Below are 144,179 nucleotides of genomic sequence, written 5' to 3'. Positions count from 1 at the left end.
TAGATACACATATTGTCTACGTATACTGTGAATATCATCTCATTCGCTTCATCAATAAGATAGTTACATACGTTTTAGTATTATCCAATCAAAATGAAGCGCACGTGCATGCGCGTGCAAATTGGTAATTTTGACCAAGCAAATCCGTTAAGGGTCTCAATATCTACCTATGATATGAATATCAAGCCATTTCAATAAACAACAAAAAAGTTAGACTGATTCCAAAGTTAGTGTACAAATTTTGTAATGCATGTGCACCCGCATGCGTGCGCGTGCAGACAAAATAACAATTATTTTTCATATCTACAAATGATATACTACCATCCTATTTAGGCTTCATATCGATCCCTTTAATATTCTGATTTTCCATTTTTTGTACTAAAATTGCAGTGCACGTGCCTGCGCATGCATGCACGTCCAGACAAAATGACTATACTATGCACATCTTCAAACGCTATACTATCACCCTGGAAAGTTTCATATCGATCCCTTTTGTAGTTTCTGAGAACACTACCGGACAAAAAAGTACCGGAGAAAAAGAATAATAACGAGCTATAACTGTGTTGGGATGCCAACACAAATGTCTCCGAACACCTCCCCATGTCAGAAATGCTTTTTGATGCCAGATATGCACTCAGGATCCTCAAAAAACCCTAGAAACTAAATTTGGTTGAAATCCGATGGACTTGTTTGTTGTGTTTTGAAACATTTGAAAATAGATTGGAAGGGAATACTGATGCTAGAAATGAACTGTGGACCCTCCATTTACCCCAGAACCCAAATGTTGTAGATATTTTAACACTTTGAAATATTTTGGCATATGGCGGCCATTTTGAAAATGGCGGCTCAAAAAAAATTTGATGGTGGAAATGGACTGGCTCCAAAAAAAAATTGATGGTGGAAATGGACTTGGGGTCACTAAATTACCCTTGAAATAGAATTTGGTTGAAATCCGACAACATTGAGTTTTTGACGTTTTTTGGCCGCCATCTTGAAACCGCGGCCATTTTAAAAATTTGAAAAGTTGATTGCACCCCTCCTAGTGACCCCCTATCAGCTCACAAAGTTTGAAGTGGATCTGTCTAAGCACTTTCACAAAATCGCGCGGACAAATTTCTCACTAAAGAAGAGGAATAATAAGAAAAAGAAGAAGAAAATAATAATAAGAAGAAGAAGAATAAGTAACGGAACAAAAACAATATGTCTCCGACACTTTGTGTTCGGAGACATAATAATAAGAAGAAGAAGAAGAAGAAACAGAGTAAAAACAATATGTTCCCAAACGTTGTTTGGGGAACATAATTACCTGTAATGGTAGATAGTAATCCCGAAGATAGCAATACCGGTAAATCGTCTGACCTAACTCGCTAACATTAGAACAGGGTGTGCATCATATATGATGATTTTTTTAGCCATTCTACTCCAAAAATGGCTTTTAAATAACCGTTTCCGTATATTCATCATTTTGTTCTCGTCTCTCTTTCATATTTGCCAATTTATGCATACTGGGGAGTAAATAATGAAAAATTTCTCTTTATACAGCAAATAGCAACCCTCTGTTCACATACCTATCGAATAGGAGTACAGCATCCGATTTTCTGCTTTCCAGTCGGAGAAAACCCCAATTACGTAAGTAATGTGACATGTAGTCATTACATACAATACGAGGATCAATAAAATTGTGATTTCTAGTATTTTTCATGCGCGATGCAAATGACGTCAAAATAGCACATCGTTCCCCGTCTACGTCCCTTGCAGAATTTTGTTTCAAATCTTTCTATCCACATGTATTGTTGTAAATATGTAAATATAAGCTCATGTTTGATGAGCTTTCCCTAAGAAATCTACTTATTGTTTCTTCCGTAGGCTTTCTCCCACTACTTTTGATTTTTGATCTAAGGAATACTTAAGCAAAATACAAATAAATTAACCGGGTGATCGTTTATTTCAATCACACATACAAATATACATGCGTCTGCAGAACTGTGGCTCTCTGGGAAAGATTGGAATAAACCACAGATCTGTAGATATATCCATTTTAAAAACACAACTTTTTTCTCCGCACGATTTGAGTCTTTTATCGCTGCCTCAAACTTTTCATTTCAAAGATCCCTAAAATACATTCCCATTTCGCAAGATATGCCGTCGAGCATTCATTGAAGCCTGAGGCGAACCGAAGACTCACAAATTCAATAGATTTCGCTTATCTGTTGATAGGTTGTCCACTGTTTGTAAATTAAAAACAAAACAAATTGAATATATATATCTATATATGTGTGTATATATATATAAATAGGGGTAACTGGTCAAATACGAAAGAGATATGAATGTACAATGACTCATTCTGTCATTCATGTACAGAAAATATGTAAATTTGGGTGTTTAGTATACCAAACTTGCGGACCAAAAAGCTTTAACTAAGTAATTGCTACATCTAACTTTGTGAGAGATAGCCGTCCTTACAACTTTGATGAGAATATAATATGATGTAACATATACGATCGTTATTTATCATCACTATGCTATTTTCTCGTCACTTGAAATTATATATGTTCCATTTTACTAGTGTTATCTAAACAGAGTAACTTGACAGGGAAGAGTTCAGTGACCTTGATCTTTGCGAGTTTCAAATACATTTACTAGGTGTTGTAATCAAGGATAAGGAAAGATGCAATCACCAGTTAAATTCACATTTTGTCTTCAATACACAATGCTGTCTGACGTGTTTCATACCCTTTGTTATACCGTTCTTGAAACTGATTTTGAATACGGAGACCTCCGTTTACCTGATCGTGATATAGGACTCACGATGGGTGTGACCGGTCGACAGGGGATGTTTACTCCTCCTACGCACCTGATCCTACCTCTGGTATGTCCAGGGGTCCGTGTTTGTCCAACTATCTAATTTGTACTGCTTATAGGAGTTATGAAATTGATCACTGTTCGTTATATTCACCTTTCACACTGTACACCTAGTGGTGTAGTGTCAAGGTGAATTATTTGCATACACACTAATTGGATTCGAAACCTCTAAGGGAGACTACAACGCGATCAAAATTGAAACAGTAAATGAAATTCATTGCTATGAAACTATTGATGATTTTTTTTATGCGTTTGTCCGATTTGTGTACATTAATGAAATAGATGTTTGAGATACATGTTATTTTTCTTGTGACGCCCATTTATATTGCAGGATTTATTGCACACAATATCGTCGCTGTCTAATGGAGGAAAGGTTTTGGAGATTAGTAAAGCAAAGTGTTTTGGACGTTACATTATCCATCATGTAACTTTCTATTTCATTCCTATGTCAATATGTTATTACATTGTTATCCAGTCTTTACGTGTTTCTGAACTTTAGTATTAGCGATCAAAAGTTAAAACTTAAACATATTATTACAGGTAGCAGCGGATTGTATTTCAAAGGCAGGAAATGAGAAAATGATTGAAAGACAAAACTTGAGATTTGTCGTTGAGCTCGTAATTCCTACTGAGACATATGATGAGGACGATTTGGTATTCCATTTTTATACCATTTTCATGCCATCGTTATATCACTTAGCATTGCATTTTAATATCACTTAGTATTTCATTTTTATGCCCTTTTAGTATTATTTTTTTTCTTTTTTACCCTTGTAGTATTTCTTTTATATACACTTGCAGTATTTCTTTTATATACACTTGTAGTATTTCTTTTATATACACTTGTAGTATTTCTTTTATATACACTTGTAGTATTTCTTTTATATACACTTGTAGTATTTCTTTTATATACCCGTGTTGTGTTTCTTTTTTATGCCCTTTTAGTATGTTATTTTTAGACCCCTTTATCAATTCTGTTTTCGTAACCTTTCAGCAGTTTTTAAAACCCTTTTAGTATTTCTTCTCAATACCCATTTAGCATTCCATTTTAGTATTTCTTTTTCATATTCTTTTAGTGTTACTTTATTTTATTTTAGTACTCTACATATGTGTATTTGTTTTAGCCTTTTAGTTTTTCTTTAATAAAATACCTTTCAGTATTCTATTTCGTTTTGTATAGAGTTTTTTTGGTATTTCTTTTATTCATACCCTTATAGTATTCTATTTTTATTACCCCCCCCCCCCCCCAGCCCAATGAAAGAAGTGGGGCATATTGATTTGCACCTGTCAGTCGGTATGTCAGTCGGTCGGTCGGTAGACCACATGTTTTCCGCATAATATCTTGAGAACCATTCACTTGATCGTAATGATATTTCCTATGTGCGTTGGTTATGATTAGAAGAGGACCCCTATTGTTTTTCAGGTCAAAAGGTGGTCAAATGTCAAGGGTCAATCTACTCTGAACATAAAAAGACACTGTCCGCTCAATATCTTGAGAACACTTTGCTTCACAGACATGAAACTTGGTACACTCAACAAGTAGGTGATCCCTATTTTGATGTCATATGGTCAAAGATCAAGGGTCAAACTGGACATAGGAATATACTGACCCTCAATGTTTAGAGAACCCTTTGTTTGACAGATATCAATCTTGATACACTGGTACATTTTCAGGAGAACATAACTCCATATTGATTTTGAGGTCACGTGGTCAAGGGTCCAAGAGTTAAACTAGACATAGGAAGATACTGACCACAACTTGTTTCTCAGTAGGCTGTCTCGATCTAAAAGCTGAGCATACGCAGAACAAGTTCTTAATTGTGTATCGAATCAGTTTAGAAACATAAACACCATATGCAAGTGATAACGGAATATTGCTACATAAATACGGGAAACCGAAGGCAACCCGCTTTTCACATAGCACAACCGCTAGTTTGCAGTGAGCATCCATGAGCAACAAAATCTTCAAGCTTCAGACAGACGAAAATATGAATGAAAATAATTATTCTTATAGATAGAACTTGGGCAATATATCTAAATACTGAGTTGGAGGCCACTGCAAGAGATTTTCTCTTTTTATGTAAAGCTCTCGAATATGGTCTACTTCGTGAAAATAAAAAAAACAAGTCAACTAATAAAGGAGCACAATACGAGCCCAAGGGAATTCCAACAAACTGAGCATCAAAGACTACGAAGATATATTGTATACTAGTATCATTTAAGGTTGCAATTTCTCAAAGGTCGCATTATCTTATTAGATCAAAATCCAACAGAATTCCATTATTTCATTCATACTGTGTGAAATTCCTGTACTTTAATTCTTTATACAGTCACATTTACACTTCTTTGATGATATATAGATATGCACTAGATTGATGATAAATACTGCGATTGTCAAATTACATTTAACATTTTTGTACATTTACGTTCAACATTTTTAAATTTACATTAAATGAATGCTACATTGCATAATTACAAATAAAGTTACAGGGATAGGATTTTAACCCGGTTAGCATTCCATAGTTTTCAGTCAATATTGAGAATACTGATTAGGAACACTTTCTACGGTTTGCGTTTGCCTGACCAATGATTAAACTATATAGAGCTTGCTGTAATCAGGATCGATATTGCTTGATGAAATGTATAATTTTCAGGATATCATATACGAGTTGATACAAAATAGAGAAAGAATTCTCATAACTCAAAATAAAATGGATGAAGACGCAGATGAGTTCGTTTTTAAAGAAAAATATTCTACTGTTCCCAGTCTTGGTACAAGAGTTTGCCGTGGTCCTCACTGGAGATTTCAGAACCAGGACAACAGGGGAAATGGAACTATAGTTGGACACGGGGATACAGGTAATTCAACAGTACACATGGAATAAGTGAAAGACGTGCAGTACAAGGCAAGTAAAAGTGCATCGTAAGCCAAAGTCACACAGTACAAGGTATACAAAGACACATTGTACATCAAGTCATATGCAAACAATGCAAGGGGTGTCAAAGACACATAACTAAAGGTAGGTCAAAACGTTGACATTCTTAGTGCGATATCGATGTACCTTTAGAATGCTTTGTAATTAAAAATATGAACTTTTGTTATTTGCTTAAATTGTGTCCATCTTAGATGATAATACAGAAATGTGCAGAACCAAAATTGTTCTGTTTTTGTTGACAGCTGGTGTTGTTCTTGTGGAATGGGATACTGGGGAGCGGTTTGTCTACAACTACGGAATAAACGAAGTATATGATATTGTGGTTTGTGAGGAACCAAGAACTTCTATTGATGGTTTTGTTGCTGTTGGGTGTTTTGTAAAGAGGGGCAAGTATTTTATTAGAAAAACGAAGTGGCTAGTAGATCATATTCACGACAACTGGCGTCATTCAAGAGAAATAACATCGTAATACTCGATGATTTCACAACACAAAGGAAAAATAAATATCAGCAATAATTTTCTTGTCTTTTCAAATCTAATTGCTGATTTGTAGATCGTGATTCAAGTAGGACAGATCTTTTTTAAAACGTTTTAGGCTACTTTAGACTAAAACTTCATTTATTAAATAACTGAGGCAAATTTGGAAATTTTCACTATCTAAATTATATTGTGTATATCCTCTACTTTTCATCTGTAAGTACTTTGTTTTGTGTGTTATTTCTCTTTGAATTAATTCATTTGCAATCTATAAAGTCTTGTTAAACAAAATGTTAACTTTTCTTATTTCTACAAGGCCCTGACTGGAAATGGGAAGAACAGGATGGCGGGAAGGGTTCTGTAGGAACAGCTTACCGAGTGATGGATAACGACAGCGTTTACGTTAGTTTTCTATGCTTTGTCTATGTTAGCTCATTGATAACGCCAGCGTTTACGTTAGTTTTCTATGCTTTGTCTATGTTAGTTCATTGATAACGCCAGGCGTTTACGTTAGTTTTCTATGCTTTGTCTATGTTAGCTCATTGATAACGCCAGCGTTTACGTTAGTTTTCTAGGCTAAGGGCAACATGTACATGTTTTGTCTATAATATATATCCCAACGATCAAGAACCCTGACTTTTGGATAATCATTCGGATGTGCATTTTGAATTGTTGGTGGGAGATGTACAAGTAATCACTGAAGCCGTAAGCGTCATGCTTAAGTCAAAGTTTGTGGTACTTCATCTGATGACGTCTCTACTCAGTGAAACATTCTCCAAGGAGACGTACGACAAATAAATCAAACAGTTTGCCAATGTTTACATTAATTATTAAAGTTGTCATATATTACATATTCCAACACACGCTATCTATAATGATGTCTATGGTTTGTAACTTGTTAGAAGTTATAAATGTATGTAAATTACAAAAAAAAAGTACCAATATGTAGAGAAAAAGTTTGATGTTTTAAATAACATTGTTGTTTGCCTGACTTCAGGTTCGATGGCCCTGTGGACGAATGGGTAACTACAGATTCGGATACGACGGAAAATACGACATTGAAGTTTGGTACATGTATATCAAGTTATCGCTTGTATATTTATTTCTATCGCGTTTAAAATGTTGAATAGCTAACCTTCGAGTGAGTTACAGCACATTTACTATTGACATACTCTTACCTGTAAATTGACTTGCATCACATTTATAACTTGAAATAGCTTTACATGTAAATCGACTGGCATCATTCTTATAAGTTGAAATAGGCTGACCTGTAGATTGATTTGTATTACATTTAAAGTAAGTTAAAATACATTAAGTTAGAAAACAATACCTGTTACATGTAATTGCGTCCCGTGAGGATCCGAGTGAAAAGGTCCTTAATGTACCCCATGCTTGTTGTAAGAGACAACTAAATGGGGCGGTACTACGGATGAGACTGTAAAAACCGAGGTCCCGTGCCACAGCAGTTGAGACACGTTAAAGATACTTCTCTGCTCAAAGCCATGAGCGCCGAGCATAGGCTTAAATTTTGCAGCCCTTCACCCGCAATGGTGACGTCTCAATGAGCGAAAAATTCTCGAGCGAAACGTTAAACAATATATTACCAACTTGTTTGATTTGCATCACGTTTACGATTCAAAATATATTACCTGTAGATTGATTTGTAGTACGACCTTTATAAGTCAAAATAAGTTACATGTTGATCATTTGCATCACGATTTCAAATCCCCTTTATAAGTATAAAAAAAATAATCAGTTGCTTGATTTACTTCATCTTTATAAGTCGAAATAACCTGTAGATTGATTTCTAGTACCACATACTTGTTAGATAAATTACCTGTTGATCGATTGCATCACCATTTCAAATTGAATTATCCTTATTCGTTGCAGCGACCCGTTTTCCCCGGACGTGAAGAAAGCTGTAACAGAACAACGGCGTACATCAGGCATGTCTGATTCACTCCATGGCCTTCCTTCAACTGATTTAAAGGGTTAGTGATCTGAAATGTACCTTCAATGATTACCACAATAAAACACACACAAAAAAACCAGCGCCTTCTTTTGGACAAATATCTACTTCCCTACAAATATGTATGGATATCTGACAATTTGCAGGTGATTGTGCTGCGAAAGGATCACACTACAATAAACCCAATGAAAGACATGAAAATAAAGATGATACGGAAACTTCAGCATGTATTACTGAAAAATCAGACCTTTGTTCAAACGATGTCATGTTACATAATGAAGCTAGAGTTGATTCAACTGAAACCAAAAATTTCTACAGATCTAAATTAAACATACGAACGGGCCAAGCAGCGAGTACTGTTAGGACAAATGCGATTGACTCTAGTTCGGAACCCCGTTTTCCTATGGAAGTTGATGACTTACAAACTGATTATATACGCAATCTTAGTCCAAACAATGCTTTACAGACTGGAGAAGTGGAGCGTTCTGTGGATATTACAAAACCCGTTAGTCCAAATGAATTTCAAAACACATTGCATGTTATACAAAACAATGCCACTGGAGGTAAGCAAGCAACAGTCTATAATTATGAAAATGAAATTCAGAAAAACGAATTAATACCTAGCAAAGAAATAGATGTAGGTTCAAGTATTCCGCTGCTATTGCAAAACATCAGTAATAAAAAAAAAATTCCACAGATTCTAGTCGGTGCTGGCAATGGAAGGACTCCCTAGGCCTCTGGGTAGACTATCCTGATCATGTGAATGATTTGATCAACCACAGGCTTCAACAGCGTCCTCAGGCCACGGTTGTCATTAATTTTAACGATCAAAGGTGAGAGTACCGTTAAAATGTAGAAAAGTGTTAAAGTTAGTGCACGAGAAACATTGTATATTAAAGAGACGTTAGATATTTGTTTTATATGCTGTATAATACCTGCACTGTTTCATCTTAATTCTAGCATTTCAAACTTTAGTTTCAGACTTGTAGCATCCAGAATGATTCAGATCAACACCGCCACAAAGGAGATACACCGAGTTAGATGGAAGAATATGTAGAAGCTGTTTGGTTCTGTGAAGGATCAACACCAGTAGAGGAACAAAGAGTGTTATTAAACATATTGTAGAATTATCACTTTAGGGGTGTCAGCGAGTCCAGTCACTCTTCATATCATAACATATGCCAGAATTAGTGTAAATTAAATATGGACTCTGAAAACTTCTAAAGAACTAAGAAATTTGAAATTACAAAACTTTTCTCAAATCAACAACATCAAAATGTACGACTTTTCAACACTTTATACGACCATTGCCCACGATAATTTAGAGACTGGAACTTTTGAAATCAAAGAAAGTTGCTTCTTCAGCAAAACGGAAAAAGGAAATATTCATATCTAGTGATCAACTATGCACAAATTTGTTTTGTGAAACACAACTATTTTACGCACTAATACTCTGAAGTTCATATCAAAAAGATGCTGGAGTTCCCCAATAACAATATTTTCGTAGTATTTGGTGATCTGGTCTTCCAACAGTCTGTTTGAATTCCCATGGCCACGATTCGTGCTACTTTATTAGATGACCTGTTTGGGTTGTTTTTTATTTTATTCAAAAGCTTCTACATGAGTAAAAAAAACTTCTGGCTGTGGCCTTCAGTTTGACATTTAAATATATAGACGACGTTTCATCTATTAACAATAATCATTTCAATCCAATTGACGATTCTATATACTCCAGTGATCTCGAAATAAAAGACACCATAGAGTCTCCCACATCTGTTTCCTACTTAGATATTTTATTGAAATTAGATATTAATGACAAACTAACAACTCAACTTTATGACAAAGGGGGTGATTTCAGCTTCTCCATTGTCAACTTCCCATATTCATGTAGCAATATACCATTATCACCTGCATATGGTGTTTATATCTATCAACTGATTCGATATGCAAAAGGTTGTTCTGCAAATGAACAGTTTATAAATCGAGGCAGGCTACTTACAAACAAGATGAATTTACAGGGGTTTCAACAGTCTCTTTTAAAGTCAGCATTGTAAAATTTTATGGTCATTGTAATTACCTAATTTGCCAATAAACATCGCTCATTAGGTCAAATGCTGTCTGGTGTGTTTCATATCAATTATTAGGCCGTTCATGTCACACTGATTTTAACTTAGGATTACCCCGTTTATCTGATCAAAATTTAGGGCTCACGGCGGGTGTGACCGCTCGACAGAGGATCCTTACTCCTCCTAGGCACCTGATCTCAGCTTTGGTATATCCAGGGATCCGTTTTGTCCAACTCTTAGTCTGCATTCCTTTTGGGAGTTAAGAGATTGGTCACTGTTCGTTAATTTTACTATAAAACCAGACTACTGGAAGAAAGTCTCACTGTATAGCCAGTTTCCTTCCTTTATAGTGAGAAGTACATTCTTACTAGTCTTTTTCGCTATGATTTACTTGTGTTGATTAAGATACAAGCACGGTTTCATTTATGCACTGTTTGAATTCAGTTTACCTTAACATGACTTTCCAAAATTGGGTACCTTTAAAAAGACCGATTTTGTTTCGGTCGATATGGCTTCTTGGCCAGCGCATGAGGTTGTGTCAACAATGACTATTTTCATGTTTTTTTATATCCGAAGGACAACTTCAATTTGAAGTGTCACAATATATCCAATCTATATAATTATAATTAACTAAAGGACTCTGATGTTTTATCATTGCGCACAATCAGGAGTGGATGTAAAGAAGCGGCTTAAGAGGGACGGGAGGGGGCGTGGACAACTCCTCAGAGGCAATGGGTCTGAAGAGTCCGCCATTAAGTTTCCTGTGTGTCCATGGCAAAGCCCTGGTTGGGCATAAGATGAAGGCCCTGGTTTTATAGGGTAGACCCCCTCCCCAGTAGGTTCCCCCTCCGGAAAATCTACTTTATGCCTGGCCATTTCGTATTACATTAGGAGAATGTAGGATTGCTGAAGATCCAGAGTGATGTTTACGACCTACCTATATGTTAAAATTTCACAAGTCATTATCTATTCACTATGTTAGTAATGGTCTATCACCTCATAAAAGTCGCATTGAATAGATAAAACTAGTAGTCTAGGTGTTTAATGTAAAACAAAAAACGGACTCCTCCTATTTTTTCTCAGGGTGTTCGATTGCACTATATATTTACAAGTATATACTCAAAAGTAAGATATATAACCAAACACTCTCACTTGTAATTCATTTATGAAAAAAAAAATTATTAGTTGAAAGTACTCAATTTATCATATAGATATTTCGAATTCAATTATACCACGCATTAATTCAATTATTCATTAAGTATTTTTAAATATTGATTGAGATTAAGTAGGACTGATAATTGTGTTTTGTAAGCCTGTTATAAGGATAGAATTTCACGACATGATAGCTGGATTTTGAACATTAAGGAAGAGTTGTCAAAGTTAGGATTGTATTGCATATGGGATAACATCGATCAAAGTAATCTTAATTCTGTATACAGTATTACACAGCAAAAGATATTGGATATAAATATTTAACGAAAAAACACAATTTTTTCAACAGTATCACGTTCTTTTAAACTGCAGGATTTTTATTTCAGTATATTGTTGATGAATTTGTTTTGCAATCTTTTCGGCAAAAACAATTGATTTGAAATATAAATAACCAAGTTTAGAATTTCTATGCATAGGTTAATTATGTAACCTGGAGTAAATTTTAGCTAAAGTCTCTTTCTTGCGGAATAGTGCTACAAATTGTTAAATTGTTTGAATATAACTCTTTTAACTTGTATTATTTGCAAAATTTACAAATGTCTATGTTGGACAAATGTACACGCATGCCATCAATCTGATGAACCTATTGGTTTGAAGAATAAAGTGATCGAGTTACGTTAATTGAGGAGTACTCAATATATAGTATTTTCACTACATTTAATTATATCATTAATCCTCCCAATCGTGCAATGATCTATTAATTGTAATGACATCAATATTTCAAATAAAGATACCATCAAGTTATCAAATGGAGTTATCAATGATTGTTGTAACGGATATAAGACAAAATTTGTCTATTCTGTGAAAGAAACAACCACTCGAGGCCCGTAGGGCCGAGATTAGTTCTTTCTCTCACAGAATAGACAGTTTGAGGCGTATACCCTTTAAAACATTACATCTTTTGTTCTAAGAATGGACAGACTCAGGTAAAAACATTGTCACTGATAATTATGAATAAAGCTATTTTTGATTGATTGATTGATGTTTTCCGCCACACTAAACAAATTTTTCAGTTATATAGTGGCGCCCAGTTTTTATTGGTGGAAGAGAGAACCCAGATACATATCTAGGAAGAGACCACCGACCTTCCGAAAGGAAACTGGGAAACTTTCTTACCGGCGCGAGCGGGATTCGAACCCCTGCCGACCAGAGGTAGAGGTCGTGTGATTTTGAGCGCGATGCTCTAACCACTCGGTCACGGGGGTTTGAATAGTACGACAATGTTCTAAGAATGGACAGTCTCAGGTAAACCCATTGACAATGATATTTATGAATAAAGCTATTTTTTAATAGTCTGACAATATAACCAGTCTTGTGTAGAAGTATGTTTATTTTGTTCACTTATTGGGCAGTGTCAGGTAAGTAGTCTTGTACTGCAGTTTTATGTTCACTCATACTATAATACTGAGCCATATCAACATGTCTTCCTCTGCTGGGGAGAACATTTTCACCGCACAATCAATATTCAAGGATTTTAATGAACGTTCTGTGAATATTATCTTAATAAGTGTTATATTCTGGATATGTAAGGTGAAAAAGTTATGGAGCCAAATTCTGATCTGAAAAACATTGTGTTTTCGAATGTTTGGATGAGGAAATAATTAACACCAGCCAAAAGAACCCAATACGCCCATCTCGTAAAATGAAATTATTCATGTAAGCTAAGATAATTTAGAATTAGGACACACTAATAAAGAAAACATGAAAAAGCGTTGTGAAGCAGTTTCGGAATGTGTCTCTGGATCCAGCGAAATTCAAATACAGCATGGAAATATGTCTTTCAAATCTAAGTTTTGATGCGATATGATAATGTCCAACGGAAATAAAAGAATTGTGAATCTTTAAGTTGAAGCAGAGAATTCTACTAACGGGAAATATAGTTTTAAGTGTTTCAGTGATTTTTCCGAAATATGTGTTGATTCCCACGTGTAGGGATTTGAAAATTAAATTTGTATGTCTTTGACAAATGTATTGTCTTTCTCTTATTTTCAAACTATCTAATAATAAGTTATTGGGTTAACCTGGCACTGTGCAATAAGTTGACAATTACTGTCCATTATTTTTAAGATCGAACAGTATCTGTTGGTTCTTAAAAATAATGGACAGCAATTGTCAACTTATTGGACACCTACAGGTAACCTTTTCACTACAAGTGGACTTTCTTCTATATGAAAGCCTAAATAGACAAAGGATTGCATAACAAAAATGTTTTAATTACTGTTAACCTTAATGGAACCTTAACTACGCCCATCAGTTACATGTAAATTGTTGATATCATCTTGTCCATTAGGGTAAGGATTTTAGAAAAAAATTACCATCAGACACACAATCAAACATTAAGCACCCCTTTTCGTAGACAACGAAAAGATCACTGGATCAGGACCCTAGACACTGCATTTCCATATGGATGCAATGATAATGTATATGATGTGGGAAAGTTGACTGGTGCACAAGGAAATAACATGAATGTGGTGGGACTCTTTCCCACTACCCAAAGACGGAAACGCAGTCATGGACATCGTTCATATAAAAGACCAAATATAAATGATGTCACGTTTGATTCCCTTTTGTCTTACGTCAACAGATAACTAGGTCCACATCACATTCGTACAAAACTTTGCTCTGTTCCATTGAGAGTTTTACACACGTTATTTGAAGAAGCTATGGCTAGTCTATGATTGGGTTTTTCATCACCTGAATATAGACTGAAATCTATTATTATGGATTTTGCCTACCACAGGCTCCTTAAACCAGTACGGGTCATGGATTATATTCCTTCCAAATCATGCCGCTAATTCCTTAAATTCAAATTTACAATCAAAGGAATAGAAACCGTCAACATAAGCAACATTCTTCGTCATAAAAGGGTTCAGTCGTGTATTCCAACTTATTTCAAGTTCAAGTCTACACCCTGCATTTCCTATAGGTATACTTCTACTATTGCATCAAACTTTTTAATTATAAAAAAAAACAACTTTGTAGTGTCTAGATATAGATCATCTTATACGTGATCCACCAACGAGTTCTTGTTCTTCATCTTCTTTCAACTATAGTCCAGATTGACATGTCGTTACTGGTGATGTTGATATAGTTGAAAATGAGGACCTCAAATCACTTATTCTGAAAGGTCCTAAATACAGAGAACCTCGGTCTTTTAATTGACGACAGAACGCCATCTCTATTATGAATTCTCTGTCGAAGATTAAGCCAGACGATGGGCTAAATATGAAAAAAGAAGAACTTGATACATTGTCAGAATGGGTTAAAAGCATAAGAGGGATATTAAAATCCCGCATTAGACATATGAAAACAAAAGTACGCACCATCTATCCCTCTGTGTTTAGTAAAACAGAAGTGATAAAAGAATTAGATAGGTTACATGAGGAATATGTTTTGGTTCCAGCTGACAAAGCTAGTAACAACATTGTGTTTGTTTGTAAGGCTCATTATTACAACTGTATTTTAAACGAATTTGGCATTAATTCCACTTTTGGTAATCATAATTATACTCCAACTGCCCTTTCAAAGCATGAAATTCTTCAAAACCATGCTTCAGGTTTAGACACATTTAATATCCCAGTCAATGGGTCTAACGAATATGATTTACCATACCTATACTAGATTCCTTAAGTACATAAAAACCCTTACAAACAAAAATACATTGCTGGATCTATTAAGTGATCTTCCAAGCCCCTATCTTTGCTTCTCACGAAAATATTAACACTTGTGAAGGAGAAACTTCAAACTTACTGTGCGACTACATATGCCATAAGTGGTGTTAATCAAATGTGGATTCTAAAATATTCTTAAAAACTTTTAGTAAACTTGAAATCGCAGAATTTTCCCCAAATTCATAACATCACTTTGCATTAAAACCTATGACTTTTCAACACTATACACGACCATTCCTCACGATAAATTAAAGACTAGACTCTTTGCCATCATAGACAGTTGCTTCTTCAACAAAAACGGAAAACGGAAATATTCATATCTAGTGATCAGTCATTCAAAAATTTACTTTGTTAAACACCACTCTGATTCCACGCACAAGTACTCTGAAGTTTAAACAAAAAATATGCTAAAGTTCCTCATTGACAATATCTTCGTGATCTTTGGTGATTAGGTCTTCCAACCGTCTGTTGGAATTCCCAAGGGCATGAATTCTGCTCCTTTGTTAACTGACCTGTTTCTATATTCATATGAAGCATAATTTATTAAGAAACTTCTACGCGAGAAGAAAAAATATCTCACTGAGGCCTTCAATTCGACATTTAGATATATCGATGACGCTTTGTCTATTAACAATAATAACTTTCATTCATATGTCGATTTGATATAACCCTGTGAGCTCGAAATAAAGGACACCACAGTGTCGTCCATTTCTGTTTCATACTCAGATATTTTATTGAAAGTAGACATTGACGGCAAACTGACAACTCAACTGTATGACAAACGGGATGATTTCAGCTTCTCCATCGTCAACTTCCCATATTTATGTAGCAATATTCCATTATCACCTGCATATGGTGTTTATATATCTCAACTGATTCGATATGCAAGAGCTTGTTCTGCGAATAGTCAGTTTTTAAATCGAGGTAAGCTACTGACAAACAAGTTGATGGTACAGGGGTTTCAACAGTCTCGATTGAAGTCAGCATTTCGAAAATTCCATAGTCTTTATAACGATCTAGTTCGTCAATACAACCTATCATTGGATCAAATGCTGTCTGACGTGTTTCATACCGATTGTTAATTCGTTCTTGGCACACTGATTTTGACTGCGGATAACTCCGTTTACCTGATCAGGATATGGGGATCACGGTGGGTGTGGCCGGTCGACAGGGGATAATTACTCCTCCTAGGCACCTGATCCCACCTCTAGTGTGTCCATTGGTACGTGTTTGCCCAACTATCCATTTGTATTGCTTATAGGAGTTATGAGATTGATCACTGTTCGTTATATATACCTTGCATCATTAAGTGAACTGCCGAGAGCAAAAATGAATTGTTGAACAATATTTGTATCAAATCAATGATACCATGAATTATGTTGAAGGGATCAATCATTAATTGAATTATTGCGCTGAATAACCAGCGATTGAATTAAAAAATTGTATGCAATGCGCCTTAATTCAGAATAACTAATATCATTAATTAATTAAGTATCCCTTCAATTGAATCAATGTGAACAATAATTGGTTGGTTTTTTTTTAAATATACCTTCAGAAATTTGATATTTTCTAATTTTTCAGCTTTCATAACTAGGTGGGTTTTTTTCAGCTGTTATTGGATAAAATCGTGGAAGATTAATAACATTTCAAAATGATTGAAATATTATTTGAGTGAGAGATCAGAAGAAAATAAATCGATGCAATCCTAAAAAATTACTAAATACCATACCCGGTCTTCCGGCGTAAACCAGACCAAGCACATCAGGGTGAAGCCTCACACTCACGATGGAGTTTCGGAGAAGTCTCACTATATAGTCAGTCTTCCGGGTGGGGGTCACTATATAGCCAGTCTTCCGGTGGGGGAGTTTCACTATATAGCCAGTCTTCCGGTGGGGGAGTCTCACTATATAGCCAGTCTTCGGAATGGGGGGGGGTCTCACTATATAGTCAGTCTTGTGGGGGGATAGTCTCACTATATAACCAGTCTTTCGGGGGGTCACACTATATAGCCAGTCTTCCGGGGGAGTCTCACTATATAGCCAGTTTTCCGGGAAGGGGATCTCACTATATAGCTTCAAATATTCCGCCGCTGGTAAAAAAAAAATGCTTCTAAAAACATTTTCACAAGTTCTAGTCGGTGCTGGCAGTGGAGAGACTCCCATGGCCTCTGGGTAGACTAGCATGGTCATGTGAATGATTTTATCAACCACAGGCTTCAACAGCGTCCATAGGCCACGGTTCGGTTTAGATATTAGGATCAAAGGTGAGAGTACCGTTAAAATGTAGAAAAATTGATAGAGTTAGTGCATGGGAAATATTCTATGAAAATCGCTTTATGTGAAAGAGACATGGAATATTTATTTTGGATGTTGTCTAATTCCTGCACAGGTTTTCTAAATTTTAGCATTTGTAATTTTGTTTCAGACTTGTAGCATCCAGAATGATTCAGATCAATACAGACACAAAGAAGACACACCAAGTTAGATGGAAGAATATGTAGAAGCTGTTTGGTACTGTAAAGGATCAACATCAGTAGAGGAACAAAGAGTGTCATTAAACATATTGTAGAATTATCACTTTAGGGGTGTCAGCGAGTCCAGGTTACTTGTTATATCACTTGATTATAGAATACCAAAGTTTATACTCGACAGACCGGAAAAATAAATTTGTTTTTGCTAAAACTCAACCCACCCCCCCTCCCATGGAATTGTTAGCATTTATTTATTCATTACGGGCTGTTGTTATGAACTTTTTTTCAAAAATAAAAACGAAATTTCTTTTGAATAGTTTAAAATCTAGGATGTGATTAATTCTTATGATTTCTCAAAGTCCAAAACAGCGAGGAAAATTATATAAAGTTACCGGTATATAAGGAGGGGTAATATATTTTAATTTTTGAACGTTATAGAAAATTTAAAACATGTTTATTAATTTTTCCCTATATTTACTTTCTACAACCAAAGGTATATCAACTCATCCATCTATGTTTACGTTTGTATCAAGTGTCCTTAAGGACATAGGATTCCCACGAACAAATTTGTAATAGAAATTTGTAAAGATATTTGTAAATGTTTTAATATTGTAAAAAAAAAAACCACCAATATTTACCATAAAATTATCCTATGAAACCACCTTTTCTCGCTCTTTCCAAATCTTTGTTTGAAAATTCAATGGAAAAACGTCTTTGTATGGGTGCATTTTTGAATTTTAATAGAAAATGCCATGTAAACACAACAAACTCCTATTCTACTTCCTCTGATGCGTCCGAATTCTTAAGCATCATATCACCTTAAAAAAAACTTTTTAAAATACTATATTTACGTGGAATGTTGTATTATTTGATCAAACAACAATGTAAATCAGTCATTTTAAATACATAAAATGAACCAACAAAGAGATTTTTTAAGAATTTCAATTTTCAGGTAATGGTTTTTTTTTTTTTTTTTTTTTTTTTTTTTTTTTGGTTTGGGGGGGGGTTGCTTAATTTTCAAGTAAAGATTTGTGAATAATTAGAAAATAATTCTACAATAAGTGTTGTGGGGTATCCTATGTCCTTGAATTGAAACACTTCACTTGAAGAGTTAATGCGAGAGTTGGGATTTCATTTTTCCGTATGTCTAGCTCTTATAAATAGTTTTCAAAATGCTAGTTTCTATGGGTTTCGTTTGCTTTGAAGTGACACACAATATCTCCTGATATTCATCCTGCAGTATTTGTCCGATTTCAATGAGACTTGGACCAAATGAAGATGTCCTATCCTTTATAGGAGTCTTGTTTTCTTTCCATGAGCAGTATTGTAGCTAAGTTAAGGATACCTACCAGATGTACATACTCATTTATCAGGGTCGGGACTCTGAATTTCGAACCCTTTACAATAAGTAGTTCCAGGACATCATCTGCAACTATCTTTACATTACCAATAACGACAGATCCAGCTGAAATAGAGTTGGGAAAAAATAACAAGAATCTGTATATGAATTGTGTATAAGACTGTTCATATCTAGGTACTGTGAAGTTCGGGTGTGATTAAACAGTTTGGATGCAATACATTTGTAGGACATACAGCGTCTAAACTTTATATTAGAATATGATGGAATATACCAATGGGTTTTTTTATGACAAAGAACGTTAATTATACAGAAGACATTTATTACTCTCGGAATGGAATCCTACTCTTTAAATCGATTTGACAACTGACCGTACTCAGCCGAAGCTGTTGCGTATCGATTCAGTTGAGAGATATACTACTCAAAATTTGATAAGGATCACTAGGTTATATCTGTGTAATTTACCACTAACATAACAAAAGTCATAAATTTGACTCAGAAACGTGTTTACTCAGGTTATGAATGAAAATTCATGAACGGCATGAACTTTTATCAATACGGAATGCTTGAAATCTGATAACAACACCAAAAGGCATTTCATTACAAAAAGTGAACATCACACCAGAGAAAGAATTACACAGTTTTTGGAGATAGTCCATCATTACACTTAGTTGATGAAGTGTCAATACCGGGTATGGCCTCCCCTTGCATCAAGTACGGCTTGACAACGTCGAGCCATGCTGTCAATAAGCACCCGGATGTTTCCAATGGGAAGGTTTTTCCACTGTTCCACGAGGGCGTTTCCGAACTCTGCCAAAGTCGTGGGTTGTGCTCTACGGCGTGAAAGGGCAACCTGTAGCATGTTCCATACATGCTCAATCGGGTTCAAGTTCGGCGAGCGCGCTGGCCAGTCCATACGGACATTGTCTCCTGCTGAAAGTACTACTCCAACACCCTGGCGCGATGAGGACGGGCGTTATCATCCATCAGGATGAACTCAGGGCCAACAGTGCCAGCGTAGGGTCTGACGTAAACATCGAGGATCTCATCCCGGTACCGCACCCCCGTCATTGTTCCTCTCTCCAGGACATCAAGATCTGTTTTTCCATCCCTGCTGATTCCACCCCAGACCATGATGGAACCACCACCATAACGGTCATGTTCACTGATGTTGGCATCATGGAAACGTTCACGTTGTCGTCGCCACACTCGGTGTCTCCTATCTGTAAAGTCCAAACAATACCAGGACTCATAGGTGAACAGACCTTGAACCCAATCGTTCTGTGTCCAAGTGACATGATCTTCAGCCCAGTCCAATCGCTCCCGCCGGTGTCGAACAGTCAGAGGGACTCGAACACATGCCCTTCTCGAGTTGAGACCTGCATTGTGAAGTCGATTCCGTATCGTCTGAGTGGACACATTCACCCCCGAGGTGTTCAGGAGGTCGTTACGTAGGCTGGTTGCTCTCCAGAAGGGATGGCGTCTTGCCTGAAGAGCCACAAAATGGTCTTGGCGTTGGGTTGTCGACCTCTGACGACCACCTCCATGTCGGTGTGTTGCTGTACCAAAAGTTTGCTGTCGGTTCCAGGCCCTGTTTACAACGCTCTGGCTGACGTTTAGTGCATTTGCAACGTCACGTTGTGAATAGCCAGCGTCAAGCATTCCAATACATCTGTCCAGTTGTTCTGTCGTCAGGCGACGCCTTACACGTTGAGGGGGCATTGTGTTGATAAACGTAGTGTAAACACTCAAGTGAGTTTGAAATTTTAGAAAGAATCAGACACCGATGCCCGAGTGAAAATCGTGCAGCGGTAGCAAAAGCATAAACTTGGATGAGAAACGCGTTTCCCATGGCATGGAATGCACGTGCAAATTTGTTGAAGACGTTTTTGATTTCACTTGGACACAATATTGCCAGTTATGCAGTTATTAATTTTTTAAACATAAAAATATCTATGATCCTTATCAAATTTTGAGTAGTATATTAGTTTGCCGTTACATCTATATACAATAATATATCGAAGTATGAAGATGTAAAAGACTCTGTGTTGTCTTTTATTTCGAGTTCATTCACATTAATCGAACTGACACTACAATTTACTCCATTTATCTGATTAAGATATCGGCCTCACGGCGAGTATGACTGCTCGACAGAAAACTCTTAGAAACCTGATCCCATCTGCAGAATATCTTCCCATCTCTGAATTTTGCATTCCTGATAGGAGTTATGAAATTGAGCACTGTTTGTTATCTTCATTTTTTTCGTTAAAAAAAATTAGGCAGGTTATTGACAAAGAAGTTAATGTTACGGGGATTTCAACATTCTCATTTAAAGACAGAATTCGCACATTTTATAGTCGTCACGATCTTATTTACCAATACAACTCGTCATACGGTAAATTGTTGTCTGGTTTGTTTCATACCAATTGTTATGCTGCTCTTTACAAACTCATTTAGACTATGCATTACTCCATTTACTTCATCAAGATATACAGTGTTCAAGGTTGGTGTGGTCGATTGACAGGGGGTGCTTAGGTCTGCTAACTCAGATATGGATTCTTCTTTGTTCTACTTTTAGATTTCTATTCTTTATAGAAGTATAAGATTAATCACAGCTCGCTATGTTAACCTTTTATAAACGTTATTAAATGATACGTCTTTGATATATGGAAATGTCGAATGGAAAGCCACCGCAATAATTTTTTTTTCTTATGTAGAAGCTTATAAATCAATTTACCTCGTAAGAATATAAAAACAGGTCAGCTAATCAAGGAGCACCATTCGACCCCATGGGGATTCCAACAGAGTATTGAAAGAGCTGATCACCTAACACTAAGAAGATATTCTCAATGAGGAATTCCAGAATCTTTTTAATATTAATTTCAAAATACGTGTACGTAAAACCAGAGTGATATTTAACGAAGAAATGTTTGACATATCACAATATATGAACATTTCCTTTTTCCATATTTTTTGAAGAAGCAACATTCTTTGTTGTGAAAAGGTTTAGACTTTAATGAAAGGCAAAGATAACAAACAGTGATCAATCTCATAACTTCTACAAGCAATACAAATAGAGTTGGGCAAACACGGACCCCTGGATATACTAGAGGTGGGATCAGATGCCTAGGATGAGCAAGCATCCCCTGTCGACCGATCAAACCTGCAGTGAGTCCTATATCTTGATCAGGTAAACGGAGTTATCCGTAGTCACAATCAGTGTGCCAAGAACGGCTTAACAATCGGCAAGAAACAGGTCAGACGGTATTTGACCCAGTGATAAGTTGTATTGGCAAACTAGATCGTTATAATGATCATAGAATTTACAAAATGCTGATTTTGAACGAGACTGTTGGAACCCCTGCACCATCAACTTGTTTGTCAGTAGCCTGTTTCGATTTAGAAACTGGCCATACGCAGAACAAGCTTTTGCATATCGAATCAGTTGAGAGATGTAAACACCATTTAGTATATCGTGAGGAATGGCAGTGTAAAGTGTTGATTTGAAAACACTTTTGTAATTTCAAATTTACTATAAGTTCTTTAAAACTTTTTAGAATCCACATTTGATTTGTGGGTAAACCTTTCAGTACTTCATGAAGAATTTGGATTAAAGGTCTTAATGCGGATACTGTATTCTAACTATTGGACCATTAATCATCCTGGTTGTAGTATCCCACAGGTACGTTAAGACAGGTTATGACCATCTTTATTGGGATAAAATCCGCGAAACAATTTGACGTCGTAATGGAAATAAGTACACATGTATATATATTTAAGTCCAATTTTATATTCATGTGTAAGTTTTATTTATGCATGAAATAAAAATATAGGTAATAAGATCCAAAGAAATACGAAATGTTATACTGCTGTCGTGTAATTTGTATCTGATCAATATGAAACTAAACTGATGAGGTCATAACTATATATCGAGCGAAACCACCGCGGTAGTCTAAATTGATTGATTGAATATAGTTTTACGTCCCTCTCAAAAATATTTCACTCACAAGGAGACGTCACCACTGCCTGAGAAGGGCTGCAAAATTTAGGTCTATGCTAAGAAGACCTCCATAGCCGAGTGGTTAGAGCATCGCGCTCAAAATCACACGGCCCCTCACCTCTGCCGGCGCGGGCTCGAATCCCGCTCGCACCGGTAAGACAATTTCCCAGTTTACTTTCGGAAGGTCGGTGGTCTCTTCCCAGGTACATTGTATCGGTTCTGTCTTCCACCAATAAAAACTGGGCCCCACCATATAACTGAAAAATTGTTGAGTATGGCCGAAAACATCAGTCAATCAATTAATCAATCAATCGGTGCTTATGGCCATTGATCAGGGAGGGGTCGTTATCGTGCCACACCTGCTGTGACAATGGACCTCGGTTTTTGCGGTCTCATCACAAGGATCGCCCCATTTAGTCGCTTCTTACGACAAGCAAGGGATACGGAGAACCTATTTTAACCCGCATCCTCACGGCGGTGGTCTAGGGACAGAGTGTTCGCCCTGCATGCGGAAGGTCGGGGTTCGAATCCCGGCCGCGACAAACCTAAGTCGTTAAAATAGGTAGTGACAGTTCCATCTTCAAAAGGTCGGCATCAGGTTTGAATGTCAAGGATCCTCAGTGATTACCTTAGAAACGGATGTCCCTTGTCACAGTAGGTGTGGTACACTAAAGAACCCTCAATGCTCAATGGCCGTAAGTACCGAGCATAGGTCTAAATATGTAGCCCTTTATCTCCATATGAGTGAAATATTCTCGAGAGGGACGTTAAGCAAGATATAATCAATCAATCATATATCGAGCGACACATGTAAAGAATTTGTTAGCTGCGTCATATATCTACGAAATGTAAAATATGTTAAATGTGTGGAATGTATGTGTGAATTGAAAATTTATTGATATTATGAAGGTATGTTGATTTCATTCATTGACAATTTTGTTTAACGGGAAAAACTCTATTCCATTTAGCATGTCGATCCGATTTTCCTCTGACGCACTAAAATAAAACTACAAAAGTAACACAATACACCTCATACTTTTAGAGCATTTTTATACACTGTGTGAAACGTCATAACCTAACGTACACGGCAATTACTGCTAAAATTGTTTGCATTGAAACCTTTCAAAGAAAACTATAGAACATTAGTGTAAAGTGTGAAACATTGATGGCTTCGTGTTTAGATGTTTCAAAATCATTTCTTACTGAAAGCGGTAGGATTTTAGTAGAACCTTTGATAAGCTACGGATATTTTACATGATCACCAGTTAGAGTATTGTTAAATCCTGGAATACTGTATTACTTTGGCATTTTCTTTTAAGGTACATTCGTGACAGTCATGTAATAGCCTAATAGGGAAGGGCATACTGTCATGGTGTTATGAAACGAACCGTTTTCATCTAGATACCCAAAGTAGTTTTTGAAAGTAGGTAGCTCCCTCCCACTGTGTATGACATATTTTAAAGATTGTGCAATTTATCTGCATAAATGGAGTATGGCATGGCTTATCACAACCACGCAATCACACGTTTCCACCGTGCATATTATGGTATGATGAATTCGGTTGGCAAACGTTACGAAACATTGAGATTTTATATTTGGTCCACTTCAATGTTTTTATGAAACAAACCCCCTTTTGAGGCCTAAACAACATATGAATGAAAGTTGAAGATAACGAACAGTGATCAATCTCATAACTTGATAAACGTCTGGTGTTTAATCACCATTATTGCCAGTTAGAGCGATGTTTAAATCCTGGGGTAGTGTATTACTTTTTCACCATCTATTAAAATACATTCGTGATCTATTTATACCAGTTATATAATGACGTCATATGGAAGTGCATATTTGGCATGATTTTATGATGAAAAATGTTATATGAAACAAAACCACTTTAGATGCCTAAACAACATATAAACCAGCAAGTTGTATTCTATTTTTCATAATGAATATAGTGACTTAAGACGTAGTCATATTGGTACCTAAAGCAGTACCACTAAATTAAAGACATTGTACGCCATTAAACTAAAGTCATTAGATTAATACATGTGTTGGTGGAACTAAAATGGGAATTATATGGAAGGATTTTCTCCAAGAATCTTTGAAAAATATCTTTATAACATTGACAATTGACAATGATCGATACTTGAGACCACGTATTTCATGCTCAATAACTTATCTTGTTGTAAATGTTATTTTATGATAGCTGTTAAATGTCTCCATACTATTATTTCGCGAATAAGACTTAAAAACATGTGGAAAAAAGAGAGGCATTATGGAAATTTAAGAAAATGTGTGAAAATATCTACAAGTTTCAGGTTTGTTTTCCTAAATTAAACTGGTCAGCATGTTGATTATCGTTTTTAAACATGTGAAAAGCGACACTCCCCGAGTTTATTGAGTACAACTCACTTCGAAGAGGAAGTCATTATAGCACATGTTTTCAACTGAATTGTCGTAAAAAATAAGTCTAAGCAATTTTATCTACATACAGTATCTTTTTGCATTGTTCATTTCCTTCCTGATTATCAATTTCTGTACAAATGCTATTATTATTCGGTGTAGTTTCTTCCTTGTTATCCATATTGTCGAGATTATTGAAATTATTAAGAATATGATGCAGGTTTGTGATTCTTTCTAATAGTAACGGTGAACATTTCTGTGAATCAATTTATATTTGTGTGTTAATAGCTTTTTTCTCTTCTTTCAGCAATTCATGGATACTTCTATAGAAGGATACAGAACTATTTGGCTCTCCCAGGCCCAGTTCGAAGCAACGAAACGTAGGTTTTATTTTAAGATATTGAAGAAAGTCACTCATTAAGGGAATAGTAAACGTTGACGATGAATAATCAATACTTTTGATCTGATATGAATATTACCCTTATTATAGATATCCCCTAAAAAAAACGAACAATATCAGCAATAGACAATTATACAAGCCATTGTGGAATAATTTAAATTCGTGGGTGCCAATTTTGTGGATAGTGGAAATTTCATTGTTTCGTTGGGATGATTTCGTGGATATGGTTTCTGTAATTAGATAATTGTACGTTTCGTTTTGGTTTGAAATTTATGGAATACGCTTATCCACGAAATCCACGAACATTGATTCCCAATGAGATCTAATGAATCCACTGTATGCTACAAAGAAACAAATCAAAATAACTGTCTTTATTACCGAAGCATATTTAAAAAAAAATTACCAATACCGTAGACTACGAAGAATGTGCTATAATTGATGAACAACATCGTCAGCGTGAAACCAGGAAGTGCTTTATTAATGATCAACGAATGACTTGCTTATGTAATATGGAAACACTACTTTAGATTTATTTCAGCTTTTAATAGCAAAGTGCAGCATTATATATCTATATTCATTTTACACATTAAAAAATGGTACAGTTTGTTATGATTTGAAAATTCATGGGATAGGGTTTCGCACGAAATCCGCAAAAATTGAGTCCCCTCAAAATCTAATGCATCAAAGGCGACGATAATGAACAGTGATATATCCCATACCTCCTATAAGCAATACAAAATATATAGTTGGGCAAACATGGACCTCTGGATATATCAGAGGTGGGATCAGGTGCCCAGGAGCAAGCATCCCCCGTCGACTGGTCACACCCGCCATGAGCCCAATATGTTCATCGGGCAAACGGAGCCATTCGCAGCCAAAACAAGTGCGCCATGAACGGCCTAACAACCGTCACGAAACATGTCAGACATAATGTGATCCAATGGTAGGTTCTATTGACAAACTAGATCTTTATAACGACCATAGAATTTGCGAAATCCTGATTTTAAGCCAGACTGTTGGAACCCCTGCACCATCAACTTGTTTGTCGGTAGCCTGCGTCGATTTAGAAAGCTCTTGAGTATCTAATCAGTTGAGAGATTAAACACCACATGCAGATGAAAATGGAATATTGCTACATAAATAGGGGAAGTTGACGATGGAGAAGATGAAATCATCCCGTTTGTCACAATGCTAAGTTGTTAGTTTGCCGTTAATATCTATTTTCAATAAAATATCTAAGTATGAACCAGAAGTGGACGACTCTGTGCTGTCTTTTATTTCGAGTTCACTGTGATATATGGAATCGACATATGAATGAAAATTATTACTGTTGATAGATAATACATCGGCGATATATCTAAATGTCAAATTGAAGGTCACAGCAAGGAATCCACTGTGTGGTACAAAGAAACGATTAGAAGAATTTCTAAAGTTTTTTTTAAGTGATGATAACGAATAGTGATCAATCTCTGAATATCTGAAGATATTAAAAATATGTGAGCAATACCGTATACTACGTAGAACGTGTTTATATTTGATTAACAGTATCATCTATTTGTAGTAGGGGAAATCTATTATAAATGATAAAGGAAAGGCTTATTTATGCAATGTGGAAGCACTTCACATGTAACATAAAACCTGTGGTGAATTTGTTGATTAATTTTAGAGAGATCTCGTCGACACCAGAGAGGAAGAGGTTCCTGCGTCCTATTCATACTCGACGTGTCTGAGAGTATGAGAGGAAGAGCTTTCAGGGAAATGAAGACAGCGGTTATGGACATTCTGGATGGTTTGTCAAGTGATATTCGAAGAAATTGTTCTCGTTTAACTATCATGTTATCACATATTTCATTTAATTTTTGTAGAATTTACACAGCATAGACCACGCCTTGATGAAAATGTTTCTGTAATAGTCTTTGGACAGGAAACTAAATTCCTTCACTACTACTCAAACCAATATGCTGCAATAAAACAGAGCATAGGTAATACTCAGATAAAGGATTAACGTAAATCTTTATTTTGATTAATTTCACCGGGCATTGTTGTCTATATATTTCTTATCTTGAGTTGACTGGGCTATATCGAATTGACAGAATGATTATTGGACTTTTGCGAGAACGACTGACATTCACAGTCAACGGCTGACTTGGAGATTTAAACCTACGTATTGTATGTAAGCACAAAATCGTTAAATATATGCAATATCGATTTGTTGAACAGAATATAGGGAACTTCTGCCTCGCTCTTGGGCTAGCTTTATAGTGATTTTTCTTGATCACGCAAATTAAGTAAAGACGAGCTGCACGTTACAAAATGGTGACAGTGTAGTGACTCTGGTGTTTGACTGTCCAGAGGCTTGCTTCAAGTAGAATATGTTTGGAGCTCTAGGACTGTGTCCATGTTTGCATGTTGTTTCGTCCTGGGCCGACGGCGGTTGTTGTCGTGAACGACAGATGCGTTTGCTAAAGAGGTGCCAAAAATCATAGAAGACCCATGCCAAGCTTCGGGACGAAGCCTCCCTGGGCGGGGGATGTGTAGCAGTCAGTGTGTAGGGATTTTATACGGCCTCGCTAGTGAAGTAGCTTTTCTAGTGATATGGTAGAGTCTCTCTCTAAGCAACAACGAGCGTGTTCAGATCGCTGCACATTACAATATAATTACGGCAGGCCTGTTACGTTTCAAACCACTTGAACTTCTTTCATTTATCTGACAATTATCAAAACATATTTCACATAAGGCTATTGATTCATTTCATTTTTGCATGCATACTTGGGTGTAAAATTTTAACTCGCACAGATACCTTGATTCATTGTTAAAACTTTACAAGAAGCCATTTCATCATGATAAATCGAATGTAAGATTATCATGCAAGAGTTTTGCGTTTTACTTTATCATGAAAATATATGACGTTTTTATACAACTTTATTCAAACAAACGCACACAAGTACAACACAGAACAGGATAAACGTACCTACAATTCGGAATTTTTATCTAAACAATATTTTATTCACTAATACGTGAATGGAATTGGGCAGCAGGTATAGCTTATTTCAGCACTCTCCCTAATTCGGAATTACATGTGCATCTGCACTAATACAGATCTATAGCTCTCTCAGAAAATATTTGGATATACCAGAGAGGTACAAATCCACCCATTATAGAAACCTTCGATTTATTCTTGCATCATAATATCAAAACATTCCTAACATATTTTCCCAGTACACCGTATTTCTGTCCAAACATTTATTAAAGCCGCATGAGAACCGAAAACGCAGCTATGTTAAGGCTTCCAGGAGTTTGAAATGTGTTCAAAACATACATTGGATTGCGAGGTCGGTTTTTGGTTTTCACTTGTAATTCATATACTTAAGTACAGACAATTTATATAGAAGATTCTCTCGGCTATATACATGTATTAGCATATATGTTATGATATCACATGACTTCGTTGATCACGTGACGGTCAATTATAATTGTTTGAAGTGTTTCACATAAATCGCTTCAGCACAGCTAATTTAACAATTATTTTAACCTTTTTGTTTGATAAATGAACTCACCGTATCCTTGTGTACTCGAAATGTGCTTGGGAAAAATGGTAGTATTACTTGCGTACAAAATACACGTATTTCATTAAGAGTTCAACTTACCGACACACTTACCTACACATTTGAGGGTAATCTGTATTCAAACAAAGCCATCACACATTTTCCCAAGCAAGATTCGGATAGAGAACAAACTCCTCTTACGATTTCCGTAAAAGATCTCAAATGAATACTCATAAATTGCCTGCGCTAGACTCTTTTATAAACACATCATAAATTCTACCTCTTACCATTGGTATAAAACAGAGTACATTTCAAAAGTATATTTTTCGAAAGCAGTTTAAACACGCTGAAGTTTAATCAAGGGTAATGAAACAAACTATTTTAAAATATTCGGACATATAAGATATTAAAATACAATTCAGACACGTGAATTTTGCAATAGCGTTCTGACATTTTATAGGCAGTTTGAAATAAGGTCTAAAGTTTTTGACACTCTCCCCGTCATAACAGCTCAAGTTTGCAGTGACTTGACGTCATTTTCCATTATGACGTCATATATTGGTAGTTCGGAGAAGTAAAAGCATACAGTGCACTGTGATATTCTATAAGGGAATCCTTAACCTACCCGCGAACTCGTATCTTCAATTGATTTAATTTGAAGAGATTGCCATGTTAGATAGCAGTCAATTCGAACCCCGTTGATTTTTATATCTATTCATTCTATCCAATATGAAGTATGTAAATATTGAAAGAAGTCCTTGTACGTTATGAAAGCCATACATCTGGTCCCCTTTCTCCAATTAATATTTTCAATACTGACATATAAAAACAGAACTTGGTGGGGATGGAACTGGAATTGTTTCATCTAAAATATTTTTAGCAAGAGGCGCACGGCATAGCATTGAAGAAGATATATGCTATTTTTAAATGGTTTATACATACACACTAAATACTAGTACCTACTTTGGCCCCGTCCTGGTGTCAGAACGTCTACCCTGGATATCATGAAAATTACAATTTCGGTAGAGGCCTTCCAGCTCTACATGACCAGCTCTTCTTACAGATGTAAGGAAGATTTTTAACATTGGTCAAATTTTACTCCATCCTTAAATCCCCGGAGGTGCAGAAGTCCTGAACTTTATACTTTATACCCCCTTGTTTCAAAGATGCTTCATACCAGATTTGAAAAAATAAAATAAATGGCATTTACAGTATCAGGAAGAAGTTAAGAATGGTCAAGTGTTCACGCACGTCGCACAACAATGGATGCTGACCAATTGCATTAGGTCAGGTGACCAGAATATTTATGGGGATATTAGGTCACATAGACTGTTCGAATTCTGTTTTAGAAAGTGTAAGAGTATGGAAATGAACCGGAACAACTATATAATGTTTGGAACACTTGATCATTTCTGTACATTGCATCAGTTCAACACTTATTCATCTATACAGATATGTCACGAAAAGGTTTCCGTATAGTATGCTCGTGTCAAAGTCAGCCGTTGACTGTAAAAGTCAGTCCATCTCGCAAAAATCCACTATTAACAGATAAGACTACGAAGATGGTGTCAATTAGGAAATCCAGCATCTTTTTAATATTAACTTCAGAATACTTGTGCGTAGAATCGGAGTGGTGTTTAATAAAATAATTATTTGAATAATAGATCACTAGATATGAATGTTTACTTTTTCCCTTTTTTGTTAAAGAAACAAGTGTCTGTGATGTCAAAAACTCTCGTCTTTCATTTGTCACGAGGAATGAACGTGTAAAGTGTTGAAAATTTGTACGTTTTTTATGTCGTGGATTTGGGATATTTAATTTACTAAAAGTTCTTGTGGAGTTTTTAGAACCCACATTTGATTTACACCACTTCTAGGATATGTTGCGGCACAATACGTTTGATGTTTCTCCTTCATGACTGTTAGTAATTTCGTGAATTGCAAAGATAGGGGCTTGGTAGAACGTTACTGGATCCCACATATGCATCCTTGTTTGTAAGAGGTTTTGTAAAGTTTAGAAATTCAGTATTGGTACGATTAATAATATTTATTTATCCAATTGACTGGAATATTAAATGTGTTTACAAAGGAAGCATGATTGTGAAGAATTTCATCTTTTGAAAGGGCAGTTGGAGTATAAGTACGATTACCAAATGTGGAATTGATGCCAAATTCGTTTAAAATTCATTTGTTATTATGAGTCTTACAAGCAAAGACAATGCTATTACAGGCTTTGTCAACTGGAACCAAATATATTCCTCATGTAAGCTATAAAATTCTTCAATAAATTCTGGTTTACTAAACACACAGGAATAAACTTTGACCGAAGTCATAAAAGAGATAAAGTTCTGTCGCCAATTAAAAGATCGAGGTTCTTTGAATTTAGGACTTTTCAAAATCCTTACTTTTCGACTATATCAACATAACCAGTAATGCCATTTGTAACTGGACTATAGTTCAAAGAATACGAAGAATAAGAACTCATAGATTATGTATAAGATGGTATACATCTAGGCACTGTTAAATTTGTTTGTAATTAAATATAGTTTTGATGCAATGGTGAAGTTAAAGTACATTTGTGTAGGCATGAAATATGCTGAAATACAAATTTTTATGACAAAGAATGCTGCGTATGTTGACAAAATCTATCCCTTTGTTAGTAAATTTCAGTTTAAGGAACTGGCGGAATTTCATCCATAACACAGAGTGGTTTAGATAGTCTGTGAATTTCCGTAAATAAAATGCAAAAATAGATTTCCTATCTATTAGTATCAAACTTTTTTACATTTGTATTGTTAAAAACATTTTCATCTATTTATTTGATGTTATCTCAGATGAATACGCCCTATTGTTATTGATTTGTATTACGTATGTTCTGTTGAAATCAACAGATAACTCAAGTTTACGTGAATGAATCTTAAGTAAATCTTCAATGCCAAAACGGCAAGCTTAAAACATTGTAATTCATTAAGAAGCACTATGATCCCAGTTTTTCTTATTAGATTGTTCAATGCAGAATTCATAAATATACATGTACTTCCCAAGAAATTCCAAATACTACAAAACTCACGTGCACACTTCTTTAAATAAAACGTGTTTTACTACATTTATCATACAAATATAATGTTCATTACATCACATGGGGATGCTTACTCCTCCTAGGCACCTGATCCCACCTCTGGTGTGTCCAGGGGTCCGTGTTTGCCCAACTATCTATTTTGTATTGCTTGTAGGAGTTATGAGATTGATCACTGTTCGTTATCTTCACCTTGCATGAAAGGTGAAGATAACAAACAGTGATCAATCTCATAACTCCTATAAGCAATACAAAATAGATAGTTGAGCAGACACACAAGAGTTGGAATCGGGTACCTATGAGGAGTAAGTATCCCCTGTCGACCGGTCAAAACCGCCGTGAGCCCTATATCCTGACCAGGTAAACGGAGTTATCCGTAGTCAAAATCAGTGTGCTAAGAACGGCCAAACAATAGGTATGAGACATGTCAGAGAGCATTTGACCCATTGAAAGGTTGTATTGACGAACTAGATCGTTATAACGACCATAGAATTTGCGAAATGCTGTCTTCAATCGAGACTGTTGAAACCCCTGTACCATCAACTTCTTTGTCGGTAGCTTGCCTCGATTTAAAAACTGACTATACGCAGAACAAGCCCTTGCATATCGAATGAGTTGAGAGTTGAGAGATATAGACACCATATGCAGGTGATAATGGAATATGCTACATAAATATGGGAAGTTGACGATGGAGAAGCTGAAATCATCCCGTTTGTCATAAAGTTGAGTTGTCAGTTTGCCGTCAATGTCTACTTTCAATAAAATATTTTAAGTATGAAGCAAAAGTTGACGACTCGGTGGTGTCTTTTATTTCAATATCACAGGGATATATAGAATCGAGAGATGAATTAAAGTTATCATTGTTAATAGACAAACCGTCGTCGATATATCTAAATGTCGAATTGAAGGCCACAGGAAGATATGTTTCTTCTCACGTATAAGATTTTAAATAAATTCTGCTTCACATGAATATAGAAACAGGTCAGCTAACAAAGGAACACAATTCGTCCCTATGGGAATTCCAACAGACTGTTGGAAGACCTGATCACCAAAGACTACGAAGATATTGTCAATGAGAAACTCTACCATATTTTTTTAATTTCAACTTCAGAGTACTTGTGCATGGAATAAGAGTGTTTTTAGCAAAGTAAGTTTTTGGATGACTGTTCACTAAATGTGAATATTTCCTTTTTCCATTTTTGTTGAATTAGCAACTGTCTATGATGTGAAAAAGTCTACCTTTTAATTTATCGTGAGGAATGGTCGTGTATAGTGTTGAAAAGTCAAAGGTTTTGGTGTTATTGATTTGAGAAAAGTTTTGCGATTTCAAGTTTACTAAAAGTACTTTAGAATTGTTTAGAATCCACATTTGATTAACACCACTTCTGGCATTTGTAGTTGTACAGTAAGTTTGAAGTTTCTCCTTCACAGCTGTTAATATTTTCGTGAGGAACAACGACAGGGGCTTGGTAGATCACTTACTGGATCCAGCAATGTATCTTTGTTTGTAAGGGTTTTTATGTTTTAGGAATCCAGTATAGGTACGGTAATTCATATTCATTCGACCCATTGACTGGGATATTAAATGTGTCTAAAACTGAAGCATTGTTTTGAAGAAATTCCTGTTTTGAAAAGGCAGTTGGAATATAAGTACGATTACCAAAAATAAAATTAATGCCAAGTTCGTTTAAAATACAGTCGTAATAATGAGCCTTACAAACAAAGACAATGTTGTTACTACCTTTGTCAGCTGGAACCAAAACATATTCCTTATGTAACCTATCTAATTTTTTTTTATCTCTTCTGGTTTAATAAACAGAAGGATAGGTGGTACGTACTTTTGTTTTCATATATCTAACGCGGGATTCTAATATTCCTCTTATGCTTTCAACCCATTCTGACAATGTATAAAGTTTTTCTTTTTCATAATTAGCTCATCGTCTTGCATTATCTTCGACAGAATTCATAATAGAGATGAAGTTCTGTCGCCAATTAAAAGACCGAGGTTCTCTGTATTTAGGACCTTTTAGAATAAGTGATTTGAGGTCCTCATTTTCAACTATATCAACATCACCAGAAATGACATATACAGCTGGACTATAGTTGAAAGAAGACTATAGTAACAAGAATACGTTGGTGGAGTACGTATACTCCTTTCTTAATGAGATGCTCATAAATATGCATACCGCATCGAAAACGAGGCTACCGTCGGTTTCGACGCACAACAAACATGTCGGATTTAGCGGAATGTACGAAGTCGGTTGGTTGCTCAACGCGAGATCTCAGTATTGTCCCCCTCATTACCTTCGGTTTTGTTGAAGAAACAATAAAAACTTTAAACAAGAGTGAAGGATGCAAAGAAGTTTCCAAGGGATACAAATATTTCAGCGAGAAATACATCTCGGATATCAGAGGTAGGTCAAATCGTCTATTAGCTGATCAGTTTGACAGATACTATCAACTGATCGATCTTGAATCGTTTTGTGGCTGTAACTTACACCATATCAGCATGTAACAAAGATGTCTACTGAAGAGATGATCTTACATAATAATTAGTTATATGAATTAAATACGATGATTGTTGGTATAACTGATCGATCGTATACATGTCCAAGTACCCCCCCCCCCCTCCCTCAGAAAAAAAAGTTTTAGGCCTATAGCATCCCAGCCTGCTGAAAAACCATATATTTTTGTTGAATGATAAATAATCTAGTAGTTTCAATGAGTTAATTTATGACAAACTAGCATCATTTTATCAATTTATAGCCCCTGCATATATATATCATATGATTTATTTATTCCAAATTGGGGCCCTCCTGGGCATACATCACTATTATTAATACATATATATTCTCAATAAGATATGTTTAAATCATAATGCATTTGACAGATTTCAGTATGTAATGTTTATGAGAAGAAAAAAAAAGTGCATTGTAATTTAGTATTATGAGCTACAAACAATGTTCATAACATGAGACATTTTGAACATGGTATTGATACTTAACGTATTACATGCAATTAACTTGTGCCGTAAAGTTTCAACTTTGCATTTGATGTGTGATTTCACCGCAACACCTACAGATAACATTATATTGAAATCACATGAAGAAACTACAAACAGTGCATATGTGCAAACATGGTTTCTCATGGTTCATACATAATACACTGTATTACTAGTAGTATGTGCTTAGACAATGTAAACCACATGAGACATTACATCATACATGTAACCATAACATGCATATATCATGGTATACATATGTATATTGTATCATGTAGTTATAATGTTCAATTGTTAAAATTGTATACTATAGATAAGCTGTTTCGAATACTTAGGGTACAAGACTAGTCGACATGACACATGCAGGCACTGTCCCTTGGTACCCCCTGTGTTCAGAACAACAACTCCCCATATATCATCCTTCTTATACAGTGCATTTTCAATAAGTATTGTTACATTGTATGAGCCAACTCTAGACCAATGTCAATATAGAAATTCTTAACATGTGTATTTAAGGTATACATGTGTATCATTATCATGTAGTCATAATGTAATTGTTAAATATAGTATATGTGTTATATATATATATATATATATATATATATATATATATATATACACTTGTAATAAAATTTTAATCAAACATTTCTTATTGTAGTGTATAAATTGGATGATGGCTGTGTTGTTAAAGCTAGATCCTACCGATCACAGAAGAAAAATGAGTCTCCACACACAATTGAGGTAATATTCAATTTGATTGTTTATGATGTTTTATCAGTCATATGTATCATAATGATTAATTATTCTATTTACATTTTTGAGATACCATCTAATATGTACTACTTAACCTGTAAGTTATAGTCACAAATACCAGTATACAAAAATTATTGGTTAAAGCATATGCTTCCTTAGAACTCGGGTTTCCCCTCTGAAATTTGGGATTGAGTCCAACTTGATAGGGTGGTCACTCACCCATACATGCATGTGGGGGGTTCCTCCCTCCAGATGAACCCATTCATATCAACATATGTACCAATGTATTGATCACTGCATTGAAGTTGTATAATTCATTTTTAGCTCACCTGAGCTGAAAGCTTAAATGAGCTTTTCTGATTGTCCGTTGTCTGTCGTCTGTCTGTAAATTTTTCATACTAACGACTGCTTCTCCAGAACCAATGGGCCAATTTCAACCAAACTTGAAACAAATCATCATTGGGTGAAGGAGATTCCAGTTTGTTCAAATGAAAGGCCATGCCCCCTTCAAAGGGGAGATAATCACAAAAATGCAAAACTAGGGTAAGGTCTTCTCAAGAACCACTGAGCCAGAATAAAGCAGAAATTTACATGAAAGCTTCCTGACATAGTGGAAATTCAAATTTGTTAAAATCATGACCCCTGGGGGTAGGGTGGGGTCACAATTGGGGATCAAATTTTTTCCTGTTGGGATATTGGGAAAATCTTTAAAAGTCTTCTTCTCAAGAACCACTGGGCCAGAAAAGTTAACATTTACATAAAAGCTTCCTGACATAGTGTAGATTCAAGTTTGTTAACATACGGCACCCAGAGTTAGGGTGGGGGCACAATAGGGAAACAAAGATTTACATACAAATTTATAGGGAAAATCTTTAAATATGGGCCAAGGTGAGCAATGTGGCCCATGGACCACTTGTTGTTAAACACTGTACAATAAATGAATTGACTATTAAATTATTACCTAAATCCAACTATACTTGTTTTAAAATATTTAAATTTACATTAATTTACTTAATGTTTTTAAATTTGTCTTTACAGATACATCTAAAATCAGGACCAATATTTGAGAGAGATGACAGCAGTTGCTCCTGTCCAATTGGAACCTCTGGTGCATGTGGTCACATTACAGGTCTTTTGTATACTCTTGCTCATATGAAAACAACTGGAATGCTGGTTATTCCAACAGATGTAGCAAAAACCTCACTTCCACAAACATGGCATGTACCAAGAGGGGAAAAGGTAGCAGGGAGCTCCATTGACAACGTTCGAGTGTTAGGTTTTGATATGAGGAACCCATATGTGCCACCTAGAGGAATTCGAACAACATTATACAACCCTATTGAAAATGTGTCCGAACTACCTTTACAGGAATTGTGTGATAACCTTGAAGAAGTTGACGACACCTGTATGCTTTTGAGCGTGGTAAATTTAGAACGTCAGGAGAAAGTTGTAGACACGAAGTTTGGCAAATTCCCCAAGGGGAGTCCACTTGCAGTGCAGCAAAAAATGAACAGTAATTTAATTCTGAATATATTGGATGCTGATGACTTTCCTAAATTACCATCTCAAAATGTGATGATTAACAATATATCTACTGTGTTATCTGAAACAAAACACTTGAAAACTGACTCATTAAGTGTCACTACTGATGAGGCTTCAGAGATAGAATCTCTGACTCAGTTACAGTCCCAGGATCCCAAATGGCACAGGATTAGGCTTGATAGGATAACGGCATCTATTGCTGGTTCCATTGTCAAAAGGAGAAAAGGTAATTATGTGAAAAATGTATCGGCTTGATACATGTAATGAACATTACTACATTTCAAATAAGATTCTGCATTTTTAATTTGATATGTACACTTAAAATACAACATGTTTAATTCAACGAAATAGACAAGATCATGAATTATTATTCTAGAGAACAATTGTATATATAGTACAATGTAAAGTTCAATTTTTCTTGTATGTCTTAAATTTGTAGCCCTCAGTGGTGCCTTAGCTTAGCTTGTTTAGTTAATTGACCAATAGCTACAAATTAAAGACATTGAACAACTTCTTTTCAAAAACAAATTTTCAAACAATGCTGTTTTTGGTATAGACTATGACCCCTTGGTGGAGCGACTAAGGACTTCCAGATCTGTGGTGACAGCCAATATGAGACATGGGATAGCATGTGAGCCTACAGCAGCTGAAGCATTTGTAGCAGTAAGAACTCTTACAATATATGTTTTCATGTATTTGATAATAAATGCAGGCACAAATATTTGTTAGAATAACTAGTCCACTTATTATATGTCCATTTGTAAATACCTTAGGCATTTAACCCAAAGAAAACTAATGCATAGGTCTATACATGTATATCAATTTGATAAATACATAAATTATAAATAAATACACAAAATTTACAAGATCTTTTGAATATAAATAATATTGTCATAATTTGAGGTCTTTGGATATGTGTTTTGAATAAAGCACCAATGTATTGATGAAAGATTTCATGTAAAAAAAATCATGCAAATAAATAAAACATATATAAGAGTCAGCAATATTTTAAAACTATGTTCTACTACTTTCTGTATTTTCAGAGGATGAATGACAATGTCAACATTTATCCCTGTGGAATATGTGTCAGTCCATGGTCACCTTGGTTGGCAGCAAGCCCAGACAGAAAGATGTATTGCCCTTCCCTTACTCCATGTTATGGTTTACTGGAAATCAAGTGTCCTGTCAACCCCCTATCACAATGTGTTTACCTCAACAAGGATGAAAATGGGTTTAAACTGAAGAGGACACATAACTATTTTCATCAGATTATGATGCAGCTTGCGGTAACAGGACTAGAGTGGTGTTACTTGTTTGTTTGGACTTCAGATGAATCTCATCTTGAGCTTATAACATTTGACTCAAGTAGATGGCAAGAATTGAAAGACAAGCTTGATATGTTTTATTTTGACCATTACTTGAAAGGCTGATCAATATTTGATATAGATCATTTTCATTTGAAGGAATGTTTTCATTACTTAAAGTAGCATTTTCTATATCTATTCAAGATTTGCTAATTATTTCCATTCAGTTTCAACATGTTTATGCCAAAGTAACCAGGTCAACGGTCATGTTATTAAATGCAAAGTCTTGCCATAAGAAATCTATATACAAAATATGAAAGCATGCCTTAAATAATTCAGGAGATATTTTCTTAAAAGAAGATCAATCTTCAAGGTCATGAGGTCAGAAACTTTGGTACCAAATCAAATTTTCTCACATATGAAGACTGAGAGCTTTATCACTTACCATTTAAAATTATGTGCCAGGTTAATTTTTTGGATAGACAGGACAAATTTAATATTCCTCCAACATTAGTTGCAAGGGGGAGGGGGGGCTTAAAAACTTTCCTAATGAAAGTTACTTCTAAATATGGTTGTGTAATTAACTAGAGTTATTGTTATTAATTATAAAACAACCAACACACAGGTAATATGTGTCGTGAATTACATGTCATGAAATTTATAGATCTTGTAATATGTTACTTTAATTTCTGGTACAATTCTGATACAATTTTTATATTCTGATAATTGTATATATTTATCTCATTTTCCTGATTGATTTCATCTTCAATTTACTTCCATTCCTTGACAAGAGGACCCTTGAATAAAATTAGCATGTTTGCCACTGTCCATAATTGATTTATTGTTCCTACCATACTTAAGGGAATGACACCATCAAAAAGGTGGTACTCCTTGACTCTGCGGATATGCCTCTCAATATGTATCCTTAGTTTTGCTATCACCTGGGTTTGCTCCACTTCTTGCCTTGAAAATTGACCTTGACTTTGGAGGAATGGGGGCGTGTTAACTGAAATACCTGTCCCCTCTAATACCTTGTTCAGAACAAATCCTTTGTCTGCCATTATTGAATCACCCCTATCCAGGAGATCAATCAGGACAGAAAGCTTGGTAATTTCTACATCTGACATATTTCCTGTGTACAAACTTGATACAAAGGTCAGAGCTCCATGTGGAGCAATCCCAACAAGTCCTTTCCATGTGTGAGAGCTTTTGTATGACGAATAACACTTGGAACTGAGAACAAGAGATGAAGGTCTCTCTGTCTTTAACTCTGTACAATCAATGATTACCCGTGTAGAGGGATACATACTTTTGAATTGGTTAGGCATGTTCTCATTTATTTGCTCTCTACTTGGCCAGATATCTATGCTACCAAGAGCAAAGTATAAAAGATTTGCCCATGTAATAATTTTCCTACTTACAGTAGACAAATGACATTTAAATCTTACAGCCAAATCCTGCTCCATAAGACCACATTTTAAACGGCATAAAAACATGAACAATTCGTCAATGAGCAACATGTTCCTCGGATTGCCCACCAGTACGTGCTGGTTGATTCTGTCAGAAGATCTGTAATAATAACTGGTCATTCTATTAGCACCAGGTTTGATAAATTCATAAAAAGTTGTAAACATGACCATGGATGCAAAACCTGTATAAAATGAAATTAATGCATTGTCATTTGAAAATCTTTGAATGCCAAATCTTTCTATCTCAAGTCGTTGCTGTAATTTTTGAATTTCCCCTTCCTTCTTCTTCAGCATATCCTCTAACTCATTCACCCTATTTGTCTCAGGCTGCACTTCTTCATACATACTGCTGCAATATATAATTCACATCCATACTGTATAAATAATTGGAAAGTTAGTCAAACAATTTCATAGCCAGTTACAGACTGATCACCCCCCCCCCCCCGCCCTATATTTTATAAAGGATCTCTGTTGTGTCAGTAATAAGTATTTGTGTACTTCGATGTATTCATTTATTTATATATTACAAAATTATGCATATCGCTGATGAATGTGAAATTTATAGGAGGACGCTCTATACCTTTTCGAAGTTGGTAGATATTTTAAATTACATGCATATTAAATCATTACATAAGAATATCATTTTCTCAAAATTAACATGGTGGTGTAAAGAACAGCATTCATACTATGAATTAAGAGAAGAAGAAATATACATAAGCACAGGTGATTTTCAAAGTTATATAGAGCATGTTACTTTAACAAAGTGCAAAACATACAGTATTTTTTATTATTATAGACCATCATTTAATATAGTGAAAATATTTCAATACAATTTCTAAGTCTGAATGAATAATACAAAATTTCATACCTCACAAAGATCTTGATGATCCAGCATCCTACTGTCCAGCAGCAGTTGATCTTGTTGTGAGTTGAATTATTCAAAATAGTTTAACACAATTGCAAACCAGCATGAATAAAACTAGTTTGACAATTGATTAATCATTCTGAGAATAATTCATGAACAATAAGTAAAACCAATTTCACATTGAAAGTCCCAATGACATGCAGCAGCACTGAAGAAACTTAAATCATACTTATTGCTAAATTATATTTGCCTTGATTCTCCTAGTATTTTCAACTGTTTATAGAAATAGTAATTCGAAGGTAGAAAAAGAAACATTGCTTCGATTATTACATGTGCTTCTTGTAAAATTAGTCTGACCTTCTGTTAAATAAAATGACACACACATAGACCTATATAATGTTATGGATATAACCTGATTCATTCTGATTGACTATCACATAAATTATAGAGATTTTTAAAATGCCATTACCTCTCCACATTCAAATTTAAATTTTCATTTGAGACCGGGTTGTTGTTATTCTCATCAGTGTCAAATCTAGGCATTTTCTCTGGAACAGGATGCTTAAAAATTTCCCGTCGCGCAGCTTTTTCGTCAGATTTCCAGTTGAATATGGAAGGAACACTTTCTTTCTTGAGTGTCTTCCTTACTGGGGTCCATTTGAAGTCGTCCCTCTTAAAATGACGTGAGCAAACAACTGTTTGATCACAGATCTGTTAGAAAGATTATAACCCGTTAAGACTTGTTTGAAGTCATTTCATTAAACACACACTGACGTACACACGTGCAAGGACCAACCTATTTCGAGGCCTACTTAATTCTATGATATAAGGGGGTCATCTCTCCGTATTATTTGGAACAAAGTTACATAAACATACTCTGAATAATGGACCAGGATCCCTCCGAATAGCATGTATCCAAGCCTTGCGAAGCTCCAATCTTTGTGGGATTTGATGAAAAGAGAGCTCTGGGTTGCGGCGTCCATTTCCATTACAGTTCGGCACGCAACAATGCCTGTCGTTCTTGCCTCCGTCTAAGGTCGACGCCATACTTGTTTATACTTGGATACGACGGTAGCCTCGTTTTCGATTTAGAAGCGCGGTTTATGAATATTCTGCGAAAAGGGAGTATAAGATGGTATATATCTAGGCACTGCAAAGTTAGCTTATGATTAAAAAGTTTTGATGCAAAAGTAGAAGTACAGTTGTAGGAAATACAGGGTATAGACGTGAATTTGATATAAGTTGGAATACACGACTGACCCTTTTATGACGAAAAATGTTGCTTATGTTGACGGCATCTTTTCCTTTCTTTTGTAAATTTGAGCTTAAGGAACTGGCGGCATGATATTGAAGGAATATCGTCCATGACCCGTGCTGGTTTAAAGAGCCTGTGATAGGCAACATGCATAATCATGGAGTTCAGTCTATATTCAGGTGTTGAAAAATCCAAATATAAACTAGCTGTAGCTTCTTCAAATAACATGTGTAAAACTCTCAATGGAACAGAGTAGAGTTTTGTACGAATATGATGTGGACCTAATTGTCTATTGACGTAAGGCAAAAGTGAATCAAGCATGACATCATTTATACTTGGTCTTTTATATGAACGATGTCCATGACTGCGTTTCCGTCTTTGGGTATTGGGAAAGAGTCTCATCACATTCACGTTATTTCCTTGTTGACTAATCAAATTTCCCACATCATATACATTATAATTGCATCCATATGGAAATGCAGTGCAAATCACATTTATTTTGGTGGGTTTTTTTCTTGTTTATCATTCTGGTTTCTGATTTCTGTAGAGGAACTGGAATGTTCCGGTCCATCTCCCCTGACTGCCGCCTTCATGTTGGCTCTTGGTGGATTATTCAATGGAGCAGGTATTTTCTCAATTCAGCCTGATGGAAGTATGTTGGGCAGGAATTGTGCTTCCTTTTAGTTGTTTTATGAGGCGGAGTTTATTAATTTGAATACCTGGAATACATTTTGCCTGATACAAATTCAAAAACGGGTCAGTTAATGATGGAAAACAATTTCTGCCCATGTGTATTCCGACAAACTGTTGGAAGGCTTGATCACAACAAGACTAAGTAAATATTGTCAATCAGAATGTCCTGCATCATTTTGAGATCAACTTCATAGTTTTTGTGCGTAGAATCGAAGTGGTGTTTAAATCATTTTTGGATGACTGAGCACAAGATGTGATAAATAATTCCAAGTTCCATTTTTATTGATGAAACTTATGTATTTGAGGTCAATAGCCTGTTCTTTAATTTGTCCCGAGAAATAGTCGTATAAAGTATTGAAAAGTCGTATAATTTGACGATGTTGCTTCGTCGAAGATTTTTTATTTCAAATTTATTAAGCGTTCTTTGGAATTTTTGAAATCCACATTTGATTTACATCACTTTTTGTATATGTTATGGACCAATACGTTTAAAATTTTCCTTTACAGCAATTAATATTTTCGTCATATACTGGGTCCAGTATTGTATCCTTGTTTGTAAGGCTTTCTATGGTGTTTTGCAATCCAACATCAGCACGGTAATTCATATTTATTCGTTCCATTGACTGCGATATCAAATGCAATTAAAACAGAAACACGAGTTTGAAGAATTTTGTCTAGTTTCATTACCAAAGGTGGAATTAAAGCCCATCCGCGTATAATAAGACTAATAATTAGCCTTACAAAGACACGTTACAAGCGTTGTCAACTGGAACCAACATATATTCCTCATGCAATCGTCTTTCATCCCATCAGGTCTACTAAACACAAAAGAATATTTGTTTTACCGTGTCTATTGCGAGATTCTGATATTCCTCTTACGAAAGGTGAAGATAACGAACAGTAATCAATCTCATAACTCCTATAAGCAATAGAAAATAGATAGTTGGCAAAGACGGACCCCTGGACACACCAGGGGTGGGACCAGGTACCTATGAGGAGTAAGCATCCCCTGTCAACCGGTCACACCCACCGTGAGCCCTATATCCTGATCAGGTAAACGGTGATCAGTCAAAATCAGTGTGCCAGAAACGGCCTATCAATCAGTATGAAACACATCAGACAGCATTTGACCCAATGAAAGGTTCACGAACTAGATCGTTTTAATGACCATATAATTTGCGAAATGCCGACAGCAATCGACAATGTTGAAACCCTTGTACCATCAACTTGTTTGTCAGTAACTTGCCTCAATTTAGAAACTGACCAGAACAAGCTCTTGCGTATCGAATCAGTTGAGATTACTTATGTTCGCAGCATCTATCAAAAATCCAACTATTGACTAGTTTTGGCTTCTTGAAATAACGTATTAAAAACTTTTCCATGACACTGAGAAAAATTTTCTGTAAATATGATGTAGACACAATTGTCTGTTGATGTAAACGGGAATCAAATAAGACATCCTGTATCTTTGGTCGTTAGTAAGAACGATGTCCATGACAAAAATAAATCATTGAAACTGGTAGATACAGAAACATACCCGCACATCTTAGAATATGTCCATATTGTAATTCTGGTGCTGTGGATGATGAAATGAATTTTCTATTATGTTGTGAAAAGTTTTAAATTTGAAAGATTAGAAAAGTTAAAAGTAATGAGTGAAGAATGCTCTGATTTCATTTGTTTACTAAATTTTTGACACATTTAATCGTTTAAGGAATGATGACTAATAATAAAGGAAGAATTCTAATGTGTATTTCTTAATACATATTATTCATTATACTCCTGAAGATCTTCTCGACTATACTCAATCAACCTTGTGATATTTTCATATTACGACTACTACTTGCGTAGATTCTTCTATACTTATTTCTGGGTTATGCATATAATATTCGATAATTCCTAAGGCCGTCCCGCTCCTTCATCAGGAAAAACAAAAAATGTTTTACTTATATTTGAGCATCACTGAATAGACATTATTTGTCGAAATGCGCATCTGGTGCATCAAAATTGGTACCGTATAAGTTTTACATTATGACCCCTGGGTCGAGGCCTCTGCTGGTGGACTGTTAGTCCCCGAGGGTCTCTACAGCCCAGTAGCTAAGTACTTCGTTACTAGCTTGAAATTACGGATGTATATTTAATTGCTGTTATAAAATTTAGAAATTCATTTCAAAATTAAGGATTATCTCCCTCATGCATAGCTCTTATCCTTGGACAAATTTGGCTCCACTTTGTTGGCACGCTGGTTTTGGCTATATTTAGCTCTAAAACTTCATAATTATTTCGGATTTCAAACATTTCGGTTGAGCATCACTGAAGAGACATTATTTGTCGAAATGCACATCTGGTGCATCAAAATTGGTACCGTATAAGTTTTACATACATAGAACGGAAGTGCCTACTGAACACGAACCCCTAGACTCACCAGGGGTTGGATCAGGCGCCTAGGAGGAGTGACTATCCCCTATCGACCGGTAACACCCGCCGTGAGCCCGATAAGATAAGTCCTACGTTGAAGTACATTTACCACTAAATCAGGTTTTAATGAATCACTGTTTAGGCATACAAAAATCCGGAACAATACAATGATGTGATTTGAATACTGAAGGGCGGGACGAAGTTAGAAGAGTTGTAGTTGAATTCCTGTTTTTAAAAGACAGAAATACGTGCAAAATTCAATATTGGTACGATTTAGAAACACAGGGTTCAAGACTGAAACGAAGTAAATTGAGTTACACGTTGAAACACTATTTTCGAAGACAAAATTACGTGAAAGAATTTGGAACTATACAATAATGGTACAACCGTACAACTTTAAAAAAAAAACTAAGGCCGAAACGAAAGAAGATAAGTTGTACGTTCGATTATCTTGTATTGTTCATTAAATAAATTCGATTAAGGCGAGTCAACCAAAAATACGAGTCAAAGGACAAAGACACCTGCACAAAAAGATGGCATATAACTGAAGTGTAAGCGGGGTGGCTAGTAGAGACAAACTCGGAAATAAACAGGAGAATTGTTATAGATAAAGTAATTTATGTTTTAGTTGATGAAAAGGTAAAGGTAACGAAAAGTCATCAATCTTATAACTCCCACGCTGCAGAGTTCAAAATCTGGTTTACATTAGTGAAATAAATAAACGGATTAGAATTACAAATATTGTATTAGAATGATTTTATTCTGATAAGGTTAACAGAATTTCTATATTCATCAGCGCAATTATTTCCGAATAAGGTGGTCAATTTTAAACTGCATCAAGCGTGACGCGAATCTTAAGGTTACAGAGCCGTGTGCAGTTACTTGTTGCAATGGCTTCGCCAATGAAAATTTTATTTTCAGCGATACTATTCCAATCAGTTTACTTAATTGTTACTTGTTGACGTTGAAACTTTTGGTACCCATGGTCATACATTTTCTTTAGACTTCATACAATACTACTGTACAACTTAAAATTATACCACACCTCAAATTCGAGGTCTTAAGGTTGACATGGCAATAGGTCGACAAGTTTGAAACTGTGGTTTTTGTGCTATTTTATATTAACCTAAAACACACTAATTGTACACATTTTCTTATTTCACAGATGATAAATACATACCAGAAGAAATATAAGTGAATGAAGATGTTGTCATAGCAACAATTTATAGGAAAATCGAAACATTTGAAATAAGTTGACCAATTAATTCCCATTTCATTGAACAGTTAGTAGAAAAATATCGTGAAATTTTTTAGTCACAGCTGTGACGTAATATTTACAGCCCACACCAGATTCATTGGAGACTTACTTTTGCATCCCCGGGTAGTCGTTATCACTTTAATCACAGCTGTAACATACTATTTACAGCGCACTCCGTACAAGTTGGAGACTTTCAATTGCATCCCCGAGTAGTCGTTTTCACTGACGGTAAACCAACGGACTTCAGGAACTTAAATACCAGTGATATTGAGACGGATCAAACACCTGATACTCGTGTAATTATCCTTCACCAAAATTGCAAACATTTCCTCTCTCATGAAAGGTGAAGATAACGAACAGTGATCAATCTTATAACTCCTATAAGGAATACAAAATTAAGAGCTGGGCAAATACGGACCCCTGGATATATTAGAGGCTGGGTCATGTACCTAGAAGGAGTAAGCATTTCCTGTTGACCGGTCACACCTGCCGTTGAGCCCTATATCTTGATCAGGTAAACGGAGTAATTCGTAGTCAACGTTAGTGTGTCATGAATGGCCTAACAATGGGTATGGAACACGCCAGACAGGATTTGACCCAATGATAGGTTGTATTGGCAAACTAGATTGGTATATAACGACTATAGAATTTGCGAAATGCTTACTTTAAACGAGACCGTTTAAACCCATGTAACATCAACTTGTTATATCTACTTGAGCTATTTTGTGCTATTTTGTGCTAAATAGCTCATGGAAGTTAATGAAGATATACCAATGAGATGTAAATAATGAAGTATTTTCTTTATACAGTTAATGGCAATCCTATGTTCACATACCTCTCAAATAGGAGAAAATCATCCGATTTTCTGTTTTCCAGTTGGAGAAAATCCTAATTACGTAAGTAATGTGACATTACACACAATATGAAGATCGATGAAATTTAGATTTTTATCGGATACTAGTATTTTGCAGGCAGAATACAAGTGCATGACATCACTATAGACACGTTTTGCCCGCACATGTATGGCTACGTCCCTTGCATAATTTGTTTCAAATTTCTTTATTCACATATATTGATGTAAATATAAACATAGGTTTGCGCAGTTTACCCTTGAAAATTGGTTATTACAGTATTTATTCTACCGTAGGTTTTCTTCCACTACGTCGTATTTTTATCATAGGACTATTGAAGCGAAATACAAATAAGAATTGACCCCGTCATCGTGTATTTCCATCACACATACAAATATAGCTGCACCTGCAAAACTGTGGCTCTCTGGGAAATATTGGGATAAACCACAGATCTGTAGATCCATCCCTTTAAAAAACATTCGATTAACAGCAAAACTTTTTCTGCGCATGTCTGGAATCTTATATCGCTGTATGTTTGTCGCTGCTAAACTAAATTTTTATCAAAATTTTGCCAAGATATATATTAAATTTTATTAAACTCTTGCCAAGACATATATTGATTTTTACTAAACTAGTGCTCCCTCAACATATTGCCCTCCGTATAATGCCATCCCCGCTTATTGCCTGAAAATCCTAAAGATCAGATTTCCCTCCGTTTTAAAACCTCCGTTATAATGTCCACCTCACATAGTGCCATATGCCATTGATTTCCACAAACAAAAGGTCAAATTTTATAGGGTTTAACATCAATAATAATGCCAATTACCTAACACCCATCAATAACCACACCTGTACTTTGAAAGTAGAGCAGTGAAGTGTGACAGACTACACACACACACACACACATATATATATATATATATATATATATATATATATATATATATATACAATGACTCATTATATCATTTATATCCAGAAAATATATAGATCTAGGGTTTCCATTGCGTAAAATTTGCGGAGTGTTTGAGAGATAACCGTCACAGTGTACACCTAGTGATGTATTGTCAAGGTGTCGCTAATTGGATTCGAAATCTCTAAGAGAGACTACAACGCGATCAAAATCGAAACAGTTGATAAGATCCTTTGCAATAAAATGGCAATGATTTTCTATGCATTTGCTTGACATGTGCACATTGATGAAATAGATGTTTGAGATACATGTTATTTTTCTTGTGACGCCCATTTATATTGCAGGCTTTATTGCAGACAATATCGTCGCTGTCTAATGGAGGAAAAGTTTTAGAGACTCGTAAAGCAAAGTGTTTTGGACGTTACGTCATGCATCATGTAACTTAATATTTTATGAATATGTCAATTATTACATTATATAATCAGTCTTTGGTTGTTTCTGGAATTTGAGATTAGGGGTCGAACGTTAATCCTACTTATATTTTCATAGGTAGCAGCGGGTCGTATTTCCAAGGCAACAAATGAGAAAATAATAGAAAGAGAAAACTTGAGATTTGTCGCTGATTTGCTCATCCCTGATGAGACATATGATGAGGACGATTTGGTATTCCATTTCTATCCATCACTCAGTATTTTATTTTGATACCACTCAGTAGTCCATTGTATATTACTGGGTATTCCATTTTATGCCACTTAAAATATCATTTTTATATTATTTTTATATCGCTGACGCGTTTTCAAGCGGGCCCTTATTTTAATTTTTCCTTATTTTTGTCAGAGACCCTTATTTTCCAAAATCCTAATAAATCCCTTATATCTTTATGAAAATCCTAATTTTACAATTTTTCCAAAATTGTCCGTCGTCCAGCGTTGTATGTTAACTATTGAACATTTTTAACTTCTTGATAACTACCATTCCATTTTTTTTTTTCAAATTTGGTATTAAGCATCAAAGGGGCAAGGGGGCATAAATTGTCAATTTCAGGACTTCTGGGGTTATATGGGCGGGACAAAAACTCCCAAACATTGACCATTTTTTAAATATCTTCTCCACAAGGGCACATGCGCAAGAAAAACTAAATGCATAGTGATATACAGCAACTTTAATACTATTGATACAAAATTGAAACTAAATGGATATTTAGAAAAAGTTGAGGATTACAAACAGTGATCAATCTCATAACTCTTATAAGCAATACAAAATAGATAGTTGGGCAAACACGGACCCCTGGAGTAGGAAGTCCTTTACCAAAATTATAAGTTCCATGATCCTAGGGGGTAAGGGTTTGGATTCAGGGTGGAGTCAAAGTTATTATAGTGATTTATGATTTGAAGGACTTCTTTAAGTTTGCTGGTACAGTATAAAAACTAAATGCATATTTTGGTGGGAAAATAATTGATAAGGATTTACCCCAAAAAGTAATTTTTGCAACTTCAGGGTTTTGACTATAAGATGGGTCCAAATTTGTCAAATTGTTTAATATTAATACATGTATTATATTATGTAAACCTTTCATCAGTATATGCACTTTCGAGGACATTGAAGTTTTTAGCTCACTTGAGCTGAAAGCTCAAATCAGCTTTTCTGATCCCCTGTTGTCCGTCGTCTGTTTGTCCGTATGTCTGTCTGTCCGTCTGTAAACTTTTTACATTTTCGACTTCTTCTCCGGAACCACCGAGCCAATTTTAACCAAACTTGGCAAAAACATTCTTGGGTAAGTGGTTTTTAGGTTTCTTCAAATGAAGGGCCATACCCCCTTCAAGGGGGGGATAAGCATAAAAAAGCAAAAATAGGATGGGTCATTTAAAAATGTTCTTCTCAAGAACCACTAGGCTAGCAGAGCTGAATTTTACATGAAAGCTTCCTAACATACTACAGATTCAAGTTTGTTAAAACCACGACTCCCGGGGGTATCTTGGGACCACAATAAGGTATCAAAATTTTATATGCGAGTATATAGGTAAAATCTTTGGAAATCTTCTCAAGAACCACAGCGCATATTAAAGTTTGTTAAAGTCATTGCTTCCGGGGTTAGGATTGGGCCACAATAGGGGATTAAAGTTTTGCATATAAATATCCTAGGAAAATCAAAAAAATCTTCCTCTGAAGAACCATTAGGCCAAAGAAGTTTACATTTACGTGAAAGTTTTCTGACATAGTATATATTCAAGTTTGTTAAAATCATGGCCCTGGGAGTCCCGTGGGCCTCTTGTTTGTATTGATTAAGAAGTTTTACCCCTTATTTTTGTCTGAAAATAGTAAAATATCTTAGAAATAGCCTTCATTTCTGAAGAATTTTGCCCAAAAGGCCCTTATTTTTCACAAAAATCTCTTGAAAGCTTGCACTTAGTATTTCATTTCTATAACACTTAGTACATGTATTTCATCTTTGTATCACTTAGTATTCCATTTTTATAACACTTAGTATTTCATTTTTATTCCACTTAGTATTTCACTTTTATATAATTTAGTATTTCCGTTTTATACCATTTAGTATTCATTTTTTTTATACCAATTAGTATTCAATTTTTGTACAACTTAGTATTTCATTTTTATACCACTTAGCATTCCATTTTTACTCCTACTAAGTATTCCATTTTCATATCACTTATTATTTCATTTTTATTCCAATTAGTATTCCGTGTTCAATGCACTTAAATTTTGATTTTTATATGACATAGTATTTCATTTCTATATCAATTAGTATTCCATTTTCATAACACTTAGTATTTTTATATAACTTAGTATTGCATTTTCATTTCACGCAATATCTAAATTTTTGTACCACACAGTATTCTACAATTAGACCACTTAGCATTCCCTTTAATGCTTGTCGGGTGTTAAATTTGCCTTTTGCCACAGAATCTGTCGCATTTTTTATACTTGAAAACATTTTATATATATATAAAACATTGCGTTGTTACCAATATACAGTTACAGGGATAGAATTTTGACCAATCGGCATTCCCGAATTTTCAAAATACTGAGTAGGGGCACTCTGCGGTTTGATTTTGCCTGAACACTGATTAAACTATGAAATGCTTGTTTTCATCAGGATAAATATTGCTTGATGAAATGTGTCATTTTCAGGATATTATATACGAGTTGATACATAATAGGGAGAGGATTCTCGAAACCCAAAATAGAATGGATGAGGACTCGGATGACCTCAATTACAAAGAAAAATATTCCACGGTCCCCTGTCTCGGTACAAGAGTTTGCCGCGGCCCCCACTGGAAATCTCAGAACCAGGACAGCGAGGGCAATGGGACTATAGTTGGACACGGAGATAAAGGTAACTCAACGGTACACAGTACAAAGTAAGTCAAAGGATCGTGTACAAGGTAATGCAACGGAAATACAAACAGTGCAATGTATATCAAATGTATATAGTACAAAGGAAATCTAAATAATATAGTAAAAGATAAGTCAAACGTATATAGTAATAGTTAAGTCAAAAGGATATAGTAATAGATAAGTTAAAAGCATTTAGTAATAGATAAGGCAAAAGCAAGAGTAATGAATAAGGCAAAGGCAATAGTAAATAGAAGGCCAAAGTCACATAGTGCAAGGTGAATCAAAGATACAAAAACACATTGTACATCAAGTTATATGTATACGATACAATATAAGTCATGTGTACATAGTACAGGATAAGTCATGTGCACATAACGCAAGGTAAGTCATAAGTACACAGATAAAGGTGAGTCATGACAACACAGATAAAGGTAAGTCATGCGTACACAATACAATATAAGTCATGTATACACAGATAACGGTGAGTCATGTGTACACATATAAAGGTAAGTCATGTGTACACAGATAAAGGTAAGTCATGTGTACACAGATAAAGGTAAGTCATGTGTACACAGATAAAGATAAGTCATGTGTACACAATACAATGTAAGTCATGTGTACATAATGCAATATAAGTCATGTGTACACAATACTATATATGTCATGTGTACACAGTACAATATAAGTCATGTGTACACAGTACAATATAAGTCATGTGTACACAGTACAAGGTAAGCTATGTGTATAAATTATAAGATAAGTTAAAGACAAACAGCGCCAATCAGAGAAGCTTAATAACATTACGTGTGTGGTATAAGCGCCATTCTAATAATGAAACCGGAAAGCGAACACAAAACACTATGAGACAGAGACATAGACCGACGGAACACTAAGTTCTGGAGTAAGCAATGTCTGGAGCTACTCATTTCCTTTTTTTCTTTCATTGAAACCAAAATAAAGCACCTTCACTGGATAGATTGCCCTCAGGTGTCAGGGATTATTCTGCCCTTTACAACAACAAACAATAACATCACAAAAATCAATAAGCAAATAATCAACTAGATTAAGAACATGCAAGGTTAAACAGACACTATCCTAGGGTAGACTGTCCTCAAGTGTCAGGAGAATTATTCTGCCCCAATAATGACCAAATTAAGCTACCTATCTAAGATGCAAGACAAAAACATGTCAATACATCAGCTAGTCACTGAATTTCCGGGGAAGGTTGCTACGTTGAGTTGATCTCCTAAGAAGTTCGCTGTTCACTATAGGTACATTCGATCTGGGCGATGGAACTGAAATACCATCATCTTAAACTGGTGGTGCATATATAGGAATGTTATGAATTACTTGTGGTTCTGGGTCCAGGGCAGAAATGTCTGGTGGGAGATTTGAGGGAATATCAGATATGACTCCAGGGATTTGGGGTAATTTTTGTGGATGAGAGGCAACATCTATCTGGTTACTGTCATCCTCTTCATCTGTATGAGACTCAGCATTTGAATTAATAACCACTGGATATTCTCTTGTTACCTTGTAACAATCCATACACTTTACCCAATAGGAATTTTGTCTCAACTGCGACCCAGCAAACTTACGAACATTACACCAACGGAAAGATATGCTTACTATTAGATACCTATCACGACTCTTAGATTTGTTAAGGCCCAACCGAAGGTAAACAATGTCACCAATATGCAAAGCGGAAGCTAGAGGTGTTTTGCCGGAGGGACTATTTCCTCTCTCACTATGTGGATAGTTTTCCTGCCGAAGTTTGCTCGCTGCCGTCAATAGGGAACTGATGGTTGGAGAATTGGTCTCTTTGTGTCCACATTTCATGGGATGATAAGTCTCGCTTCCTAATACGTGTGTTGAGGCGAGCTGTAATGAGTGACAAGGACAACGGTGTGATGGTTGAGTTTGAAAGGTTTGAGAGCAGTATTTCATCCTTTAATTCTTGTATTACTCTTTTCGCCTCATATGTTTGCTTACAGTCTTAGGGTGATTGAGTTCAATATAATTACAATGCCGATTGAAGAGGTGGTCAATCACAAGAGCCTTAAATCCAGCTGCAGAATGGGTTCTGATAACTGCATATGGGCCATCAAAGGGATGGACCACAGCTAGGAGTAATAAAATTGCATCTCTTAAATCTTGATGGCGTTCACTTTCTAACAGTTTCGTGTAGGTACAGTCCCGACATGGTGTGAATGGTAAATTCCTATTTAGAACAAACAAGCCATCTGTTGCTAAAGCACATGCATTGAGGTACCTTTTGACATCTCTAATATTTGTAAGTTTTTTGAAGGGGTTTGTTCCTTGATGCAGGTGTGCAATCGTACGACGTATATTTCAGTTTGAATGGACAACCATGCCCATCGGCTTGTAAAGGACAGTTTCATCCTGCCGTTGGAAACATATTGGGGTGTCACGTGACACACAACTGAGTCCTCTTGGAGATGTATTAAGATGCATATTTGACAGGATGGATTGTCGCACTCATGGGAATTACGACTTGAAAGTCAGATGGTAGGATGGTTTGACCAGACACGTGTCTAATGGACATCTGGAAGCGACTTGCTGTTGCTAAGAAGGTGGATACACTTAGGCTTGCTGAGAATTCGCTTCTGCATAGTTTTTCATATGCATGGACGCAGGTTTGCTGTCTCCGAGGATGCAAGCTAGAAGTCGGAATTGAATGATAAACGGGCTGTAATGCTTGATATCTGCAGCGATCGAAAGGGCTTCGACCTCACATGGTAACCATTGACGTTGATTGGGTCTGCGTTTTGAACTGAAGAAACTGGCTAAAAGGAGACTTCCGTTCCTCTCTACATATAAAATAGGTCCTAGACCCAATTTTCTCAAAGGACCATAGCTAGTGATCCACAACTGGTCACTCGGTATAAGTAAAGTAATTGCCTTGTGCGTAGATAAAGCTTCTTGAGCCCTTGCGAATGTTGAATGAAGGTCTTCAGTCCAAACAATGAGGTCCTTGGAGTCACCCCAGCAATGGTGTCTTCGAGCTCTGACAAGAAGTCAGACGTGTCTTTGATCACCCTTGATAAGGCTTGATCTTAATGCAGTCACAGTTTGGGAGTTGACAGCTAGACAATGTTATCTAGTGAGGAGTAGTCTGAATTGTCCCAAGTTGCCAAAGCCAACCTAGAATTGTTGCTTGTTTTGGAGCAACGATAGTCTTTGAAGGCGAAAGGTTGTGGTTAGACTTTTGTAGAGCATCAAGACTTCTTTCCCAGTAATTGAGTAGTTCTTCTGGACTATGGCTACTACAGTATTATTCATCTGTGATCTTCACAACTATCCCTTCTTGTACTAAATGGTCTAAAACACGGCACGTAAGCTCCTCTAATGCCGTCTCAAAGCCGGGTATACCCATGACACTTCTGACATAAACTCGTAGCCCCGGAATGGAGTTGACACGTCGCAGTATTTCAGAGATCCGCTAGACAATGGTATTTGATGAAAGGATTTGGTAAGATCGGAGATCACTATGTATTCCCAATGTGCAATTTGTCTGAGAGTAGAGTCAACATTGGGCATTAGTGAGGAATGGGGTTTGCTAAAAAGACCTACGTCAGCAAATGCGGTAACAAGCATGCACCCTCGGTTAGGTTTCTTAACAAGGAAAGATGGGTGACGTAGTCGCTGTTACGCCTATCTCTTCCAGTCGTGCGAATACTACAATACTTCCTAATTCATCAAACGTCTCTTGAAGAGTGACGAGTTGGTCTTTAGAATACTGTGGATCTATGCCTTTTCTTTGAGGAGGTTGTACGGAGCCCCTATTCACTCTAACTTCAAGTGGGCCAACAGCACCAGAGAGTTCTTTCTGCTTCTGTACTAGTTGGTCGGTCAGGAACAAATGTTGAGCGTATTTTACAAAAATGTTCATTACGTCTCAGCACACGAGAAGCTGAAGTGAGATTAGGAATGCCGGAGACACTTGAAAGTAAGCATGGTTCTGGTCATGAGGCTGATCGTTCTGTGACTATATGAAGTTCCACAGAGAAAGTATTATCGGACAACTCCATATCGGTTGGCAAGTCAATTTCTACACAGTCACATGACCACAACGTTGTGGGTTCACTTGGGGCACTCACAATGTGGGCTTTGCGAATTGTGTGTGAATTGCTTTGGTGAGGAGATGATCCGTATGTATATGCAAGGTGATGATAACGAACAGTGATCAATCTCATAACTCCTATAAGCAATACAAAATAGATAGTTGGGCAAACACGGACACCTGAACACACCAGAGGTGGGATCAGGTGGCTAGGAGGAGTAAGCATCCCCTGTATGTAAAATTATTGTCTAAAATGACTTCACGACGAGCCGGGCGGATAGATACGTCATTTTTTCTTCCATAAACGGGATGCCCGCTAGAATTTCAGTATCAAGATTCTCAACCACAAGGCCTTAGAAAAACAAATTGTGGCCTTCTCGAGTAAAGGTGAGTCTGGTTTTTCCAATTACAGTCAGGGGTGATAAGCCATCAGCTTGATGAGAAGACTGTGAACGACCAGAAATTTCAGCACCCAGCCTAGTAATGGTAGAGGCTCTGATCATATTACCGGTGGTGCCACTGTCCATGGAAGCTGTCAAGATACGGCGACTGTCTGACCTGAATACGTTTGGACGTTACAGACGGTACGTGCTCCTCAAGTTCGATAGTTAGTACAACCATCATCATCATAGATCTATTATATGGAACGGGCCTTCGCCAAGAACTACTTATCTTGTAAAGGTAAAAAGGTATATTTACTGAGAAAGTGACGGTCCGGACGCCCGGCTGTTTTACAAAGAGGACAGGACTTCGGTGATGAGCGGTAAGTAGGAGGATGTATCTTTGGTCGTGGTATTTTACTCACAGGTTTTCTCATTGCCTTAGCATCCTCAGCTGTCCTGAGCTCTTCTAGAAGGGATTCAAGTGCCTGAGAGATCTAAAGTTTAATGGAGGCTAATGTCCTTGCACGCAAGTCAGTTCCGTACCTCTGCTTGACGAGTTGAGGCAATTCGGGGTGTATGAGACGAAGCCACGTCAAAACAAGAAAGTTCTCGAGTGATGGGGACAGTTTTTCATCGTCGTCTGGTACTTGTCTATGGTGTGTTATTCCCGTATCTTTGCGCAGTAGATCATCCTCAACAACATCAGTCAGACGTTGGAATAGATCCTCCGGACGCTCACTTGGATCGATACGAATAAAGTAAAAAAATAAATAAAGTGGGCTTCTGTGCTCTGAAATCCATAGTGAAGTCTGAAAGTCTGCCATAATGTGATCTATCTAAGTTGAATTCTTTACAATCGTATACCTCGAAATAATTGGGCAATAATTAGTAATTTAACCCAACATTAGTTCAAGCATGTTAACTTTCTGTCCACAAGAGAGGGGCTGGCCTCTGGTACAGTCTCGTCATTGTCGGCGAAATCTCGAATGACGTGGCTTTGCTTTCCTTTTCCCACCATCCTCATGATATTAAGAAAAGGGCAAAATTCTTGTCCAGTGAAAGTGAATAGATTAAGTTCTGTCTCCAGTTTTCGAATGTGTTCAGTTTCAATTTTCGCCAGGTACCATTGTTTGGGGGCGCGGGGAATACTCGACATCGTTGTACCATATACGTCATAATAACCGTACACACTACTTATAATCACACGCGTCCACAGTAAAACTTAATTACGGTGTGAAAAAGTACCTACTGATGTTGCCGTGTGTTGTATCACGCTGTCACCACGCCACTCTGAGAAGGATAATCACAACATGTGTGGTATCAGCATTTGCGCCACTTTAATAATGAAACCGGAAGCCGAACACAAAACAATAAGAGACAGAGTCATAAACCAACGGAACACTACGTTCCGGAGTAAGCAATGTCTGGTGCAGAGCAAGTGTTGATATTTCAGTGCGACATTGATGTACCTTTAGTATTGTTTGTGATTTAAATCTTTACTATTTTAGTTTATTGTAGAAACCGTCTTCACCATAGATAACAATGCAAATAATGTGCATAAACAAAATTGTTTTCTGGCAGCTGGCTTCGTGCGAGTGGAATGGGATAATGGGAATCGGTCTGTTTACAACTACGGAATAAATGATGTATATGATATTGTGATTTGTGACGAACCAAGAATTCCTATTGATGGATTTGTTGCTGTTGGATGTTATGTAAAGAGAGGCAAGTATTTTATCGGATATATCCAGTGGTGTGTAATCCATATCCATAACAACCCGTATCATTGAAAAGAAATAACACATCCTCATAATGGACAACACAAAGTAAAAATAAATATCAACGATAATTTGCTTGTCTTTTCAAATCTAATTGTCCTGCCTTATACTTCAGAGGGTTTGCTTGCCGAACTTCCGATTTGTAGATCGTGACTTCGAGTATAGGAAGTTTTTAAAGAATATGTTTAGGTTACTTTAAAATAAAACTGCATTTATTCACCAAATGATGAAAACTATGAAGTTTTCAATTTCAAAATTGTATTGTACATATTCTACGCTTTACATCTGTACATATTTGCTTTCGTGTTTTATTCCTCTTTGAATTAATTAGTTTCCTATTTATGAAAGCATTATACATTTGCCTTGTCTACACAAAATGTTAACTTTTTTTTTTATTTCTACAAGGCCCTGACTGGAAATGGGAAGAACAGGACGGCGGGAAGGGTTCTATAGGAACAACTTACCGAGTGATGGATAACGCCAGCGTTTACGTTAGTTTTATATGCTTTCTATGCTTTTCTATGTTTTGTCTCTGTTAGCTCATTGATAACGCCAGCGTTTACATAATTTGTCTTTTAAATGATCAGGAATTTGCATGTCCTCTGATTGGTCTGAATGACTTCACCTCAGTATTAACTATGGACGGTGTCCCTCTTGAACAACCATATATTTGCTGATATTATATCAATCAATCAAATTGCTCACTTCAAAGCATATATTTTTAAATCATATTCAATGCCATTAAAAACGTCCCCATATGAGTAAAAAAATCTCGAGAGGGACGTTAAACAATATTTAATCAATCAATCAATGCCATTAAAGTCTTTACCAAATATTACCTCTTAGTAAAGAATATTGCATTTTAAAAAAATAATTGAGAATACAATTTATTGATCTTACAGTTTCTAGATTTTGACTGTTGAAATGTTGTTATAATATGATATAATACACATGTTTTTCTTTAGTTGTTGTTGAAGGAATAAAAAATATGGTGAACACTGTTATAAAATTCCCTAACATTTGATAGAGCTTCTACTGAATCGGTCTATTCGTGAAAAACTAATCCCTGACCAGATTCGTATTGTCATCAGTAAACCTCACCCAAAGTCAATAATTGTGTAGTGTTAACCTGGTCAACCAGTATCTGACCAGATCCGAGTTGTTACAATAGATATCATCCTAAGTCAATACTTGTGTAATGTTAACCTATTGATGACGCCAATGCTGACGTTATCTATTTATTTTAACCCATACATAATGGTAATGTTTACGTCAGTTCTAAATATCATTCCATCAAAAAGTTTTCTGTTTATCTTCATTTGTAATGTTAATCCACTCATATAAGTACTGTAAAACGTCAGCTATATGACCACATAGTCCTTCACATCTGCTTCGTACTTAGATATCTTATTGAAAATAGACACTAACAGCAAAGTAACAACTCTACTTTATCATAAACGGGATGATTTCAGCTTCAACGTCAACTTCCCTTATTTATGTAGTAATATTCCAAAATCACACGCAGAGCGTTCGCTCCGCATGTGGAAGGTCGGGGTTCTAATCTCGGCCGCGACAGACCCAAGTCATTAAAATTGGTGATGACAGCTTCATCGCCAAACGCTCGGCATGTCCAGTGTCACAGCAGGTGTGACACGCTAAATAACCCTCACTGCTCAATGACAGTAAGCGCCGAACATAGACCTAAATTTGAAGCCCTTCACCGGTCTTGGTGACGTCTCCATATGAATGAAAAATTCTTGAGAGGGACGTTAAACAATATACAATCAATCAATCTCAAGTGATTCGATTCTGAAAAGCTTGTTCAGCGTATGATCAGTTTTTCTATCGAGACAGGTTATTGAAGAACAAGTTGATGTTGCAGGGGTTTCAATAGTCTCCTTTAATGTCAGCATTTTGCAAATTCTATGGTGTATCTAGTGATTTAGTTTGCCAATACAACCTATCTTTGGTTTAAATGTTGTCTGATGTGTTTCATATCGATTGTTTAACCGTTCTTGGCACACTGATTGTGACTACGGATTACTCCGTTTACCTGATCAAAATATAGGGCTCATGGCGGGTGTGATCGGTCGACAGGAGATGCTTACTTCTCATAGGCACATGGTCACATATCTGGTATACCCAGGGGTTCATGTTTGCCTAACTCTATATTTTGCTTTCCCAAAAGGAGTTTTGTGATTAATCGCTGTTCGTTATCTTCACCTCTCTGATAGCGCATGTATATAATGCTATGTTTACGTGATTAAAGAAATGAAACTTAAAGCTGACATGAATTAATAAATATAGTATAATTCTATATGTCCGCCATATTTCTTTGCTAATCCGCCATATTAGTTGGATATTCTATTGTTATATGTATCAGGGTTCGCATGGTATATAAGGGGACGAGTTTTGCTACGCTTCACTTCACATCAGTGTCTTCCATTTACCTGTGCGGGTAGCTTCGACAGGTAACACGTACATCTCCGATACTAATTTATAGGACATCAAGAAGAAAGGAAATCACGTTTTGAAACACCATGCAGTGCTCAAAATTACAATAAACGTATCGTACAGTAGTAAATCATTCTAAAAGCTTTGGATAAATAAATATAGAATGCCTTTTCTTTACGTGAATGTGCGTACATTTGCAATAAATATGTCAAAACTATACAAAAACGCGGAGAAATATTTCATCTATTATCTAGATCTATTGATGAAATGGAATAAGCAAAGGGTATAAAATCTATACCATTCACACTTACTTCAAGCAAAATGCAAATACATAAATGCTACTGTACGTATAAAGAAGACATGGTCAAGTACGCTCGTCATGAAAAAGCATCGAATGCGGATGACTATTTACCTAGGTCTACTCGTAATATCTGTAAAGGACCGAGGATGTACGTGTACACCTGTCGAAAATACTCAAAGTAGTAGTAAAACTCCCTTTATTAGCATAATCCATGAAACAAAATAATACACTCCATTTGTATTCCAACACTAAATAACATTGTCCATTGTACAGACTGCGACACACTTAGCCCGTGCCGAGCAGCTATCTTCAATCAGGGGAAGTATCAGAGTAGAATATTTACCCTATATTGTGCATGAATCCTTATACTGTATGATTTATACTTGTCAGAGTATTGCAGATTTATAAATCAGGATATCATTTAGGTACATAAATTGTTTGTGCATAGATAATTTGCATATACAACACTGCATGAGTGTATGGAGAGAGAGAGATAGAGAGAGAGGGGAGTTCAAACGATGATCGTGTAATAATCGCGCTCTTATTAAGACAAATAATATCGTTAATTCAATATAAGAGAACAGTAACTCAATATTGCTCTCATTAATTGATAATACAGATTTATTTGATTCATTTAAAGCACGCGATAATTAAAAATTAAACATATCTTTAAATAATGTTATTTTCAATAACTTCATTTTATGCTAATTCGGCGCTCAATAGATCTTATATATCTATGCCATTTTGCTTTATTACATTCTGCGTTGAACTCGACGCAAATTGTAGTAATGCAAAATGGAATAATTGAGAGTTTATCATATGCGTATTTATCAAGCACATAGGATTTTTTTTTATTTAAACATATTTTATTGAGAAACTCAACAGGATTGGGCAACAGGCATAGCCTATGTAGGCCCTCTCCCAAATACAAAGGTCAAGTACAAAGTACTTAGAATCAAGGGGAGGGGACAAAAGTGTCTGTCTCCCACCTTTGATAACAATATCCATTTTTTTAAAAAATGTTTTCCGCCACACTCAACAGTTTTTCAGTTATCGGGTGGCACCCAGTTTTTGTTGGTGGAAGAGAGAAACCAGATACAATGTACCTGGGAAGAGACCACCGACCTTCCGAAAGTAAACTGGGAAATTTTCTCACTTACCGGCGCGAGCGGGTTTCGAACCCGCGCCGACAGAAGTGAGAGGCCGTTATTTTGTAATGCAAGTAAAAAATATATTGGGTGACAACCCCACCCCACCCCAAACTTGACCCCAGCTTGAAAGTTCTGATATAATAGTAGAAGACACACACCACCACCAATTAAGAAAATGAAGATATTATGAGGCACTCATAGTAAAGGACTCTAACCACCCCATTCCACCCCACACCATGGAAGAAAATGAAGTGTAGGGGGAAATGATTGAGGCAGTCAAAGTAAAAGACTCTTTTAACTCTTCACCCCCACATTAGGATTTTGAACATCGGATAAAACATCTCGGTTTGTTTGGGTTTTTTGTTTTATTTTATTGCTGTTTTCGTTCATCTGTTTTAATTATTATTTTGAATGGCAAGAAAGTTTGAAGAATCCAATTTTCCATTTTTTTCATCCTGTTGTATCCCCCCCCCCCCCCTGAAAAATGACGATACATGTCTGGTTATTACATGTACATTTTACTTTTCAACACATGCATGCATACTAATTGCACCCTTTACCAAGTTTTCCTTCATTTACACAGTGTAAGGAATGGTAAACCAAAATCACAAAACAAAATGCATAAAGGCCAAGATAGTTTTAAGCGTAGGAACTTCATTCACGAATACATAAATATATGTATTCAGAAAAATCGCATGCATGCATTGCAGGACTACAGCATGTGTGTTTTAACGTTTCTGTAACATGCCATAATGATTATTTGCATTTCCTAGATCTGGCGCAATGGATATATTCTGATAATAGACATACCGCTGTACGTCGAAATTTCATATCCAAATGTATTCGATAAGATGTTAGTATTCATAAATCAGTAAAATTCGTGTTGAGGTTTTATTTGATACGATACAGTGTCAATCTACTGTAATGCATTAGTAGGATATGCAAAAGGTAAGAGTATAAACATTTTCTAGTATCGATATCTATATCATCACGAAAAAACATCATATAATTTGTATCCGGATTCATATGCCGATTTAGATATCAATAAAAACAAAGCTGCATAGTTTGGGGGAGGGGGTTCTAATGAGTCTGATGAAATTAAAAGAAGAAACCCCACATTTGCATTCAAACTAGATGTACTTCAAAATGAATTCATTTCTGCTCTGACTGAAAGCATGGTTCTAAATTCGGGAACGAATCTTGCATACAAATTAATTAATAGGGGAACACATAAATTCGAGCTCCTTTGGAATTTAATAAAATGCAGATATGCACCTTTCTTTCAACACGAATTGATATGTTGTTTCAGGCATGTATACAGGGGGTGGAGTGGGTAGGGGGGAGGGGCTAGTCTGCTCTCCCCACTTTTTTGACAATTTACTTTTTTCCGTTATTCTAACATACAAAGTCAGTATTTTCTACATGCAGTTTAAACTGATATATATATATATATATATATATATATATATATATATATATATATATATATAATTTATTTTTTTTATTTTGTAATGAATTCAATTATAAGCATCAACTCCTGTAAGTTTTTAATATATTGTCAATAACAAATTTTTAAATAGCTGGAATCTGATAATGCTTGTAAGCTTACCATTATATCACTGATCAATTTTCTTTCCTTCTGTGAAATGATATTGTACATCGAAGTAGGATAGTCTCTCTCTCTCTCTCTCTCTCTCTCTCTCTCTCTCTCCTGTTCAATCAATGAATGTGGACATACAGAGACCGTAAATAATTATGTGGTTCCCAAACAAACAATAAAACTATATTTTCGTTTATACATTTCCTTTTATATGTGTCTTTGTGTAATCAACTGTTTATTATGGATTGCAAATGTAATACCCGCATTTTTAAACAGATGTATATTTTCGATCATTATTCCCTTATTTGTATATCCAAATTTGTATATGATCATCGATAAATTTTTAATTGAGCACGCAATATATCCAACCAGATGCTCAGTGTATTTGATTAGATTCCCGATTTCTATAAACTGCAAAATCTCGACAAGACAAGCATTAAATGCAGGAAAAAATTTCGACTCCGACATCTCCCCTGATTGAAGACACCCTATTTGGCACGGGTGAAGTGTGTCGCAGTCTGTATAATGGAATGACAACGTGTTGTAAAGTTCTAACGAGATACAAATGGAGTTTATCATTTTGTTTCGTGGATTTATCAGAATAAAGAGAATCTAATATTTTCGGTAAGTTCACATATCTGATACCTGTTGAATAGACGTCCGTATTTGATACGGTGTTTTTTGTGGCGAATATGCCATGTGCATTACATATTATGCATATGGCATGGACCTGTATTTTGCAAGAATTGATATAAATAATGTATTTTATGCTCTTTGCTTATTCCATTCTATCAGTATGTAATTGGCAAATGATTTCTCCGCATTTATTTCATAAGAAACTGCAAATACTTGCTTGCACTTGCAAGTATGCAAGAAAAGCTTTCTTTGCATTTTTTTCTAAATTATCTAAACTTTTGGAATGTTGCATTGGTATACAATAAATATTTTGTAATTTTGAGCAAATGTGATTTTATTTGTTTCGCATTTCCCTATCTTTACTATCGGAGATGTGCACAGGTCGAGTCCACCTAGAAAAATCACTCAGGTGTGACAATCACATTTGGGGTATATACGGGTAGAGTAAATTAGGGTACCTAAGAGAAATATGGCGGATAAGATGAGAAAGGTGTACGTATTTATTAATTCATGTCAGCTTTAAAATTCTTTATTTGATTCATGTATCAAACGACAAATGGTTCGCCTGACTTCAGGTTCGATGGCCCTGTGGACGGATGGGTAACTACAGATTTGGATACGACGGAAAATACGACATTGAAGTTTGGTAAATATATCTCAAGAATAGACTGATTTGTATTGAATTCGTCTTGCATGTTGATTTATTGGTATCGCGTTTAAACTTTGAAATAGGCTTACTTTCTACTGATTTACATCTTTGCTATTGAAGTATCTTTAACTGTAAATTGATTTGCATGACGTTTAAAAGTTGATTTACTTTTAGCTGTAGATTGTTTGCATCATGTTTATCAATCAAAATAAACTCACTTGTAAATTGAATCCTGTTTATAATTAGAATAAAATTCATGTATATAAATTAGAATAAATTCACCTGTAGATTGCATCATGTTTATAATTAGAATAAATTCACCTGTAGATTGTATCATGTTTATAATTAGAACAAACTCATCTGTAGATTTTATAATGTTTACAAATTAAAATAACCTCACCTGTAGATTGCATCATGTTTATGATTAGAATAAACGCACCTTTAAATTGTTTGTATCATGTTTATAAATTAATATAAACTCACCTGCAGATTGTGTCATGTTTATGAATGAAAATAAAGTCACCTGTAAATTGCATCACGTTTTAAAGTCAAATAAAGTCACTTGTAGATTGTTTGCATCATGTTTATCAATCAAAATAAACTCACTTGTAAATTGAATCCTGTTTATAATTAGAATAAAATTCATGTATATAAATTAGAATAAACTCACCTGTAGATTGTAACATGTTTATAAATTAAAATAAAATCACCTGTAGATTGCATCATGTTTATAAATTAAAATAAACTCACCTGTAGATTGCATCATGTTTATAATTAGAATAAATTCACCTGTAGATTGTATCATGTTTATAATTAGAACAAACTCATCTGTAGATTTTATTATGTTTACAAATTAAAATAACCTCACCTGTAGATTGCATCATGTTTATGATTAGAATAAACGCACCTTTAAATTGTTTGTATCATGTTTATAAATTAATATAAACTCAACTGCAGATTGTGTCATGTTTATGAATGAAAATAAAGTCACCTGTAGATTGCATCACGTTTTAAAGTCAAATAAAGTCACTTGTAGATTTTTTATATCATGTTTATAAATTAAAATAAACTCACTTGTAAATTGCATCGTGTTTATAAATTAATATAAACTCTCCTCTAGAATCATTTGTATTACATTTATATCAAGTTACAGTAAATTTCTTGGTGATGGATTTGCATCACGTTTATTAGTTTAAAATAATAATCCGTTAATTGATTTACTTCATATTCATAAGTCGAAATAACCTGTAGACTGATTTGCAGTACCACATACATAAGTTAGATAAATTACCTGTTGATCGATTGCATCACGATTTCAAATTGAATTATCCCTTTTCGTTGCAGCGATCCGTTTTCCCCGGACGTGAAGAAAGCTGTAACAGAACAATGGCGTACATCACAAATATCTGCTTCACTCCACAGCCTTCCTTCAACAGATTTTAAGGGTTAGTGATCTGAAATGTACCTTATATGGTTTCCACAATAAAACACCATTTAAAACAGCGCCTTCATTTTGCACAAATATCCACTTCATTTCAATTTGATAATCAAACATAAGTATGGATAGACTGACAATTTACAGGTGATTTTGCTGCGAAGGGATCACACTACAATAGACCAAATGAGAGCCATCAAAATAAAGAACATAAGGGACCTTCAGCTTGGATGAATGAAAAATCAGATCTTTGTTCAAATGATGTCATGTTACGTAATGAAACTAGTGTTGATTCCACTGAAACTAAACATTTCTACAGATCTGAATCAAACATACGAGCGGGACAAACATTGAGTACTGATAGAACAAATATGACCGACTCAAGTTCGGAACTTCAATCTCCTATGGGAGTCGATGACTTACAAACTGATTTTGTAAGCAATTTCAGTCCCAAAAATGATTTACAGACTCGAGAAGTAGGGCATTCTGATACTAGAAGGCCCGTTAGTCCAAATGATTTTCAAAATACATTGTATGCCATACAAAACAGTTCTCCTGGTGATAAGCAAGCATCAGTATCTGACGTCACTATGACAGCAAACCAAAGAAAAAAATCAATGACAAACAAAGAAATGGGTTCAAATATTCCGCCGCTACTAAAAAATGTTATCGGTTCTAAAAACATTTCCACAAATTCTAGTCGGTGTTGGCAGTGGAGAGACTCCAATGGTCACTGGGTAGACTATCCTGATCATGTGAATGATTTCATCAACCACAGGCTTCAACAGCGTCCTCAGTCTACGGTTGTCATTAATTATAACGCTCAAAGGTAAAAGTGTCGTAAATGTAGAAAATGGCCTACAGTTAGTGAATGAGAAATTTTCTTTGACAAACACTGTACATTAAAGAGACGTTAGATATTTATTTTATATGTTGTATAATACCTGCACGGTTCCGTCTTAACTCTAGCATTTGTAACTTTAGTTTCAGACTCGTAGCATCCAGAATGATTCAGATCAACACAGACACAAAGGAGACACACCGAGTTAGATGGAAGAATATGTAGAAGCTGGTTGGTGTTATAAAGGATCAACACCAGTAGAGGAACAAAGAGTGTCATTAAACATATTGTAGAATCATCCCTTTAGGAGTATCAACGAGTCCAGTTTACTAGTTATGTACTTTGATTCTATGGTACCAAAATATTTCTTTTTGCTAAAAGAAAACCCCATGGAATTGTTAGTATTGAATACGGGAAAATAAATGGCGGTGGTAATTTTCGCTATATTTGCGGTCTAGACAAATCCGTGAATGTAAGAAACCGTGATTATTTTTATTATTCTTTAATACACAATGTGTTTTAAAATGGGAAAGGAGCTTATAGTGATTCAAATCCGCGAATTTATGAACCTGCAAATGTGTCTAAAATGTTATTTTAAAAAAACGCAAAAATTACAACCCGTGAAATTCTTCCCCATTACAGTATTTTATTTATTTTTTAACGGCAATTGTTAGGCTTTTTTTCAGAAATGAAAATTAAAACGAAATTTCTGTTATTATGAATATATTTTATGGCATGGAATGTAATTCATTTTTACAATTTCTCAATAAACAGTGGGATAACTTTGTGTAGAGTTACCGGTATATAGGGAGGGGTAGTATATTTCAACTTTTCAACATCATAGAAAATTTACGACCCGGTTACTTTTTAAAGAAATTGTATAATTTTACTTCTTATGACAAAACTCAGTCACAAAATATATATCAACCCATGTATTTATTTTTACATTTGTATTACGTGTCCTCAAGAACATAGGATACCCAAAAACGAATTTGTAATAAAATTTTGTGAAATTATTGTAAATGTTTTAATTTTGCTTAAAACCTCATATTTATTACAAAAATTGCCTATGAATCCACATTTATTTTTGCGTTTTTCACAAATTTATACTTGAAAAATTCAAAGTCTTTTGATGGTTGCATTTCATGAATTAATGGTCGACTTACATTAAAGTTGACATTAACGGCAAACTGACAACTCAACTGTATGGCAAACAGATTTCAGCTTCTCCATCGTCAACTTCCCATATTTATGTAGCAATATTCCATTATCACCTGCATATGGTGTTTATATATCTCAAATGATTCGATATGCAAGAACTTGTTCTGCGTATAGTCAGTTTTTAAATCGAGGTAAGCTACTGACAAACAAGTTGATGGTACAGGGATTTCAACAGTCTCGATTGAAGTCAGCTTTTCGCAAATTCTATGGTCGTTATAACGATGTAAAACTTATACGGTACCAATTTAGATGCACCAGATGCGCATTTCGACAAATTATGTCTCTTCAGTGATGCTCAACCGAAATGTTGAAATCCGAAATAACAATGACGTTTTAGAGCAAAACAGTGTGCCAAAAAAGTGGAGTCAAATTCGTTCAAGGATAAGAGCTATGCGTGAGGGAGATAATCCTTAATTTTGAAATGAATTTCTAAATGTTATAACAGCAATTAAATATACATCCTTATTTTCAAGCTAGTAACGAAGTACTTAGCTACTGGGCTGTAGAGACCCTTGGGGACTAACAGTTCACCAGCAGAGGCCTCGACCCAGGGGTCATAATGTAAAACTTATACGGTACCAATTTTGATGCACCAGATGCGCATTTCGACAAATTATGTCTCTTCAAACTACTTCGTCAGTACAACCTACCATTGGGTCAAATGCTGTCTGACGTGTTTCATACCGATTGTTAAGCCGTTCTTGGCACACTGATTTTGACTGCGGATAACTCCGTTTACCTGATCAGGATATAGGACTCACGGCGGGTGTGACCGGTCAACAGGGGATGTTTACTCCTCCTAGGCACCTAATCCCACCTCTGGTGTGTCCAGGGGTCCGTGTTTGCCCAACTATCTATTTTGTATTGCTTATAGGAGTTGTGAGATTGATCACTGTTCGTTATCTTCACCTTGCATTGTCATCCTACCTCTGGTATGTCCAGGGGTCCGTATTCCCAACTATTTACTTTGTATTGCTTATGGGATTTATGAGATTGATCACTGTTCTTTATCTTCACCTTTCATTGTTTGATCAAATGATTTTAATAAATCCCAGGTAAACACCCCAAAATCCTACGTCCTTTGATGCATTCAAAATCTTGGATATCATATAACCTTAAAAGAAGGCGGATATGACTGACAAACGGGGGATGCTGACTACTTCTAGGCACCTGGTCTCGCCTCTGGTATGTCCATAAGACCATGTTTTCCCAACTCCTAATTATACAATCCCTATAGGAGTTAAGAGATTGATCACTGTTCGATATCTTCATCGTTTTTTAGAATTAAAGCATAGTACTGACCAATCAGTTGTTTGGTTGATTTTATATTGTTTAATGTCCCTCTCATATGGAGACGTCACCATTGCCTGTGAAGGTTCCACACTTGCTGTGACACGGGATCTCGGTTTTTACGGTCTCATCCGAAGGTCCGCTCAATTTCTTCGCCTCTTACGACAAGCAAGGGGTGCAGAGGATCCATTCTAACCTGGATCCCCATGTGAATTCAAATAAGTTGATGTTACGAATAAGTTGATGTTACAGGGGTTTCAACAGTCTCGTTTAAGGACAATAATTTAGCACATTTTAGGTCCTTGTAACGAAATTACCAATATAACCTGTTATAAGGTAAATTGCTGTCTGGCGTGTTTCATACCAAATGTTAGACTGTTATTTGCACACTCATATTGGTTTCGGATTTCTCCGTTTATATGCTCAAGATGTTGGGTTCACTGCGGATGTGACCGTTCGACAGGACGTGCTTACTCCCTCTAGGTACTTGATCCCACCTCTGGTACGTCGGAAATTTGTGTTTGCCCTACTTTAATATAGTATTCTTCATAGGAGTCATGGGATTAATCACAGCTGGTTATCTTCACCTTTTCATGAGTATAAATGATTATTGTTATTAAACAGTTCGTCGTCAATGTATCTGAATGTCGAATGTAAGGTCACAGCCATGATTTTTTTCCGATGTAGAAGCTTTTAAATAAATCTGCCTCGCAAGAATATAAAACTGGTCAGATAATCAAGGAGTATAATTCGTCCCCATGGGAATCCCAACAGACTGTTGGAAGACCTGATCACCAAAGACTACGAAGATTTGTCAATGAGGAACTCCAGTATATTTTTAATATCAACTTCAGAGTACATGTGCGTACAACCAGATTAGTGTTTAACTAAGAAATATTTGGATGATTGATTACAAGATATAAATATTTCCTTTTTCTATTATTTTGTGGAAGAAGCAACTTTCTTTGATGTCAAAAAGTTTAGTTTTTAATTTATCATGAGGAGTGCTCGTGTAAAGTAATGATTTGAAAAATGATTCATGATTTAATATTTACTTTATTTATTTTTTGTTATTAGAATCCACATTTGATGTGTGGGTAAACATTTCAGTACTTCTTGAAGGTCTGACGTGGAGATTGAATGTTATATATCTTACTATTACACAGACAAATGTGCCTCACGTGAATTTCACGTGAAATTCACATGAATTTCACGTGCAAATTTATGTGAAATTCACGTTAAAAGAGCATCAAATGTGAATTCACACGAAAGAAATTCACGTAAAATTCACATGAATTTCAGGTGAAATTCACGTACAATTCACGTGAATTTCACGTGAAATCTTTAACATGAATTTCACATAAAATTCACGTGAATTGCACATAAACTTTATAACGTTAAATCATACATGGATATTTTGATAGACCGAATCTCGGGTTATGATGAACACAAAAAGGAATACAATTCTGTATTCAATCTGCTGATAATTTAATTGGTTGAATTTGTTTTTACATAGTTGTATTCATTGTCTTTTTTTTTTTCTTTCTTTTAAACTCTGAAAAAGAAATATTTATGTATTAGAAGGACTGTTCAATATATAAAAGGAGTCATCTAAATCTTTATGCACACATACTATGAATGAAATTGCATGTAGACGTAACAGAAACGAAGAAAAAATGTTGCAAAATTATCAATAATTTGTGTTTGAAAGAAACATAACCTTTTATATATTATCATACAGAATAAAATAGAATTATTATATATATACGATGACCATGTGACTAGGTACAGAAGGAAGTCATGTGATATGTTTTCAAATTGTCATGTTCTAGTCCAGAGGCGATTTGAAAATGACTTTGCGTTCCTCATTATCTAGATTAAATCTATATAAATGCATTGTTTAAAATGAAACGATTGACATTGATATTGACAGAATGCCATGTTTCTCTGAAATATTTTTTAATTGCTTCCACATATATTGCATCATATTCAAACATTGATAAAGATATTGTTTGCAAATTCTGAAATCTGTACGTAATATTAAAAATTACCTGAACAATATTATACTTGTTTAATATTCATTATTCAAATGAATTATCATCATCGTTTTTCAAAGTGGGTTGGGTTTACTATTTCATCAGAGCTTTCAAGCTTACATTCTTCTCATTTAAAACTATTGTTAAAGGGGGGAGCAACCAATATATATATATATATATATATATATATATATATATATTATTGACATTACGATATACATAACAAACGAGGACATCGTCCTATTGCACGTACGAGATCGCATTGTTGTTACAGCTAATTATATATGCATGTCAAAGGTCAATCGGGGATATCGGTGTCAACGTAAACAACAAAGGATGCCTGCGTTATTCTTAAAGTCGAACACCGTGGTTATTTTTGATTGACATTTTGTAATTTTGGTATATTATATACATTTTTTGTAATTTTGATATATTATATATATTTTTTTAAACAAAATGGACACTAGCGATCAGAGTTGTAATCTAGATGATTTCTCTCATTGGAAAATAGAGGCGTTGCGTTCATTTCTGAGCAACAGAGGAATGTCGATAACTGGGAACAAACAAGATTTTATAGCTCTCGCTTTTGGCGCAAGTAAACTGCATATGCCAATTTTACCTACAGCTGTAGAAATAGAGAAATCAAAGTTAGATTGATACAATTATTTACTTAGAGTTGGTGATGTTGTATTGCCTGATCCTTTGTTAATTTTTGATAAGTGGGAGGATGAAAAACAAGGAATGTCTCACTGGCCACCAGGTTCTATAACTGATGTAACAACGTTTTTGATGAAATCTGAATGCGAGGATCGGGCTCGTCTGCATTTAAATTAATACAAGATTGGAAAAGCATATGAATATTGTACATCAGAATGGTTAAAAGAAGTTTTTTATCAGTCAATATCTGCTTTATCACCATACTGCTATTTACGTGCAAGCTGTACACCATCACAAAGTTTGAACGCAGAATCTCACAGTGTTTGGGTCTGTTTTGAGAAAGCTACAGGAAATGTTATGAGTGCCTACTGTTCGTGCACGTCTGGGTAAGTGATCATGAGTACATGTGTATAACCATTTATATTGTGTAATCACTAAAATGATTTGACATACATATATGTACAATACCCATCACAAATAAGTATACACATGCGCTTTTTACACATTTTGGAATGCAATATTCAATATGAAAGAGAAAAAAAATTAATTAACTGAATTGACTTTCAATTTATTTCAGTAAAATAACCATTTAAGGGTACAACTTCAATATATGTGAAACAGTAATGGACATGCATTCAATATTTTTGGCTTAGTCTGTAAAATTGTAGTATTGATTTATTTAAAGGTTTTCATGACACTATGATGAAGTACACATGAAATACACAATGATGTATATTAGTAATTAGCTTGAATTGGTTTCAAGATACAAATTTGCTTAATTAAATATCTCTTTTTAGAAAATTCAAAAATTCAGAAAATGAAATATTTTGATAAAAAAGAATAAGGATATTAAAAGTTTAAAGCCTAATGTCATCTATTCACATAATAAGAGTTATGTATTTTGCATAGAAAAATCTGTCTCTGTGATGTAACTCATAGTTTGTATGCACAAGTAACTTATTTTGGTGAGTGTATACTTATTTATGGTGGGCATGCAGTGTATTTATATATTTGGACCCATCTCCAAAATTAAATAAACATTAAACAATACTTACTATGAAAAATATCAACATCATGGTTTAATCTAATAGAGTAAGTGTGTATCAAGCTGATTATATTTAATAGATACTAATAGTTAAGGGACCAGTGATGCATGGTTTATTTACATACATATGCATTATTTTTCAGTCTTGGACAAACTTGCAACCATGTGGCAGTTTACTCTTTCGTGTTGAATCAGCAAACAAATTAGGATTAACATCATGCACCTCTGGCACATATTCATGGCTGAAACCATCTGGAAAAAAAGCTACTACCTGCACAAATCAAAGACATGAATTTTAAGAAATCAAAGCATGGTAAAGCTGGTAGGTTTACTAACACTTTTACATATTCTGTAATTATACAAATAGTGTAATTTAGCAAATACAAATTTTTAAAATAGTATGGTATAATGCCATTATCAAAATTATCTCTCTTTTGAATAAGCTTGCTTACAGAATGTAACATATGCTCTACTATACACTGTAGTTAGCAAATAAAATTGGGGGGGGATGAATAACTGTGTGCATGTATTTTTATTGTTAAATACTTTATTTATAGCGACTAGATCACTTGTTGGAAAGAATAAGGCCAACTACAATGTTATGCCTCAGACATCCAAAGACACTGATGAGGGCATACAGAAGACCCTTTTAACCTCTCTAAGGATGTTCTTCCAAATGCTTGTATATTCAAAGGTACTAGTTTAAATCATTAAATCTAATACAATTATTTTACATTATAAAGTTTATTTTTAATTAATTTTGAAATGGCATTTAAAAATTTTTAACATAGAAAAAAAATGATGATAAAAATAGAAAACAACCAAAAAGTTTCTGTTGAAAATGCTAGTAATGTATGGTAAGGCCTGTATAATCCACTTTCAATTTCTTTTTCAAATGAAAGGAATGCAGATCACAGATGAAGGCCCATCAGAGTTGCATGTACCTATGGATCTGCAAGAAACAGCAGCTGTCATAATGTGCAGTGCTCAGAATTACCACCTTGAAAACATGGTAAAAAAAAACCTCTGTGGATCATGTTACAGACACTGAGGTTCAAGCCATCAACAACCTCACTGTGGGACAATCATCAACAACCTCACTGTGGGACAGTCATCAACAACCTCACTGTGGGACAGTCATCAACAACCTCACTGTGGGACAGTCATCAACAACCTCACTGTGGGACAGTCATCCAACCCTCAGTGGACAGAAATGAGGAAAGGGAGGATAAAAGCTTCAAATTGTTATGCTGTTCACATAAAAGTACCGAGCTACAAGAGAAATTCTGCAAACTGTAACATGCAGTCTTTATTTTCACTCATAATGGGGTATAAAAATGTCAATCCAAATGTCAAGTCTTTAAAGTACGGAAGAGAGATGGAACTCATTGCTAAGGATGAGTTTATGAAAATGTACAGAAAAAATCACAAAAATGTGTCATTTGATGAATGTGGAATATTCTTAGATACATATAATCCTTTTTTAGCTGCTTCCCCTGATTTACTTGTGTCTTCCTCTTGCTGTGAGGAACGTTTGGTGGAATTTAAACGTCCACTTATTTCAAAATGCTTTAAATGTGTTTCTTTCTGCAAATGTAAATTGCCAAATTGCTTACAAAACACTGATTCAGAACCACTTACATTGAAACATGGAGCATATTATGGTCAAATTCAGGGTCAGATTTCATTTACAAAGCGAAAATGGTGTATACTGTACATATATACATGCAATGGACCATGTAAAACTTATACGGTACCCTGAAAATTGTATTTGACAGGAATTTTTTTCCGACATGTTAGTCAGTCTTGATTTTTTTCTATCATTCTTTTGTGTTTTACCTGAGATTCATTCTAGGTCTTTGCAAACTCTCCTGACTCAAGAAAGTTCAAATGTTCAAACAGTAGAGCCAATGGAAATTGACAACTTAAAAGGTGACACATACTTTTGCCCAGAGTGCAAAAGAGTCATTATGAATGAAGTGACTGAACTCAAAGACCGTAACATTTGTTTTGACTTGTGCAAACTGTGGCACCACTTTCATTGTGTTGGTATTACAAATAAAGATGTAAAGTGTTTAACATCCTGGCATTGTAAAAAAAAAATGCATTCAATCTTGTACATGAGCTTACTTAAAACTGAGCTAAATATTCAAGTATTGCAGACTACAATGATAGTTCATGTACTTTGATGTATACAGTTCATTTTTATTATGGACTGTACGTTCCATTCCATTGCATGATCATTGACTTGAATTCAGTAATAATGATAATGATTTATTTGTTTGCAATTTTATTAATTCAATACACTAACAACTCAACTGTATGACAAACGGGATGATTTCAGCTTCTCCATCGTCAACTTCCCACATTTATGTAGCAATCTTCCATTATCACCTGCATATGGTGTTTATATATCTCAACTGATTCGATATGCAAGAGCTTGTTCTGGGTATAGTCAGTTTTTAAATCGAGGTAAGCTACTGACAAACAAGTTGATGGTACAGGGATTTAAACAGTCTCGATTGAAGTCAGCATTTCGCAAATTCTATGGTCGTTATAACGATTTAGTTCGTCAATACAACCTCGCATTGGGTCAAATGTTGTCTGACGTGTTTCATACCGATTGTTAAGCCGTTCTTGGCACACTGATTTTGACTGCGGATAACTCCGTTTACCTGATAAGGATATGGGGCTCACGGTGGGTGTGACCGGTCAACAGGGGATACTTACTCCTCCTAGGCACCTGCTCCCGTCTCTGGTGTGTCCAGGGGTCCGTGTTTGCCCAACTATCTATTTTGTATTGCTTGTAGGAGTTATGAGATTGATCACTGTTCGTTATCTTCACCTTGCACTGTACATCCATTTTTCATTCCTTTAAGTGAAAAAAAAATGCATTTCATTAATGTTTGAAATGTGAGATTTTTAAATAATAGAAACTTCACAACATCGGTAAAGTTGCTGAAAACACATTTTTAAAAAGTCAAAGTGTTTCATTATTCAATATCTGCAAGGAAGCATAATATTATAGTCAAGTACAAAGCACAGAAGAGAAAATAAATTTCTTCAAACAATTCAAATTCATAAGTTACCTCAAGTCAACATGTCAAAAGGGAAATTAAATTTTTCAGTCCCTACACCTAGGATACATGAAGCTACGTGTGATAAATACTTTTATTTTCCTCAATACTTTCGAAGGGGAGGATACATGTTACATATGCCACTAATTATCTTTAAAATGTCATCAAGGTGTTGACACAATGTAAGAGGAATTTAAAATTTCAAAATGCGGAAATATTTTCATTCTCCTAATAGCCTGTTCTACAAAAATCCATCTATTTGCAATTTCTTTGGTTTTCCTGACATCACTAGCAGGCATATGACTTATCCCATGCCTGCCAGGAGGGGTCAACAAGGTGGCATGAAGAAGTGTGAAACTTTGTAATAAGGTACTAAAACCTTTATCTGCCATTATGCAGTCAAATGGCTCTACAAGATCCATAAACCCGAAATGTAAGGTTATATGTTTATCACTGGTCCTGCCACCCCAGCATTCTGATACAAAATTGATCATTCCTGATGGGTTGATGCTGACTAAATATTGTACTGTGTGATGATGTCTGTAATCACTCCAACACTTATTCTGGTTCACTAAATTTTGGGGGGTTTCTATAAATACCTCTGAACAATCAATGATGTGCCTTACCTGAGAGTATTTGCTATTTCTAAATGGGGGCAGGTTCTGTTTTACAATTTCTTTTTTGTGCATTGAACACAAGACATTTTAAGTATCTTTTTAGCAACTTTATCCAAGTTGTGAAAATCATTGACACATAAGAGTTAGATATCTGAAATCTATCAGCTAAATCCTCATCCAAAAGACCAAGTCTGATTTTCATGGATGTGAGGAGCATTTCTTCTTTGGGTTCAATTTCCTACAAGCTCTTGTTTTCTGAAATGTTTTGTAGTTAAGTGTTGTGCAATGATAGGATGGGCCCTTCCAATATCGTACATTTTTTAGAATGGGTTGTATTGCATTGTACACTGCATTAAAAACAGCCTTGGTTGGGATACCTGTGTAGAAATTCACTTTCCTATCACTGCTCAGTAAGCTTAGCATGCTGCTAATTTTGGGTTGATTTTGAATAGAAAGTTTCTTTTTGCAGAAATTTAACTCTGATTTTAGACATTTTATTTGATCTTTTAGTTTTCTAATCTCTCCTTCTTTGTACACACATGTATCGCAATACTCTAAATAATCATGATCAATCAGATGATTTTTAGTGATGTCCACTTCGCTTGTCATATCAGAATCGGAGGGTGCTTCTTTTCTTTTCTTGTGAGGAACTTCTAAAAATCTCTCCTTTGGTGGTTGCGTCCCCATGATAACTTTGTCCACATGCCCCATATGGAGTGTTGGGTATGGATTACCTGGGGTGGATTCACAATCCAAAATATGAGTGGAGCAGATTCTGGAATCATTATTTGGCTTCTAAAGTAATTCTCATCAGTCTGAAATAAGTGGTTGCATTAGGAACTTTAGATCACATAGATGTGTAACGTGTTACTGGGTTCTTTACAAGAGATGGGGTCATATATTTATAATTTTCCTCTTACTCTACTTGAGCTATTGATTTATCATTAAAACAAATTTCTCTATTTCTCTGTCCGAGCATTGATTGGTACCGACTTACTTATCTCGGGTTTCTAATCATACACAGGGGGTAGTTCGCTGGCTGGGCTACTTGCACTGTGTTCCTGAGCCAAGTTCCTATTGCTTAGTGAAAGTACAGGGTGCCTCACCCTTATTCAGGATAATTGCACCCAGTACCCCACTGCAATTCCTTAAGCTCTTTTCACTTATGCTTATTCCTTTTCTCCCTAGCCTATTTCTATTTTTAGCCTACCTATTATTACTCTTTCTTGCTTCTTGAGCTGTTCACATCAGACTGACTGATTTCACGACTGCAGGCTCGTATATACTACTGGACCATGTCTATCCAAAAGGGGCGATCAGGTCCTTGGATTATTCCAAATTATAAATCACTTCTGTGTTTGGAAGACATGGACCTAATACACTATAACAATTAATCATTACACTACCCACGCCTCTGTATACATGCGTCCCGCATGTTTATCAATCTAACAAGACAAACTTTTTTTTTTAATTCAATGATTCAAAATCTGCAGAAAGGAATGCAAATTCTTTTTATTAACATACATACATAAAAATCTTAATTTTCCTTTTTAAATAATCATGTTATGCAATGATCTTGTTTGTGCCTCACACAATTATGAATATCGGGGTTTTTTTCACATGTCCGTGTCTCCTAATCATTCCAAATGTCTTCTTCAAACTTCTCCACACACTCGCCGTCCTTTTGATACTTTCTGATGATTCGCACCGTTTTCTGATGGCTGATCCGTTGTGTCTGAGTGCTTGCATCCAACATAATTACCTGGTGTTTGCAACATGGGCAATGCTGCAAGGATACCTGTTTGTTCTCATCATCGACTACCCGAGGTATCTTCTCGCTTGTGACTGTGTCTGTTGCTTCCACCTCTTCTGCTCTTCGTCTTACTCCGGGTAATGTAGGTGAAGTTTTCTTTCTAATGGTTCTACCAGCTTCCAATTCATTTTCGTAAATGAGATCACCTGGATCATCTTGCCATTCCTTGTCATTTCCTTCATCTACTGAGCAAGTTGTGGCTTCGTCTTGTTCATCTTGAAGTGTTGCTTGTTTACTGTCACATTTAGTTGTCACCTGGTGAATTCTCCTCTGATGTCTTATCAGTAGTGCCTGCCTAGCAAAAGCTTTATCACAATCACTGCACTCAAACTTTCTTCTTTCAATATCGTCAGCAGCACAGGCAAGCAGATGTTCTTGCCATTTTTCACGAGTAGGAAGTCAACACAAGCAAATCGAGCACAGAAATCCCGGTTTCCTAGGGGTTACTTTTGTTAAAGGCATGCTGATTACTATGGCTGATCTGTAAACAGAGAAATAAATGTAAATGGGTTATGAAGTATTTACATTTCTCTTAAACATTATAATCAAACTGATAATCAGAGTGCCATGCTGGTCTTTTTCTTGTTCTGGTACTGTAATACTCAGTTTCTATTTCATTCAGATCTGTGTTACTAAGCAAGTCGACTTCGTCGTCATTTACGACTGTTCTTTCTGTATCATTACAATCATCTGACTCGTTTTGTGGTCTAACTTCATTCTCAGACTCGAATTGTAATTTCTGACAACCATAGGATCTTATGCGGTCTACATGTACCAATGTTATTTTTGGTGCACCCTCTTTCTGAATTTTATAGGTTAGATCTGTGTGTTTTCCTACAATTTTATATGGACTATACCAAAAGCTCATAAGCTTGGGGGATTTACCCATCTTTCTCTGAGGAAAGAATACAAGTACTTGATCCCCAATGTCAAACTGTTTGCGGACCACGTTTTGGTCGTGATATTTCTTCTGCCGTAACATGGACTGAGAAGTATACTGTCGAGTATGTCTATGTGCTGCTTCCAGAACTTCTCTTAACTTCCAAACGTAGTCATGGACATTACACGGTATCATGTCTTTAAGGAGTTCATACATGAGATCCAGTGGGGTGGAAACTTCTCTCCCCGGCATAAGCATATTAGGAATATACCCAGTACTCTCATGTTGTGCGGACCGGTATGCCATTAGAACGTAAGGTAGATGTCGGTCCCAATCATGTTGATGATCCGAAACATAAGCACATAACATGGTAGCTAAGGTTTTATTAAACCTCTCTACCATCCCATCTGATTTGAGATGGAATGCTGTTGTTCTTGTTTTTCGTATACCAAGCAAGTCACAGAGCTCTTGGAATAGTCGGCTTTCGTACTGGCGACCTTAATCACTATGAATTACCTCTGGCACCCCAAACCTGGTTATGAATTCTTCCACTATAATTCTTTCCACTGTTTGTGCTTCAATGTTCTTAAGTGGAAATGTCTCCGTCCATTTCGTAAAATAATCTGATATTACGAGAACGTACTTGTTGCCTTCCTCAGACTCAGGTAGTGGTCCCATTATATATGTTGCTATACATTCCATTGGATTGCCACTTTGGTCCAGTTGCATACAAGATTTGCCTGCCGAACGATTTTTCCTCTTTCTGCATTGTGCGCATCCAATAACATAGCTACGTACATCACTTTGTAATCCTGTCCAGTAAAATTTATCTCTAACTCTTTGTAGAGTTTTGTTTACACCCAAATGACCTGATGTCCTCGAGTCATGACATTCTTTCAAATATCTCTCCTTTCAGACAAGGGAACTATGATTTGGTGGTAAACCATTTTATCACCAATCCATTTCCTGCATAAGAGATCATTTTTAATCTCCAAATGATTCCATTGTGACCAAAGTGATTTGATAACTCTGCTTTCATGCTTGATTTCTGAAAAGTTTGGGCGTTTCTTAGTTTCTACCCAATGCTTTACATTGCACAGCTCCTGGTCATTATCCTGCATGCCCTGTAACACAGTTCCGTTGCCCTCAGATACAGTATTGATCTGACGTATGTAATTTGAACGAGAATCTTTGTTACTGCCATGGTCATTGATCTCTTCCCAGTCTTCAGAGAAACCACATTGATGACAGGGGTGCCTACTTAAGCTATCTACATTGCAGTGTTTGGCACCTGGTCGATGTCTGATTTCAATATCGTAGGTACCAAGAAATTCTATCCACCTTGCTACCTGGCCTTGAGGATCCTTAAAATTTAGAAGCCACCTAAGTGCACTGTGGTCTGTCCTTACAATCACCTTGTGACCATATAGATAATGTCGAAAATGCTCACATCCAAACACTACAGCCAAAAATTCTTTGCGTGTGACACAGTATTTCCTCTCTGATTTTGACAATGTTCTACTGGCATAAGAGATAACTCGTGTCTTTTCGTCAATTTCTTGCGATAAGACAGCACCAAGTCCAAATTGACTGGCATCTGTATCAAGTATAAAGGAATAGCAGAAGTCTGGGTGACATAGTATTGGTGCCGTGGTCAGGTGATTCTTTAACTTCTCGAATGCTTCTTGGCACTCCGTGGTCCATTTAAACTCTCTATTCTTTTCGGTGAGTTTGAACAGAGGTTTCGCAAGAGAGGATAAGCCATAAATGAATCTGCGATAGTAACTACAGAGTCCAACAAATGACCTCACTTCATTTGGATTCAGAGGCGTCGGCCAGTTTGAAATGGCACTGATCTTTTGAGGATCGGTTTGCACTCCTCTTCCTGACACTATGTATCCCAGAAACAAGACTTTCTTTTTAAATAATGAACACTTTTTGGCCTTTAATTTAAGCCCTGCTTTTTCAAGTTTGCTAAATACCTGAGCCAAGTTATTAAGAGTTTCCTCAAAGGTACTGCAAAACACAATGATACCATCGATGTATACGAGACATATACTCTAATTCAACCCTGCCAAGACTGTCTCCATAAGTCTCTCAAATGTTGCAGGACTATTACATAGCCCAAAAGGCATGACCGTAAATTGGTAAAGTCCGTTTCTTGTGGCAAAGGCAGTTTTTGGCTTATCTGACTCTTCCATTTCTACCTGCCAGTAGCCAGAATGCAGATCCAATGTGCAGAACCAAGCTGCTCCTCGTAAGCGATCCAAGGAATCGTCAATTCTTGGTAAAGGATAAGCATCCTTGACTCTTTTGCTATTGAGAGACCTGTAGTCTACACAAAATCTCTTTGTGCCATCCTTCTTTTCAACAAGGACAACCCCAGAAGCCCAAGGACTTGAGGATAGTTCTACTATTCCCTTTTGAATCATGTTGTCAACCTTTTTGTCTATAAATTCAGCTGCATGATGCGGTAGCCTTCGTGGGGGTTGTTTTGTGGGTATATCGTTCTCCGTGTTAATTCTGTGTTTAATGAGAGACGTTTTTCCAAAATCATCCTCTGATTTAGAGAATATATGCTGATACTTCAGGAATATGTTCTTTGTTTTGGCCGCCTCTTCTGCACTCAGATCTCTGATTGTCTCCGCATATAACTCTTTCAAATGAGTAGGTATGGCATTCTCAAAGCTTGCTTCGGCTGATTTTGGGCAGTCAATGACATTCATAACTGCAGATGATTTTCCAACTAATGTATTCCTATACACTCTCTGTGGCTGACCAGATACATTCATTAATCTTAGTGCTACGTCTTCCCTTACATTTATGAGAGTTCTAGCCACTAGGGCTTTTCCCGATTTCTGAAACTTCTCATTAGCTTCCACCACCAATGATCCTGCGATATTTTTATCGGATGGCAGCAGTAAACGACCAGAGCAGATCGTTTCACTCATGGGTGGAATTGTTACCGTCTCCCTCAGACTTATGTTAAAACACCCAAGGTGACCTTGAAGCTGTAGATCGTGCTCAATTCCTCCCACATATAGTTTGTCCAATGACACATCAACGAGACATTTATGGTGTTTAAGAAAATCTAGGCCCAATATTCCCTCAGTACTGATATCGGCAACGACCACGTCATGATTGAATGAGAAGGTATCAAGTGATACTTGGAGCTTACACCTACCCTTTACCTGCAATGGAGCTCCATCTGCTAACACTATTTCTTGTGTAACAGGGGTCAATTCATTCCTTCTTGTGCTTTCAATTTTCTCAAATATCTTATGCGACAAAATTGTCCTAGTGGCCCCTGTGTCAACCAATAAACGACAAGGAACCTGGTTGACAGTGGCCTCAGTGAATAATTCAGATTGAATACCTACTCTAGTTTGAGTGATTGTACCACTTGTAGTCCTGGACCCTTTATCATCTGATCGTGTCTCAGATTGTTCCACTGGTTTACTTGGGACATACTCTCTTTTTCTTGGACTGAATTTCTTTTTGCTGTAACAGTCTACTGCTTTATGTCCCCGCTTTCCACAATTGTGGCATTTAAAAGGGAAAGCATTACCAGAACCCAGCGATGAAGACGTAAATTCATTTACGCTGTGTTGCTTTGTGTTTTCTTTAGACAGAGTCAAATGAGCTATTTCGTCCTCCATAGCCTTTAAAGCAGATTTTAATTCATCACGCAGTTGTTTGATTTCTTGATTGACATGTACATTAGAATCCAAATCTTTAGATTCATTACTGACACTATTAGCTCCTCTGGCAAAACCGATATCCTGCCTTCGTTGTCTTTCTGCCCTACAGAATGCTTCTATTTCGACTGCAAGTCGAATAGCGTCATTCAGAGTCCTGGGTCTGGATTGCTGTATTCTAAGTCTCATGTCAAAGTCGTTGAGTGCGTCCACAAAATGATCTTTTGCAATCATTTCTGTAACCTCCCTAGGTGCTGTCGGGTACGCTAAATGCGCCAATCGCCGAATGCTTTCTCCTAGTTCAGGCAAAGTATCTTTGGGTTTCTGGCGTTTCTCTCTAAGCATAGCTCTGTAGAGCTCAGTCTGATTTGCAGGGGCAAATCTCGCTTCTAAAGCCTCACAAAGGTCCCCATAAACACAGACATCATCCGATTTCATGTTACCTAAAACCGTTTGTGCTTGTCCCCTAAGCGGCGCTGCCAGGTATAGTCCTTTTTGTCTGATACTCCAAGAATTTATCTTGCAACATGCCTCAAAATGTGCCTTATAGTCAATCCATGACCCAGTACCATCAAAAGTAGCAGGCTTCATAACCGTTTTACCTTGAGCATCACCGTCACCACCACTGACGATAGAATCTAACACTGGTCTGTGTGTAATAGGAGGCATGATATCCTTTGACACTTTCCTATCGAGATCATGTGATACTCTGTCTGTCCCTAAAGTATCCCAGCTAATTCTTGGTGTTGACTGCCTGACCCTGTGTTCTTCAGTAGAAACCAAAGGACGTGTAGCTGATGTACATGGGCTAAACAACTTATATTTATTCTTCTCGTCCTGATTGTCCCACTCATCAGGATCATTCAGCAAGTAACCTGGTGTATATTGCTCAGTTTGACCCGCAGACTGCTTTGTACTACGTGTTTCTGTGGCTTTCTTTCCTGTCAATTCCTCTATACTTGTATCACACATCTTTGATTGTATATCAACCCCTGAATCTGGAAAACTAGGTGCCTTGATGAATTGACGCTTTGAACTAAGTCTGTCCAAAGTTTCCTTTAATTTTTGTCGCTTTGCGTCAATGGCACCTAGCTCATCCCATAGATTTGACCCGTGCTCAGTCATTTCAGCAATTCAAATGTATTATAATGAAGAATAACAAAAAACCCACAACACTGCTACTATGAACTAAATTGTATGTATTTTTAAACAGCACTCTGTACACCGAACACCGTATACTGTACCGCGTCCCCTAATTTAACACCCGGTACTTGGTTATGGTGTTAAAACTACGTGTATTACACTTGTGCACTAACAACCCAAATGAAACATATATAACTGAGGTTCAAAGCAAAAATGCAAATTCTAATATATTAATCAAAAATAATCACAAATGTACCCTATCCCACCGCTGCCACCAAAATGTAACGTGTTACTGGGTTCTTTACAAGAGATGGGGTCATATATTTATAATTTTCCTCTACTCTACTTGAGCTATTGATTTATCATTAAAACAAATTTCTCTATTTCTCTGTCCGAGCATTGATTGGTACCGACTTACTTATCTCGGGTTTCTAATCATACACAGAGGGTAGTTCGCTGGCTGGGCTACTTGCACTGTGTTCCTGAGCCAAGTTCCCATTGCTTAGTGAAAGTACAGGGTGCCTCACCCTTATTCAGGATAATTGCACCCAGTACCCCACTGCAATTCCTTAAGCTCTTTTCACTTATGCTTATTCCTTTTCTCCCTAGCCTATTTCTATTTTTAGCCTACCTATTATTACTCTTTCTTGCTTCTTGAGCTGTTCACATCAGACTGACTGATTTCTCGACTGCAGGCTCTTATATACTACTGGACCATGTCTATCCAAAAGGGGCGATCAGGTCCTTGGATTATTCCAAATTATAAATCACTTCTGCGTTTGGAAGACATGGACCCAATACACTATAACAATTAATCATTACAGATGTAATAGGCATTACACTGAACATTTATGATTACAATACTCTATCTCATTTTATCTATGGAGTTCCTGTGTACTTTCACATTCGCTGTCTTGCATACGTCAGACGTGTCAGACGGCTTACTTGAGTGTGATGTCAGTCTTGTAAATATTACCGGAATCTGCCTGTAGTATAAAGCTTTATATATTTTTTAAAAAGTTATCTAAATATACATGAATATTAATGTTGAGGATTATTTATGTTTTTCGCTTTCATCCGAGTGCTAGAAATCTGTGCTTTCCTTTTGATTGATGATCTACAAATTCGGGATGGTGGTATTCACTGATAGAAAATTTTCATTTCTACATGCGTGTATATCAGCAATTTCCAGTAGGTCTAACTTTATGCATCAACACCAGCTTCCAAGGTATCACACCGGTAATTGTTATTGATGTATATAAGGGAGGGGGGTAATTACAATTGAAAATATGAAATGACGTTTCCGGCGCCTCGTCTACCGACAGCGGAAAACAATACCATGGCATTTTTCCCACCTGCGCAATACTACCCTCAAATCACATGTATGTAAACAGCCCAAGTGCACTCCGACAAGTAACCTGTTACCAACATCATAAAGCAACGATATAAAAAATGTATTTCATATTCAGTAGTTTTACAAAACTGACCAAAAACAACAATCTTTAGGAATACATGGTTTTGAATATCTACCAGTTTGAATTTCTAAAGGGTGGGCAAATATTCTTAGCTATTTAATACGTACTTCTCTCACAATTGGAAATTTCAAATGGTCTTATTAGTTTTAATTCATAGTTCTTTCTGATTTTACCGTCAAATAGTAATTTTCCACGTTTAGACAATTTCGTGTTTTTGAAGTTGCATATTTTAACTCTATCAATATAGTGATTCTTCAAGTAGTGAAAATATGCTTTCATTAATATCTATGATGATGGGAGATTCAATTTATTTTTTAATTCGTAAGAGAAAAAATAATGGGAAATGAGGGAAATCAGGTGTGGAAAGTACATGCAATCACACTGCGTACAGAACTACAATGCAAATTAATAATTTCGGAAATAAACGAGGAGGGGGAGGCATGAGCAGGATCTATTTTATTGATCGTTTGCCAACATTTTATAAATGTACTCAACTTAAATTGTTTAATCTCCATATCGTTTTATATTTTACCTTAATTTTATTTTTTTTCCCGCTTGAATGTATTAAGTGTGAATATTTCACTTTAATCGCTTTTCTTGTGAAATTTTTAACATGAATAGCTTTTCACGTGAAATTCACGTGAATCACCGTTCACATTATTTCCTTTCGAAAATCGAAATCACATTAAAATTTTCGCAGGGAACTAATGTGAAAAGTGATATGATGCTTTTCACGTGAAATTCATGTGAAAAATTTAACGTGAATTTCACGAGAATTGCTGTTCACGTGAAATTCATTTGAATATTTTAACGTGAATTTCATGTGCAAAGTGATTCACGTGAAATTCATGTGGATATATTAACCTGAATTTCACGTGAATCACTTTTCACGTGAATTTCACATGAAATTTACGTGAATTTCACGTGAAAGGTTCATGTGAATTTCACGTGAACAGCACGTGAGGCACATTTGCCTGTGTAATCACCATGGTTGTAGTATTGCACGGGTATTTTAAGACAGGTTATGAACAGCTTTACTGGCATAAAACCCGCAAAAACAATTTGACGTCATAATGAAAATAAGTATATTTGTATATCACCAAGTACATATATCTAAATCCAATTATAGTTTCATGTCAGTTTTCTTCATGCATGAAGGTGAAGATAACGAACAGTGGACGAATATCTGGATATACCAGAAGTGGGATCAGGTGCCTATGTTGGTAAACTTTTCCCGGGTATAATAATCCTTCTGTATTAATCAAATTCATCAGAATCTATCTTGATTGGTGTGATTTTGTATTGGCTGGTTATGATAATTATATTTTCCCGCGTTTCGTTAGTAATAGCGGGAAAATGTTGTATTGACGGTACAGTATATTGTACAGGTAGAATGGAATGGTCCATTTTTAGCCAATAGAATGTGAGTTAGAAAAACAGGTTTTCGAGCTGCAATTCAGGTATTCACTTCTAGCCGCCGTTCGTCACGAGATAGACGAAATGGACGCCCAAGGAGTTCAACGACAGATTAACCCCCATCGCATCAGATTCCGACGACGAGAAGAAAATCATCAAAGCGCAGTTTAGGGCTGACAGAAAAGTAAAAGACATAAAAAAGCAACGCAGGGAACTGAAGGAAGCCAAGAGTCCCTACACGAAGCCATTGTTGTCGTCTCGGACAACGCCCAATTTATCTACCTGGAAGCCCGGCCACTGTTATCGATGTAACAAAAGGGGTCATTGGAGAAAGGATTGTACAGAGAAAGTAGATGATAAGATAAGTGTATTTGTTCATCAAGAAAATCATTTGAATACACTCGCAAATAATAGCGAGAATTATGATAATGCAATGAAAAATCAGTCAAGTAATATGTGTATTTCACCTGTTGGTCGTTTAAAGGAAAATATAGGTCAATGGCGTTCGATTGGTGCAAACAGGTATATTTTAGACACTATTGAGTATGGTTACAAAATGCCTTTGTTTACCACACCAAAACCGGTTGAACTATGTAACAATAGATCTGCGTTAGAGAACGCTGAGTTTGTAGATCAAGAGATTGAAAAACTGCTCAGAAAGAATTGTATTGAGGTGTGTTCAAGTAAACCGAGGGTTGTAAATCCATTGACGGTAGCGGGAAAAAAAAAAGGTTAGTATTGGACGCTAGGCACGTGAATCCTCACTTGTTTAAATATAAGCACAAGTATGACAATGCTTATGTTTCAAAAAGCTTATTTCAAGCAGGTGATCATATTTTTTCATTTGATTTAAAGAGTACATATCATCACAATATGATGCATGAACTAGACAAGGAATATCTGGGTTTTAAATGGAGAAGTAAGAATTATGTGTTTAAAGTGTTGCCGTTTGGGCTCAGTACAGCAGGTTACATATTTTCTAAGGTTATGAGAGAAGTGTTGAAATTTTGGAGATCCAAAGGTTATAAAATTGTCATCTATTTAGATGATGGAATGGGTGGAGCTTCAACTTTGCATAAAGCAGAGTTGATGAGTTTAGAAATTCAAAAAGATTTGGAGAAACTCGGGTTTCTAATCGCAGCAGATAAGTCATTGGGAGCCAGTGCAGGAACTGATATGGTTAGGGTATGTTTGGAGTACAGTAAACAACAAAATGTCGGTTACTATGCCTAGGGTGAAAAAACTTAAAAGTTTCTATAGAAAATGTTCTGGAAGGCTACAATTCTGGAGTTGTTTGGTTTGAGGTAAGAAATATCGCAGCAGTGGTTGGACAAATAATCTTAATGCAGACAGTACTGGGTGGTAAGGTCAGACTTAGGACAATGTATTTATATGCATGTATTTTGAATCGTTCCAGTTGGAATTCAAAAATAATGTTGTCGACAGAGGCAGTAAGTGAACTTAGATTCTGGGAGACATCAGTGGAAGAAATGAATAACAATGGTACCCCATTAAGTCAGTTGACAGAGTCTGATGTAAACAAAGTGGTAGTCTATTGTGATGCCTCAGACACGGGGTTTGGCGGTCATTTGACATTATGCTCAGAGGGTGGGCATACTGATTTAGAGTGGTATGGAGTGTGGAATGAATGGGAAAGTAAGAAAAGCTCTAATTGGAGAGAGCTTGAGACAGTTAACAGAATATTATCAAAGTCAGTTGACAAAGTTGAAGGCATGTCAGTTGAGATCAATTCTGATAAATCAAAATGTGGAGCATATATTGAGAGTGGGAAGTAAAAAGAAAAAGTTACAAGACATTGCAATGTCGGTGTATAGTATGTGCAAAGACAAGGCCATTCAAATAGAAGGAAAATGGATACCCAGAGAAGAAAATCGTAAGGCAGATTCTTTAAGTAGAATTACAGATTGTGATGACTGGTTAGTTAAACAATGTGTATTTGATTATTTTGATATTATATGGGGATCACACACGTGCGATAGATTCGCCAACTTTTATAACAGTAAGTGCAAGAATTTTAATTCCAAATATAGGTGTGAGGAGTCAGGCGCTGTAGATGCGTTTTCTCAAGTGTGGACATATGATGTCAACTGGATTGTACCACCGCCAAAGTTAATTCCGGAGGTAGTAAGGAAAATTGAGAATGATAAATGCAGTTGCACGTTGGTTATACCGGAATGGAAGTCCGCTCCCTATTGGCCAATGTTGGTCGATATGGAGGGAAATTTCAAATTTTACATTAAGAATTTTTCGAGAATACAAAATGTGCATGCTATCTGCAGGGGTAAGGGAAATAATGGAATCTTTGGTATAAAGGGTCTTCTGTTTAACATGCTCTTTCTGAAAATTAGATTTTGATTACATTGTAAAATATATTTACAGGAATAGTTCTGCAGAACAGCATTAAAAAGACTGCAGAAAAGCATGGCGTTGAACCTGGAAGTTATTTGGCAGATATGTGCCCATTCTTAAGCAAATGGATTTTGTGCAGCAAAAGTGAAAACACTATCAAATCTTGCTTCAATGCTTTTAAAAGATGGGAGGTTTTCATCACAACACAAGGACACAGTGCGTTACCGGCAAGTCCGATCCACGTAGCATTATATTTGACACATTTATTACAGTCGGGGGCATCTCAACATTCCGTGAACAATGCGGTATACGCTATTACGTGGGCTCATGATTGTGCGGATTTAACTGATCCAACGAAAAATTCATTTGTTAATTCTGTACAAGAAGCTGCAAGACGAAAAGCCAGTCATAGTATCCAGAAAAAAGAACTCATCATCAAGGATGCGTTAATTGCACTTTGTGATACATTTATTGATGAAAGTGATTTGTTAATTGTAAGAAATATTACAATGATTTAGTTTATTTTGCCGGTTTCCTTAGGTTCGATGAGGTTAGCTCATTAACATTTAATGATGTGATTGTACGTGATGATTACGTAGTGTTGTTAAGAAATCCAAAACAGATCAGTACAGACAAGGGAACGAAGTTCTTATCGCTAAAGGTTCAACGTCTGCATGTCCAGTCAATATGTATTTGAGACATTTAGATCTTCTGGGTTCAATTGATGACAAGCAATGTTTCTTATTTAGACCAATTTTTAGGTCTAAAGATGTTTGTAAATTAATTTATAAGAACAAAAAGCTTAGTTATACTGCGGCTAGAAGCAATATTTTGTCTTTGTTAAAGACTGTTGTTGGTGAACACGTTAATATAGGTATTCATTCTTTAAGGGCAGGTGGGGCGACTGTGGCAGCGAATTCGAACGTTGATGAAAGATGTTTGAAAAGGCACGGTAGATGGAAAAGTGACACTGCCAAAGATGTGGATTCTTTGGTGAAACGCCTTTTGGTGTCAAAATCACTGGAGTTATAGTTTTTCTTTCACAGTCGGTTGTTTTTTCACCCCCTTCTTTGTATTTTCTAGAGCAGTCACGGCTGGCTGTCAGGCAATGTATGTTAGTGTTATGTTTTTGATGTTAAAATGTAGTATAGTTAATACTTATATTTTCCCGCGTTTCGTTAGTAATAGCGGGAAAATGTTGTATTGACGGTACAGTATATTGTACAGGTAGAATGGAATGGTCCATTTTTAGCCAATAGAATGTGAGTTAGAAAAACAGGTTTTCGAGCTGCAATTCGGGTATTCACTTCTAGCCGCCGTTCGTCACGAGATAGACGAAACTTAATGGATAATTAAATCTTATGTTTTCATCCATGCCATGCAAAAGTTAAACATTTACAAATAAGCTGTGAGGTCCGTTCACAAACCCCTGCATCCAGCGGCACTTGGCAACGGACACAGGTTTTCTAGAGTTTTTTGTGATTTTCATCGTTTTATTTCTAGTTTTTTCCTGGCCGGCCCTGATGCTATATAGAGGGGATTTGAGGTATATTTAAAAGTATTGATATTTATGTATTGCTCATATTTTGTATATGGAGTTGGAAGGTTATCTTAATTTTTGTACATGGGAAAACGCCTTGTTTTTCTGCGAATTGTGTATTTAGAATATAATAAATTACGGGCGTCCAGCAGTCACGGCTGGCTGTCAGGCGAGCAGTCACGGCTCGCTGTCAGGCAATGTATGTTAGTGTTATGTTTTTGATGTTAAAATGTAGTATAGTTAATACATAGTACCGCCAAGGGAAGTTTACCTGTATTCCACGGGCAGGTGATGGTCTACGCTGAGTAGTTTTCAAGCATAATTATGATTTTTTTTTTACACGTTCAAACTATCTTCATTCATGTTTGAAGACTATGCATAATGTCTGGGTTTTTGATTATGATCTGCTTGAATGACCTGAGCGAGAGAGAGAGAGAGAGAGAGAGAGAGAGAGAGAGAGAGAGAGAGAGAGAGAGAGAGAGAGAGAGAGAGAGAGAGAGAGAGAAAACAAGAAAGAGAGAGAGAGCGAGAGAGATAGAGAGAGAGAGAAAGAGACAGAGAGACAGAGAGACACACAGAGAGAGAGAGAGAGAGAGAGAGAGAGAGAGAGAGAGAGAGAGAGGATTTATATATTATCTGATCTCCTGTTTTGTTGGTTCAGAGGGCGTGTCTCCATATCATAGATAATTATTGGTTTGATAATTATGAATACAATGGTAGTGTTACTAAACCATTAAACTTGGAGTAGAGGTGTACCAATAGATTTGGTAGGGGCAAAAATCTTGTGTTCGAGGTGTGAAACATGTGCTATAGAGTACGTATTTAAGACTCAATAAGATACCTTGTTGTAAATGTCATTTTATGATAGCCGTTAAACGTCTCTGTACTATTCTCGAATGGGACGTACGACAATCTGTAGAAAACGAGTGGCATTATCAAAATGTATGAAAAGGTGTGAAAATAGCTACAGCGTTCAGTTTCCTTAGTAAAATAAACCGGTCATCATGATAATACTTTTTGACCCCGTGAAAAGCAACACTTCTCGCGTTTAGTGCATGAAATTCAATTCAAATAGGAAGTCCTTATTATGGAATATGTTTGTTTTTTATTTGTTGTAACACGTGCCATCCATCTCTTTAATATAATATCCCTTGAACAAAATATGCAATGCATGGTCTTTCACAACTGATGTATTTATTACTGTCAAAAATATAATTCTGAACCATCAATTTGTACTATTTTATTTTCAATAAAATCTGAGGAATTTTGTCTACTATCAATATTTTTATACATTGTACATCCCCTTCCTTATTATCGATGTTTACTCTAATCAATAAGTGTAGTATCTTCCTTGTTATCCATAGTGTCGAGATTATTGTAATTATCTAAAACATGATGCAGGTTTGTGATTCTTTCTAATAGTAACGGTGAATATTTCAGTGATTCATTTTATATTTGTGTGTTTTTAACTTAAAAAAATAAACCCCTTTTCTCTTCTTTCAGCAGTTCATGGAGACTTCTATCGAATGTACATGTATAACATGTCTGTGGCTCGCCCAGGCCCAGTTCGAAGCAGCAAAACGTAGGTTTTAATTTTTAAATGTTGAAGAAAGTCATTTAACAAGGGAATAGTAAAAGTTGACATTGAATAATCAATACTTTTGATCTGCCACTATTATCAATGCTGTCCCCTTAGAATAAACAACGGCTACAAAACCATTATACAAACCAATGTGGAATAATTTGAATTCGTGTGAGCCAATCTTTGCGGATTGTGGTTTATTGTTTCGTTGGGCTGATTTCGTGGATATGGTTTCTGTGATTAAACAATTGTATGTTTCGTTTTGGTTTGAAATTTATGGAATACGCTTATCCACGAAATCCACGAAAATTGATTCCCAATGAGATCTAATGAATCCACTGTATGCTACAAAGAAACAAATCAAAATAACTGTCTTTATTACCGAAGCATATTAAAAAAAAATTACCAATACCGTACAATACGAAGAATGTGCTGTAGTTGATGAATAACATCGTCAGCGTGAAGCCGAGGAAGTGCTTTATTAATGATCAACGAATGACTTGCTTATAATCCGCATGCTATAGGTGCCATAGTTCGACATTCTTGGAATATCTATATTTATCTTACATATTTGTGACATCATCGATAAATCTTTTTGAAAAGTACCGATGTGTTTTGAATACAAGACTAACGATAATGAATCTATACTTATATGCAGGTCAACAGCAGGCTATACACATATTTTTTTGGTCGATTGATATATAGCTTCGACTATAAATAACTCCTTACTGTACAACCACAGGCTCTCGACGTTTGAAATAAATTGTTTTCCTGTAAACAAATTATCCACTATTTTGTTTACAGGAAGAGAATTTGTTACATCATATGTATTCAAAGCATTGATGATCTGTGTTTGTAACACCATGTATACCAACCTCGACTAAAAATAATGTCTTTGTGTTATTTCTTTCCCGTGATGTTGCGCGGGAAAATTGGTTTCCATAAAGTCACGTTATAAAAGATTGCTTAATACCTGTTGATAGTCTAATAGGAATTCATATTAAATCGATTAAATGGCTGAATTTCAATCGTTATTTTTACTAAACATAGGTAATTGTATTTATGACAAACTCTTTCTTCATAAAGGGTCATTTTCTAATTGTTTTTACATTATGATAACAGTCTATGATTTATGTCTGTATATCTAACTTTGTACCTTTTAACCTACAATGTCACAAAATATGCATCGTTTGAACACGGGGTTATATTGTACAAGTGAGGTAAGATCTTGGAATATTACACCGAAAAATGTGTGGATGGGTGTTAAAATACCAGGATCGTACTTTTCCAAGCCTGATTCTTTTAATTTATGAAATCGTTCTCTTTATAACTCTCTACTAATTTCGGTAGTTGATTTCTCTACTTTTGAAAATGTTCCATTCAGAAAAACTGGGGAGAGGCCACTTGGCTGCTATGTTTATTCTGCCATATCAAAATTTAATGATAAGGATATGGCCTTTACCAGCATAATGGGGGATAATCCTAATAAAAGTGAAAATAACGAACAGTAATCAATCTCATAACTCGTATAAACAATACAAAATAGAGAGTTGGGATATCACGGACTCCTGGATACACCAGGGGTAGGATCAGATCCCTAGGAGGAGAACTGTACATACACTCCTCCATCGCAATGAAGAATATTTGTACTGTTTGGAGCTAAAATAATATGATGCAAACTACCTAACATTTATTTATATTTCATCTATAGACACCCTTCATTGTCATTAATTGTATGAAGAAGCCATCAGCATGTATGCAGAGATTTGTTTCAGAAAATTGAATACTTTTTCTCCTTTATATCATGATTCCTTAAGTCAACCATTAATGATTCATTTATTAAATATTTTATATCTTATATTTCTACCATGTATTGCATTGTAAACCAGCCATGGAATAAACTTCCCTTAAAAATATAGGTCCTAAATGTGCTGTTTTAAATAACTATGATAGACATCTTATAATTGATTTAAACAATTCTATACCCTCTATTTACACGATAAATGATCAATATAACGTAGCATTCCAATTATTTAAATAAATATATAAGCTTGTTTTGTATTATTACAATAACACCTGTGGTGAGTTTGTCGATTAATTTTAGAGAGATCTCGTCGACACCAGAGAGGAAGAGGTTCCTGCGTCCTATTCATACTCGACGTGTCTGAGAGTATGAGAGGAAGAGCTTTCAGGGAAATGAAGACAGCGGTCATGGACATTCTGGATGGTTTGTCAAGTGATTTTCGAAGAAATAGTTCTCGCTAAGCTATTATGTTCTCACAATGAACTTGATATTATTAAGTTCTACAGTGTCGTTTAAATTCAGCATTTCGCAACTTCTATGGTCGTAATAACGATCTAATTTGCCAATACAACCTATCATTGGGTCAAATACTATCTGACTTGTTTCGTACCAATTGTTAGACCGTTCTTAGCATACTGATTTTGACTTCAGATTACTTCGTTTACCTGATCAAGATATTGGGCTCACGGCAGGTGAACAGATAGACAGGGGATACTTACTCCTCCTAATCAACTCATCCCACCTCTGGTATACCCAGGGGTCCGTGTTTGCCCAACTCTTTACTTTCTATTACTAATAAGAGTTCTGAGAATGTTCATATTTTGCTATTGTGCTCCTTTGTTAGCTGACCTGTTTCTATATTCATATAAAGCAAAGTTTATTCAAAACCTTCTACGTGAGAAGAACAAATCTCTTGCTGTGGCCCTCAGTTCGACATTTAGATATATCAACGACGTTTATCTATTAACAATAATAACTTTCATTCATATGTCGATTCGATATATCAATGTGAGCTCGAAATAAAAGACACCACAGAGTCGTCCACTTCTGCTTAATACTTAGATATCTCATTGAAAGTAGACATTAATGGCAAACTGACATCTCAACTGTATGACAAACGAGATAATTTCAGTTTCTCCATCGTCAACTTCCCATATTTATGTAGCAATATTCCATTATCACTTGTATATGGTGTTTATATCTCTCAACTGATTATATACACAAGAGCTTGTTCTGCGTACTGTCAGTTTTGAAACCAAGGCAAACTACTGACAAACAAGTTGATGGTACAGGGGTTTCAACAGTCTCGATTGAAGTCAGCATTTTGCAAATTCTGTGATCGTTATAACGATTCATTTCGTCAATACAACCTATCATTGGGTCAAATGCTGTTTGATGTGCTTCATACAGATTGTTATGCCGTTCTTGACACACTGATTTTGATTTTGTCTACGGATAACTCCGTTTACCTGATCAATATATAGGGCTCACGGTGGGTGTTACCGGTCGACAGGGGATGATTACTCCTCCTAGGCACCTGTTCTCACCTCTGGTATGTCCAGGGGTCCGTGCTTGCGGAACTATTTATTTTGTATTGCTTATAGAAGTGATGAGATTGATCACTGTTCGTTATTTTCACCTTTCATTTACCTTTTTATATTTTAATTTATTTTGTAGAGTTTGCACAGCATAGACCACACCTTGATGAAAATGTTTCTGTAATAGTCTGTGGACAGGAAACTAAATTTCTTCACTACTACTCAAACCAATATGCTGCAATTAAACAGAGCATAGGTAATATTCGGATAAAGGATCAAAAGAAACACTAACTGTATTCTATTGGCATTCATTTCTTATTTTTTTCCAGAATATGCATTCGTACATATACAATGCATAACACACACAAAACGTATGTTTGGAATGCCTCAAACTTTCGAGTACATTGTATCTGGAACGACGAGGCATACAATTGTGAAACGAGATACAGTGGATGTAATTCTTTTATCGCATATCATATTATTGGTATCCAATTTGTTGTTTCTATTTTTAAAACAAAATTCGTAAAAACTATACAGATATTGAAGATGTTTTCAATTCTATCTGGAAAACATGTCATCGATAGTCACGCAACTATGTTAAGGCTTCCCGGACTTTAAAACGCATTCAAAACATACATTGGATTGTGAGGTCGGTTTTTGGTTTTCACTTGTAATTTATATACTTAAGTACAGACAATTTATATAGGTGATTATGTCGGCTATATATTAGCATATTTGTTATGATATCACATGACTTCGTTGATCACATGACGGTCATTTATAATTGTTTGAAGTGTTTCACGTAAATCGCTTCAACACAGCTAATTAAACAATTTTTTTTTAACTTTTTGTATGATAAATGAACTCACCGTATCCTTGTGTACCCCAAATGTGCTTGGGGAAAATGGTAGTATTACTTGCATACAAAATACACGTATTTCATGAAGAGATCAACTTACCGACACACTTACCTACACATTTGAGGGTAATCTGTATTCAAACAAAGCCATCACACGTTTTTCCAAGCAAGATTCGGGTAGAGAACAAATTCCTTTTACGATTTCCGTAAAAGATCTCAAATGAATCCTCATAAATTGCCTGCGCTAGAGTCTTTTATAAACACATCATAAATTCTACCTCTTACCACTAGTATAAAACAGAGTACATTTCAAAAATACTTTTTCGAAAGCAGTTTAAACACACTGAATTTCAATCAAGGGTAATTAAACAAACTATTTTAAAATATTCCGACATATCAGATATTAAAATACAATTCAGACAAAGGAATTTTGCAATAGCGTTCTGACATCTTATAGGCAGTTTGAAATAAGGTCTAAAGTTTTTGACACTCTCCCCGTCATAACAGCTCAAGTTTGCAGTGACATGACGTCATTTTCCATTATGACGTCATATATTGGTAGTTCGGAGAAGTAAAAGCATAAAGTGCACTGTGATATTCTATAAGGAAATCCTTAACCTACCTGAGCACCTACCGAAAAAAATTAAGTAAACTAAAGATTTTTTTTATCTTTTGTTCATTTGTTGCATTTCATTCAATTGGCATCCCTCCTAAAAACAAATATTTTTAACACTCTAGATGTAGAATCTTGATAGCTAAGCCCTTTCACACATTCACAGATGAGATCCCGGATCATTCCGTGTCGCCAACCCGTCATGGTCCGCAACAATCCGTCATCATCGTGTACAAATCGTATATTCATCCGTCGTCGTCCGGGACCATCCGACTTGGTCAAGTAAATCCGAGGAACAAATTAAACATATTTATTTTTTTCGCCAGATCTTCCCGGAAAAAACTTTTCCGTATTGATCCGTGTTGGTTCCGTGTACTTTTGTGTATCAACGTAAAGGTCCATGTACCCACAGAAGTATCCGCGTGAAGTTCTGGGTCATACATGTAAGAAAGTTTTCTGCTGATGAACATGGATGTCTACGGATTGCACACGGATTGTTCCCGGAAACTACACAGACAACCATGATAAACGCATGGGAGAAAGACCGTGATAATCCGTTGACATCTGCGTATCTCCGTGAAATAACCGTGGAAGGACCGGCAGAAACCGTGATCTTCCGCACGTTCCGTGATCATGCCGACACCGACTGGGATTATGTCCGGCGACATACGGGTGGCTACCGGACTTATCCGTAGAGAAGCCGACTTTTACGTGTTTACATCCTGATAAGACTGTTGTACACAATGCCCGTAAGAATCTTGATATAGATATAGTATGTCTCGTATAATGACTGGGAATTCCAACAGAAATGAAAGAAGAATGTAATTATAAGAAATAACTTTCCCCATGAAAAGTTTGCTGTCATGAAGTGTTGCAGTTCAGACTCTCACGTATTTTTTAAAATGAAAAGTATAACGTTTACTGTATTGCGCCTCTGTTTTGCTTTTTATCATTCCCGTGTAGATGAACTGGAATGTTCCGGACCATCTCCCTTGACTGCTGCCTTCCTCTTAGCTCTTGGTGGACTACTCGAAGGAGCAGGTATTATTTCAATTACATATAAAACAAACTGATAACTCAACTCTATCACAAACGGGATGATTTCAGCTTCTCCATCGTCAAATTCCGATATTTGTGTATCAATACTCCATTATCACATGCAAATGGTGGTTAGGTATCTCAATTGATTCAGTACGCAAGAGCATGCTTTGGGTATGATTTGCTTTTTAAATGGAGATAGACTAATGACAAATATGTTGATGTTGCAGGCGTTTCAACAGTTTCGTGTAAAGTCAGCATGTTGCAAATCCTATGGTCGTTTAAATGATCTAATTTACAAAATACAAGCCACATGTATTGCTGGATTGAATCCTGTCTAAAGTGTTTCATATCAACCGTTCTTTAAAAATACTGATTTCATCTACGGTTGACTCCGTTTACCTGATGAAGATATAGGGCTAATGGTGGATGTGACCTGTCAACAGAGGATCCTTACTCCTCTGAGGCACCGGATCTCACCTCTGGTATGCCCAGCGGTCCATGTTTCCCTTCTCTTAATTTTGTATTATTTATATTATTCGTGAGATTGATCACTGTTCGTTATCTACACTTATTCCAAAAAATTGTAGATTAAGCGATCTATACGAAAGCTAAGAAATGACTTTCATTCAACTTTTCACTGATACCGACATTTATTGTATTGATCGAGTACATACTGAAACACTTATACACATCCGGTCAAGGTCAGGAATGAATGACCAGCTCATTGGTTCCTACATTACAGCCTTAGCAGTATGTAAGAATTATATTTACACAATATGTTAGGTGTGAGTGTTTGTAAGATGAACTATGTCGATAAAACTGAATTTACATCTTACACCAGACCTATTAGAGACTTACTCGTGCATTCCCTAGTAGTTGTTTTCACTTTAATATCAGCTGTGACATACTACACCTGACCTGCAACATACCTGATCCCACCTCTGGTGTGCCCAGGGGTCCCTGTCTGCCCAACTCTCTATTTTGTTTGCTTATAGAAGTTATGAGATGGATCACTGTACGTTATCCTCACCTTTATAGGAGTTATGAGATGGATCACTGTTTGTTATCCTCACCTTTATAGGAGTTATGAGATTGATCTCTGTTCGTTATCTTCACCTTTATAGGAGTTATGAGATGGATCACTGTTCGTTATCCTCACCTTTATAGGAGTTATGAGATGATCACTGTACGTTTCTTCACCTTTCATTTACAGCTTACAGCTCAGATGTTGGAGACTTCATTTTGCATCCCCGGGTAGTCGTTTTCACTGACGGCAAACCAACGGACTTCAGGAACTTAAACGCCATTGACAGCGAAGCGGAATTAACACCCGATGACGGTGTAAGCATTCTTCACCGAAAATTGTAAAACATTTCTCTCTCGTAAAGATAAAGGCAATGTTGTAATAAAAATGATAGGAGTAATGCAATGAATAATCAATCAAAACATTTATCCTAAGCCTTAGATGATCCTTTCCTTAAAATACAAGACACAACAGTTTTAACTATCACCTGAATATCACACAACTTAGACCATCAATAATTAGTATTCTGTTTTGTTTGTTGAGGGTGTGTTTTTCTTCAAAACTCCGAGAACTTAAAATGATAGCTTGTAACAACATTGTCTTTCTTTGTAAAGCTCGTTATTACAACTGTAATCTATACGAACTTTGCATTAATTCCACTTTTGGTAATCGTACTTATACTCCAACTGCCCTTTCAAAACATGAAATTATTCAAACTCATGCTTCAGTTTTAGACAAATTTAATATCTAAGTCAATGGGTCGAATGAGTAAGAGTTACCGTATCTATACTGGATTTTTAAAGTACATAAAATCCCTTATAAACAAAGATACATTGCTGGATCCAGTAAGTGCTCTACCAAACCCCTATATTTGCTCCTCACGAAAATATTAACGGCTGTGAAGGTGAAACTTCAAACTTGCCGTTCGACTACATATGCCAGAAGTGGTGTAAATCAAATGTGGATTCTAAAAAATTCTAATCATCTTTTAGTAAACTTGAAATGACGAAACTTTTCTCAAATCACCTGCATCAAAACGTTCCAACACTATACACGACCATACCTCACCTTGAATTAAAGACTAGACTTTTTGACATCATAGACAGTTGCTTCTTCAACAATAATGGAAAACGGAAATATTCATATCTATTATATCACTGTTCGTTATCTTCACCTTTCATCTAGTGATCAGTCATCCAAACATTACTCTGTTAAACACCACTCTAATTCCAAGAGTTCATGATTAACAATGTCTTCGTGGTCTTTTGTGATCAGGTCTTCCAACAGTCAACATTTCAAGTTTACTCAAAGTTCTTTAGAATTTTTTAAAATCCACATTTGATTTACATCACTTCTGGCATATGTAGTCGCACGGTAAGTCGGTTGGAATTCCCATGACCAAGATTTGTGCTCCTTTGCTGTCTGACCTGTTTTTATATTCATATGAAGCAGAATTTCTTTTTTTTTTAAACTTCTATATGAGAAGACGAAATTTCTTGCTGTGACCTTCAATTCGACATTTAGATATATCGACAACGTTTTATCTATTATCAATAATAACTTTCATTCATATGTCGATTCGATATATCCCTTGAACTCGAAGACACCGCAGAGTCGTCCACTTGTGCTTCATACTTAGATATTTTATTGAAAGTAGATATTAACGACAAACTAACAACTCAACTTTATGACAAACTTTTCCATCGTCAACTTCCCATTTTTATGTAGCACTATTTCATTATCATCTGCATATGGTGTTTATATCTCTCAACTGATTCGATATGCAAGAACTTGTTCTGCGTATAGTCAGTTTTTAAATTTAAGCACGCAAGAGACAAACAAGTTGATGGTACAGGGTTTCAACAGTCTCGTTTAAAGTCAGCATTTCGCAAATTCTATGGTCGTTATAACGATCTAATTTACCAATGCAACCTATCATTGGGTCAAATGCTGTCTGACGTGTTTCATACCGTTCTTGGCACACTGATTTTGACTACGGATAACCCCGTTTACCTGATCAAGATATAGGGCTCATGGCGGGTGTGACCGGGAATGCTTACTCCTCCTAGGCACCTGATTCCTGATTTGTCAAGGGGTCCTCGTTTCCCCTACTATCTATTTTTGTATCGCTTATAGGAGTTATGAGATTGATCGCTGTTTGTTATCTTCACCTTTGACATAATTCTTCTGACCTTTCGTTCCATGTACTAAAAGCCCCTAATATATATCATTTACTTAATCATGACAAATAATTATGTCCTTTTGAAGTTCAAACCACGATTGTTTCAATCGTAAATATCTGTACAGAATCATCAAACAGTATTGGTAAGGGGATTTGGAAACAAGCTAATACAAGTTTTAAACAAGAGGCTCAAAGGCCACATCGCTCACCTGAGTCACCTCTGCTCATATTTAAAGATTTTCCCCATATATTTGTATGAAAAACTTTGATCCCCTCTTGTGACTCCATCCTACCCCTGGGGGCCATGATTTGAACAAACTTGAATCTGCACTATGTCAGGAAGCTTTCAAGTAAATCTCAGCTTTTCTGGCTCAGTGGTTCTTGAGAAGAAGATTTTTAAAGATTTTTCCTATATATTTGCATGTAAAAATTTGATCCCCTATTGTGGCCCCATCCAACCCCCGTGGGCCATGATTTGAACAAACTTGAATCTGCATTATGTCAGAAAACTTTCATGTAAATTTCAACTTTTCTGGCTCTTGAGAAGATTGTTAAAGTTTTATCCTATATATTAGTATGTAAATCTTTGATCCCCTATTGTGGCCAAATCCAACCCCCCAACCCCCGGAGGGGGGATGATTTGAACAAACTTGAATCTACATTATGTCAGGAAGCTTTCATGTAATTTTCAGCTTTTCTTTCCCCGGTGGTTCTTGAGAAGATTTTTAAATGATCCCACCCTATTTTTGCATTTTTGTGATTATCTCCCCTTTGAAAAAGATATGGCCCTTCATTTGAACAAACTTGAAAGCCCTTTACCCAAGAATGCTTTGTGGCAAGTTTGCTTGAAATTGGCCCAGCGGTTCTTGAGAAGAGGATGAAAATGTGATAGACAACGGACAAATTTTGATCAGAAAAACTCACTTGAGCCTTTGGCTCAGGTGACCTAAAACGAGAAATGACCTTGATTCAGGGTCATGACACACAGTCAGATTATTAACATTTTGCAAAGCATGATAAGTTTTCAAGAGTAAAGAGTATATCTAAAGTTGTGGTGCATTTTCAGTTTATGAGTAATAGCACTACAAGTTGGCATAAGGTCATATAACCAACGTTCTTACATAGACATTGCACCTGCTGCCAAATCCTACGTATATATGCATTCATAACTATGCACCTTGGATGTGTAGTAGATGTTAGGAATAAGAGACAGATATTCAAATATTTGATGCATTTTCAGGATGTAGTCTCCTGCTAAAGGGGCAATAAGTTTCACAATTTTGGCAGAAGCATTCTGATCATAGTCACTACACATATAGTTATTGTCCTAATGCGCAGGAATACAGAGGATTTTCATAGATTCAAATAGCCAGATTTTCGCAATAGGATCCGTACTGCACCGTCATGATACCTTAGCTCTGCCCTAATCAAAGAACTTCATAATTTTGGTAGATGGCTATATGGTCAATATAATTATACACATCATTTGTTCCCTATATGCTGACTTTCAGAATATAGGACTCCATGCTAAATTTGACAATGTACCCAATGTGTTTCCTAGCTTTTGGTTTTGTAGAAATATTCAAATAATGAAAGCATTTTCACTGTATGATCTATATAGCCGCGTTCTTAGCTAGAAATTTCGGATCAACAATTTTTGGTAGAGACTGTCAAAATGTAATTATGTACACACATTTATGCTAGATGTTCGGCAGTGAAGATGTCTAAATATTGTACCAATTGATGAAGCTTTCAGTCCTTTCTAGAAGGCCTCCAAACGACAGGGACTTCTTAAGGTTTGGTTTGGTTTCTTTACCAAAAGATAACCTGCTATTTTGTTGACAATTGGCTATGCATCTTCTAAGATAATGTAAGAAATGTACAAAAGTTAACGACGAACTGCAAATATAATTACCAGTAATGGAAGATAGTAATCCCAGTTGTTCATAAATTTATAGAAGAAACTTGTAGATTTGTTTAATCATTGTACATTATACCTGTTAATTATTACCTTGCATGACATATTGTAATATTTTAGGAGAGGGACTTGTAAGTTGTCAGAACTTGTTCCCAATCCTTTTGATTTCATCAATAAAATATGTTCAAAACAAAACAAGTAATCCCGAAGATAGCAATACCGGTAAATTATCTGACCTAACAACTCACTAACATTAGAACAGGGTGTGCATCATATATGATGGTTTTTTAGCCATTCTACTCCAAAATCACTTTTAAAAACATTTCCGGATATTCAACCTTTTGTTCTCGTCTCTCTTTTATACTTGCCAATTCATGCATACTGGGGTGTAAATAATGAACAATTTCTCTTTATACAGCTAATAGCAACCCTCTGTTCGCATACCTATCGAATAGGAGTACGTCATCCGATTTTCTGTTTTCCAGTCGGAGAAAACCCCAATTACGTAAGTAATGTAACATGTCGTCATTACATACAATACGAGGATCAATAAAATTGTGATTTTTTTAATTGCATACTAGTATTTTTCATGCATGTTGCAAGTGACGTCACCATAGCACATCGTTCCTCGACATATATGATTACGTCCCTTGCAGCATTTTGTTTCAAACCTTTCTATCCACATGTATTGATGTAAATATCAGCTCATGTTTGATGAGCTTTCCCTAAGAAATCTGGTTATTGTTGCTTTCGTAGGCATTATCCCACTACTTTTGATTTCTAATCAAAATACAAATATTATTATTTCCATCACACATACAAATATACCTGCGTCTGCAGAACTGTGGCTCCCTGGGAAATATTGGGATAAAACTGTGGCTCTCTGGGAAATATTGGGATAAAACTGTGGCTCTCTGGGAAATATTGGGATAAAACTGTGGCTCTCTGGGAAATATTGGGATAAACCTCACATCTGTAGGTAGATCCATTTTAAAAACACAACTTTTTTTTCTGCGCACGATTTGAGTCTTATATCGCTGTGTTCTTGCTTTGCTGCCTCCAACTTCTCATTTCAAAGATCCCTAAAATACATTCCCATTTCGCAAGACATGCCGTCGAGCATTCATTGAAGCCTGAGGCGAACCGAAGACTCACAAATTCAATAGACTTCGTTTACTTGTTGATAGGTTGTATACTGTTTGTAAATTAAAAACAAAACAAAATGAATAAATATATCTATATATGTGTACAGTGAAACTTCTCTAAACCGGCCAGCTGTCGGACCGAAAAAAAACCGGCCGGTTTAGAGGGGTGGCCGGTATACCGAGAATTTAGCATTTAGAGAGATTTCAGCTCAAGTTTTATTAGATATTTCATTGACATACCACAAACCATATAAGATGGTGTTCAAGGACTATTATTTCACTATTGGAAATAAAACAAAATAATTTACTAACATTTTTCAATTTATAGCACTAAAATATAAAACTAATTAAACATGAATAAACATTTTTACATTGCTATGCATGAATAATGGAAAATGGTCCGTTTAAATAAAACGGCATTTGATATATGTATAGAAATCTGTAGACTAGCAGCATTTATGTAGAATTTCGGCTTATGTTTTAATAAACAAAACAAACACATAGCCATTTGATTGGTGCATTTAATACACAGAGTAGGTACTGCTCACTTTGATATGGGGATCTATGATCAATTATCGGTGGAGATCAATTTAGACCACTTGTACCTACAGGTAATTGTTATCAGAAATAGTCTTGCTGCAATCATCTAATTTTAACTTAAAATTTATAACAGGATACATAAAGAAAACACAGAGGCCTATCATTGGAATTCCCCTTACCTATAAAAACTCTGTTTACGTCCATTGCTTATATCGTTAACAAATTTGTTTTGACGTTTTTGAAAAGTAGAGTAGTAAATATATAATTTTAATTGTGATGTTTTTTAGGAATTTTAAGTCTATGGAAACCCCCCAAAAATTATTTATCTATTGAAAATTATCATTAACAGTCATGGGTTTGTTGTTTATTAACTATCGCTTATATCCATGGTGCAACAATATGGCGTATTGATTGTAGTTATTCAATATGTGCATATCTGTTTATAAAATTTTGTACAGAAATTTAAAAGGGTCACTTTGATTAGCCAAGCACCAATTAGCAATCTGGACAGCACAGGTAAACTATAGAACTTATAGAGGCCACTCGTGTTTTTCACACCTCCGGTCGATAATTTCCCACCTGGCTGGTAGGTCAGTCATTTTTCACACCTGGCCGGTCTTAATCACCCCTCTGGCCAAAATTTTCTAGTCTTCAAATAGTGGCCGGTATTATAAGGGTAAATTACACATGTTTGTTAACAATTGTACTTTAAAAAGTGGCCGATGTCCGGTTTTCAGGGGTGGCCGGTTTTGTGAGACTTTCTTTGTAAGGAAATGTTAAGGTTTCTGCCGGGACTTTGAAAATCGGCCGATATTCAGGGAGAACCGGTTTTCTGAGGGGCCGGTTTGGAGAAGTTTGACTCATTCTGTCATTCATGTACAGAAAATATGTAGATCTTCGTGTTTAGTACATCAAACTTCTTGCGGACCAAAAAGCTTTAAGTAATTGCTACATCTAACTTTGTGACATATAGCCGTCCTTACAACTTTTATGGGAATATAATATGATGTAACATATAAGTTCGTTATTTATCATCATTATGCTATTTTCTGACCAATTGAAATTATATATGTTCCATTTTGCTAGTGTTGTTTAAACAGAGTAACTTGACAGGGAAGAGTTCAGTGATCTTGATCTTCGCGAGTTCCAAATACATTTACTAAGTGTTGTAATCAAGGATAAGGAAAGATGCAATTACCAGTTAAATTCACGTTTTGTCTTCAATACACAATGCTGTCTGACGTGTTTAACACCCTTTGTTAGGCCGTTCTTGACACTGATTTTGACTGCGGATAACTCCGTTTACCTGATCGTGATATATGACTCGCGACGGGTGTGACCGGTCGACAGGGGATGCTTACTTTTCCTAGGCACCTGATCCTACCTCTGGTATGTCCAGGGGTCCGTGTGTGCCCAACTATCTAATTTGTACTGCTTGTAGGAGTTATGAAATTGATCACTGTTCGTTATCTTCACCTTTCACACTGTACACCTAGTGATGTATTGTCAAGGTGAATCATTTACATACCATCGCTAATTGGATTCGAAACCTCTAAGGGAGATTACAACGTGATCAAAATTGAAACAGTAAATGAAATCCATTGCTATGAAACTGTTGATGATTTTTTTATGCGTTTGCCCGATTTGTGTACATTAATGAAATAGATGTTTGAGATACATGTTATTTTTCTTGTGACGCCCATTTACATTGCAGGATTTATTGTACACAATATCGTCGCTGTCTAATGGAGGAAAAGTTTTGGAGATTCGTAAAGCAAAGTGTTTTGGACGTTACATTATCCACCATGTAACTTTCTATTTCATTGATATGTCAATATGTTATTACATTGTTTATCCAGTCTTTACGTGTTTCTGATCTTTAGGATTAGCGATCAAAAGTTAAAACTTAAACATATTATTACAGGTAGCAGCGGATTTTATTTCAAAGGCAGGAAATGAGAAAATGATTGAAAGACAAAACTTGAGATTTCTCGCTGAGCTCGTACTTCCTACTGAGACATATGATGAGGACGATTTGGTATTCCATTTTTATACCATTTTCATGCCATATATCACTTAGCATTTCATTTTAATATCACTCAGTATTTCATTTTTATGCCCTTTTAGTATTTCTTTTTCTTTTATACCCTTGTAGTATTTCTTTTATATACCCATGTGGTGTTTCTTCTTCATACCCTTTTAGTATATTATTTTTAGACCCCTTTAGCATTTCTGTTTATATAACCTTTCAGCATTTTAAAAACCCTTTTAGTATTTCTTCTCAATAGCCATTTAGCATTCCATTTTAATATTTCTTTTTCATACTCATTCAGTATTCCTTTGTTTTAGATATATTTTAGTACTCTATTGTTTTAGTCTTTTAGTATTTCTTTTATAAAATACCCCTTTTAGTATTCTATTACCCATTTTTTTTTTTTTTTTTTTTTTTTTTTTTTTTAGAGTTTTGGTATTTCTTTTATTCATACCCTTGTAGTATTCTATTTTGTTATCCTCCCCCCTTCAAAGAAGAGGAGCATATTGATTTGCAATTGTCGGTCGGTATGTCAGTCGGTCGGTCGGTCAGTCGGTAGACCACATGTTTTAAGCTTAATATCTTGAGAACCATTCACTTGATCGTAATGATATTTCCTATGTGCGTTGGTTATAATAAAAAGAGGACCCTATTGTTTTTCAGGTCAAAAGGTGGTCAAAGGTCAAGGGCTAATCTACTCTGAATATAAAAAGACACTGTCCGCTCAATATCTTGAGAACCCCTTGCTTCACAGACATGAAACTTGGAACACTCAACAAGTAGATGACCCCTATTTTGATGTCACATGATCAAAGGTCAAGGGTCAAACTGGACATAGGAATATACTGACCACAAACTTGTTTCTCAGTAGCCTGTCTCGATCTAAAAACTGATCATACGCAAAACAAGTTCTTGTGTATCGAATCAGTTGAGAGACATAAACACCATATGCAAGTGATAATGGAATATTTTTACATAAATACGGGCAACTGAAGGCAACCAGTTTTCCACAAAGTTCAACCGCTAGTTTGCAGTTAGCATCCATGATAAACAAAATATCCAAGCTTCAAGCAGACGAAAATATGAATGAAAATAATTATTCTTCTAGATAAAACTTTGGCAATATATCTAGATATTGAGTTGGGGGCCACTGCAAGAGATTTTCTCTTTTCATTTAAAAACTTTTGAATATGTTCTACTTCGTAAAAATTTTAAAAAAACAAAAAAAAAACAACAAAAAAAAACAGGTCAACTAATAAAGGATCACAATACGAGCCCAAGGGAATTTCGACAAACTGATCATCAAAGACTACGGAGATATATTGTATACTAGTATAATTTAAGGTTGCATTTGTTTAATGTTGCATTATCTTATTAGATCAAACTTCAACAAAATTCCATTATTTCATTCATACGTTATACTGTGTGAAATTCTTGTACTTTTAATTCTTTTTATAGTCACATTTACACTTCTTTGATAATGTATAGATATGCACTACATTGACATTGCACAGATGATAAGTACTGCGATTGTCAAATTACATTTAACATTTTTGTATATTTACGTTCAACATTTTTAAATTTACATTAAATGAATGCTACATTGCGTTGTTACAAATAGAGTTACAGGGATATAATTTTGACCCGGTTAGCTTTCCGTAGTTCTCAGTCAATATTGTGAATACTGATTAGGAGCACTTTCTGCGGTTTACTTTTGCCTGAACAATGATTAAACTATATAGAGCTTGCTATCATCAGGATGGATATTGCTTGATGAAATGTATAATTTTCAGGATATCATATACGAGTTGATACAGAATAGAGAAGGAATTCTCAGAACCCAAAATAAAATGGATGAAGACGCAGATGAGTTCGTTTTTAAAGAAAAATATTCCACGGTCCCCGGTCTTGGTACAAGAGTCTGCCGTGGCCCCCACTGGAGATTTCAAAACCAGGACAACAGGGGAAATGGAACTATAGTTGGACACGGAGATGCAGGTAATTCAACGGTACACAGTACATAAGTGGAAGACTTGTAGTACAGGGTAAAGGAAAGGCAAATACAGTGTAGTACATCGTAAGCCAAAATCACACAGTACAAGATATACAAAGACACATTGTACATCAAGTCATATGCAAACAATGCAAGGGATGTCAAAGACACACAACTAAAGGTAGGTCAAAGCGTTGACATTCTTAGTACGACATTGATGTACTTTTAGAATGCTTTGTAATTAAAAATATGAATTTTTGTCCCTTGCTTAAATTGTGTCCATCTTAGATGATAATACAGAAATGTGCAGTACCAAAATTGTTTTGTTTTTGTTGACAGCTGGTGTTGTTCTTGTGGAATGGGATACTGGGGAGCGGTTTGTCTACAACTACGGAATAAACGAAGTATATGATATTGTGGTTTGTGAGGAACCAAGAACTTCTATTGATGGTTTTGTTGCTGTTGGGTGTTTTGTAAAGAGGGGCAAGTGTTTATTAGAAAAATTAAATGGCGAGTAGATCATATTCACGACAACTGACGTCATTTAAGAGAAATAATATATTGTAATACTGGATGATTTCACAACACAAAGGAAAAAGAAAGATCAGCAATAATTTTCTTCTTTATTAAAATCTAATTGCCTTGCCTGATACTTCAGTAGCTTGACGCGCCCAACTGCCGATTTGTAGATTGTGATTTAAGTAGGACAGGTCTTCTTTTTTTTTTTTTTTTTTTAAAAAAACATTTTAGACTATTTTACACTAAAACTTCATTTATTCAAGAACTGAGGTAAAGGACTAAGACCATGTTTATCAAAATTCGGCCTAACGTCCAAAGTGAATAATTTTTTGTTAGAAATATTCTCTAACATGTTCTTTTCCTATAATGTACTGGTTTTTATATGTAGAGTTCGTGAAAGAACACTATTTTTAGGTTTACATTACTAGTATAAATCCTATAATTTGCTCTACTTTTTAAGATTGCGTCATACAACGTCGCTATATATTATTAGAAGTGGTAACGTATTGTAAAACATAATTATGCAATGAGCGGTTTAATATATAATAAGATCTTGAAAAAGAAATTTTCTTTCAAAATACGCAATAAGGTTATTTTACTTATAGCCCGAATGGCACACCATATTTTTCAATCCTTCATTCGGCAATTTTCACACGCCGCGCCGTTAGCCTGTTTGTACTGTTCGTGGACGTTGCAGAGGATGTACTCATCGCATTTCAACGTAAGTTTTAGAAATATGAATATACTTCACCTCTACTCGTTAAACTGTATAACCAAATAGGTGTACCAATTGCTCTTAAAAATAATAAACAAGTCGCATGGAACGAATAGTATGGTGCGCCTGTGGTGTGTTGACAAACACGTAATATTCACGCATTGGGCTGTTGGAAATCCCACAACAAATCTGTTAACTGTTGTCAACATATATTTATTGTTTATCTATTATAATTATATATTGTTAAGATTTAAAATTGTATGTATATCAGCTAATCAGAAAAATCAGCTGTTTCACGATCATGCCATTTTCAATTCCAAGTGCATGACCTTCTCGGGTCTATTTGAATTTTCTTACATGATGTTTGACTCACTTCACACTTTGAACTTTCCATGTATCATTGTATGGTCTAAAAAGTATTTGTATAGTTTAAAGAAACATATAATTGTATATAGATGTATATTTCCATAATGGTATATGTCTCTGGGGTAACATGTAGGCCTGTGGGGGGTTATAGGTTGAATAATTTTCGAATGATTTGGTATTCTACTATGTTTAAACTTAACTTAGTGATTATTTAGTAATCAAATAAAAGTTATATGATGAATCGATACATTTCTTCAATTTACTGTAAACAAAAACTGTTTCTGTGGTTTGGAATCTGTCTGGTATTAGTGCATAATAAATAACTTCATATTAAGTCAATAAATATATTCTTGTTGTAGTGATGACATTTGCAAAATCTGTGAGAATAGAAAAAAATGTGTTAGGGTCAACAGAAATTTTTAATTAGGGTAGGTCGGGAAAGTGGAAACCAATTAACATATATATATTTTTTGGCCTTACGTGGAAACATGGATTAGAAAAGTCGGAATGATTTTTACATTCAATAATTTTTAAATACTTAAAAGCACCATTAAGCCAGGAAAATCATAAGAACAGTTTGGTTTTATAATTTAAATATGCCTTATTTCAAGATAAATTGTAAACATGTCAAACTTAATTTCAACAATTACACTTACAACTTACATGCCTGCATTGGGATTAGATATAGAATCACTCAGAGAATGTTGAATTTCATGGGTACTACCATGATTTAAGCATATATTTTTTTGTTAGCTTATCTCCTTTATATTATTGAATATTAAATTTTTCCATACATCTACCACAAGAAAGAGCATGAAAGATAAAAATATTTTGTGAATTTGCTGATAATTGTGAAGTAAGATACATGTAATATATCAACATTAACTACAACAAAAATTATTAGATGGGGAATCAAATTCAAATGAAATGTTTGTGTATATAATTATTTATGCAGAAATGTACATGTAGCTAAACTGTCCTCTATTGTTTAGTTGGAGACATGTCAATCTCCCACCGAATACATAAATGTAATTTTTCTGAATTCTGTATCAATGAAAATACATGAGGGCATGAAAGTACAACTTTTATATGAATATTATAATACAGGGGTTCGTGTTTGCCCAACTATCTATTTTGTATTGCTTGTAGGTGTTATGAGATTGATCACTGTTTGTTATCTTCACCTTTCATTTATGATATAGTTTTGATAATGATATAATACTGGAGTAATTTGAATTTCAGGATGATATAATATGTACAGCAAAAATTGATGGCAAGGGTGACATGAATCAGATTGACAAGAATCCATATTCCTACTCCTCAATAATGCTATCATCACTGCCATCAAATTCATCAATGATAGTGGCATCAATGACACATGCGGATAAGTGTTGGACATCACTGAAGGAATAGCTTCCTTGTTGTGCCTGCCAATAGCAAGGTACCAGATTATACAGCAGTTATGTGGAAACAGATTCCCACAATAGGGGGACCAGATTGACACCTACATTGTACAGTATCAGGCAGTTATATCAGAACTGGAAAAACTGGATCCAAACAAGACTATATTGCTTGGAAGAAACATGTCGACTCTGAAGTTTAACCCTTATTAACCCATGGCACTTCTATGTCATTTGAAATATACCTGTGGAGGTTTTTAAAGTTTTTTTTTGGGGGGGGGGGGTTATGGGGGGGGGGGGGGGTTATTATTTGGAAGAATTCATATTTGATGATTCAAATGAAAATCTGCATGTTGAATTATGAATGTCATAATGTACTTTTTGAATGATCAAAAGTGTAGAGTCAAAAGTTATCAAATTGTCAAAAACATTGGTCAGGTCTGAATTCATCATCTTGGACACCTTGCATTTGGAAGTATGATCTCAATGAAGAAATGCTGAAAATCTTGCAAAAGAGGAAATGACAAGTTGGGGTCCAAGGCACTTGCATATATGCATGAGAAGGTGTTCTATCCAGGCTTGAGGTCAATTACATAGCAATGTAACGCCTTACATTACCTAGAAAATTTCACATTACCATTACTCCTATTTTGAAATATAATGTATTACATTACTTGAGAGTGAATTTACATTACACATTTACATAACATACTGTCAGATATTAAAGAAATGGCAGAAAAATTATTTCTGTATTATGATTTTTAATTATACATTAACATAAGTACACAAAATATTCAGCAATGTTAGGAAACATCTATTAAGTTATTCATTGCATTTGATTTTCATCAATGTTTCAAATGCTTCAGTCAATCACTAATAAAATGAATTATTCTAAATCTTCGAAATATCATCAAATATTTGAAGTAGTGTAAATGTAATGAAAAATAATGTGCAGTACAGTATGCATTACATTACCATTACTTGTTATGCAAAAATGGTCCATTACACCCCCATTACATTGAAACTGGTTGTCATTTAATTACCATTACCCCAGGCCTGGTTCTGTTGAGAGGTATTGAAATTCTCTGTAGAGACTTTGTCTCAGGAAGTGGCCGAGATTGGTGGTGACAATTTTGTTGGATGTGAATTTACTGACACACATGTCTACACTTGCTACACAATATAGCATGTGGTGGTTTCAACAAGAAAGTTCTTACTCTGCAGGAAATGACGAATAGCTAATGGATTCACATTTTTTCTGACTTTTCTTCTGTACATTAGATGCATTGTAAAAACTTTCCTTTCCATTATCTTTTGCTGGTTCATTCTTTGAAATAAAATCAAGTCCGAAAATAAAGTATTTTGGTTTGGGTTTTTTCAATGAATTTTAAAAAATGTAATCTGTAATCCTTGCATATTTTCTTGGTGTTCTTTGATTACATAGCCCTATTGATTTTTATTTGTATTCAGGTATAATTTCATCTTCAGTGTCTTGAAAGAAATTAATTTTTCAATAACGCCAAGAAAAATGTAGTTAACAGTATGATTAAAAAAAAAATAAAAATATTGACACGGGTAGGAATTGAACCCGGATCTCCCGATCGAAGGACGGGCTCTCTACCACTAAGCCACGACATCTATGACGTCACACGCTTAAAAATCCTTCATACATTTACTTGCCCTAGTTAACGTTATACTTTCGATATATCGGCAATAGTTTTAGTTATATCAATGCATGTTCTATAAATTCTTTTCATTTTGATCTTAGTAATTCTGTTGGTGTCATCTAAATAAAATCTTTCTATAGCATTGAAGGTCCGATTTGTCGGACAGCAGATTCGTTTGTTTACGCATCAAAATTCTATAGCTTTTAGAATTCCTGCAAAAACCACATAGGGGTGTATTCTGCATGGAAATGATGTAGACTCCACATAAGTATGTTGTTTTAATTTTTCAAAGCAACATAATTAATAAAATACCCACAACTCTCACAAAAATAAATAATTCCGGATTGCTCTCGATTTAATTCAAAGTTGATATTCATCAACAGCACACCTTTCGATCCAAAAAATCGTTCGTGCAAAATTTATTTGTATTGATAGATTTTTATAGACTACAGTCAGTTTCTGGATCGAAGGTCGTGTTTTATATGAATTATATGACTAAATTTGAAAAAAGTGGAGATTTCTGCAGAGAGCCAAACCGATACCGGTTTTGTCTTGTATAGAATTCCACAAGCTGACGTTTTGGCGGGGAAATCTTGGCACGTCGCGATGGTATAAAGATTATATTATCAAATGATAACAATTTTATTTCAATTCATTCTGCTTTATTTTTTAACACACCACAGGGCCGATAAAGCTAAACATGGTCTTAGTCCTTTGGAAATTTTCACTATCTAAATTCTATTGTGTATATCCTCTACTTTTCATCTATAAGTACTTTGTTTTGTGTGTTATTTCTCTTTGAATTAATTCATTTGCAATCTCTAAAGTCTTGTTTACACAAAATGTTAACTTTTTTTTATTTCTACAAGGCCCTGACTGGAAATGGGAGAATCAGGACGGCGGGAAGGGTTCTATAGGAACAGTTTACCGAGTGATGGATAACGCCAGCGTTTACGTTAGTTTTCTATGCTTTGTCTATGTTGGTTCATTGATAACGCCAGCGTTTACGTTAGTTTTTTATGCTTTGTCTATGTTAGCTCATTGATAACGCCAGCGTTTACGTTAGTTTTCTATGCTTTGTATATGTTAGTTCATTGATAACGCCAGCGTTTACGTTAGTTTTGTATGATTTGTCTATGTTAGCTCATTGATAACGTCAGCGTTTACGTTAGTTTTCTATGCTTTGTCTATGTTAGTTCATTGATAACGCCAGCGTTTACGTTAGTTTTGTATGATTTGTCTATGTTAGCTCATTGATAACGCCAGCGTTTACGTTAGTTTTGTATGATTTGTCTATGTTAGTTCATTGATAACGCCAGCGTTTACGTTAGTTTTGTATGATTTGTCTATGTTAGCTCATTGATAACGCCAGCGTTTACGTTAGTTTTCTAGCCTATGGGCAACCTTTAGATGTTTTGTTTATATATGTGTCAACGATCAAGAACCCTGACTTTTGGATAATCATTCGGATGTTTATTTTGAACTGATGGTGGGAGATGTACATGTAATCACTGAAGCCGTCAAAGTTTGTGGTACTTCATCTGATGACGTCTCAACTCAGTGAAACACGACAAATAAACAAAACAGTTTGCCAATGTTTACATTAATTATTAAAGTTGTCATATATTTCATATTCCAACACACGCTATCTATACTGATGTATTTGGTTTGTAACTTGTTAGAAGTTATAAATGTATGTGAATTACAAAAAAAGTACCAATATGTAGAGAAAAAGTTTGATGTTTTAAATAATATTGTTGTTCGCCTGACTTCAGGTTCGATGGCCCTGTGGACGAATGGGTAACTACAGATTCGGATACGACGGAAAATACGACATTGAAGTTTGGTACATGTATATCAAGTTATCGCTTGTATATTTATTTCTATCGCGTTTAAAATGTTGAATAGCTAACCTTCGAGTGATTTACAGCACATTTACTATTGACATACTCTTACCTGTAAATTGACTTGCATCCCATTTATAACTTGAAATAGCTTTACATGTAAATCGACTGGCATCATTCTTATAAGTTGAAATAGGCTGACCTGTAGATTGATTTGTATTGCATTTAAAGTAAGTTAAGATACATTAAGTTAGAAAACATTACTTGTTAATTGCGTCCCGTGAGGATCCGAGTTAGAGTAGGTCCTTAATGTACCCCATGCTTTTCGTAAGAGACAACTAAATGGGGCGGTACTACGGATAAGACTGTATAAACCGAGGTCCCGTGCCACAGCAGTTGTGACACGTTAAAGATCCCTCTCTGCTTAAATGTCATGAGCACCGAGCATAGGCCTAAATTTTGTAACCCTTCACCGGCAATGGTGACTTCTCAATGAGCGAAAAATTCTCAAACGAAACGTTAAACAATATATTACCAAATTGTTTGATTTGCATCACGTTTACGATTCAAAATATATTACCTGTAGATTGATTTGTAGTATGACCTTTATAAGTCAAAAATAAGTTACATGTTGATCATTTGCATCACGATTTCAAATTCCCTTTTTAAGTATAAAAAAAATAATCAGTTGCTTGATTTACTTCATGTTTATAAGTCGAAATAACCTGTAGATTGATTTGTAGTACCACAGACTTATTAGATAAATTACATGTTGATCGATTGCATCACGATCTCAAATTGAATTATCCATTTTCGTTGCAGCGACCCGTTTTCTCCGGACGTGAAGAAAGCTGTAACAGAACAACGGCGTACATCAGGAATGCCTGATTCACTCCACAGCCTTCCTTCAACTGATTTAAAGGGTTAGTGATTTGAAATGTACCTTCAATGATTAACACAATAAAACACCATAAACACAGCGCCTTCGTTTAGACAAATATCTACTTCACTACAAATATGTATGGATATCTGACAATTTACAGGTGATTGTGCTGCGAAGGGATCACACTACAATAAACCCAATAAAAGACATGGAAATAAAGATGATACGGAAACTTCAGCATGTATTACTGAAAAATCAGATCTTTGCTCAAATGATGTCATGTTACATAATGAAGCTAGAGTTGATTCAACTGAAACCAAAGATTTCTACAGATCTAAATTAAACATACGAACGGGCCAAGCAGCGAGTACTGCTAGGACAAATGCGATTGACTCTAGTTCGGAACCCCGTTCTCCTATCGAAGTCGATGGCTTACAAACTGATTCTAAAACCAATCTTAGTCCAAATAATGTTTTACATACTGGAGAAGTGGGGCGTTCTGTGGATATTACAAAACCCGTTAGTCCAAATGAATTTCAAAACACATTGCCTGTTATACAAAACAATGCCACTGGTGGTAAGCAAGCAACAGTTTCTAATTATGAAAATTAAATTCAGAAAAACGAACCAATACAAAGCAAAGAAATAGATGTAGGTTCAAGTATTCCGCTGCTATTGCAAAAAATCAGTTATAAAATCTATTCCACAGATTCTAGTCGGTGCTGGCAGTGGAGGGACTCCCACGGCCTCTGGGTAGACTATCCTGATCATGTGAATGATTTTATCAACCACAGACTTCAACAGTGTCCTCAGGCCACGGTTGTCATTAATCTTAGCGATCAAAGGTGAGAGTAGCGTTAAAATGTAGAAAAAGTGTTAAAGTTAGTGCACGAGAAACACTGTATATTAAAGAGACGTTAGATATTTATTTTATATGCTGTATAAAACCTGCACGGTTTCGTCTTAATTCTAGCATATGTAACTTTAGTTTCAGACTTGTAGCATCCAGAATGATTCAGATCAACACAAACACAAAGGAGACGCACCGAGTTAGATGGAAGAATACGTAGAAGCTGTTTGGTACTGTAAAGGATCAACACCAGTAGAGGAACAAAGAGTGTCATTAAACGTATTGTAGAATTATTACTTTAGGGGTGTCAGCGAGTCCAGTCACTCCTCATATCATACCATACGCCAGAATTGGTGTACATTAAATATGGACTCTAAAAACTTCTAAAGAACTAAGAAATTTGAAATTACAAAACTTTCCTCAAATCAACATAAAAATGTACGACTTTGCAACACTTTATACGACCATTCCCCACGATAATTTAGAGACTGGAACTTTTGAAATCAAAGAAAGTTGCTTCTTCAGCAAAACGGAAAAAGGAAATATTCATATCTAGTGATCAACCATGCACAAATATGCTTTGTTAAACACAACTATTTTACGCACTAGTACTCTGAGGTTCATATCAAAAAGATGCTGGAGTTCCCCAATAACAAAATTTTCGTAGTTTTTCGTGATCTGGTCTTCCAACAGTCTGTTGGAATTCCCATTGACAAGAATCGTGCTCCTTTATTAGCTGACCTCTTTTTTATATTCTTACAAAGCAGAATTTATTCAAAAGCTTCTACATGAGTAGAAAAAACTTTTTTGCTGTGGCCTTCAGTTCGACGTTTAAGTATATAGACGTTTCATCTATTAACAATAATCATTTCAATTCATATGACGATTCTATATACTCCAGTGATATCGAAATAAAAGACACCATAGAGTCTCCCACATCTGCTTCGTACTTCGATATTTTATTGAAAGTAGATATTAACGACAAACTAACAACTCAACTTTATGACAAAGGGGGTGATTTCAGCTTCTCCATTGTCAACTTCCCATATTTATGTAGCAATATACCATTATCACCTGCATATGGTGTTTATATCTTTCAACTGATTCGATATCCTAAAGGTTGTTCTGCAAATGAACAGTTTATAAATGGAGGCAGGCTACTCACAAACAAGATAAATTTACAGGGGTTTCAACATTCTCTTTTAAAGTCAACATCTTAAAATTTCATGGTCATTGTAATTACCTAATTTCCAATAAACATCGTTCATTAGGTCAAATGCTGTCTGACGTGTTTCATATCAATTGTTAGGCCGTTCGTGGCACACTTATTTTAACTTAGGATTACTCCGTTTATCTGATCAAAATGTAGGGCTCATGGCGGGTGTGACCGCTCGACAGTGGATGCTTACTCCTCCTAGGCACCTGATCCCACCTCAGGTATATCCAGGGGTCCGTTTTGTCCAACTCTTAGTCTGCATTCCTTGTGGGAGTTAAGAGATTGGTCACTGTTCGTTATTTTCACTATATAACCAATAATAATAAGTCTCACTGTATAGCCAGTTTCCTTCCTTTATAGTGAGGAGTACAGTCTTACTAGTCCTTTTCGCTATGATTTACATGTGTTGCTTAAGATACAAGAACAGTTTTATTTATCCGCTGTTTGAATTCAGTTTACATGACTTTCCAAAATTAGGTACCTTTAAAAAGACCGATTTGGTATCAGTCGATATGGCTTCTTGGCCAGTGCATGAGGTTGTGTCAACAAAGAATATTTTCATGTTTTTGATATCCGAAGAACAACCTCAATTTGAAGTGTCACAATATATCCAATATATATATTTATAATTAACTAAGGGACTCTGATGTTCTATCATTGTGTACAGTCAGGAGTGGGTGTAAAGAAGCGGCGTAAGATGGGCTGGGGTGGGAGGGGCGTGGACCAATCCTCAGAGACAATGGGTCTGAAGAGTCCGCCATTAAGCCTCCTCGGTGTCCATGGCAATGCCCTGGTTGGGCATAAGATGAAGGCCCTGGTTTTATAGAGTAGACCCCCTCCTCAGTAGGTTCTCCCTCCGGAAAATCTACTTCATGCCTGGCCATTTCGTATTACATTAGGAGAATTTAGGATTGTGGAAGATCCAGAGGGATGTTTACGACCTACATGTATGTTAAAAATGCAAACGTCATTATCTATTCACTATGTTAGTGATTAAACTAGTAATGTAGGTGTTTAGCGTAAAAACAAGAAAAGACTACTCCTATTTTTTCTCAGGGTGTTCGGTTGCACTATATATTTACAAGTATATACTCAAAAGTAAGATATATAACCAAACACTCTTACTTGTAATTCATTTATAAAAAAAAAATATTAATTGAAAGTACTCAATTTATCATAGAGATATTTCGAATTCAGTTATACCACGCATTAATTCAATTATCCATTAAGTATTTTTGAATATTGATTGAGATTAAGTAGAACTGATAATTGTGTTTTGTAAGCCTGTTATAATCATATAATGTCACATGATAGCTGGATTTTGAACATTAAGGAAGAGTTGTCAAAGTTAGGATTGTATTGCATATGGGATAACATCGATCAAAGTAAACTTAATTCTGTATACAGTATTACACAGCAAAGGATATTGGATGTAAATATTTAAAGAAAACACAACATTTTTTTCAACGGTGTCACGTTCTTCTAAAAGGCAGGATTTTTTCTCAATATGTTGTTGATGAATTTGTCTCGCAATCCTTGTCGGCATAAAGAATTGATTTGAAATATAAATAACAAAGTTTGGAATTTCTATGCATAGGCATTGTGTAACCTGGAGTAAATTTTAAGCTAAAATCTCTTTCTTACGTAATAGTGCTACAAATTGCTAAATAGTTTGAATATAATTGTTTTAACTTGTATTATTTGCAAAATTTACAAATGTCTATGTTGGACAAATGTACACGCATGCCATCAATCTGATGAACTTGTTGGTTTGAAGATCGAGTATCGTTAGTTGAGGAGTACTCAATATATAGTATTTTCACTACATTTAATTATATCATTCATTCATTCCAATCTTGCAATGATCAATTAATTGTTATGACATCAATATTTCAAATAAAGATACCATCAAGTTATCAAATGGAGTTATCAATGATTGATGTACGGATATAAGACAAAAACTGTATATTCTGTGAAAGAAACACCTGATCGAGGCCCGTAATGCCGGGATTAGTTCTTTCTCTCGCAGAATAGACAGTTTGAGGCTTATCTCCTACTTAAAACAGTACATCTTTTGTTCTAAGAATGGACAGACTCAGGTAAACCCATTGTCAATAATAATTATGAATAATGCTATTTTGAAATAGGCTGACAATATAACCAGTCTTGTGTAGAAGTCTGTTTCTTTTGTTCACTTATTGGACAGTGTCAGGTAAGTAGTCTTGTACTGCAGGTTTTATGTTCACTCATACTATAGTACTGAGCCATATCAACATGTCGTCCTCTGATGGGGAGAACATTTTCACTGTACAATCAAAATTTAAGGATTTTAATGAAAGTACTGCGAATATTATCTTAATGAGTGTTATATTCTGGATATGTAGGGTGGAAAAGTTATGGAGCCAAATTTTGATCTGAAAAGCATTGTGTTTTCGAATATTTGGACGAGGAAATGATTAACGCAAGCAAAAAGAACCCAAAACGCCCATCTCGTGAAATGAAATTATTCATGAAAGCGAAATTAATAATTCAGAATTTGGATGTGCTAATAAAGAAAACATGAAAAAGCGTTGTGAAGCAGTTTCGGAATGTGTCTCTGGATCCAGCGAAATTCAAATACAGCGAGGAAATATGTCTTTCAAATTTAAGTTTTGATGCGATATAATAATGGCCAATGGAATTGAAAAAATTGTGAATCTTAAAGTTGGAGCAGAGAATTCTGCTAAGGGGAAATATTGTTTTAAGTATTTCAGTGATTTTTCCGATATCTGTGTTGATTTTTACTTGTAGGGAATTGAAAATTAAATTTGTATCTCTTTGACAAATGTATTTTCTTTCTCTTATTTTCAGCCTATCTAATAAGTTATTGGGTTTACCTGGCACTGTCCAATAAGTTGACAATTACTGTCCATTATTTTTAAGAACGGATAGTAACTGCTCATTCTTTAAAATAATGGACAGCAATTGTCAACTTATTTGACACCTACTGGTAACCTTTTCACCACAGTACAAGTGGACTTTCTTCTATATATAAAAGCTTAAAAATGTTTTCATTTCTGTTAACCATAATAGAACCTTAACTACGCCCATCAATTACATGTAAATTGTTGATATCATTAAGTGAACTGCCGAGAGCAAAAATGAATATTTGTATCAAATCAATGATACCATGAATTATGTTGAAGAGATTGATCATTAATTGAATTATTGCACTGAATAACCAACGACTGAATTAAAAAATTGTATGCAATGCGCCTTAATTCTGAGTAACTGATATCATTAATTATTTAAGTATCACTTCGATTGAACAATAATTGATATATTTTTTTCAATATACCTTCAGAAATTTGATATTTTCTAATTTTTCTGCTTTCATAGCTAGTTGTTTTTTCCTCGCTGTTATTTGATAAAATCATGGAAGATTAATAACATTTCAAGTTGATTGAAATCTTATTTGAATGACAGATCATTATACACAAAATAAGAAAGTAAATCGATGCAAACCTCAAAACTTACTAAATGCCATACCCAGCCTTCCGGCGTAAACAGACCAAGCACGTAAGGGGGAAGTCTCATATTAACGATAGTTCGAGGGGGAGGAGGGGGGGTGTCTCACTATGTAGCCAGTCTTCTGGGGGGAGTATCACAATTTAGCCAGTCTTCCGCGGGGGGTGGGGGGTCTCACTATATAGCCAGTCTTCTGGGGGGGGGGTCTCACTATATAGCCAGTCTTCCGGGTGAGTCTCACTATATAGCCAGTCTTCTTGGGGGAGTCTCACTATATAGCCAGTCCTCCGAAGGGTCTCATTATATAGCCAGTCTTCGGGGGGGGGGGGTCTCACCATATAGCCAGTCTTCTTGGGGGGGGGGGGGGTATCACTATATAGCCAGTCTTCCGAGTGGGTCTCACTATATAGCCAGTCTTCTGGGGGGGGGGTGTCACTATGTAGCCAGTCCTCCGGGGGGTGTCTCACTATATAGCCAGTCCTCCGGGGGGAGTCTCACTATATAGCCAGTCTTCTGGGGGGGGGGGGTGTCTCACTATGTAGCCAGTCTTCTGGGGGGGGATCTCACTATATAGCCAGTCTTCTGGGGGGGGGGGGGGAGTCTCACTATGTAGCCAGTCCTCCGGGGGGTGTCTCACTATATAGCCAGTCTTCTGGGGGGGGAGTCTCACTATATAGCCAGTCTTCTGGGGGGGGGGGGGGGTCTCACTATATAGCCAGTCTTCTGGGGGGAGTCTCACTATATAGCCAGTCTTCTGGGGGGGGGGGGTCTCACTATATAGCCAGTCTTCTGGGGGGAGTCTCACTATATAGCCAGTCCTCCGGGGAGTCTCACTATATAGCCAGTCCTCCGGGGAGTCTCACTATATAGCCAGTCTTCTGGGGGGGGGGGGGGTCTCACTATATAGCCAGTCTTTCGGGTGGGTCTCACTATATAGCCAGTCCTCCGGGGGGGGGGGGGGGGGGGTCACTATATAGCCAGTCTTCCGGGGGGAGTCTTACTATATATCCAGTCTTCCGTGTGTGTGTGTGGGGGGGGGGGGGGGTCCTCACTGTATAGCCAGTCTTCGGGAGGGGGGAGGGATTCTCACTATAAAACACTGGAAACCACTGGCTTTCGAGAATGGTCATGTGTCAACAGTTATCTATATAAGTAACTAAGTAATTAACCAAATGAAATGTAAATAATTCTATATTTTGTGAATCCTATAAATTTTATATATGTACATGACTACATGTATAAAAAATGTAAATATGTGAAGGTCAATGATAGTGATAAAAAAAATTTAAATTACGAGAAATGCAGAGCAAAAATTACTTTATTACTTATGAAATTTGCATTTGTGAATTTCATTGAATGAAATGACCTAATTGACACCCTCTCTTTTTATTTACTGATCTGATTTTTAATTCGGATCACGCTACAGGCTAAGACGATTAACGAAAATAATTCATTCGGGCAGACAAAGTCCGAAAATGATATTGAATAACGGCTTAGAATCTACAAGAAAATTCACTTCAATGCATGCGTTTAAATATGCGTAATTCTTAAAGTGCTGTAGATTCAGAAAATTGCGTAATATCGCACTAAAGTGCAGGAAGGTAGTGGAAAATGAATTCTCAAAGGATACAAGTATTCAAAACACCGGACAATAAGGTATGATTTTATTTCTCATCATTTACTTGTTTATTTCAGAAATATGTATTCTGAACTCTGCTTAGGTCGAGCGAAATAAATTCTACGTTTTAAGTAACCACTAGCGTAAGTTTAATTAAAGTTGACCAAATAAGCCTAAGGGGAAAAACAACTAGATCATTTTGAGCTCAAAATTAATCGATTGTTTGTTGTTTTCACACTTTTGATTTTTGTAGCATACTAGTGCATATAGAAAAAGTAAATAAAGGTTCGTGTCATTTTACTTATCTGAAATTGGGGAAATTTAGCTAGCATTGACGTACGTATCTATATATTTTACATCATTTGTCTGATTGAGAGTCTAGTGTACCCTAATCAGATATCTTATCAGTCATTAGCTCTTTAGAATTTTGTTTGCCTATTTTTTTCCCCACGCTCTCCTACACAAAGCTACAGAAAAGGTTGCGTGATATACTAAAGCGTGGGATTAATTTTGGTCCGCCGAATTGATGTGACGAAGTTGAGCATTCTCGCATACCAGAGTCTCTGACGGGCGATAATCGTAGAACGAAACTCCGGGGAGCGAGAACACCAATTTAAGAAATATCATTTCGAATTTCAGTGGATAGTGCTGTGTATATTTGTTGCAGAGTCGTTTTTGTTTTATCTATCTATTTATTTTAAGTTCCTTCGAGAATATTTCAGTAAATTGAGAGGTTACCCGCTTATAGGTGAAGTACCACAAATTTGGACCCACATTGTCTATATAGCACTCAGGGCCGTTGAAGTGAGGGTTCTTTAACGTGCCAATTAACGCCTGCTGTGACACGGAACTTGGATTTGTAATGTCTCATCCAAAAGATACACGACTCTCATTTGTAAATGCCGATCGTTTGCCGAAGAAATATTCACTTCTTATTTTAGACCAGTCCTGAATTTTAAAAGGGACACTAGACACTAGTTTTAATGACAAATAATCATTTTTGTTTTCTATTTTACCTAATTCGGGTATTTTGTTGAAAATATGTTGGCCTGCATAAAAAAAAGTGTTAAAATTAGATCAAAATGGCGATATCAAATGGCGAAAAGGTTGGTAAATTGATTTTACATGTGTATATTGTTTAACGTTCCACTAGAGAGTCTTTAACTCATATGGTGACGTCACCATTGCTGGTTAAAGGCTGCAAATCGGTGCTTACAGCATTTGAGCGGGGGGGGGGGGTGTTATCGTGCTACACCTGCTGTGGCACGGGGCCACGACCCCCAGTAACGAGACTACACGACCCCCGGTAACGAGACTACACGATCCCCGGTAACGAGACTACACGACCCCCGGTAACGAGACTACACGACCCCCGGTAACGAGACTACACGACCCCCGGTAACGAGACTAACACTCTACTACTGAGCTACCGCGACTGGTTTATGGACTTTATGAAATGTGTAAGAGATCATATATCGTATGGATGGAGTGCGAGTTGTTTGAAATGTTTTAAGATACATTATTAGCCGTGACATGAGTATCCATACAATCACTGTCCAAACTCTAGAAGATTCAGCTTCCTAGTTTTGTGTTGTACATAGCTAACAAAAACGAGGGTCATTCACCATCACAAATATTGACATTTAGGAATGAGCAGGTAGACATTGGCCTCAGTTCAGAGCAACTGCAGGATCCTTTGTTCAATTAATTACTGAATAGCTGTCACATTTCGTGATCAGGAAAGAAAATGACAGTGACTTGTCCGCGTTGTGAAAAGTCATGGTATTTGACCCTTCCTACGAAATAGATCAACTTATCAATGCTGTTACAAATACAAAGCTACTGATGTTATAAGAGATGGTAATTTTCTTTCCTCCATCCTTTTGGGACAAACACAGTTGGAGAGTTTTGTTGAAGAATGTTTAATTTGAAAGAAAGAAACGGGTAAATTAAACGTTTCTTTGTGTCAGTATACGAAAAAGAATGGTCCATTAACATCTGGGTCCTTCCTTTTGGTTATTCCTAAGGCTGACCTAAACATACTGCAACTTGTCTTTGCATACAAAACAGGAAGGCAGATTGCTTAAGAAAGAATTCTGAAGCCGAAGGGCCGTCAGAGCGGAGAGTCTCCCTATAGGTAATAACACGTAGACCTATATACAGGTACATGTTTAAAAGGAAAATATAGACATGGTGGCAAATCACGTGATTCTGGCATGACCCATTTCCCGAAAAATGACGACGAACGTTAACACAAGGGAAAATTCAAACGAGTAAGTAACACATGCTTTGATAGAGCTCTGTCCTCACAGATTAGGTGCTATCTTCGGAATATTTTGTCCTGTTATGGATATAGAGACTACTGCCAATAATGTTTGCTTCGCCATCAAACACGATCACGGGATAAACGACAACAACCAGTTAGAAGTGTGGTAGAGAATAGAGACGCCTCTTTTCCAATTAACTTTGGGGCCATTTTATCTTTGAATGAAAACGACGAAGATATCGCTGCCCTGCTATCTGAGACTATAATTCTCCAAACACCCAGAAAAACGATCGTTACCGTTGGAGATTTTTAGAAGATTTCCAGTTGTCAGTTGTCAGGACGATTTATTACTTGGCAGCCGTCAAATAGGAGGCTGCCGTACAAAACTGGTGACCTACTAGGAAATATTTTACATGTACATTTGTTTTAGGTTCATCCTGACGATGTTGTGAATGCAGAGAAGAGGAATGTTTATCTCAAAGTATCCATTCTAAATATTCTTGAGATAGACACTCTGAAGGAGACCTTTACGGCAGACGTGTTCTATCAGGCAAGATGGAGAGAACCCAAACTAGATGGGAAAAAGGTACAATCTCTATTTTGTACGGAAAAAGCTATACACGTTGACCTCTGAATAAAACTTTTACATTTTACCTATTAGATCACCAAATATGAAGTTGTTATAGGGTTTCAATAGAACAATGTTCATTTCATATTTTATTTATCTATATATGCATGTCGAATTTCAGTTTTGTAATTTCAGTAACTCGGATAGGTGTTCTACCCATTATCTGCTATAACACTGCCTTTGAAATCGGCATCGATTTTGGTCTCGAGTTATAATAATCTGCATGAAATGCAATCTAATTAAATTCAGATCCTAGGATCGCTATAATAGGCAAAGTATACGGCGCGGAATTAATAAGTTTGATTTTAATTAGATTGCATGAAATGTTTCTTTTAATAGATTGAACTCTTTGCCTGGCTTCGGGCTTTAACAGTACATGATATATGTAACAATGAGTGAATCTCTACATTTCAGGGAGGCGATAAAATAGACTGGTCGTCATACTGGAATCCAAAGATCTTTATATCTAACGCCATCTCACAGAAAGACCACGACAAGTGGTGCCTTTTACAAACGGAAGAATCAGGAGAAACCCATATCGTAGAGAAAAGTCGACTGGTGGCAACCTTCACAGAGAGCATGGAGTTAGCGCTATTTCCTTTCGACATACAGGTATCTATGCGCGCGCTGGCATGATATATTTACATCATGGATTCTTTTTCTTTTTTTAAATTAAAGCGTATCAATATCGATTATGTGTTTTCATCAATCAAATGATTGGTGTTATTGACGCTTTATCAATCTGCAAATTTACAGGATCTAAACATTTTCATAACGACAGAGCTGTCAGACGCAGAAGTTGGAATTTTTGAAGACGATCGAGAAATTTCAAGTGTTCATACTGAGATATTTGCCAAAAGACAAGAATGGAAGATTTACGAATTTGTTCACTTTACCCCTAAAGATTTAACCCAAGAATATGCCAATAAAAAGTTTAAAAAACCAGGAATGCACGTTTTCTGCAGCGCTGGGAGAAAACCGGGCTTCTTTGTGTGGAACGTCATTGTGCTTATGGTACGCAATTAAATATCGTGCAAATCTCACGAAACTATCTCTTCCAACGCAGCAAGTACCACCGCTTTTTTCCCCTTTTACATCAATTTCTTTAGAGTAAGTATATTTTATCATGATTTCTTTGTGTTGTCCAATACAATACAAAGTGGTTGTTTCGATGATACTCTCCTTTCTTCAGTGCATCATCAGTTCCCTGTCTCTGGCTACGTTCGCTGTGAACAGGAGTAAAGTGGAGAATCGTCTACAATTATCTATCATGCTTGTCCTCATCACAGTCACCTTTAAATTTGTCACCAACCAAGTTATTCCCAAAATATCCTACGTGACACATCTGGTACGTACATTTGTTTTCATGCTGAAATTTGAATTGATTGCTGAAATTCTGTCCATGACAATCGTCAATAGTGAATCTTAAAAATAACAGCAACGGACATTGGATGTTCCTTAGTTACAAGTAGAATAGGTCTCCTCACCACAGTTACAGTACGTACATGTGTGTACATTCCAAATACACAACCGAGGCAGGCTACTGACAAATAAATTGACGGGGTTTCAACAAACATGTTTATAGTCAGCATTTCGCAAATCTTATGGTCGTTATAATGATCTAGTTTACCTATACAAACTGCCAATCGGTCAAATGTTGTCTGGGGTGTTTCATACCGATTGTTAGGCCGTTATTTACACACTGAATTTGACTACAAATAACTCCGTTTACCTGAACATGATATAAGGCTCATGGCAGGTATTATCGGTGGACAGGGGTTGCTTACTCCTCCTAGGCACCTGATCCCACCTCTGGTGTGTCCAGGGGTCCGTGTTCGTGCCACTCTTAATCTTATATGATCATTGTTCGTTGTCTTCACCTTTTCATACTCATAATGCTTCTCTTCGATCTTTTTTAAAAGCTCATATAAGTCCGAAACTTGATCCCCAAAAGCATATTTTAAGATCCTCGATTAGAATGCTATAAAACAATATGTGTAAAATGAATTTCTCTTGTATCAAAATCGTCTGCACTTTGTCGGACATCAACTCTAAATCTATGTGATATTTTGAAATTTCAGCGCATATGTTATTATTTCATAATGAATATTGCTAGATTGCATAGGGTATGTAGGTTTATATATATCATTATAAAGATATATTATGAGATCAAATAATTTTGTGCTGAGATCCAACAACGTAGGAAACTGAATCTAACGTCACCTGCACGTGCCTTCGAGGTGAATAACATTTGATTTCTTCAACATCGGGCCAAAAATAGATTGGGAATTTTCAAAATCGATATGATTAATTTTTTGTTTTGTCCCTCAATGCAAATTCACGTTTGTTCTCACTTTCGACTATCTTGTATTAATTCTAAAGAAAGCTAGGATGACTTCTACCACAAAGTGGAGTAACAATTGTTGAGTAAGTGTACATCGAACCCGATCTGAACATCGATCGATCGACCGATAACTTAAGGTATCGATTGGTAAGTTCTACATGTACATGAACATACACAACGGCAAGAGAAAGGCAAACACGGACCCCTGGACACTCCAGAGGTGGATCAGGTGCCTAGAAGTATGCATCCCCTGTTGACCGGTCACATCCCCTGTACAGTTGACAGGAAATTACTAATTTTCAATGAAAATTCTGTACAATTATTTTTTTTATTTTCCAGGATCGGTACATCATTGGAAGCACGATGTTTCTGTACCTGGTGGCTATGTGGCATGCTGCCTCCCACGCCATTATTACCGACTCCACCGCCCTCAGTGACGTGGATCAGTACGCCTTCTATGCCTTTTGCGGCCTGTTTGGCTTTATCCAACTTTTTTTCGCGCTCATAGTCATTTTAAGTGTAGGTTTTTCTTTCCAAAGGGTTATTATGTAGGTATGTAATACTTTAGCTGCATTATAAGGTCAGGCGTGTTGATTATCAATCCTTACTCTTTCCAGGGTTCAACAAGGCGGTACAGAGTTAACAAGACATTGCAGCAATACAATGTAAGTACATGTATCTATAATGGTGAGCTGTGCTTGTAGACTTTTACAATTTACAATATGATAGACTCTGATCTGTAGAGAAAAAAACGAATGTAGTGTGTACGCTGTTCCAGCGGAACGTGAATATTACGTCAACCAAGGGTTTGCTTTCATAATTACATTTTAGCATCGAAAATACAAACCTTCCATTCGGAACTTCTCGGATCTTTCCGGAAAGACCAGAGAATGAGCGATTGATTGACAACCGATCTGAGATTGCTAACTTGTACAGATTGTCTCAATTTCATCTTAGACAAGAAAGAGGACCCCTATACAAATCGCAGTTCGTCATATTAGGCAATGCGCGAACAATCGGAATATTGCTCGTCTTTTTTCGTCAAGTTTTGGGTCACCTGAGTAAATCCAGGTGACCTACTGCAATGTGGTCAGCGCCCGTCGTGCGTTAACTTCTTCTTGATAACTATCATTCCATTTCTTTTCAATTTGGTATGAAGCATCTTTGGGACAAGGGCGACATAAATTGTTAATTCCAAGACTCCAGCACTCCTGGGGTCTTTGGGACCGGGCAAAAAGTGCCTAAAATTGACTAAATTTCAAACATCTCCTCCGTTACACCTGCACATCTGTAAGAAAGTTTAATGCATAATGATTTAGAGCAGGAAGGACTCTACAAAACATGAAGAATTTCATGATCCCCGGAGTAGAGGTTTTGACTCCAGGGCAGTCCCAAACTTGGTATATAGTGTTTATTTGTAAAACATTTAATAACATCTTCTTTAGACCTGTTGATATTACATCGACGCTAAAAGGATATTTAGAAAAAGCAGGTAGTCTTTTACCAAAATTGTAAATTTCATGACCCTAGGGGTAGGGTTTTAGTATCGGGGTGGGGCCAAATTGGTCAGTGATTAAATGTGTTAATATAATTGAACATTGTTTACTTCTTCTTGATAACTACCCTTCCAATTCTTTTCAAATTTGGTATGAAGCATCTTTGGGACAAGGGCGGGCGATAAGATTTGTAAATTTTAGGACTTCTGTACCCCTTTAGCGTTAGGGGCGGGATAAAAACTGCAATGCCAAACACTGACCAATATTCAAAAGCATTCTGCACATTTGTAAGAAAAACTAAATGCATAGTGATATAGAACAGCCTCTACCAAAATTATAAATTTCATGATCTCCGGGGTAGAGGTTCTGACTCAAGGGCAGGGCCTAACTGGGAATATATGTGTATACAAGTAAAACATTCAAATATCGTCTTTGCTGCTATTGATACTATATTGAAACGAAATGTTTATCAATAATGAGTAGGTAGCCCTTCTCCAAAATTGTAAATTTCATGATCACCGGGATAAGGGTTTTGGTTCCAGGGTGGCGCCAAAATTACTGTAGTGATTATTGTCTTTATCATTTGAAAGACTTCTTTATGCTTGCTGATAGCCTGATACGGAATAAAAACTGAATGCAATTGGCAAAGCAAAAAAGGATATGTACCATTTGTGAATTTTGCAACCCCAGGGGTTTGACTTTAGGACGGGTCCAAATTAGTCACATCGTGTTAATAATACATAGATATTATATTGTGTAAGACTTTAAAGTATTTCATCAGTATAGGTACTTTCGGAGACCTTTGAATTTTTAAAGTATACTGTTGTTTAATATTAGAATTTAGCTTAGATTTGCAGAACAGGATTTTTTCTAGATTTCATAATCCTTGGGGCTAGTGATACTTTAACTAATATTCAGGCGACCGATAAGACCTATGGTTTCCCCGACCTGAAGGGATGGTGTAACATTACGGTCTGTGTTTTGACGTCATAATACAACTAATGCAGTTGCGGATCTATATTAGGAGTTAATTGTTCTTTGCAAAAGAAATCTATAAATACAAACCTCCGCATTTGAAAATACATGTAGCAATGGCTCCCGTCGCGGTGATGTGAGACACCACCCCCACCCCCCGAAATCGAATTTGGGTTAGTTTGGTTTAGCACAAAGTGAAGATCAAGCATGCCACTTTACTTCATTGAACTGACAAGTTCATGTTAATGAAAAGATACCACTGTAAAACTAACATCATGATTAACTTGATTAATTATAGGCTGTTTAAAAACGTCCTTCTACAAAGATGTAACATTAATCACTCGTCATCCCAAGATTCATTTTTTCTTAAAATCTCTCACTGGCATAGGAATATATATCAATGACTAATAAAACATTTATTTTGTACAAACAACAAGAGAAACCTAATAAAACTACGTTAGATAACTGCTTTTATAGATGGAATGTTCTATCGTTAAAGTGATAATGTCCTACGGACCCGGTGGTGGGAGCCTGTCCGGAGACACAGTTAGATTATTCTAACTACCGTTTTTAAAGCAAGAAATATATAAGGAAGAATTATTGCCTTGAAAGACAATAATTATTTAATCACCAAAATTACACATTCATGCACCTGCTTTGAGGTTAAAAAGTGTTTGAAATAATATTATACTGGTGTTATTATTGAAAGATATAATATAGAACAATTTTCATTGAATTCAATTTTTGGTGACAAATTGACAGCAAATGCACTTTTAAGAAATACATCGTTCTCTATTCGCAAACGTTTTTAAGGGTATATATCTATCTTATTTCAGAGGAAACGAGCTGACATCATGAATAGTGGGGACATTATCAAGACATCAAAGACAGGCACATTGTTTAAGAAAAATGCTCAAGACTGCCTATAGCACTGAATGAGCACGTCCTTGAGATATGATGCAGAGGATCTTCTTGTGATGAATTAATGACGTTCATTGATTTGCCTGTTCAAAAACATATCAAATTTATAAACATATTTACATAGTACTAGACTTCAATTTTTTTTATTTATTACCATGACTTACATTCGTTAATAAGTACATTATCTTTAAAGTAAAACAATTTAATAATTTCAAGGGTTGCAATCCATAATTAATATCCATGAGAAAGTAAAATATATTGATTTAAGACTAGACTAGTACTTTCATCATGAAATCAATATGATATTGATAAACAAGAAAGAATTGTGCATTTCAATTAATTTACTATATATATATATATATATATATATATATATATATATATATATATATATATATATATATAAGCGCACTGAAAAGGCCACGACACTGTTGGTTATTTAAAACTCAAATTTTCGACGCAACCCGCGTCTTTATCAAGAGACATATATTACATAAACAAATATCACACACCACGAAAAAACGACAAGTATCAATAATCTACATTGGTAACAAGAATGATACACTGTTGTATTGAGTGATAAATATATATATAATTCAATAAAAAGGCAGGAAAATATGCAGTTCCAAAATATATTTAAATCACTAGCGCTTTCTGGATTTTAACATCCATCCTCAGGTGAATACAAAAATTGACCGGTATTCAATCGTTGTATTCACCTGAGGATGGATGTTAAAATCCAGAAAGCGCTAGTGATTTAAATATATTTTGGAACTGCATATTTTCCTGCTTTTTATTGAATTACTTTGAATGTGTGATATCAACTCTTTCTATTTGGATTATATATTACTTTATTCTATATATATTGAGAGTAAGAGAGAGTGAGAATTCAGTCGAAGATTTCATGTCTATTCCAAAGCGTTTTCGCTCTTTAGTGGAATTTGAAGAATAACAAAATTCGTACAGGTCTATAGTTGTATCGTGGGGGAAATGTCAATATTTCATCGTTATTTACTACCGTTATGAGGTGTTCAAGCTGTATATGTGTAAATCTGTTTGTCAAATGATTCTTTTTTAGTATGTTTGATATACAAGATATCGAATAAAGTTTATGAGATATCTTATAAAATATATCTTATAAACTTCTTTTTATAGGATATTTCATAAAAGTTATAAGATATCCTATAAAGTTTATGATATATCTTATAAAAATCATTTATGAGATATCTTATAAAAATATATCAAATATCTTTTAAAGTTTATGAGATATCTTATAAAACATATATAAGATATCTTATAGAATTAAATCTACAAGATATTTTCTATTTCTTATAAGATATCTCAGAAACTTTATTAGATTTTTTTTTTCAATATAAAAGATATCTTATAAATCTTATGAGCGACATAAACTGTAAATTGTGACGGAGATATTTTAAAAAATCTATTGGAGTTCAAAATGGAAGACATCTCATAAATTATGTAAGATTGATCGATTGTATATTGTTTAACGTCCCGCTCGAGAATATTTCACTCATTTGGAGACTTCACCATTGCCGGTGAAGGGCTGCACAATTTAGGCCTAAGCTTTGAGCAGGGAGGGATCTTTATCGCGTCACATCTGCTGTGACACGGGACCTCGGTTTTTGCAGTTTCATCCGAAGGACCACTCCATTTAGTCGCCTCTTACGACAAGCAAGGGGGTACTGAGGACCTATTCTAACCCGGATCCCCACGGAACAAATTATATATAAGATATCGTTATAAAGGAATATGGCGTGCCTACCCGAATACCCGGCATGTTCGTTCATATATTCGGGTTACATCACGTCATCCGGAAGAAGTTTTGATTTAGTATCTATAACTTACATCCTGAGTAAGTTCCGCTTGCATGCAACAGGCAGACGATTTCAAAACATTCGATGAAAGCATTGCGTGAATTATCCAAAAGACTCTATATCACAAAATTTCCATGTAATTAATCTTGCTGTCATTGTCGCTAGCCCTTAGGGAGTGCAGAGGTCTTCTGGTGTCACGGAAAATCGTTGTTGATCAAATCAAATGACTTCGACAAATTATCAAGGACAAAGCGACCCATGCCTCATTCAGGAATCGGAGTCACAGATAGTGAGAAAACTTTCTGAAAAGTCACTCCTTCCGATAAATGTTGGTAACAGTCTTCAACAACAAACATCCAATACAAGCACACAGGTCAACAGTCTACACAGGTAATGATTGTCATTTGTACACAAAAGAAGTGGGAATTAAAGTTCGACTCCATGTAAATGGTTAATACATACTGTAAGCCTAGCATAGCACGCCAATCTTTGATTAAGGGATTCTAACATTAAGCTTATTAAAATGAATTTTAATAGATCCGTCCGAAATACACGTATTTATGTATGACATCTTTATATAGTGAATGAATATCTCTATGCTGCACATCCTGTTAACATACATGTAGCTATCGGTGTAATAGCGGTATAAAGTTCTGATCACTGGTGACTGTGTTGAAACTGACAACGATCAAATCCATAGTCGTCCCCGCCAGCCTGCATCCACTATAACTCAATCTCAACTTACAACTTTAAATCATCTCGACCAGCTTTGATCTTTCATTCTGTTATTGCCCTGGGCTCGAAATTAACATATTTGTCCGTCAGTCCGTGACTTGTTAAAAAATCTGGCGGACTGTCTGACATTTGTTTTAGTCAGTCCGATGGGACTGGTAAATTTTCTAAAACATCTTTTTGGAAAACATACTTATGGAATGTTATGAGCACACATTTGGCATTCCTCTGTAGATATCAGACGAACCAGATTAGTAAATATAAATCTCACATATGTGTTACAATATTGCCTGAGGCATATCAGAGTAAATTCTGTTATTTCATTTTGATAATATGAACGAAATGTTTAATTATTTCTGAAAAACTCTCGTGGACTGGTAAATTTTTCTGCGAATCGGTTGAAATTATACCCTATCAGTCCGCCTGGACTAGTGACATAAAAAGTTAGTTTCAAGCCCTGTTGCGTAGTATATTGTTAACATTGGCATTATGCTGAAACTTCGTATTAAGTTCTAAGACAAACACCCAGCCTACAAAAGCTTCTGCATGAAATGCATCTGGCTGGAAACTTCGGATCCACCAATGAAATATGCGCACACGCACCCCCCCCCCCCTCCCCCCATACAAACAAAAACACAGGAGCCTGGTGCAAGTCTTAAGGGATAACGTTGCACTAGTTACATAAATCACTTTTCTGCTGATCCAGCCATAAATTTACATATATATTATACATATATATATATATATGTATATATATATATATATATACTTTTCTGCTGATCCAGCCATAAATTTATAACACATAATATATATATATATATATATATATATATATATAATACACACACACACATACACACTTGGCTGGATAAGAATACTCTCAATTCCACTGTGGATAGCACACGGAGCTTGAAATTCTGTATCATCATTTATTAACCATTCCTATTTACCAACTTTTTCAAGTTTCATTGTCATTCTGAGAATGGTACTCTGTATCAATATAATACATCAACTTCTTGTTGTAACTATATAATACATCAACTCTATATCATTATAATCACACTAATATTTTGTTGTCACTCTGTATCGTTATAATTACACTAATCTTTTTATTTTTGTAGTTGTGCTAGCGAACCCGTGTGTAGGATATGTCACAGCATGTCGAACACAGAACAACTCATGTCCCTGTGCCACTGTTCAGGGTCCATCGGTCAGATGCACGTGTCCTGTCTTCAGAGGTGGCTGGGGTCCTCTAACAAGACCCAGTGCGAGCTATGTCACTTCAACTTTGTCATGGAAAGAAAGCCAAAACCGTTTTATGTGGTAAAATTATAAATTGTGTCGCGCACTAAATAAAATATTATATAATACCGTGTGTAATATTTCAATGACATGTTATTACAAATATAGCCGTGTGTAGTAATGGAACTCCCCGGTTTATCTTTTCAGTACCTGGCTAACTCGGGAACGAGGGAGGACAGATGTCGCCTTATTTTCGACATAGTATGCATCTGTCTGCTGCTGCCCATCACGCTATCGGTAGTATCTATGTGTATCTACGGTGCTTCCCTTTTCCGCCCATTCCGAGCTGAATTCATTGGCATTGTAATTCTAGCCACCCTCCTGTCTGCTTTGTTTTCCGTTTGGTTTGTGGTGGGTATCATTTTTAGAGAAAAACAAGTAAACACATTGTGGTTATGAATCAAATTGTTTTCCCAATATCGGTTGGATACATTAAAAATGTTTGGGTTTTTTTCATCAAGAATCTATCTTTCCACAAATACATTTTACTAGTTGATTTTAACAGATATGTGTACGATTAAACATAAAGAAATGGCGAGAATGGAAAGAATTCAACCAGGAAGTAAAACTAAAGTGTAGCCCACCTACCGAAGGCTCTGGTTGCAAAGAAAGGTCTTCAGAAATGAGTTTTCAGTCCAAAGATACAACGGGTATAACGAGCCAGGGGTCGCATATGGGAATGAAGATCAGCAGCATAGAAATCAAAGTTAAAACGGGGGGCCAAGAGGAGAATAATACTATTGACAAGCATTTCATGGACTCTATCGTTTCAGTACAAAAGATAACGTTGGAAAAACCAGCCTTGCAGTGTGTAACACGTCCCTACAGTAACTCTCAGTACTGTCACACAGGCACTCCCTTGCAGTGTGTAACACGTCCCTTCAGTAACTCTCAGTACTGTCACACAGGCACTCCAGATGTTCCTCCGATAAGACACACTGCAGCAGGGTCGGACGAGATCCCTAGAGTGTCGGCAAGGAACTGCGTACCTTCGTCTTCATCACATGGAGAACACAGACAGAAAGTAATTCCTCATTCTCCGAGTGCGCATGCTCCATCCAACAGGGAGTATTCTCGAACACTCTCTACAGACGGGGCACGTTTCCCAGAATATCGCCACATTTTCTCCTCTCAAGAAAACAGTACTCGAATTCCATGCTCATCAAATGGTATGGCCAAGACACAAGCCAAATCGCCATTCCCAGGGACTAGTAAGGGGAACGCTCTAAGGACTAACAACAGTAACCCAAGCAATATGTACCCGAAGAAAAGTTACATTTAATTTTAGTTGTGATTCGGTATTAAATTATCAATTTCTGCGTAACAATACATTGATTGAGATTCGTTAGCCAATGTGATAAATTCTCATTAACAGTCTGATTGTGTTGTGCTTGACTACTGTTCTAGTGAAGTTCTGGGGGCTCTCAATGGTGTCAGTACTGTAAATAATGGATACAGTATTAGTAATTTAGTATAATACTTCCAAAGTGTATTCCATTAATTTTTCAGTAATCTAAATATCCTTGACATCTTTCTTTCGTCAAAAAATCTAAGACACCCACTCCCCCATTGACTCAATTCAATGCAACTTGCTTGCAGTCATCACTACAAACTAAACAGTTTCATGAGGTATTCAATTTTAAGTTATTTTGGGATGGGGGGTGTCAAGGCAAATTATAAATTTTGCTCAAAAAGTTGTTTTTGGTTTGTAATTATTTGCGAATTTAATAGCATCACAAAAGGGCCACACTTTGTAGCATTATAATTTGTAAAAGTCTCGCATATAAACTCATTTACATGTAGCTGCAGAGGTAACCCCCAAAAGCATAGAAAACTGTCAAATCCAAGAAATTTGCCAAGTACAAGGTCCATAAAAATACGTTAAAATGGCCAAAATCTGTAATCCAATGATAAAAGTTCAAGCACACATCTCAGGGATAGCCAAACCAAACCAAAACAAGAGGCCCACAGGCCTTATCGGTTACCTGAATACTAATGAAAAAGTATCACTACTTCCATGGGCTATGAAATCTAGAAAAGAAAATTCCTGTTCTGAATATCTAAGCTAAATTCTAATGTTCAGCAACAGTATAAAACAAGATGTGTTCTTAAAACTTCACTGCCCTCAAAAGTGCATACACTGATGAAAGGCTTAAAATAATAGGTGTATTAACATTAAAATATCAAAAGATATGACTAATTTGGACTCATCCTAAATTCATAAACCTGGGTTATATGAAATTCACCATTTTTATACATCCTTTTCTGCTATCTCTAAGTATGCATTTAGATTTTATACAGTATCAGCAAACTTACACATCATACTATATACTAAGTTTGGCCCCACCCTGGAGTCAGAAACCTTACTCTGGAGAAAATCAAATTTACAATTTTGGTCAAAGACTACCCGCTCTATCCATTTAGCACTATATATACCAAGTTTGACCCCGCCCTGGGGTCAGAACCCCTACCCCTGGGATCATGAAATTTACAATCCATGTCCCCCTTCGATTTTAGATGCTTCGTACCAACTATGAAAAGAATTGGAATGATAGTTATCAAGAAGAAGTTAAAAATGCCCTTGTTCACACAATAACTGACCATTTTAGCCCCACCCTGATACCAAAACCTCTACTCCTAGGATCATCAAATTTACAATTTTGGTAAAGGACTACCTGCTCTTTTTAAATATCTATTTTGTGTCAATATAGTATCAACCACACTAAAGAAGATGTTATTTAAGTGTTTTACACAAATACTATAAACCAAGTTTGGTCCCGCCCTGGGTTCAGAACCCCTACCCCGGGGATCATGAAATTTACAATTTTGGTAGAGGCCTTCCTGCTCTCCATCACCATGCATCTAGTTTTTCTTAAATATGTGCGGTTTTTGAGAAGATTTTTGAAAATTGGTCAATTTTGGGAAGTTTTTGCCCCGCCCCTAAGACCCCAGGGGTGCAGGAATCCTGAAATTTACAATTTATGTTCTCCTTGTTCCAAATATGTTTCATACTAAATTTGAAAAGAATTGGAATGATAGTTATCAAGAAGTTAAAAATGTATATTGTTCACATCTAATAACTGACCATTTTGGCCCCACCCTGATACCAAAACTCCTACCCGTGGGATCATCAAATTTACAATTTTGGTAAAGGACTACCTGTTCTTTCTAAATATCTATTTACTTTCAATTTAGTATCAATAGCACTAAAGATGATGTTATTTTAGTGTTTTGCACATAAACACTATATACCAAGTTTGGCTCCGCCCTGGGGTCAGAACCCCTACTCCGGGGATCATGAAATTAACAATTTTGGTAAAGGCCTTCCTGCTCTACATCACTATGCATTTAGTTTTTCTTACATGTACGTGTGTGGTTCTTGAGAAGAAGATTTTTGAAAATTGGTCATTTTTTGCCCCACCCCTAGGGCCCCATGGATGCTGGAGTCCTGAAATTTACAATTTATGTCCCCCTTGTCCCAATGATGCTTCATACCAAATTTGAAAAGAATTGGACTGGTAGTTATTAAAAAGAAGTTAAAAATGTTCAATTGTTAACGCACGACAACCAATTGCAAAATGTCACCCGAGTTTACTCAAGTGACCTAAAAAATGTATAGATTTAGAAATTTGCATTAAAACGGTCATTGACAAAAACTTGTGCAAGAAGCTTAAAACTCGGGGAAAGCAATTTTTAAAAAAAAGTGTTTGTTTTTTTTAAACCTTAATGTTTTTGGCATCTCAAAATGTTGCGAAAGGTCGTTCCACAAACTGGCAGCAGTCCAACTACATGTAGCAACCACCACCCATTTTTTAAAAATTACCCAAATCAATAAAAATCAGGTGTAATTACCAATTTTGAGTATGCTGATTTCAAATCTGGATTCCTTTTACTCCAATTTCTTATAGAAAATGAGATATAGTGTCTCAAACACCCCTACCGTCAGGTTGTCAAAAACGGAAAATGTTTCATTTCGCATCAAAAAGTGACCCAACTTTATTTCTTGAAACACCATTACCCAAAACAATAAAAAGCAGGTGTAATTACCAATTTTGAGTATGCTGAATCCAATTCTGGATTCCTTTTACTCCACTTCCTTACAGAAAATGAGGTATAGGGCCTTAAACACCCCTACCGTCAGGTTGTCAAAAATTGAAAATATTCCATTTCACATTAAAAAGTGACCTGAAAGTTATTTCTTGAAATAAAGCATACAACAGAAAAGGAAAACAATTAATACTAAATTGTTCCATGAACATTCTTAGTTGTTTTGGAAAGAATATATCTCACCTCTGGACTTCACAGATACAGGAAAGGAAGAGGAATACGGAGCGGATCAACGATCTTAAATTTAATCAGATTGGGCTATAGCCTAATGAACTGATGAACAGGAGCAAAAGTACAATTAATAGGAAAACTGATTTATTAAACAACAGCAAGTCTTTTCCGAGAAAACTTCTGGTAGAGCTGTCGGGGGGGGGGGGGGGGGGGGGGGCTGAGTTGCATCATTATCACAATTTACCGAAACAGTGGACTCTCTGGCCAGTCTGGGGGCTGAGCTAGTTGCATCAGAACTGACAGAAGCAGAACTATCTGGCCAGTCGGGGGGCTGAGTGGTATCAGAATGTATTATTTATTTATTTTTATTTTTACAAAATTCAGAAATTTAAAAACTGCATGATCAGATTTTTTTGTAACACTAATAATTAATGTCCCTTTATTGCGATGACTCTACAAGTACAAACCATGATATTAAAAAAAAAATGAAATGAAATGATAGATAAATAAATAAATAAAATATTTGTAAGTTACTTTATTTATCTGTAAGTAAGTCACTTATTAAGTGTAACTTGTGGCAGTGCAACTTGCAAGTGAAAATTGCATCATCTGTAGCTTATGACCCCTTTTGCCTTGCCTTGTAATTAATATTGTTGAAAATTTGGCAAATAGCATTTTTAAACCCCCAGTCCATACCCCACTTTTCTTTAAACGTTAAAAATCCAGCTAATTCAGTGGGCAGGGTCTATAAGCCCGTGAACTGATACAATCGGAAGTTCCGTGAACTCAAACACACACAAATTGCATACGTCATACAATTTACTTTCGTTTTTACGAAAGGCCTAGTATTAACTCGTACCCGAGATGCATATTAAAAATCTTTTGTAAGTGGGGGTACAGAATCAAAACTAATAAGGATTTGATTGAGTTCACAGGGTTCTAATTAGGATGTGATTGAGTTCATGGGCTTCTAATTAGGATATGGTCCACTTCACGGGCCTGTCTCTAACACTAAATAGGATGTGATTGAGTTCACGGGCCTGACTCTAACACTAATTAAGATATGATCCAGTTCACGGGCCTGATTCTAACATTAATTAGGATGTGATTGAGTTCACGGGCCTGATTCTAACACTAATCAGGATATGAACCAGTTTACGGGCCTGCTTCTAACACTAATTAAAATGTGATCCAGTTCACGGGCCTGATTCTAACACTAATTAGCATGTGATTGAGTTCACGGGCCTGATTCTAACACTAATTAGCATGTGATTGAGTTCACGGGCCTGATTCTAATACTAATTAGCATGTGATTGAGTTCACGGGCCTGCTTCTAACACTAATTAGGATATGATCCAGTTCACGGGCCTGATTCTAACATTAATTAAAATGTGATCCAGTTCACGGTCCCGATTCTAACACTAATTAGCATGTGATTCAGTTCACGGGCCTGATTCTAACACTAATTAGGATATGATCCAGTTCACGGGCCTGATTCTAACATTAATTAAAATGTGATCCAGTTCACGGGCCTGATTCTAACATTAATTAAAATGTGATCCAGTTCACGGTCCCGATTCTAACACTAATTAGCATGTGATTGAGTTCACGGGCCTGCTTCTAACACTAATTAGGATATGATCCAGTTCACGGGCCTGATTCTAACATTAATTAAAATGTGATCCAGTTCACGGTCCCGATTCTAACACTAATTAGCCTGTGATTCAGTTCACGGGCCTGCTTCTAACACTAATTAGGATATGATCCAGTTCACGGTCCTGATTCTAACACTAATCAAAATGTGATCCAGTTCACGGGCCTGATTCTAACACTAACTAGCATGTGGTTGACTTCACGGGCCTGATTCTAACACTAATTAAATGTGATTGAGTTCACGGGCCTAATTCTAACACTAAGTAAAATGTGATTGAGTTCACGGGCCTGATTCTAAAACTAATCAGGATATGATCCAGTTCACGGGCTTGATTCTAACACTAATTAAAATGTGATCCAGTTCACGGTCCCGATTCTAACACTAATTAGCCTGTGATTGAGTTCACGGGCCTGCTTCTAACACTAATTAGGATATGATCCAGTTCACGGGCCTGATTCTAACACTAATTGAAATGTGATTGAGTTCACGGGCCTGATTCTAACACTAGTTAGCATGTGATTGAGTTCACGGGCCTGATTCTAACACTAATTAGCATGTGATTGAGTTCACGGGCCTGATTCTAACACTAATTAAGATATGATCCAGTTCACGGGCCTGATTCTAACACTAATTAGGATATGCTCCAGTTCAGGGGGCTGACTCTAACACTAATTAGGATGTGATTAAGATCACAGGCCTCTAATTAGAATTATAGCATTATTATTTATTTCCACAAATCACATTTTCATACAACTCTTTATAGTGAAATGTTACACACATCTATTTTGATTTAAATCGTATCATTGATTATTCATCTATAACTTAGACTTTTGAAATAGTTTATTATACCCCCCGCAACAAGTTGTGGGGGGGGGGGGGGCGGGGGCGGGGGGGGGGGGTATACTGGAATCGGGTTGTCCGTCTGTCTGTCCGTCCGTCTGTAGACGCAATGGTTTCCGGGCTCTAAAGCATTATCCTTTCCACCTACCGTCACCATATCATATATATGGACTACCCATGGGATGAAGATGTTCACTATTGATTTTGGGGTCAAAAGGTCAAAGGTCACGCGCACTGGACATCAAAGTAGCAATATGGTTTCCATTTAAATTCTTTAACGGCTTTTTTCATCGCATGGAGATGCTGTGTTCCTAGATACCTTTTGGATCATAATATTGAAGT

At 36.0% G+C, this 144,179-nt stretch overlaps 6 protein-coding genes, 1 long non-coding RNA gene and 2 pseudogenes across 12 annotated transcripts in view; all 9 read left to right on the top strand.

Moving 5' to 3' along the window:
* LOC130055015 (uncharacterized) overlaps positions 1 to 8,879 on the top strand; it is a 24,684-nt gene extending 15,805 nt beyond the window's left edge. Inside the window, exons 6-15 of the mRNA XM_056166164.1 lie at positions 1,543 to 1,629; positions 3,194 to 3,286; positions 3,403 to 3,516; positions 5,517 to 5,721; positions 6,041 to 6,184; positions 6,592 to 6,677; positions 7,273 to 7,343; positions 8,166 to 8,266; positions 8,391 to 8,807; positions 8,869 to 8,879. Of these exons, the coding sequence (XP_056022139.1) occupies positions 1,543 to 1,629; positions 3,194 to 3,286; positions 3,403 to 3,516; positions 5,517 to 5,721; positions 6,041 to 6,184; positions 6,592 to 6,677; positions 7,273 to 7,343; positions 8,166 to 8,266; positions 8,391 to 8,807; positions 8,869 to 8,879 (1,329 nt within the window). The remainder of the gene's footprint in view (positions 1 to 1,542; positions 1,630 to 3,193; positions 3,287 to 3,402; positions 3,517 to 5,516; positions 5,722 to 6,040; positions 6,185 to 6,591; positions 6,678 to 7,272; positions 7,344 to 8,165; positions 8,267 to 8,390; positions 8,808 to 8,868) is intronic.
* Positions 8,880 to 25,560: 16,681 nt separating this feature from the next.
* On the top strand, positions 25,561 to 68,449 carry LOC125650560 (uncharacterized). Of its 6 annotated transcripts, none has more exons than XM_056166243.1 (16): positions 25,561 to 25,640; positions 25,728 to 25,800; positions 27,487 to 27,609; positions 27,686 to 27,802; positions 43,178 to 43,255; positions 47,168 to 47,295; positions 47,809 to 47,895; positions 49,120 to 49,200; positions 49,313 to 49,426; positions 51,914 to 52,118; positions 58,169 to 58,312; positions 58,771 to 58,856; positions 65,083 to 65,153; positions 66,501 to 66,601; positions 66,739 to 67,420; positions 67,576 to 68,449. In XM_056166243.1, the coding sequence occupies exons 1-16, from the start codon at positions 25,632 to 25,634 to the stop codon at positions 67,655 to 67,657; spliced, it is 2,181 nt and encodes a 726-aa protein (XP_056022218.1). In that variant the 5' UTR covers positions 25,561 to 25,631; the 3' UTR covers positions 67,658 to 68,449. The 6 variants fall into 6 exon arrangements, with proteins under 6 accessions (XP_056022218.1, XP_048734908.2, XP_056022219.1 ...); XM_048878951.2 differs by having other exon boundaries at positions 49,108 to 49,200; XM_056166244.1 differs by lacking the exon at positions 43,178 to 43,255 and having other exon boundaries at positions 49,108 to 49,200.
* Positions 34,605 to 39,874, top strand: LOC125666414 (uncharacterized). Its single transcript, XM_056166247.1, has 5 exons — positions 34,605 to 34,855; positions 36,101 to 36,183; positions 37,234 to 37,963; positions 38,294 to 38,400; positions 38,781 to 39,874. The coding sequence occupies exons 1-5, from the start codon at positions 34,672 to 34,674 to the stop codon at positions 39,165 to 39,167; spliced, it is 1,491 nt and encodes a 496-aa protein (XP_056022222.1). The 5' UTR covers positions 34,605 to 34,671; the 3' UTR covers positions 39,168 to 39,874.
* Positions 68,450 to 72,253: 3,804 nt separating the features above from the next.
* On the top strand, positions 72,254 to 75,757 carry LOC130055056 (uncharacterized; annotated as a pseudogene).
* A 13,306-nt stretch (positions 75,758 to 89,063) lies between these two features.
* Positions 89,064 to 91,401, top strand: LOC125651011 (uncharacterized; annotated as a pseudogene).
* A 1,662-nt stretch (positions 91,402 to 93,063) lies between these two features.
* Positions 93,064 to 121,363, top strand: LOC125650561 (uncharacterized). Its single transcript, XM_056166248.1, has 17 exons — positions 93,064 to 93,111; positions 93,214 to 93,292; positions 95,397 to 95,519; positions 96,774 to 96,890; positions 99,070 to 99,147; positions 100,361 to 100,488; positions 104,690 to 104,776; positions 107,671 to 107,763; positions 107,881 to 107,994; positions 109,782 to 109,986; positions 110,321 to 110,464; positions 115,518 to 115,603; positions 116,424 to 116,494; positions 117,315 to 117,415; positions 117,536 to 117,952; positions 118,085 to 118,220; positions 118,364 to 121,363. The coding sequence occupies exons 1-17, from the start codon at positions 93,103 to 93,105 to the stop codon at positions 118,443 to 118,445; spliced, it is 2,070 nt and encodes a 689-aa protein (XP_056022223.1). The 5' UTR covers positions 93,064 to 93,102; the 3' UTR covers positions 118,446 to 121,363.
* LOC130055057 (uncharacterized) lies at positions 110,779 to 113,237 on the top strand. The gene is made up of 2 exons (XR_008803278.1): positions 110,779 to 111,221; positions 112,824 to 113,237. It is a non-coding gene; the product is annotated as an uncharacterized LOC130055057 (long non-coding RNA).
* A 4,285-nt stretch (positions 121,364 to 125,648) lies between the features above and the next one.
* On the top strand, positions 125,649 to 133,320 carry LOC125651012 (gamma-aminobutyric acid receptor subunit gamma-2-like). The gene is made up of 8 exons (XM_048879614.2): positions 125,649 to 125,672; positions 127,263 to 127,418; positions 127,875 to 128,072; positions 128,217 to 128,474; positions 128,653 to 128,808; positions 130,144 to 130,323; positions 130,422 to 130,469; positions 133,112 to 133,320. Exons 1-8 carry the CDS (start codon positions 125,649 to 125,651, stop codon positions 133,202 to 133,204), a joined length of 1,113 nt encoding a protein of 370 aa, XP_048735571.2. The 3' UTR covers positions 133,205 to 133,320.
* Positions 133,321 to 135,065: 1,745 nt separating this feature from the next.
* LOC125650563 (uncharacterized) lies at positions 135,066 to 138,443 on the top strand. Its single transcript, XM_048878957.2, has 4 exons — positions 135,066 to 135,421; positions 136,885 to 137,086; positions 137,213 to 137,416; positions 137,571 to 138,443. Exons 1-4 carry the CDS (start codon positions 135,255 to 135,257, stop codon positions 138,345 to 138,347), a joined length of 1,350 nt encoding a protein of 449 aa, XP_048734914.2. The 5' UTR covers positions 135,066 to 135,254; the 3' UTR covers positions 138,348 to 138,443.
* The last annotated feature ends 5,736 nt before the right edge of the window (positions 138,444 to 144,179 follow it).

Source organism: Ostrea edulis, chromosome 5 (genome assembly GCF_947568905.1).
Source record: "Ostrea edulis chromosome 5, xbOstEdul1.1, whole genome shotgun sequence".
Lineage (NCBI taxonomy): Eukaryota > Metazoa > Mollusca > Bivalvia > Ostreida > Ostreidae > Ostrea > Ostrea edulis.
This window is presented reverse-complemented; position numbering and strand designations above follow the sequence as displayed.

What these genes read in the sequence shown, in the direction of transcription:
- LOC125650560 (XM_048878951.2), top strand. An exon ending in TGGATGTTATGTAAAGAGAG is followed by an intron (nt 58,313 to 58,770) that starts GCAAGTATTTTA and finishes TATTTCTACAAG; the next exon opens with GCCCTGACTGGAAATGGGAA. An exon ending in TCCTTCAACAGATTTTAAGG is followed by an intron (nt 66,602 to 66,738) that starts GTTAGTGATCTG and finishes GACAATTTACAG; the next exon opens with GTGATTTTGCTGCGAAGGGA.
- LOC125651012 (XM_048879614.2), top strand. Translation starts at nt 125,649, where the DNA reads ATGGCGATATCAAATGGCGAAAAG. An exon ending in GGAACGTCATTGTGCTTATG is followed by an intron (nt 128,475 to 128,652) that starts GTACGCAATTAA and finishes TCCTTTCTTCAG; the next exon opens with TGCATCATCAGTTCCCTGTC. An exon ending in TATCCTACGTGACACATCTG is followed by an intron (nt 128,809 to 130,143) that starts GTACGTACATTT and finishes TTTATTTTCCAG; the next exon opens with GATCGGTACATCATTGGAAG.
- LOC125650563 (XM_048878957.2), top strand. Translation starts at nt 135,255, where the DNA reads ATGACTTCGACAAATTATCAAGGACAAAGCGACCCATGCCTCATTCAG. An exon ending in CAGGTCAACAGTCTACACAG is followed by an intron (nt 135,422 to 136,884) that starts GTAATGATTGTC and finishes TTATTTTTGTAG; the next exon opens with TTGTGCTAGCGAACCCGTGT. An exon ending in TGTTTTCCGTTTGGTTTGTG is followed by an intron (nt 137,417 to 137,570) that starts GTGGGTATCATT and finishes TGATTTTAACAG; the next exon opens with ATATGTGTACGATTAAACAT.
- LOC125666414 (XM_056166247.1), top strand. Translation starts at nt 34,672, where the DNA reads ATGTCGGATTTAGCGGAATGTACGAAGTCGGTTGGTTGCTCAACGCGA. An exon ending in AGTCTCCACACACAATTGAG is followed by an intron (nt 36,184 to 37,233) that starts GTAATATTCAAT and finishes TTGTCTTTACAG; the next exon opens with ATACATCTAAAATCAGGACC. An exon ending in CATTGTCAAAAGGAGAAAAG is followed by an intron (nt 37,964 to 38,293) that starts GTAATTATGTGA and finishes TTTTTGGTATAG; the next exon opens with ACTATGACCCCTTGGTGGAG.
- LOC125650561 (XM_056166248.1), top strand. An exon ending in TGGACTACTCGAAGGAGCAG is followed by an intron (nt 99,148 to 100,360) that starts GTATTATTTCAA and finishes TTTCATTTACAG; the next exon opens with CTTACAGCTCAGATGTTGGA. An exon ending in AATTAACACCCGATGACGGT is followed by an intron (nt 100,489 to 104,689) that starts GTAAGCATTCTT and finishes CTCTTTATACAG; the next exon opens with CTAATAGCAACCCTCTGTTC.